The following is a 144,179-nucleotide window of genomic DNA, read 5'->3' as shown; positions in this document are numbered from 1 at the left end:
GAGTGTGTCTGATAACATTTGAGAAACTGGACTCAGATCCAGCAGATTGTAAGTGTTTGTTCAGACTGAAGGCTGCTGGGAAAAGTGTCCGACTTGATCACAGGTTTTTGGGGCTCTGCCACCGGCTGGGTTGTCTCTTTAAAGCACTCAGGTTTGTCAACACAACGACGACTGGCAGGCACTGAGAGCAGCTCTGAGTCTAGTGTGGAGCTGCTGACACTGCTGAAGGCTCTCACTCGCCTGTGTTGTGTAACAAGGGAAGTCCCAGCAGTGTGCGTGTGCAAATAGCTCCCAACTGTCTGTGCACGCGCCATGAATCACACATTCATTGTTCCTCTCTATCAACTCAAACAGGTGGGCGGGCAGTAGGTCAGTCAACATTTTACATTAAACAAACACGGCTGCTGAAGCACAGATGTTTACGGAAGAAGAAATGTTTTACTCACATTCTCCGACTTCCCTCCTCGCACCCTGGATTTAAACTTCTTGGGTAGTGTTGTCTTGCAACTGTCATCCAATATTTTCATTCTGGTCAGGAATCTTTTCCTTTTTAGTGGAGGACTCTTGTAACGGAGGTCCTTTCGGTCACTGTTACATGTTTCAAAAGCATAATTTTTGGCGATGCATCTTCGCACCATATAATTGAACACAGTAAAATATTGCCACAAGAATAACAACATGAGTAATATAATGATGACACAAGCTATTATTGCGGTCTGTGTTTGGCAGTGTGTGTGTTTTCTGCAGGCGATCCGATGGGTGTGCGTTCCAGATGCCGGGTGTTTCAGTGGGTCGCGCCACCTGTGGAAATAATTAGTTTAAGTGACTAACGGAGCCCAGAGCGGCTATTTCATTGCGCAGTAAAGTGTCAAATGATATTACTAACCGTGTCATGATGTAAGTAAAGAGTTGCGACATTATGTCTTGTGCCAAACACTCACCTGTGCTCTCCTGTCTCCAACTCCCAGGGTTACCGCGAGGTCCGCGACCTCAATGTGAAATGATTACGTGTAATAATAACTTTCAGTCAGCACTTAATGAGGGATGAGAACCTGCTGCTGCTCAAACTGAGAAACTAGATTCATGGCTGTCTGACTGCCTTCAATCTTTGCAACTACTGATATATTTATTATCTTTAACTGTTCTTATACTGTGTTTACTGTGAACTGTGCTCGCCTTTCTTTTGAAGAAATTCATGAGGTTGTTTCTGCCTTTTTCTTTCGTTTAAGGCTATCTTATTTTGCTTTCTTGGGTAAAGACATATGTGTTGATGAGCAGCAGCCACTCTGCTCCTTAAGCTGTTTGAGAGGGGCCTCAGACAGCCTCCACTATTTTTTATTAATGCAGGGTAAAGTCTCTCATCTGATTTATTCTGCCAATGTTTAAGTTAGTTACAATAATAACTTAGAAATAAAAAAAAATGAAATAAAAACAACATTTTTATTTCAGGCCTTTGGAGGGCCCCCTCCCCCATTGGGGCCCTGGTAATCAGTCCCACTTTTCCCCCCAGTTCGATGTCCCTGGGCAGGTTAAGACGCCTCATCACGATCAGTAGCCCTTTTTAGATAGAAAAGGCGGCACATTTGCTCCAAGGTAAGGGCAGGCAATGTGCCGGCCTGTCTTTCTAAAACGGAGGCGTGATATTCCTCCTTTTCCAAAAGCCGCCTCTGAGGTAGGCGTAAACATGTGACGTGACGTGAAGCTCGAAGTTGGGCTGTGAACGGTGACATAGAATTTGTCTTCAAAATAAGAGCTTTACATTGCACCCCATTGGAGTTTAGAACTGGGTTCTTAGCAGGGGGGGCTTTTAATTTGAAAGTAGCGACCGTTAGCCTGCCGACACAACAACAAGCTAACACAACCAAACAGCTACAGAGACCGAGGAAACTAGCATCTCCTGGATCTCAGCGGCTGTCCAGTTGCTCATCTTAATGTCTGTGGATGAAGTGATGGACTGACTGCTGTGATCAGCTGTTTCCTGGTTTTAAAACTCCCCAGCTGTGGGTCGCACAACAGTGCAGGTCATTGACACCTCCGCCCACCTCACGCAGAGGCCGGCACATTTCCCCCTCGTTTTTAGATAGCAGGCGAGGCGGAAATAAGTGTTCCCTCTGAGGCGGAAAATCGGCGGACCACAACAGACCCCCAGTTTGCCGCCCTCTGTCTAAAACCGCGGACCGAGCTGCCAAAAGGACAGGCAAATTGGCGGCTTGGTGCTCTGTCTAAAAACGGCTACTGACTCCACTGAGAGTGGATCAAACCTAAATCACAAGACCCTCAAACACAGACTGAACACAGTCAGCTTGACAATTCAGGGATTTTCTTAAAGTGGCCTGTTAATATGTTACATTTGCAAGGAGGAAAAAGAAATAAAGGTGGAAGGAAAGTTGGAGAAGTTTACTCTGCAGCTCCTCAGTCATCAGTCTGACTGCACCACATGTGTCGAGAGAGCAGATAAATGTCTGGAGAGAATTCACAGAGATCAGAATCAGGCATTTCGAGGGCGTGTAATCGTGTGATTTGTGGCTGATAGGATAAGACCACAGTGTGGTTGGAGAGAGGCCTGGTTAATTACAAAGTCGCAATGTGAACTGAGGGCCCACAAAGGGAAGTAAACAAACTATTTCCTTACTCTTCCCCTCCTCTCTTATTCTTATCTTATCTCCTCTTTCCTGTAATTCCAATCTTCATACAGAGTAAATGTGGTTTCTGGGCTTCTCTTTCTTAAGTTGTCGGCGTGTAGTTTGATCATTAAAGGAGTCTGCAGAGGCAAGGCTGGGTGGAGTGAAGAAGCAATCTTTATTAAAACAGAATCTAGCACCTTGAGTCCGGATCAGAAGCGGCCGCGTTCTGATATTATTAAATCTGTGGACAAAAAAATTGCCAAAATGCTCTGCCCTCTGCTCCCTCAAAACCTCAGCCTTTGCTCTTAGGAGGTTTTCCAAGTGCCACCCCTCTCTTCTTCCCTGCACCGGCCTTTAGAGCCCCTTTTCCAGTAAACACCCACTTCTTCTAATTGGTCATTTTGGCATAATATCCAATAGACTAAAAGAGGAGTTGACCTATTTCCCTTCTCTTCTCCCCTACCTCATCTGACCTGGCTGTGGTCAACTGTAGGTTTTGTCCCCAAAATGACTCAAATGAGTTCCCCATCCCTCTACGGGAATATAAACGTTTGGGCATCTCCCACCATTTGGCAGAGGCCAACCTCAGGTTTTAGTACTTATTGATGGCCTGCCGTCTGCTAACCTTTAGCCCTCATCATCGGTAACTACTTTAGGACCCCTGGGGCTGTGAGCCTCACTCTGTCTGCACTCCTTAACTCACATGAGGAGAAACAATTAGTCATCATTCAATCTATACTAAGTACACTCAAAAATCAGAATGTGTTGCCATCAGATACCTCATAAACAACAAGGCTTCATGATGACATGGTGTGTGTGTGTCTCTTCACTCTGCAGAGATGGTCTGATATCTGTATCTTCTCACTGCAGACAGGCTGGAGATCTTGAGCTCTCATTTAAAACACCTTTGACTTCCCACAGCTCGGCTAAAGCAGTACTTCACCTCAGTCCTGCTACTTTCACATACTTTTCTTTTGCATCATATTCCTTCAATCTACTTTAATCTGTCTGTGTGCACATGAGTACTAGAGAGACGTTAGCAAGCCACAGAACACACAGTGAAGTGTTGTGTTCACATCACAGCCGAGCTGTCTGACCAGCAGACAGAGACAGAGACAGTTCAACATGTGTCACATTAATGTGTCATATTACAACACGTTATGCCCCTGTCAGCCGCAGGGCGTCATGTGTTGTAGGTGTGTCAGGTAGGTGTCACACACACTCACTTTATCAGCAGAAGCAGCGCTCCTCTCCGCTGCTGCTCAGCCCTCTGCCCTCCCTCTCTTGTCCTTCCTCTCTCTCTCTGTCCCTTCATGTGTCGCTGAAAAAAAGGAGGTGTGGCTTCATTGTTATCTATCATCTTCATGTACGTATTTGGACATTACTGTGCGTTGCATTCAGGTACAACTCGTAAAACTCCCCACTCTACCCCTTACTTGAGTGAATCTCTGCTTCCAAAGACCACTTCTGTCATCACTTTCTTGTAAATTACCTTTTCAATCACTTAATGCTACAATCATTAACGCACCCCAGTCGGCTCTACCAGGTATGATATCAAGATATTCTAATGTCTGCCTGTGTGGAACTGAACGGGAAATCTGAATGATGTCAGCATTAGATTATTAAAAAGGCTGCAGAGTGAGAAGAAGGAATCAATGACAGAGGGAGTCCGTGTTGTTCAGCGAGACCTGACCAGTTTTTAACAACCTTCGTGGCTGAAAAGTAGCGATATCTAAATTTACGAGGTGACCTGAATGTATCCCCGGTATAAGAAACGGCAGGCTCTGAGCAGCCGCTCACTCAGTGGAGCGCAGAGAGACGAGGCGGACTATGAATCTTATCTTGCAGTTTGCAATGATTTTCGGGATGATTCTCCGTGTTTATGGAGGATCTGTAAGGGGGATTGTGGGAGATCCGGTTCAGTTCCCTGTAAACTGTCCGATGAACGGGAGAGCCGATCTGTACCGAGAGGACGGGACGGTGAACCCGCCGCTTGTGGCTGCGCGTCGGGACGGAGTTTGCACATCTGGTGATGGATTCACTGACCGGCTGGATCTAAACTCCTGCTTCACCTTCCGTCGCTCACTGTACACAGATGCCGGTCTGTATGAGATCAGATGTGGCAGCGGCAGAGAACACATTCAGCTGGATGTGGTTGTGGCTTCTGAATCATCAGTCAGTGAGGGAGAACAGGTGACGCTCAGGTGCTACTATAAGACTGCAGGAGGACAGGTGGAGGCTCTGAGGTGGGACAAGAATGGAGTCATGGTGCTGGAGGTGGATCTGTCCACCGGAGAGATTACAAACGGAACCGGGTTTGAGGGAAAGAGACTTTCACCTGCTGGTGCCACAGACGGAGACTTTTCACTGACGTGGGATCAGGCTCAGGTCCAGGATGAGGGCGATTACTTCTGCTCCGTCCGCAGTAAAGGCGTCAGGATGGGGTGGGGGAACCCTGCTGCTGCGAGGCTGAAGGTCATCAAGAAACACCTGGACCCGACGACCCCCCGCCCACCTCAGAATGTAAGTCTCACCGCTCACTCTGTGCGTAATTACGCACACGGCTCCATTGTTTATTAACAGCGTGGTGAACTTGCTGTTCCAAAAAGTGAACGGATGTCTCGCTCTCCTCACCCTCACTAGTTCACGTCAGCTGGAGTCAGTCAGGGTTTTATGAGGTCTTGAGTCATGAGAACAAGAGGCAGCAGCAGTGAAAAGAATTAAAACAACTCATTATGACCCTGATGTGAGTCTTCAAGAGACACTTGTGCCAGTTTAAGACCACAAATGTATGAAAACATGTACTATGTATATTACCATGATAAAATACAATTATGAGATTAAAAGTCATAAACATGAGATTAAAGCTGACATTTTAGCTCATTATTATGACTTTTTTATTTGTACTTTGTATGGTGACTCAGGCAGGAAAGAAATCCAACAAAATCCTGACTGTGTTTGTTTCCAAATTGGCAACCTGTCAACTCTACAGCAACATTTTATGACAACATCATCAGTCGCAGGGCAAAATGTGTTGCAAGAGTGCAGGTAGCAGAACTGTTATATTTAGAGACACCCTGCCTGCATCCAACCCTGACCTGCAGGGATCAAGAGATAAGGGTAGATGATTCACCTGCTCTGTCACCAAAGAAACCTGTCATCATTCGAACTGCAGAACTTGCTTCAGGATTCTCACATTTTTAAGTTTCCCTCTGTATCAGCGTGATTCAGTAACAGCTGTCCACACATCCAGGGGTACAATAGTAACTGGAAGAGCTCCTAATAATAATTCGGCATCATTTTAGTGCTGCACATGTGCCGAAATCATCAAAAAAATGTGGGGAACAAACTGAATCCCTCCCAGTACTACAGGATGTTTCATTACACGATCCCAACACATGTGTCCTGTCAGAGAGCTGCACCATGTTTAACATGCTCCATGTCAGTGTCATGGTGTCCCACCAGCTCTGAATGTGATGTTCTGTTTGTTTCCTCTCTGTGGCTGATCAGGGAACCACTGGAGAAAGGATGGAGACTTGGACCACTGTCATCATTACAGCAGCTGTGACGTCTCTGCCCTGGGCTCTTCTTTGCCTCTTTTTAGTTTGGTGGCTGAAGTTCCGAAGACCAAATGTGTCTCCTGGACCTGATGGTGGACGACCCCCAACAGATGTGGATATTAAACTTCTGCCCCATGGGAATTCTGCTGGTCCTCAAACCAACGGGGGTCCTCAAGTCCAGAATTTGATTCAATAGAAAAAATAAAATAAATGGAATCAACAGCCAACACTTAAAAACATCAAGTACAGACTGCATTTTGATGCATGTTTGAGAAATTAGACACTTGCTTCTGGAACAATATCCCAATTTTTAAAATTTGTCTCAGAAGACAGACCTCATCTATCTACGACTCCACAGACTCTGTCAGCACAGTTTTCCCCATCAGACTAAAGAACCATCGGGGAGGATGTTGTGTTGAGCATTGATGATGATCAGTGGAGCAACGTGCTTGATCCAGTCCCTTCTTCTGTACTCCACTGTTCACGATATCTGTAACAGATGTGGCCAGGTCCCTGTAAACCTCATACATGTGTTTTGATGTCGTGCCCAGAAATGATGATGAACTTTTGGCCCAGAATATTTGATACATTCCATAAAGATTTTGATGTGATAATAACTCCAAATCTGCCATTTTGGTAAAGGCTAGGATGTTTTAATGTATCTTGACATGTATCCTCTCCATTCACTCGATGCACTCGTACCCCCATTCCGTTCCCTTGCGCAAAGCACTCGTACCCTGTTCCCGTTCACGTCCATTGGCTCAAAGCACTCGTACCCTGTTCCCGTTCACGTCCATTGGCTCAAAGCACTCGTACCCTGTTCCCGTTCACGTCCATTGGCTCAAAGCACTCGTACCCTGTTCCCGTTTACGTCCATTGGCTCAAAGCACTCGTACCCTGTTCCCGTTCCCGTCCATTGGCTCAAAGCACTCGTACCCTGTTCCCGTTCCCGTCCATTGGCTCAAAGCACTCGTACCCTGTTCCCGTTTACGTCCATTGGCTCAAAGCACTCGTACCCCCTTCCCATTCCCTCGTTCAAAGCACTCGTACCCTGTTCCCTCGCGCAAAGCACTCGTATGTCCTTCCCGTTCCCTCAACACGCTACCCTCTCAGATGCTCCATCCACTCCCAAGACACCCTCTGATTGAACACCAAACTGAGCAAAATCAACTGGCTCAGCCTCTCTCATCCCATCTTCCTCGTCTGACTGAACTCGTACCTAAGCCCTCACAAACCTATCCTCCCATATTTACTCTGGAGACATGTCCTCGGCTGCGGTCCTCTCAAACCCACAGCCACATCTGCGTATCGACCAAAGCATATTTTCACATAATCCAGTAATACCTGGTACACTGACCAAGACAACCCCCATTCTGAGCCTCAACCTCCCTGGTTCCCAGGTGGTCTAGCCAATCTGCACCCCACTCAAACCCCCTCTTCATCGACCTCAACCCCCCTTTCCTATCCCTTCCAATCTTCTACCAATTTAAATAAACTACCATAATGTTAAATTGTGGTGTGGTCTATGTGTGGTGACTCATGAGTCTGCATCAGGGAACGTGTCTTTACAACACTGCAGGTGTTTGTTTCTGTTAGTTCACCACCTGTAGAGTTCAGCTCAGTGATCATCCCACTCACAGACACAAGCTGCTGGAAGAGAACACCACCTGTTTCATGCTGTTCATGGTGTCGTTTAACTGCAGGATGGCTGATTTTACAATCCACCGGCCTTCAGTAGTGAAAGCTGAGAGGAGGAACGCTTTTGTAACAATTAGTCTGTGAAAACAAATTCCTGCAGGTGTGTGTCTGCCATTATTTACACATGTTATATTGTGTCTGGGATCACTAGTGACAGGGTTAACTTAAGGCGAGACAGCAAGGGTGAATCTTGACACATAACTCTGAAACGATAGCACATAAAAACTTGAACCTGAACTTGAAGTTAAGCCCAAAAACACAACAAAAGTAGTTGTCAGCAGTGTTCACCTGCTGAAGCTAACAGGTGTGTCTGTACGCAGTGTATATGTGACACACAATATACTTGACATTTCGATTTCCAGCAGGAGACTGAGAGACTTTACTGCTCCTTCTCCTTATTGTCTTGGTGCATAATTCCTCTGGAAAACATGTTTTTTTTTTGTCTTATTATTGCATCAGTGTCAATGGAATGCTGCACTGCAACATCTATGAATGAATAAATATTACTGTCACATTTCCTGCTAGCTGGGAAACCCTGTGATGGCTCTCAGTTCGTATCATGTTTCATTAGGATGACTGAGATAGTTTGTGAAGGAGGAGCTCAGTGAATAAATAGTTGTCTGGGATTTCCCTTCCTGCACAACACAGACTGTTACATGTGGGCCTGTACTGTGTTTTTTCTCTCTGCCTGTTTTTTTTTTTTTTTACAGTTTCTGGCATGAGCTGCTGTTGGCCAATGGAATGCTGCACTGCAACATCTATGAATGAATAAATATTACTGTCACATTTCCTGCAAGCTGGGAAACACCTTTTATCAGCTGTATGAATCAGACCGAGGAAACACCCAGTGCTGGCATCAGCTATGTGACTGTCATGTAATCATGAGGCCTGTTTGTAGAAGCAGAGTGGCTGTGTGCATGCTGTGCCACCCACATGTAGCAGTGAGTGTCTTTTTTGTTTAAATAAAAGAGCACATTTCTTTTCAGTTTTCTCCATATATCCCTGACATTGAGTTTTGAAACCAATGGTTGTTTGTATATGTATAACTTCCAGTGTTGATGCTCAATAAGAAAATCCGTTGAAAGAAAAAGAACAAACTGTGTCATTCTGTAATAAACCAGGAACTACAGTTATGATGCTTTGAGGTATCTCAACTGGAGAAATCCTCTGATACTGCAGGACTCCCCTTGTTTGGTATATTCAGTCTGACCAACAGATGTTAACAGATGTTTGGAGGTTATTTGCTGCAGAAGCTTTCATTATTGTTAAAAAGCTCTTATTATTTTCACTTATCACATCTATTCTAATACATGAACCGGCTACATTTGGTTGCATTCCGTCTATTATTTTGTATTACAGACACAAAGTTTAATCTGTCGTCATAATAAATCTCCATCAGAGAGAAGCTGCACAGCTCTGTTAGTAATTCAGGAGGTGAAATACTGTGAAATGCTGCTTGTGATGGTTCTTCAAAGCTATAATGAGCCACAGAACAATGAGTACCATATGTTCACTGGCTGCTGCATGAGTCCAGATGTGTGTGAAGCTTCCAGTTAATTCTCTCAGAATCAGCTTTATTGTCCAAATATGTGAACACACAAGAGGAATCTCTCATTTCAGGTGATAACTGTGTGTGGAGGATCATGTATGGAATTAAATTTGTGCCAAAAGAAACAAACAAAACGTTTTAAATGTCAAACAAAAATAGGAATTTGAGAGAACATAGAACTCATTTCAAAAATAAAACTTGGAACTTGCAATCAAATAATTTGTCAATTAGTGTAAAATATTGGTCTTTTACTCTTCTAATAATGCATTATTTTGTTTACGGTTCCCTCTGCTTCTCTCTCTCCGCTCTTATTTGTGCTCTCTGACTTTTTGCTTCTGCTCCCAGTCCCTGCCAGCTGTGTACAGACGCTGAAATCAGGCTTCGTGACTGCCTTCAGTAACTCTGCTGCTGATTCATACTCCAGCTATTGTTCCACACTGATTGATGTTTTCATCCTTCAAAGGTCGACTGGCAGGCAGTGAGTGATAAGCTGATCAAGGTGAACACAGGGTGTGGAGTTTATTCTTCTGTCACACCAACAATGTTTTGTCACCACAAACAATGCTGAAGATGGATTTCCCCCAGAAAATACAGACAAAAAACACACTAACTTCTGCCAACATATGATTTTAGTGTGCAATGTCGACCAGACTACTAAAGAGACAAGAGGAGCAGTCCAGAGGGTTTATTACCTGACTGTGTGTTCAGAGGCTTTCTGACATTAACATGCAAGAGACGAGGCAGAAGCAGGAAACACATCTTCCTCGGTGGAGAGAGCGACCTGAGAAACCATATTTCGAAACAATAGAATTTGTTGGTGGAGAAGGAGGACGTGTTTGTCTCACTGACAGATTAATGACACCGACACACTCACTGTAGAGGCCCGGGGCAGTTTGTTTTAGAGGAGTGGGACAAAGGAGGACAAGTTTAGCCTTTCTCTCTCTCTCTCTCCTCTCACACAGCCATGTTGCTTCCTGAATTGATCTGCTCAGCCTCTGTCTCCTTCCACCTCACCCAGCCTGCCAGGTGCACATCCACCGTCAGAGTCTTATCTGAGTAATTATTTGACATGAGGACGCTCACCAACACATCAGGGAGAAACGAGACAAAGCAAAGAGACACACACAGTTCATCAGACAGGTGTCTGTCACCTCTGATAGAAACAGCTTTCCTCTCTGGGTGACTCCTTGTGATACAGACACACAGATCGTGTCAAACACATGAAGAGAAAAGCATCACTGTGTGTGTTTATCTGCAGTTGAAGCTGACGTTGTGCCCTTTAGCGCAGAGCTCCTGTTTCAGAGCAGAGTTAGCTGCAGCGTGAACAGAGACTGAAGAGAACAGGAGTCCACACAGAACATCAAACAAACAGTCAGCTTAACTTCAGAGCTGGTTTGTCAATCTGTGTGTGTCCTTGTTGACTGAGAGCTGCTCTCACTGTCTGCCAGTCGACCTATGATTAAGCGAGAAAACATTAAGCAGAGTGGAACTACAGCAGAGTTATCTAAGGCTGCTTGTTGACACTGTTGTACATGACTGGCACGGGCTGCTCTTGGCCTGATGTGTGTGAGGCCTGAAAACCAGCTCCCACTAGTCTGTGGTCGAGTTCTCCGGCCTCACAAGCCCGTAACAACTCCAGAAAGCTCAGAGAGGAACTGTGGGTGAATGTGTGGGCGGTGATTAAGAAGGAGGCTGAAGACAGAAGGAGAGAAAAAAGCCTGAAGTTGTCCTCCTTTGTCTCACAGTACTAGGACTAGAATGCAAGTGAAAACTCAAATATGTTGAAGTCATCACTCTGCCTGCTTTCACCACGTTCCTTGCCACAAACCACAAGTTACACGCCGTCGACTCTCCTGATGACCCTCTGTGAATTCTCTCCAGACATTAATCTGCTCTCTCTACACATGTGGTGCAGTCAGACTGAGGACTGAGGAGCAGGTGTGATCATGACATGTTATCAGGAGCTGCTGCCTCTTCTGGGCCTTCAGCTGAAATCCTCAGTATGTCTGCTGCTGAACAACAAGAGGACGTATTAACCCGTCACAGAACACGTGATGACGACATTCTCACCTCTCAGGAGTCGTTACAGCAAAGAAACCACAGAGCTACAGTTGTACTGCTGTGAGGTTTGCTGAGGGTCGCACCAGGATGGCAGGCAAAACAGGAGTTGTGAGCCCACTAGATAACCTGGGAGCGGACAGAGTCAGAGACAGCTCCAGCTGTGCTTTATGTTTTAAATATGATGCTTTACATGCAAATATACAGATTTTGGATGCAAATACAGGCCGAGCAGCAAAAAGGTTAGATGGTGATAAGAATGTTTTGAATCCTTGGAGAGCTCACTCTCACTGTTGGGCGATGATGGCAACCAAACGACCAAGCAAAAGCTACCCTTCACCTCTGCAGACGATAAACCTCTTCACATGTAACGTTCTGAACTGGCCTTTATTTGCATGTGTGTTTCTTTGTGTCGCGGCTCACTGATGAAAAAAAAACAAACCCAAATGTTCACATGAGAGACATAAACAATGATTAAACAATAATAATAGTTCTCTCATGGCCATTAAAACACGGTCGTGTTGTCACATGTCAGCTCTCCAGTTCTTTAAAGAAGAATGTGTCAGTGTGCTGAACATCAGCTGCCACATTTTCTGTCAGATGCAGCTCTGTTGTTGTTGTCATCCTGTTTCCATGGTGACAACACAAAAGTCATGTCAGTCAATGTAAACAGATGATGTGCAGTCGTGACGCAGTCATACGTATTTACTAGGAAGTTCAGTTCACCTCTGACAACACACACACTCAACCAACACTCCAACATGTACCTTGATATGACTTCATTTCAAACATACAGTGAGTTCTCGAGTTTAAGTCGATTGTCCTCGTCAGACATTATTATCTGTGAGTACATCAGCAACAGGAGTAGGTGGCTCAGCTACTTTAAGTGGTTAAGCTCTGGGCTGGCTGCCACGAGCCGTGAGCCTGGCAGCCAGCCCAGGATCATGGCTGCACTGAGCGGGGATTTCAGCTCATGGCTCACGGCCAGAGTGGCTGTGTGTGGAGGCAGTGCCGGTCCTGAGTAATTTGGTGCCCCAGGCAAGATCTTAGCCGGCGCCCTCTTGCATCGCAGTCAATTTCACAATCAATGTTCATACACTCACACAGAAACTGCATGTATATATTGAAGATTTTATTTCTTTTAAGTCAAAAATATCACACCAAATAAAAACTGAGGAAAGAAACAAATGATAAAAATACAATATAAATAAGGCATTGTGTAAACATATTATCTCTCAGCCTCAGAGTGCCATGTCTCTCTTATCTATTGTCAGCCGCTTTGCAAATCGAACTCCATCTCCTTCCATGTTGCCATGTGGGTATTGTGCTCCTGGCTATCCTCATGAACCTTCAGCAAGTGGCTGCATTGTTCCAGTCCTTTAGTCCTTCCTTATTAAGTCTGTATTCTTTTGGAGGAAACATTTAGCAGCAGAAGCAGTGCAAGCTATCATTTCTGTCTGAGTACATCAGCCAGCTTCTTTTGATTTTTTCAGCATTGACTCTGTTACAGAAGTCATGTTGACACTCTCCCATCTTTGTTTTTGGGAAATGTGTCACTGTTTTTTTATTTGAACTGGTCCTCTGTGAACTTACTCTCATCTCACTTTGTCAGTCAGAAGAGATGTCCAGTCAGCCTTTAGTCCTGATGCTGTGTCACTGTGCTGTGCTGAGCTTTAACACTGAGTTAAACATTAAGTTTCAGTAAACTTTAACAAACATAAACTGTGACACAATAAACCAAAGGTTCCCATCTACCCTGTTACAAACGTCCCTGATGGATTTAAGGTGGAGTAACATTAACACACATCGACTCAGCTATTTATTGATTATTAAACGATGCTGCAATCCGAAGTAAGCGAGCAAGCTAACACTCTGCTCCAACAACGATCATTAAACTATCGATTTCATTCACTTCATCACATTGACGTTACCGTACCTCTATCTTCTTCACGTTTTTCTTCCTCTTCTGTCCTTCTTTTCCTTCACTGGGTGCCGGATACTTTCATTCTTTTGGACCTTGTGGTTCTGCTACAGTATCAATAAATCTCTTTCTGGGTCTTGGGGTCTCGGTCCGGTCAGATTCAGGCAGCTGGCCTCTCTCTGCCCCCCCTCACAGAGGACAGGTACAGTGCAACGAGCCAGACCAGAACCCAGAAAAAAGGCCTCTCCTCTCCGCTCATTTAATAGTCCTTGCCATGACGTTATATTGCTGTGGGCTTATATAATATTTCAAAATAATTCAAATTCAAATTCAAATTCAAAGAGCTTTATTTTTCCGTTAGGAACTTCATTTGTAAAAAGCGTCAGTGCAGTGCAAATTTTAGACAAGATAAATAAGCAAATAAATACATACAGGTGAAAAAAAAAAAAAATAGAAGTACAAAACAAATGTTAAAAAGAGAAGGACACTCATCCACACGCTCACACACACACGAACACACCCCCACACACAAGCCAGACCGGGTCAGCTGTTCAGTAATCTGATTGATGCTGGGACAAAGCTTGTCATGGCTCTCTTTGTTTTAAAAGTGAGGGATCTGTATCTCAGGCCTGAAGGTAGGAGACTATAGTGGCAATGTAGTGTGTGCGCAGTGTCTGAAGCTATCTGAAAACCTTTTTGTTTAGTCCGTCTATTGTAGATGCTGTGAAGTGATTCCTGTGCCAGTCCAATTATTTTATTGCTCATGTTTATGATTTTGTTAAGCGGGTTGCGATGTATGTTGGACAATGAACCAAACCAGACTGTGATATTGAAGGTGATGACAGATTCAATAAAACATTTATAAAAAGCAACTAAAACTGACTGATGAACCTGAAGTCCGTGAAGTTTCCTGAGAAAAAATAAACGCTGCTGGCACTTGGAAAAGATGGCTTCACTATTTATATGGAAGGTGAGTCTCTGGTCGATTACGGTCCCAAGATATCTGTATGAATCGATCCTTTCAATCGGCTGGTTGTTGACTGACAGAGGGGGGATGGTGGGGGGGGCTTTACGGAAGTCGATTATCAGTTCTTTCGTTTTTGAGGTGTTGAGGTTCAGGCAGCTCTGCCTACACCACCCTGCAGAAGAGTCCATCTCAGACTGTAGTTGTCCTGGTGAGTTGGTAGTGTCTATAATGACAGTGTCGTCAGAGTATTTAATGTAAGTTATGTCCGGGTTGTTGCTCCTACAGTCATTGGTGTAAAGTGTGTACAGGACTGGAGATATTACAGAACCTTGTGGAGCTCCTGTGGAGAGTGACCTGGATGTACTGAGGTGACCGTTGACTCGGACCCTCTGACATCTGTCTGACAGGAATGAGAGGATCCAGATGATTAGGTGTGGATTGACGTCCATCTGTAACAGTTCCTGTCCCATCAGGTGAGGCTGTACAATGTTGAATGCACTCGAAAAGTCTACAAAGACCAGTCTGACAAGTGACCTGGGCTTCTCCAGGTGAGTATGGGTGGCGTGCAACAGGGTCAGAACAGCATCATCCACACCTCTGTGCTGTTTGTATGCAAACTGGAGAGGGTCTGTGTGCATACTGACCTCCTCCTGGAGCTGGGAAAGAATAAGCCTCTCAAAGCCCTTCATAACCAGAGATGTTAATGCCACAGGCCGGTAGTCATTATTGCAGGAGGGATTGTTCTTTTTGGGTTCTGGACAGATGATTGATGATTTCCAGAGTGATGGGATGGAGTGTTCTGACAGGGAGCGATTGAACAGGTGGCAGAGGACACCAGCTAGTTGGCTGCCGCAGGACTTCAGCAGCTGACCAGAGATCTGATCAGGTCCCAGTGCTTTGTTGGGTTTTGTCCTTTTCAGTATGAGTTCAACCTCTTCTGGCTGCAGCTCCAGGATTGCTTTGGTGGCTAACCTAGAGGTGACCTCGACCAACAACTCCTTCCTCTCCTGTGAGTAGTCAGACTGGTCAAATCTGCAATAGAACTGATTGAGATCCTCTGCCATTTTGATGGGGTCAGCAGACTGCAGAGTTAAGTTGTTATTGGGAAGGCCAGCCAGTGTTTTAACACCACGCCAGGCGTCTCTGGCTTTGCCCTCCTGAAAGAGTTTCTCGACTCTCTCCTTGTAGTTTCTCTTTGCTGCTTTTATTTCTTTATTTAGTCTGTTCTGGATGTTGATGATCTTTAACTCAATTGTGTTTCCTGATTTAAATGCTATTTTCTTTTCATTCAGAGTTTTTTTCAGGGCTTTTGTAATCCAAGGTTTATTGTTAGAGAATACTTTAACAGATTTTTATAGTAGTAATGGCACTATTATGTGGCTAACCCCCTTTTTCGGCGCCCCCCGCAGATGACGGCGCCCCTAGCATTTGCCTATACTGCCTATGCCTATGCTCTGTGTGGAGAGAGGACAGAGAGGGACAACTCAGGGATCAGACTAACACTGTCTCCTGTAACACAAGAAGTCAAGAGACAGCAGCACATGTGAAGAACTGGGTCCCTCTGCAGGAATCCAATGAGCCAACACAGGAAACAAAGAGACTTCTGTAATGGGAAGGTGGAGGCTCTCTTGGCTTCATGCCTTTCTTTGCACGTCTTTGTGTTTCATACCATGACAAATATTTGCTGACAGTACAATAAAGACGTGTTTGTGTAAAGTATTTAACAGTTACTTGGTGTTCAGATAAGATCACTTAAATCCCTCTCTGTCAGTGCATGCAGCACTGATAGAGAGATTTAAAGGCTTAATTTGTAACTTTTAGAGTTTGTGACTTCCTGGAAAAGCTGATCTTGATGGGAAGACGGGGTCGTGTCTCATACAGAGCTGCAACAAGTACTGGACATGTTTGAAGCTAGAAAAGGTGGCAGGGTCCGCCACATATGAACAAAGTCAGACAGTAAGTGAAACTGTGCTGTCCTTTCAGGTCAGTTTATTCAGCCATGAATTGGCTTACTTATTTTGATCGGGCATAAAACAAATCAAAGATCTTCAAGCTCTTCCTCACAGCTACGTACTGTCCCTTTAAGAGTATTTGGTTTATTTTAAGCATAAAGTTACCCAGCCTGCTGCTGTCAGAGTGAGAAGATCTGAGCTGTTTATGACATACAACGTTTAAAATGTCATTCCCTGTAGGAATGAACGACCTGTCTGTCTGCAGGCTGCACTGACATCAGCAGCTCCACCTGCTGCAGGACAGTCGTGTTGGGGAGCAGAAACACTTACAGAGATATCATTTATATCACCAACATGTCAGGGTGTAACCAGTCATACAGGATGTGGTGCTCACTGTGAATGAGCTGAATGGTTTGTTTAAAATCTTCTTTCATGAAACACAATTTAAAGTTAACCCAACTCAAAAATACACCTTCAGCTGACGTAAGATATGAAGCTGAATCAACGTCTGTTTGAATTTGATTTCCTTCCATTTGAAGAGTCAGTTCTTTATTTCACACTAGAAACAGCAGCAGCTGCACCTGTTGGTGTTTCCATAACTGGAGTTTGTTCAAACAAAAGAAGAAGAAGAAGAAGAAGAAGAAGAAGAAGAAGAAGAAGAAGAAGAAGAAGAAGGGTCTCAGGAGAGTTTAACCTCTCAAACAATGAACAATGCTAAGAGTCTGAAAATCAAAAATGCCGATCATGTTTCTACAGAGACGTGTTTCATAGAGACGGGGGTGAAGGAAATCAGATTAATTATAGTCAGACCTGGTGGGACACAGTCTTATCTCTTTTCCTCTGGCTGACTGCGACCCAGCCTCCCGCACATCCTCCACCAGCCAGCTTCTTCCTCCAGCTCCAAGACCTCCCCTCCGTCAGCTGCACCCTCCACCCAGTGCAGCGAGGGTCAGGCTGGCTGCGTCTGCATCAGGGAACGTGTCTTTACAACACTGCAGGTGTTTGTTTCTGTTAGTTCACCACCTGTAGAGTTCAGCTCAGTGATCATCCCACACAGACACAAGCTGCTGGAAGAGAACACCACCTGTTTCATGCTGTTCATGGTGTCGTTTAACTGCAGGACGGCAGCAGTGAAAGCTGAGAGGAGGAAGGCTTCTGTAACTATTAGCCTGTGTATACAAGCAGCTGAAGGCGTGTGTCTGCTGAACCCTCTGCCATTATTTACACATGTAGCATTGTATCAGGTGTCACTAGTGACAGAGTTAGATTAAGGCGAGACAACAAGCCTGAATCTCGACACCATGACTCTGAAACTATAACACATATAGACTTGAACTTGAACCTGAAGCCCAAAAAAACAACAAGACAGTGTAAAAAAAGTAGTTGTCAGTGTGTTCACCTGCTGAAGCTCACAGGGTGTGTGTGTAACAGGTGTGTGTTTGTGACACACAACAGACTTGACATTGATGCCCACAGCTGTAAGTAACGTTCACGATAAAACCTCCCATTAGCAAAAAGTAGTATACTTGAAGTTCATTTTATTAAGTATGCTTAAGTATAAGTATAGCAAGTATACTATGGACCATATACTTGTAGCGTACTAGAAAGTATACTAATTTAATACTTCTTCGGACTAAATTGGAACATTTTAAGTTTATAAAGTATACTTTAAGTATACTTTTATAAGGTCAATTTTAAGTTTACAGAAGTACACTTTCAAGTATACAACAAGTACACTCATCTATATACTACTAGTGTACTAAATATTAGGGGTGGGCGGATTGATCCAAATATCGATAGTATCGATACAGAGGTGAGTATTGGTATCGGATCGATACTAGCGTGATGAGATCGACATTTTTGTTGTAGTTTTTCTTCTATAAATTCAGCAAATCACTCGTATTTCTTCACAGAGTTTGTGTGAGCGCAGCGCTCCTCTTCATTTCTCTCACTCCGCTCACTCAGGTTGACTGTAACTGGAACTCAAAAATATATACTTATATTGATATAGAGCCTACCTCAAACCTGAAGTTTGAATATGGCAGAATATAATAACCCCTTAGTGTATCTGTTGAAGGAACATCAGTATTTCTATTTAGGCTACATGGAGATAGGTTATAGATTTAATTAAGTTAAATATAATTTTCTTATATGGCTAAAATCTTTGTCCTGTGTTTTATCGTTATCATAATCATGATCAGGAACTTTCAAGTGAAAAGTATCAGTATCGGTATCGGCAATACTGGCCCTGTAATTACTTGATATCAGATCGATACCAAAATGTGCAGTATCGCCCACCCCTACTAAATATATACTTGGAGTTCACATTTTAGTTTATTGACATGTAAGTTTGTAACAGGCGTAATACTTCCATGCAAATGTGAATAGTGAAAAACATTTTTATTCTGTTAACTATGCACAAGTCAATGACTTAGATCAAGATATACTCAGCATAAGTATTCATACCTCTAATGTGGCATGTTCTAGTCAGAGTTTGCCATTTATTACCACTTACACTCATAGTTTAACAGACGGGAAGTATCTCCCGGCAAACACCCCTTCACTCACGGTACCGACATTTTTATCATCTTTGTTAACTCGACACAATTTAACCACAGAACAGGGATGTGAATTAACCCGCAACCGTCCTACACATCATCTTATTCACAAACACATTTACGAACCATAATTACACCAACAACTACAGAATACCCAAGAGTCTTTGCGCCACAGTTCACAAGTGGCGTTACAGTATACTAAAGTACAAGTATAAGCTTTAGTATTAAAGTATAAGTATAAGTCTAAGTATTAATGTACTAAGTCTTAGACTATTCTTTATACTTTTCAGTATAAGCCAAGTATACTTCACTACACTTTTCTTAAGTATATAAAATAAGTAGTATAACAAGTATACTGCCTCAGTTTTAGTATAAAATAAGTACACTTGTTGTATACTTGAATAAATTACTTTTTGCTAAGGGTCTCCCCCCCGAAAGAAAATGCTTTGTGTGCTTCCCTGTTGTGGCTCTCAGTTCATATCATGTTTCATTAGGATGACTGAGACAGTGGAGGAGGAGCTCAGTGAATAAATAGTTGTCTGGGATTTCCCTTCCTGCACAGCACAGACTGTTACATGTGGCTGTACTGTGTTTTCTCTCTCTGCCTGTTCTCTGGCGCCCCTCTGGTGTTACTTTGTTAGTAGTCCAATTTTTGGTTTTCTTAGTGTTTTTTTTTTTTTTTTTTTGAGGTTTCTGGCATGAGCTGCTGTTGGCCTGATGCTGAGGCCACACATTGTTCGGCTTACCCTTCAGGCAGCGTGTTAACAGCAGACATAAAACATTGATGTAAAGGTGTTTGCTAAAACTGTGTCACAAAAACAAGTCCACAGGCTGACCACAGTGAACCGCGGCTGGAGTTCCTTGTGTGTGATCATCACGCTGCTCCAGCTGCAAGTGAAAGTCTCTGAGAGCGCCGCGACTCGAAGCAGCCGTGTGACCGGATAGTGATTTATTTACAGGAGGTCACAGTCATGATTAGCACAGATGAGAGCAGTTAATCAGAGTACTTCACCTCAGTGCTGCTACTTGACTCTGTCTGTTTGCACATGAGTGCTAGAGAGACGTTAACAAGCTAAAGAACACACAGTGAAGTGTTGTGTTCACATCACAGCTGAGCCGAGCCTTCGACTGCTGCAGGGTCAGCTGACCCGACTGGACACATTCACAGTGCACAAGTGTTGAAAAGTCAGATGTTGGCAGATGTTGGTGGGTTTCTTCCTCCTGTTTGAAACTCCACACAAAGGCCAGGAGAGAGGGTGAGCAGGCAGTGTGTATGTGTTAAGGGAAAGAGAGTTCAACAGAGCAGGTGATGATAACTGAGTCCAGGAGACGACCAGAGGTGACGGGTCAGAGGACCTGAGAGGTCTCTGTGGGGTGAAGGGAAGTTGAAGGAGGCGAGTTTAAAAACAAACCATGAAGAAATAAAATAGTCACAGTCCTATGAGTTTCCTGTCGACTGTTTTCTAATTCTGTATCTTCTCTTGTCCTGCAGTGGAAACACAACATGTGACATTCATAAAGAAACACACTGAGGTCTGTAATGACTGTAAATCAATCTGTCCTTGTTGTGTTTCATCACTTATCACAGTTCTTCTAGTGCAATAAGGACAATTCAGCCTTCACAGACGCTCAAGTGTTGAGAAAATGGTGAAAGGGAAAAATCTCCTCAAAAGATTTCAGGAGAAGATTTTTAAGATTTCAAAGATTTTCAAGTCTAAAAGAGGAATTCTTGAGCTAAATATAATGTTACACCACACATTCACTTGCACAGACAGACCCACTCTGCAGGTCCTCTGTGACGGATATGATTCACTGGCAGCAGACAGTGGGGGAAAAAATAATGACAGCACCAAAACACACATGCCCAGCCTCTACAGTTTGCAACACACACACACTCTCTCTCTCTCTCTATAGTATTCAGATCACACACACATTCCCAGATCCTGTTTAAAAGTGACTAAATTAGGTCATTAAATCTCTCTCTATCAGTGCTGCACACACTGACAGAGAGAGATTTAAGAGATCTTATCTGAACACCAAGTAACCGTTAAATACTTTACACAAACACGTCTTTGTTGTCCTGTCAGCAAATATTTGTCATGGTATGAAACACAAAGACGTGCAAAGAAAGGCATGAAGCCAAGAGAGCCTCCACCTTCCCATCAGCCCTCACTGCACCTTCTACACTGTGCTTCATAAACCTTCTCCTGACTCCATCCTGTGAGACTCCTGCATACAACATGTTTAATCAGCTTCTAATGAACACAAGTCTCTTTGTTTCCTGTGTTGGCTCATTGGATTCCTGCAGAGGGATCCAGTTCTTCACATGTGCTGCTGTCTCATGTCTTCTTGTGTTACAGGAGACAGTGTTAATCTGACCCATGTTGTTTTTAACACGTCACATGTCATAAACAGTTCAACTCACTCTGACTAAAGCAGGCTGGGTAACTTTCCATCCACTCAGCTCAGAAGATCTCCTCATATGTCACATGACAAGTCTCACCTTCTTCTCCAGAGCTACATAGTGCTTCTTTAAACAGGCCTCCTGTTAAACAGGCCTCCTGTTAACATGACAGTCACATAGCAGATAACAGCACTTGGTGTTTCCTCGGTCTGATTCATTCTGCAGATTTCAGGTTTTCAGGTCGTAGTGGTGTGAAAGTCTGCGGCTCGTTTCATTCCAGAGTTATGACGCTGAGCTCCACACTTGTTTTACAGACGCGTCTTTATTGTCCTGATATCAACACGTTATGTTCTGCACTTGACTTGATAAAACAAGTTGACTGATGTTTTCTTTGAGCTCAGATAATCTGTTGATCCGTCAGTGAGACCAGACACACAATGCAAAACATGCAGAGAAAGTGTGTCTCACTACAGAAAGCCTCTGCCTTCCTCTGTAAAGCTCTTAGTTTAGCTCTCAGCTACTTTTGTGGTTTCTTCTGCCAAAAGATTCCATTGAGCTGACACAGGGGTGGCACCGAAACCGATCTTTTTTTTTTTTCATGTGGCAAGTCGCTGTGGATCTCGTAGTGTTTCTTAGTCACTCTCTCATTTAGTTATACAGGCAGTGATTGCCATGTATAATTACATCAGCTCTTTAATGTATTCCTAAACTCATTTTAAAAAGGTCTGAAACAAAACATTTGGCTGCTAACTCCTATGTACTGAATATCTTCACTCAGAGTGCACGCAATCAACAACAACTACTTCTTCCTCTGTATTTGTTTTGGTGGAGAACTACTTGTTTGAGGTGCGCTGTTGAAATGCGTCCATATGGGAACACCTGTGTGACCAGAATGAAAATGGCGGATGACAATTTCAAGACAATGCTACCAAAGAAGTTTAAATACCGTGTGTGAGGAGGGAAGTCGGAGAATGTGAGTAAAACATGTCCTCGTTGTCTGTCAACACCTGTGCCTCAGCAGTCGTTGTTTGTTTGATGTTAAAACAACTTCTACGCCAGATTGATTTATTGCACATTGATGACTCACACACTCGCTGCCAAAGTTATAATAAGATCAAAGTCTGTGTGTGAACACGACGTCAGGGGTTTGGACGGGCAAAGCAGGGAAACATGCAAACAATTAACTGAAACAGACACTTCCTGTGCAAGTGTTTCTCTCCTGAACACAGGAGTCGTCTCTGAAGGTAGAAGGACAGTGACGGACCGGAGAGGAAACACATGTTGAAGTTGATCAGTTTAAGCTGAGACTCAGGGGGAGTTCCACCTTTGTGGTCTGATGTGACTCAGGCTTCAATCACAACCTACAGCTAGACGTCCTCGAAAACACATCGAAAGTCTTTGAAGTGACAGTCTTTGAAGTGACAGCACGCTCTAGATTAGCATTTTGAATTTGTGTATACAAAGAGAAGAATATCTGGAACCAAAACAGGTATTTTTAAACCTGAAACGTGTTGTTTTTCTGCCTAAACCAAACCAGAGAGAACAGCGATGTGACACAAAGAGACTCAAAGTTGCAACACGAAGAAACGTAAAGTCTTAATTCACTGGTGGTTTTGCAGAGACGTACTGTGCTGACATTTGATCTAGTGATCGGGTCGAGAAGAGTGTTGTTCCCCTGCTGCTTTAAAGCTCATGTAAAATATCCTTAAAGTTGTACAAGACATTTTGAAACCTCCTCGATTGATGTTCAGGCTTAAACAAACTCAATCATCGAAATGTCTTCATATGAAAGTGACCCATCTTTCTGTCTTCAAACAGCGAGGAGGGCTTTAGAATAACACATATTGTATCATTGTCTTATAAATACTGTAAATAACACCTTTCTGAGGACGTTCCCACACTGCACAATGCTGCAGTATGAGTTACGGAGGGTGGTCAGGGAGGAGGCAATCATTCACAGGCTAATCGCTACAAAAGCCTTCCTCCTCTCTGCTGAGTAAACAGTAGCTGCAGGCCAGGCGTGTGTCTGCTGAAGCATCTGCCTTCCTCTGCATGTGTAGCATTGTGTGTCTGGTCTCACTGACAGGGTTAGATTAAGACCAGACTGAAGACTGAATCTCAACACCATAACTCTGAAACAAAAAGACATAAAGGCTTGACCTTGAACTTCAAGTTATGCCCAGATGACAACAAAACTATGTAAAAAAGTAGCTGTCAGTGTGTTCACCTGCTGAAGCTCACAGGTGTGTCTGTACATACCTGTTATCTGCAGGATGAATCAGACCGACTAACCTGTTGTTCTGCTCTTGTGTGCGATGTTGAATGGAGATGATTTTACAAAGGAGTCAAGTGTGAACTGAGGTGATTTCCGCTATGTGGCATATTTAAGGATTTAATTTGTCACTTTTATAGTTTGTGACTTCCTGTAAAATCTTTAAAAATCTTTAAAATCTTGATGACTCATCCTGCACTCAGGGGGCTCATTTTTCCACATGCTGACCTGAAGACAACCGATGTTGAATGGAGATGATTTTACAAAGGAGTCAACGGTGAACTGAGGTGATTTCCGCTATGTGGCATATTTAAGGATTTAATTTGTCACAGAACACGTGATGACGACATTCTCACATCCCAGGAGGGGAGCGTACCTATGTTCCCCGGGTCCTATGTTCCCCGATCGAGTTAACCCTAACCCTAACCCTTTGGGTGAACAGCAGGGAACATAGGACCCTTTTTTAAAAAAAGGGTCCTATGTTACCGGTTCCATACAAAGCGGGGAACATAGGGATGAACATTGTTGAACATTGACAACAACAGAGCTGCCTCACAAACATGTGCCAGCTAATGTTGAGAACATTGACACATTCAACATTAGCTGGCACATGTTTGTGAGGCAGCTCTGTTGTTGTCGTCCTGTTTCCATGGTGACAAGGCAAAACTCAAGGCTCAATGTAAACAGATGATGTGCAGTCGTGACGCAGTCATACGTATTTACTAGTAAGTTGAGTTCACCTCTGATAAGACATTGACTCAAACTGCAGTCCAATGAGTCCTGCTTAATGAGAACCAGATCCGACCAGTTCACCCGGGCCCAGAGGACAGCTCATGCCTCACATGCCCGTTCCCCACACCTTATAAAACTCGGTGGATGTGCACCTGGAAGGCTGGGTGAGGTGGAATCAGTTCAGGAAGCAACAAGGTCCTGTGAGAGAAGGAGACAGAGAGAGTAAAAAAAAGCTGAACTTGTCCTCCTTTGTCTCACACCTGCCAAAGAAAACAAACTGCCCCGGCCTGAACTGTGAGTATGGTGAGGTCATCAACCTGTGTGTGTGTGTGTGTGTCAGAGAGCCGTGCGTCAGTCAGGTGTGTGTGTATATGCGCTGCCCACAATTAGTGACAGAGCTGCTACGTCACACTGGTATATGGACTTAATTTGGATTCAGGAGAGACGCATTAACTGTATAGTTATTAATATGCAAACTTCAATATTTGTTTATTTATCGCAAGTTATATCGTCATCGCAATATTGAACAGTGTTATCGCACATCGCAGATTTTCCTCATATCATGCAGGCCTAATAGGCATCACAACTTGTTTTATTGTCTCTTGGGGCAGAGAGCTGGCATCTCTTCCTCTTTTGCCACTGTCGTTGTTGGGGGACAGCAGCTGGGGCTTGTAGACTCCTAACCGGACCGGCAGAGGCTGGTGTGCAGGGAAGGTGCTGTCGCCGTTGAATGAGAGGAGTCACTAAAGCTTTCCCAAGCTCTGCCATGAAGACTTGCCTCTTGAGGCATTTCCCCCGATTCCATACCGGGTCGATGGCCATCCACACCACATATGCTTCACATGCCAGCCAGAGTCAACAGACCCATGTAGGCTTGGAGGTCTATACCTGGTCCAATGCTCTCCATGTGTCCCCAAACACACGCTTCCCCTCCAGGTTTGTCATGTCCAGTATCATTTCCTCCATGGACTCTGGTAAACAGAGTTGGAAGCTGGACTTGATGTCATCCACACGAGATATTGCGTATCTCGTTGGCCCTGGCGTCATCTCTTTCTCTGCCTCCTCTGTACTGGGAGGAAGAATACCAGAGCAAGTTGCCAACCTTGGCCTGCAATGTCACCTCAGGTGCCTCTTCTCCATGTGCCTCTTCCTCTGGAGCCTCTTCATCTGTTGACTGGTCAGTCTCATAAAGGTCCGGATCAAAACCAGGATCCATGTTGTCTTCCATTACTGACACAGTTTCCGAGGTTGTGTTTTCTTCATCTTTCTCCTCTCACATATTAACACCAGTAGACCTCTGAACACACAGTCAGGTAACAAACCTCTAGATTGCTGGCACATTGCTAACTGTGCTCTGATCGGTTAACTCTGCGCACACACGCCCAGCATTTACAGTAGCTATTGTTACTGTTACATATGCAAATTCAGAGGGCGGACCTGTACACACACACACACCATGTCACCATGAAGCCTAGTAGTTTACTCTGCATGAAAAATGAAAGACAGGAGTCACCACCCGAGAGCTCCTATACACATTTCTACTGTACTGCTTTAACTGCCTCTGTGCTTAAACACCCCTCTGTTACCTGTGTGTGTGTGTGTGTGTGTGTGTGTGTGTGTGAGGGAGAGGGAGAGAGAGAGAGAGAGAGGGGGCGAGGGTGAAAAGGCAGATAACAGGTTTTTCCGGTCAGCAGGAAGTGTTGTCATATTTATTTATCCACAGATTTTGCAGTGCAGCATTCCAGGTTTACAGGCGAACTTTATGTACACTGATGCTATTAAAAAAGGCTGAAACAAAGATGTTCTCCAGAGGAATTAAGGAGCAGTAAAGCTTTTTCAAACCATTTTTTTTTTTTAAACAAACCATTCAGCTCATTCACAGTGAGCACCACATCATGTATGACTGGTTACACCCTGACATGTTGATGATATATATGATATCTTGATAAGAATTTTTGCTCCCCAACACGACTGTCCTGCAGCAGGTGGAGCTGCTGATGTCAGTGCAGCCTGCAGACAGACAGGTCGTTCATTCCTACAGGGGGAGCTGGGTCACAGTTGGACCCTTTTTAAACATCATATGTCGTAAACAGTTCAGATTTTCTCACTCTGACTGCAGCAGGCTGGGTAACTTTACGCTTAAATAAACCAAATACTCTCAAAGGGACAGTACATAGCTGTGAGGAAGAGCTTGAAGAACTTCTTTGATTTTTTTAATGCCCGATCAAAATAAATAAGCCAATTCATGGCTGAATAAATTAAATAAACAAACTGACCTGAGAGGACAACACAGTTTCACTTACTGTCTGACTTTGTTTACATGTGGCGGACCCTGCCACCTTTTCTAGCTTCAAACAGTGTTCTGGGAATCTTATTTTCCTCTGAGAACAGCTTGTTTATTCAGTTATGGGGTAAAACAAATGCGAATGATTACCTCATTAATATAATGAATATCAAAATTCTGAGTTTGAACTTCTTTTCCCAAAGTTACATGATGCTCCTTTAAACTGGCCTCCTGTTAACATGACATCACACAGCTGACATCACCTCGATTCACCCTCGACCCCTCCTCTCCTTCATCCACCTACCTCCACCCCCTCCTCTCCCCTCATCAAGCCTTCTGTCAGCTCAAATAAAATGACCATTACACTAAATGATGGTGCAGTCTCTGTCAGTAAAAGGTCGTTCTGGTGTGAAAGTCTGTGGCTCGTTTCATTCCAGAGTTCTGACACTGAGCTCCACACTTGTTTTACAGACACATCTTTACTGTCCTGATATCAACACATGTCATGTTCTGCACTTCACTTGATAAAACAAGTTGACTGATGTTTTCCTCGAGCTCAGATAATCTGTTGATCCGTCAGTGAGACCAGACACACAATGCTACATGTGTAAATAATAGCAGAGGCTTCAGCAGACACACGCCTGCAGCTACTTGTATTCACAGGATAATTGTTACAGAAACGTTCCTCCTCTCAGCTTTCACTGTCACACTCTGCCTCTCTGTCACAAACACGGCCAAAAGGAAACATTTCCTCACCAGACACATGGATTAAGATGTTGGATCAACAGCCTTCAATCGTCCACTCTCCTGGCCTTTGTGTTGAGTTTTATGCTGGACAAAGAAATTCACCAACATCTGCCAACATCTGACTTCTTTGTGCACTGTCAGCTGACCCTGCAGCAGTCGAGGGAATTTACCTCCCCGCCTCAGCTCGGCTGTGATGTGAACACAACACTTCACTTGTTCTTTGGCTTGTTAATATCTTCCAAGTGATCATGTGCAAACAGACAGAGTCAAGTAGCAGCACTAAGGTGAAGTACTGCTCTCATCTGTACTAATCATGACTGTGACCTCCTGTCATGCACAATGTAAATAAATCACTTCTGGCGCTCTCAAAGATCTTCACTTACAGCTCGAGCAACGTCATAATCACACACAAGAGGAATTCCAGCCGGGGTTGAATTACTCAACATGTGTTTCCTAAACACGCTGCCTGAAGGGTGAGCCAACAGTCTGAGGTCTCAGCATCAGGCCAAGAGCAGCTCAGGCCAAATACTGTAAAAAAACACAAAGAAAGGAATCCAAAAACTGGACTACTTGATCTCCTAACTACTGACAAACAGTGGCGTGCACAGACTTTTTGAATGGCAGGGGCGAAAATACAGTGTGTTCTCGCCACTGAAGAGGGCGCATGTTTTGGTTTCCAAGAGGGCACTTAAGTGCATATTTTTGCCACCCAAGAGGGCAGTTTATCATGTTTAAACCAGTCAAGGGGGCCGCTAAGTGTGTTTTGCCAACCAAGAGGGCACTTTAGCACACGTTTTGGCTCCCAAGAAGGCACTTTAGCACACATTTTGGCTCCCAAGAAGGCACTTCAGCACACGTTTTGGCTCCCAAGAGGGCACTTAAGCATGCATTTTGTCTCCGAAGAGGGCACTTTAGCACGTGTTTTGCCACCCAAGAGGGCAGTTTATCATGTTTTAACCAGTCAAGGGGGCCGCTAAGTGTGTTTTGCCAACCAAGAGGGCACTTTAGCACACGTTTTGGCTCCCAAGAAGGCACTTTAGCACACATTTTGGCTCCCAAGAAGGCACTTCAGCACACGTTTTGGCTCCCAAGAGGGCACTTAAGCATGCATTTTGGCTCCAAAGAGGGCACTTTAGCACGTGTTTTGCCACCCAAGAGGGCAGTTTATCATGTTTTAACCAGTCAAGGGGGCCGCGAAGTGTGTTATGCCAACCAAGAGGGCACTTAAGCACACGTTTTGGCTCCCAAGAGGGCACTTTAGCACTTGTTTTGCCAACCAAGAGGGCAGTTTATCATGTTTTAACCAGCCAAGGGGGCCGTTAAGTGGGTTTTGCCAACCAAGAGGGCACTTTAGCACACGTTGTGGCTCCCAAGAGGGCACTTTGGTGCACGTTTTTCAACAATTTGGCCACGAGGGGGGCGACCGCGACCTGCCCCCCTCCCCCTGTGCACACCACTGCTGACAAACTAACACCAGAGAACAGGCAGATGGAGAGAGACAGAGAAAGCACAGTACAGCCACATGTAGCAGTCTGTGGTGTTCAGGAAGCTCCTGCTGCTCCACACACACAACAGAGAGAGAGAGAGGTCTGGGGCAGTTTGTTTTAAATGTCTGAGACAAAAGAGTAAATATTATTCTTAACATGCAAATATACAAATTTAGATGGAATACAGGCCGAGCAGAAAAAAACGGAAGTTGAAGATAAGAACATTGTGAATCCTTGGAGAGGTTTTTACAGGTCTGTGTTTACACCTAACACGTAACTATGCCAAAACAAATAACATCCTATTAGCCACTTTGAAACAGGACAACAACAGCTGGGAGTGTTTAAGAGTTCTCAGCCGGATCAGGGGGTTTTCCTGAGCTACACCTCGATCACTGTTGGGTGATGATGGCAACAACACTAGCAAAACCTGCCCTTCAACTCTGCAGATGAAACTACAGTCCAACACATGTACCTTGATATGACTTCATTTCTGACATACAGTAAGCATTTGCGATTTTATGTTGATTGTCCTTGTTGGACATTATCATCCAAAGTGTTTTGAACATTTCATCATTGTCTTTATCATGAACAAACGTCTTCAAACCCGCTAAGAAATCACAGGAGAGCGGAATATGAGAGGAGTGTGGTTTCTCAGCTTGTTCTCTCCTCCAAGGAGGTTGTGTTTTCTGCTTCTTGTGTAATCTTGTGGTTTGTGGCAAAGAACTTAATGAAAGAAGGCAGATTTCCAGTAGAACACATCTGTATCTCCTGCTGTATGGATTGTTTTAACTTCAGTTTGTGATCTGAATGATTCCCAATACAGCACAGAGGTCAGAGGTCAGGTGAGCTCTTTACCTTGTATCAGCAGCGTGTGTGTCTCTGAATGAAAACAAACACACACACACCCTGCTGACACACATCCACACAACTGATATGAGTCACAGCTCGCTCTGAGAGACTCTTGCAGCTCGAGCATCATGATCACACACCAGAGGAGTTCCAGTTCACTGTGGTCAGCATGTGGACTGATACAGACACACAGGAGCTGCAGATGTGGATGTTTCTGCCTCTTGGTTCATTGTCAGTTGTTTTTGTGTCACAATGTGAACTGAGGGCCCAGGTGGAACACCAGGTGAACACAGGATGTGGAGTTTATAGCTTATCAGACATCAGCACCATCAGAACACATAACCACAACGTCCCTCCTCTCTCACCCAGACGGGGTCATACCTGTGCTCCCACATTTCTAGGACATTTTCAAAATTAAGTCTTGTGTTCCTTCATTTCCCTTAGTGTTAGTGTTAGCGTTAGGGTTAGGGTTAGTGTTAGGATTAGGATTAGTGTTAGGGTTAGGGTTTGCTGTGCTTCATTTGACTGATCTGACTGGAAGCTAGTCAATGCGAGGCCTCTGTGCTACTTAGTTTCGTTTGTTTATTCAAAAGGACAATGTGCACTTACATTAAATGTTTGCAATAGACTAAGAGATGGGTGCACCAGATTTAGCTAAAAGCTACATTCAATCTGTAGTCCATTGCTACTGGATAACAGGTTGGGTGTCATTGGCTACCAAATTGGGAGAAAGGGGGATAAAACCTGATACGAATTTATGAAAAAGGAAATGTGGGAACGCAGGCACGCTGCCGTTCAGGTGCACACGACCACAACCACAACCTCCTCCCTCTCTCAGTCAGAATACACCCTGAGGCTTCAGTAACTGGCCGTTAGTAGCTCTGCTGATGATTCATGCTCCAGCTATTGTTCCACTCTGCTTGTAGTTTTCATCCTGCAGGATCTGAAAGTAGACTGATGACCTCAACACATCTCACTTATTTCCACACTGTTGTGACTGCTGTGAGTCTTCACTTGCAGCTTGAGCAACATTGTAATCACACACAAGAGGAATTCCAGCTGCTGTTTGTAATAATATTTTAAAAACAGAAACATGATATTTTAAAAAAGAATGTTACTTATTTAAAAGAGGAAGTCTTCAACTAAAAGGGGATGTTCCACCACACATTCACTGCCACAGATAGTTCTTCAGTTCTGTCTGATGTCTCTGTTCTTTCTCACACTCTCCTTCTGTGGTTACTGTCTCCGTCTCTCCTGCAATGATCTGCATTGATTTTCTGTTGTGTCACGGTGAAGCAGCACTGATGAATTCTTCTTTTCCCGTTTCCCACCAGGCAGGGTGTGTTCACTGGAAACACTCCTTGTGTCCAAACCCTGAGGCTACATGACAGCTATAGTTCCTCTGCTGATGGGAAAGTACGTCTCTGCAGAACCACGGATACATGCAGACTTCAGGTTTCTTTATGTCACATCTCTGTGCTCGTGCTCTGGTTTGGTTTTAGGCAGACATCCATCAGGTTTGGGCTTCAAACACCTGTTCTGGTCGCCACCAACAGAAAACATCTGTGTTTTCTCACCACAACCAGAGATCGAGTTCTTCTGAGGTGTCTCGTTCAAAACACTGAGAGCAGCTCTGAGTCTAGAGTCAAGCTGCTGACACACTGCTGAAGGCTCTCACTACCTGTGATGTGCAGGATGAGAAGTCCAAGCAAACTATTATTCACTGAGCTCCTGCTCCACCAACACACTGTCTCAGTCATCCTAATGAAACATGTTTACTGAGGGCCATCACAGGGCAGCACACAAACCATGTTCTTTCTCTTCACCTGCTTCAGTCTTATTCTCCTCTTTCCTGGATGGATGCTCCAGGGGGTCCCTGAGGTCCTGGTCCTAACATGTGGGGCTGGTCCAGGACCTGAGTGTCCATGAGGTGAGGTAGATGTGGTTGAGTGTTTGTGTGTCTGTGTTAGAGGCCCTGAGTGAAGTGTAGAGGTCATCTGGTTTGTTAGATATGTGTTGTTGCTGCTGCATGTTAAGTTGTGTTTCTGACTGAAGCCTGACGAGATAGATGCTGAGTGAGTTCAAGAGGTTTATTCATTTCTTATTTATCCTTTCTGTTCATGGTAAGACTGAGTGTGTGTGTGTGTGTACGCGTGAGTGTGTGTCAGAAGAAGGCAGAAGTGTGTGTCATGACACAATGTGTTGCAGTGTGTCTGGGCTCACTGGATCAACAGATTATCTGTCAGCTTGTGTGGAACTCAGTATCATGACTCTGGAATGAAACGAGCTGCAGACTTTACATTTCACACTTATACGACTTGAAAACCTGAAATCTGCTGTATGAATCAGACCGAGGAAACACCAAGTGCTGTTATCTGTTATGTGACAAGAAACAACACGGGTCAAACTAATACCGTCTCCTGTAACACAAGAAGACAAGAAGACAACATCACATGGATGCAGGAGGGAGGTGATCACTAGAGAACGCCAAAAGGGACACGAGAAGAACTACTCAATCTCTGTTTGTAGTGAGAAATCACAGATGTTTTCTGTCCTCCAGCCATGTTGGTGGCGACCAGAACAGGTGTTTGAAGCCCAAACCTGATGGATGTCTGCCTAAAACCAAACCAGAGCACGAGTACAGAGATGTGACATGAACACACCTGAAGTCTTGAGAGTGTGAACAAGTTTGCCCAGAGGAAATCAGACAGAACTGAAGCAGCGGTGAATCATATCCGTCACAGAGGACCTGTAGAGTGGGTCTATCTGCGGAAGTGAATGTGAATCTGTGGGAGTGTAACATCCTCATTTAGTCCAAGACTTCCGCTAATAGTGGGAAAACTTCCTCTGAGAGTTCCTGAAATCCTTCAAGGAGATTTTCCCTTTCATCATTTTCTCAACACACAGAATGTGTTTCTTCACTGCAGAAAGAAAAAAACAATTCTTTGTCTGCAAAATAATCTTCAACTTGAACTTTTTTCATGTTTTTTGTTGTTTGCAAGAACGTTTTTATCTGTTCCACTTCATAATGTTTTTCCTGCTGCTGTGATTCAGCAGACAGTTGTGAGTCGGTCTGAGGCTGGCTGTCTTCAGCACAGACCTCTCCCTGCTCCTCTTCCTGCTCCTCTTCCTCCTCCTCTTCCTCCTCCTCTCCCTCCTCCACTTCCTCCTCCTCTACCTCCTCCACTTCCTCCTCCTCTTCCTCCCCCACTTCCTCCATACCAGACTCAGTCTCTGGCTGCTGCTCCTGCTGACCCTCCCTGCTCCTGGTTACTGGTCACTTTTTGGCCTGAGAACCACTCTTGTCGTTCACTTGTTTCCTTTTGAGAACAGGGACTTTAAACACGTTATCTTCCTCCTCCATCAGGTCTTCATCACTGTCCCTCACTGTGCTGCTCTGTCTGCACTGTTCACCACAGTCTGCTCTCCTTCTGTTTTCTCACTGTTGGTGCTCATCTCGTCCTCTTTCTGACTGACAGCTGCTTCACTCCTTTTATCTTTTTCCAGCCTCACTGTTTTCCTGTCTCTGCTGTGTCTTTTTTGTTCCCTTCAGAGTCCCAAACACAATATATTCAAAGTCATCTGCCTTCAGGTGAAACACCAGACTGAGTTCATCATCTTTCTTACTGAGGATCATGTGAACCTGCCGTCAGTGTGAAACAGCGCGTTTCAACAGGCAGCTTCCTGATGGGAGAAACTATCTTCCTTTGCCTCGACAGTTCCCTCAGCAACACATCATCACTGTTAAACGGCAGGATGTTAGACATGATGACTCATCGTTTAGCAGGTGTATTGAGAGGAGACACTGATAGAAACCTATCGTTAACAACAATGCCAGTCTCGATCACTTTGTTTACTTTTTCAGTATCATCCACAAAGATGACTACCGTGCCGTTCGTCCGAGCAGCAGATTTAATGCTGCTGTGACCAACAACTCCAGGTGAAGTCCACCGCCAGAATCATATCTGAGTGATTGTAAACATTTGGGTTTGTTTTTATCAGTGAGCCCCAACACAAAGAAAACACATGCAAAGAAAGGCCAGTTCAGAACGTTACATGCGTAGAAGTTAATGTGCTTTTATTAGCAATTTCCTTTTAACAATCATCTGCAGAGTTGAAGGGCAAGTTTTGCTAGTTTGGCTGCCATCATCACCCAACAGTGAGAGTGACCTCTCCAAGGATTCACAACGTTCTTATCACCATCTAACCTTTTTCCTTCTCAGCCTGTATTTGCATCCAAAATCTGTATATTTGCACGTCAAGTATCATATTTAAAACATAAACCACAGCTGGAGCTGTAACCCTCAGCAAACCTCACAGCAGTACAACTGTAGCTCTGTGTTTTCTTTGCTGTAACGACTCCTGAGAGGTGAAAATGTCGTCATCACGTGTTCTGTGACGGGTTAATACGTCCTCCTGTTGGTCAGTGTCACCTCACACACTGTCTCCCTGTTTCTGTCCAGCCTGAACTTCCCCTGCGCTCCTGAGGTGACGTAGAAGAAGGAGAAGCTGACAGCTCCACCTGCACTCACTGACACTTCAGAGGCTCTGACAACGTCCAGCTGGGTCGGTGTCTCCTCACAGCTCAACTCGAACAGCCCGTTGTCGTTGAAGTTTATGTTCTTCAAGACCACCGATGCGTTCAGGTCGATCCTGTCCTCGTAGTGCTGACCCGGGATCCAAACACTGTCCCATCGAGCCACCAGAACAGTACGTGAAGAGTCCAGTGGGTGCCACAGCTCGGCTCCCTTTTTCTGGCAGCTTGCAGTTTTTATAAACTCAAAAGTGTCTCCTAGAATGACAAAGACACCTGAAATAAAAAAAAAAAGAGTCTTGAGCTGAATAAGGATGTTACACCGTGTAACATCCTTATTCAGCTTAAAGGCAGGAACACACTTGGACGAGGTTGGGAACAAGTATGTTCGGTGTGTTCAGCTGCGTTGGAAGCTTGGCTATCAGCTGTCTGAGCCATTGGATTCTCTGATTGGTTGTGTGTCAGCTGAATGGCCATTCTGATTGGCGGCATGCTAGCAAATCAGTGCGGTGTGTGGGAGGGGCGGAATACTGTGTGCACTTTGTTTTTCTATGTACTCCGTTCTGTCATTTCTTGTTTTCATGTTTTGGGGTACTGGCACGAGACTAGCTGTTATGTCCACTTAGGACGAATTAATCTGTGTTTGTTTGGCGATGCCTCGCTGCATGTTGAGTATGTAGCTGTTTTTAGTTGAAATAGTTAAGTTTCAATTTGATCGAAAGTAAAGAGAGTTGCGTGCATAAACCTCTAGTCCAGCATGTTTTTTATACACAACACAAGCGCCACCCACTTATTGCATCTCGCGCAAGCGCAGAACATACAAGCTACCGTGGAGTTGGCCGCACGTCGAAGCGGTGTGTTCAATACCGCTTTTCTGCCGAACGGGTCAAACAAGAGGCAACGGAGTGGTCAGAGAGTGGTCGGATAAGGCAGTTGGATGTCTGGGCGGTGTGTGGGGGCCTTAAGACTTAAGATGATCCAATCTTTTATTATTATCCTTTATCTCCCTTTCCTTTCTCTGTTAAGCCCTTTGTTCAACCTGTCTTGTCTCAGTCTGCTACAGAAACAAATTGAACTCGACTTGATCGACTTCTTTTTCATATGAAGTTGACATGTCTGCACTAACATGTCTAAAAACACGTTTTTAAACACCAATGAAATCCACAAGTTAACAGAAAGGTAGCGTTTCATTTGGTCACCTGTCACCACAAACTGCTGTGAGTAAGTCTTTAAAACAACCACCTCGCCTGTGAACATCTGGTGTTCAACTCCACCAGTGTAGCCGGCCTGACCGCGGGATCATGTGTGGTTCCTTTGTGGTGATCGCTTGAGTGTTGGTTCACCAGAAAATTAACAGCCGCAGTCATTTAAACAGGGTGCACAGAGGGTGCTGTTAGGAACATTACCCTCCAACCAGAACTGGTTAGAGGGAAACATGTAATTTGCTGAGTGAGAACCCACAAAAAGGAAGAATAAGAAGCTGGAAATATGTACCAGAGAGGGGGTGGTGGTGCATGTGGCACGGTGTATGATTTGACTTATTTGTTACTTGGCTCTCAGCGTCAGACTCAAACTGATCACTGAAATATGTGAAACCACTCTGAGATACACTATTCACTTTTCATCGCTTCATTTGATGGGTCGGAGACATTTGAAGAAGAGAGGCTTGGAAATGTGTCTTTTTGAAGTCTCGTCTCGTTTAGGTCATGTTTTTTTATGTTCCCTCTTTTATCTCCTCTCATTCCAGATCCCCTTGTGAAACATTTACATCCTGCTGGATCTGAGTCCAGTTTATTATATGTGTTATCAGACACACTCATCATACAACAGCATATAAAACAATTTAACCCTTGTTAACCTGCCCTGCACGCTCATAAATGGACTGTACTCCTACATTTGTACTCACTGATAAAAGCCGGGTGGCTGAAAACGTTGTGTATCAGCAGCTAGAGGTGAAACTACAGCCTCACACTTAGAAGTGTAGAGCGGCTGTGTTTGATGTGTTGAGACTGAGACTGAGTTTGGTTTGCACGTAAACAAACGTGGGTATATCACGGTAATATTACGTTGTGGCGATCACTCTTCTTCCTGCCAACCTTCCAGACCACCATCAACCTCAGCACCGGGAAAGTTGGAGGCTTTAAAGCGTCCTCTGAGCACCGGCGTCTGTACAGAGAGAGAGTCCTTGGCTGAAACAGGAAATTTTAGTGACATGACACCAACTTTAAAGTCATAACAGCTCTGACACATGTGGCGTGCTGATGTGAATTTGCGGCTGAAGCATTTGGCTTTCATAATTAGACAGTTCTTCCTCAGGGATGACAATTCAGTCGATATCATTTCGCTGATGGAAAGTCAGTCCGTGACATTTCTGGAGCTTCACAGCAAAAATAGAGTTCTGCAGGATCCAGTTGGACTGACTTTAAGGCCTGTCAGGGTTTTGGGGGTTTTCAAGGGGAACAAACTGGACCTGAGGCCCTGATCCTCCTCTGGTTTAAGGCTGGCAGTCACTGTGTCCTCAGTATGTTTTATAATGAGCCGGCTTTTCATACAGTATCCTGGATAACTACAGCAGAAGTGATTAAAAAGAGACTGAATAATATTAAAAGCTGATGACCTTTGGACTCAAGAAGTCCACATGAGACAGGAAGTGAACTTCTGGATGTTATTTGTAAAAACGGTATGATAGGGAGGGATTGTTGTGGATAGTCAGAAGTGTGAGCGCAGAATAACAAGCAAACACGACCTGAGTGAGACCCGAGGCAGCAATCAAGACAGTAATGAGTCTAAATTGCTTCATGTCTGCAGCAACACATCTGTGTTTTGTCAGCGTCAGTTAGACAAGCCGGACGTTGTTCATTCTCTAGAGAACGGATGCCACGCAGTAATTAATCTCCTGCCACACACACACTTTGGGACCTTTCCAAAAGCCTTTCCCTTGGCTGTCATGATACATCTGAGGCTTCTGTGCTACAACACAACTTTCTCTGTTGTTGAGTGGTGGTATTCTCCAGTGGGCGCGATCTCTCCTATGTGGCTCCTCACCCACAGGACGGATGGAGGGCGGATGCTGATTGTTCCACTTTGTAAAAACCCCTTGAGGCAAATTTGGGAGGCCAAGAGGACGATGGTGGAGCAACAGCTGCAGACCAGTGAACAGTTTACTGTCTGCGTTTGACAACAAGTGTGAATCTACCGGATGGTTTTTACGAGAAACCAGAGTGTTTGAACATTTACAACATTTATCCAGCATAGGGCTGCAGAAATATTATGGATTACAGCTCTGTCACCAGTGTGCCCATCACCTGCTACAGGAAGCCTACTCCTCCCTGGACAGACCCAACACACACACACACACACACACACACACACACACACACACACACACACACAGGTAACAGAGGGGTATTTAAGCACAGAGGCAGTTAAAGCAGTACAGTAGAAATGTAAAGCTCTGGCCTTTGTGTGGAGTTTCAAACTGGACAAAGAAACTCACCAACATCTGCCAACATCTGCCTTCTGTGTGCACTGTGAATATGTCCAGTCAGGTCAGCTGTACCTGCAGTACTGGAGGGTATTTCCCTCCCCGGCTTCCCATCACAAAGCTCCAAGCTCCACCATCGCCCCCTTGGCCTCCCAAATTTGCCTCAAGGGGTCTTTACAAAGTGAAACTATCAGCATCCGCCCTCCATCCGTCCCGTGGGTGAGGAGCCACAAAGGAGAGATCGTGCCCACGGGAGCCTACCACCACTCGACAACAGAGAACGTTGTGTTGTAGCAAAGAACCCTCGTATGTATCATGACAGCCAAGGAAAAGACTTTTGGAAAGGTCCCAAAGTGTGTGTGTGGCAGGAGATTAATGAACAGGTCTCTCTTGTAAATGAGACCCTGGGTCTCAATGAGATTTTACCTGTATAAATAAAGGTTAATAAATATAAAATAAAAAGATCAGCAGAGGAAGAAGCAGAAGCTCTCCTCAGCAGAGAGCCCGGGGCAGCCATTGGAGCCATTGCTGGTGGCTCACCTGATGGTGCATGACATCAGGTGAACTGGTCTGTCCTGGTTGCCACGAAGCAACATTTGACCAATGTGTCCAACAAAGACGTTTGTAAATGAGCCGCTCACATTCCAGAGGTTCCTAACAGCTGTTACTCAGTGAAAGTGGTAAAATACACACGATGTTCACTTTCTCATTATTCAGGACTCATTAGTGGAACAGAAACAGGTCGTTTGATTCCTCTTAGTGAAACATTTTGGCACATTAGCACCACTTAAAGTAGCCGAATCACCTACTCCCTTTGCTAATGTGTTAAATGTACCCAAGGATGTCCAGACAGCTATGACTGATTATACAACAGTTAGTTCCGACCACGTAATTTGATTGGACAAGAGGCATTCCATGAGTGCTGATATAGAGTACAACCGCACTGGGACTTTTTACAGACATATCACTCCGCTGCGACGACGTTCCAATTACCGTTAATTCACGTTACATCACTTGCCAACTTGTCTTGGATTGTAACAAACTTTGCACCACAAAGATGGACATATTTCCACAAATTACATTTGATTTAAATTACGAATGGTCAGACTCAGAGGAGGACGAAGGGAAGGAGAGAGGCCAGGATACATCAGCGCAAACCAGGTGTGTTGATATGACATCAGCCGACCTCGACAAATTAGAGAAGAGCAAAAATTAAGCCAACACTGTAAAGCGGACAACCTGGGCTCTGAACTGCCTTCAGACTTGGCTGAATCTGAAAAATATCCAGGTCAACTTTCAGTCAGTTAGTCAGAGCAAGCTGAACACAGTGTTGAGGCAGTTTTATGGATCGATCCGGACAACTAAAGGAGAGCTGTACAGCATCAGCAGCTACCTGGGACTTCGGGCTGGATTAAACCGTTACATCATGAACCTCCGGTGAGCCGTTCATGGAACTTAATGCAACTTAATGAAGACAATGTCTTCAACGGAGTCATCAAAGAGATCAGAAGGGCAGGAAAGGACAGAACAACACACCACCCCCCGATCTCACCTGAAGACCAGCTCATCTTAAAATACTCTGCAGCACTGAGCCCAGGCTTACTGAACAAGGTCTGGTATGATATTCAGCTGCAATTTGGACGCAGGGGCAAAGAGGGGAATCGACAACCGTCACGCAAACGGCGTCACTCTGTAGTCACCACTACTCACAGATGTTGCCAGCTCACACCTACGCTGCAACCACAAGTAACTGAGTACAGCTACCACAACCAAAAGTCACAGACTACAAGTTACTGCACACACAGGTATTAATGACAGCCACAAACCACTATGTGACTGAAGTGACAAACAGCCGTCTCAAACAAAACCAAACTGCTGAGCAAAGTATGAAACTAAGAGAAACAAACTGCAGAGACGCCCAAACTTTACCTGCCTACCAACATGGCTAACTCACCTGGCTGCTCTTCAGTGGCTCGCCGAGCTCGCAGCGTCTTTATCCTTATTTCCTCGCCAGACGCATGGATGGAGATGTTGGATTAACAGCTGTCAATCATCCTCTCTTCTGGCCTTTGTTTGGAGTTTCAAACTGGACATAGAAACTCACCAACATCTGCCAACATCTGTCTCATGTGTGCACTGTGAATGTGTCCAGTCAGGTCAGCTGACCCTGCAGCAGTCGAGGGGATTTACCTCCATCAGGCCAACAGCAGCTCATGCCAGAAACACAGAGAAAACCGAAAACTGGACTACTGGTGATCTCTAAACTAAACTACTAACAAAGTAAACCAGAGGGGCGCCAGAGAACAGGCAGAGAGAGAAAACACAGTACAGGCCCACATGTAACAGTCTGTGCTGTTCAGGAAGGGAAATCCCAGCCAACTATTATTCACTGAGCTCCTCCTCACACTGTCTAAGTCATCTTACAGCAGTGGGCCTCAATGTCAAGTCTGTTGTGCGTCACAACCACACACCTGTTACACACACACCCTGTGAACTTTTGTGTTTTGTTGTTTTTTGGGCTTCAGATTCAAGTTCAAGTTTTTGAGCTCTATCTTAACGATCTGAAACGCAAGTATCAAACGCAAAACGCAAGTAGCTTTGTGGGCGGATCTCAGGCGCTGTCGCTATTATGCCGGCGGATTGCTATTATAATGGCGAATTTGCCAAGCGCACGCCAGGAGCGGTTCACAGCCGAGGGGACCGACGTTCTCGTCAGGGCTGTAAAAGACCGAGAAGTGGCCTTGTATGGGGATGGGAGAAATTCATCCAAATTAGCTTCGGTTAAACTGGCGTGGGAGGAAATTGCCATAATTGTTTCTACGGCCGGCATCCCCAGGACATCACACCTGGCCTCGGGAGCAGTGCGCAACGGCCAGCTGAGGAGGGAGCAGCACAAACACCAAGGTGCAGAGGATCCAGACCCACTACACGCCGTGGCAGCATTGTCAGACCGGACCGCACTGTCCGGGATGCGGCAAGGTATTAATGCCTGTCTTGACCGGTGGCGATGTTGCTGCGGCCTCTCAGACGCATCGCCTCAAGTCTCCAAACGCACCACCTGCTCCTGTTGTGCCTCTTCCTCCTTCCTCCTCCTCCCCTAACTCCATCTCTGTCCACCCGCTCCACTAGGAGCACATCGCGCATTGCCACTCCCGGACCCTCACGGCTACGGCGGGCGCGTCGCATATCAGAGGGAAGAAGAATTAGTTCTTCTGTTTAAATCTTTACAACTTTTTTTGTATGTTTTTATTTTGTATGTGAACTGCCTCCTTGTAGATGAGAGAAGCACAGTGTATGCACGTTGAGCACACACTACATCATGGCAAAGCATGCGCCCCTGACTTTAGACTAGGTTTTTCCTGGTCTGTTTCGGAATTGTTTTCTGAAACAGCAAAATGGTCATGGTGTCGAGATTCAGCCTTGCTTTCTCACCTTAATCTAACTCTGTCACTAGTGACACCTGACGCAATACTACATGTGTAAATAATGTCAGAGGGTTCAGCAAACACTCCTGCAGCTACTTGTATTCACAGGCTAATTGTTACAGAAGCGTTCCTCCTCTCAGCTTTCACTACTGAAGGCCGCTGGATTGTAAAATCAGCACCGTCCTGCAGTCAAACGACACCATGAACAGCATGAAACAGGTGGTGTTCTCTTCCAGCAGCTTGTGTCTGTGTGTGATGATCACTGAGCTGAACTCTACAAGTGGTGAACTAACAGAAACAAACACCTGCAGTGTTGTAAAGACACGTTCCCTGATGCAGACGCAGCCAGCCTGACCCTCGCTGCACTGGGTGGAGGGTGCAGCTGACGGAGGGGAGGTCTTGGAGCTGGAGGGAGAAGCTGGCTGGTGGAGGATGTGTGGGAGGCTGGGTCGCAGTCGGCCAGAGGAAAAGAGATAAGACTGTCACACCAGGTCTGACTATAATTAATCTGATTTCCTTCACCCCTGTCTCTATGAAACACGTCTCTGTAGAAACATGATCCGGTTTTTTTGGATTTTCAGACTCATAGCATTGTTCATTGTTTGAGAGGTTAAACTCTCCTGAGACCCTTTTTCTTCTTTTCTTCTTCTTCTTGTTGAGGGCGGGGCCGCTGAGTGCCAGTGCATCCTGCAGCCTGCAGACAGACATGTTTGTTCATTCCTACAGGGGCAGCTGGTGCACAAGACATTTTGAATCCTCCTCGATGGATTTTCATCAAAATGTCTTCATATGAAAGTGACCCATCTTTCTGGCTTCAAACAGCGAGGAGGGCTTGAGGATAACACATATTTCACAGTTTGTATCATTGTCTTATAAATACTGTAAATAAACCTTTCTGAGGACGTTCCCACACTGCACAAAGCCGGTCAGGGAAGTGGTGTCCACATCTGCTTTAAAGTGAAGAGGCAGCTTTTGTGCCTCCACCATGAGTCCTCTGTCCAGCCACACACACACTGACCACACACACACACACTCATTTATGTGTACACTCATTTTAGTGACATGACAAGTCATAACAGGCTCTGACACGTGGTGTGCTCATGTAAATTTGTGGCTGAAGCATTTGGCTTTCATAATGAGAGAGTTTTTTACTCTTACTTTAATTCAGTCGTCGTTCACAGCAAAAACAGAGTTGCAGCATTCTACAGGATCCAGTTGGTCTGACTGTAAGGCCTGTCAGGGTTCAGTGCACAGGGTCTTTAGGGTTTTTAGGCTTTTTAGGTTTTGGGGGTTTTTCAGGGGGAACAAACTGGACCTGAGGCCCTGATCCTCCTCTGGTTTAAGGCTGACAGTCACTGTGTCCTCAGTATGTTTTATAATGAGCTGGCTTTTCATACAGTATCCTGGATATCTACTGCAGAAGTGATTAAAAAGAGACTAAATAATATTAAAAGCTGATGACCTTTGAACTCAAGAAGTCCACATGAAACAGGAAGTAAACATCTCGATGTTTCTTGTAAAAATGGAAAGATAGGGAGGGATTTTCATGGATAGTCAGAAGTGTGAGAGCAGAATAACAACCAGACACGACCTGAGTGAGACCCGAGGCAGCAATCAAGACCACCTGCTGCCAAAGTGAATCTTCGGGTTTGGCATTAAAATACTCAGCTAACGGAGCATCAAGCAAAACTATAAACCACCTCGATGTCAGATTCCCTGTTGTCTAACTGTCTGTGTCCACCTGGAGCCGGGTACAGTTAGCCGCTGTTAGCAGCTACTGTAGCAACAAGCTATCTGCCCATTAGTAACCTCCAAATCATCAAGTCTGATCCAGTCTCACTCAAAATCTGTGAATAAAGTCATAAAGTAATGAGAACTGATTGTTTGGTTCATGATCATGTTAGCACATGTGACATTTTGTTCTACAGGGTGAAGACGTGACTGGATTCATGTCTAAAAACATACAAACAAAGTGCTTTTTTGTATTTTTGGGGGGGCATATTTTGTTAAATCTAAATCTAGAATGGCTGAAAAAGCATTTTTCCTTTTAGCCCGACTTTGACAAAGTAAACCTCCCTGTGGACAAACAGTAATGAGTCTAAATTTCTTCATGTCTGCAGCAACACATCAGTGTTTTACAACGTAAGTAAGAACAACAAGCAGGACGGTTCATTCCTCTAGAGAAAAGATGTCACACAATGAATAATACGCTGCCACGGCTCCTTGGTCACCTTTCCCAAAGCATTTTCCTTAGCTGACATGACACATCTTGACCTGAGGCTCCAGTGCTACAGTTCCCACATGAGTCTGAAACACAAAGCCCTCTGTTCTCCAGACACCGCAGCATGTAAGTGGTATTCTTCCACAGCAGTGATCTCTCCTTTGTGGCTCCTCACTCATGTTTTCCATGCTGACCGCAGGACGGGTGGAGGGCAGCGGCTGATAGCTCCAGTTTGTAAAAACACCTTGAGGCAAATTTGGGAGGCCAAGAGGACGATGGTGGAGCAACAGTTGGCAACCAGTGAACAGTTTTCTGTTGGCGTTAGACAGCAGATGTGAATCCAGCATAGGGCTGCAGAAACATCATGGATTGCTGCTTTGTCATTGCTGCTCTTTTTATATTTCCTGCCTCTGTTTTGTTTCTTGTCTGAGGCTCAGGTGGACCAAGGTGTTCGGGAAATAGTGAGCACTGTACTTCTGCGTTTTTGTAAATCAACAACTTCCATTGTTGCTCAATAAACATATATTCATAAATAATGGTGTCATTCTGCTTTGAAGATTCATCACAATCCCTGTGTATTCTCTCAGGATGAAGCAAATAAAACTGTCCAAATCAAACCTCACAGTATTTCTCCTCCTGACTCACTAACAGAGACGAGCAGCTTCTCTCTGATGGATATTTATCATGACGACAAAATAAAACTTTGAGTCTGTAAGACGTAAGCATAAAACAAATTATATGAAATGTATCTGGTTAGTTAAATATGATATGAATGTGATTTAAAAACTAGTGCTTTTTAACAATGATGAAGCCTTCTGCAGCAAATAACCTGCAAACCTCTTGGCTGCTGATTAACAGAACAACAAGGCTGCAGCTCTCTTGGCTTCATGCCTTTCTTTGCTTTGTGTTTCATTCCATGACAAATATTTGCTAACAGGAAAATAAAGGCGTGTTTGTGTAAAGTATTTAACAGCTACTTGGTCTTTAGATAAGATCATTCTCTCTATCAGTGTATGCAGAACTAACAGAGAAACAATTAGTTACCTAATTTAGCCACTTTGAAACAGGACAATAACAGCTGGGAGTGTTTAGGAGTTCTCAGCCGGGGTTTTTTTCCTGAGCTACACCTCGATCACTGTTGAACATCACTGGAACAGCCTCCACTCTGATTTGCAGTGACTCACAACTGTGCAGATAATTGTGAAAAGGAAATGGACCACAAAACCACATTAACCTCTTCATATATAACGTTCTGAACTGGCCTTTCTTTGCATGTGTGTTTCTTTGCGTGTGGGCTCGCTGATACTTGTCAGACATTACTATCGAAAGTGTTTTTAAAGGGACAGTGTGTAATGATTTAAGTAATTTATTAGCTCAAATCAACGTCTTCGTTCATAAGTAAGTCCTAATTGGTGTACAATTACCTCTGCCAACAATCTGACTTATTCTCCTGAGCGAAGAATTACCTATCTGAATATACAGTACATAGCACGGGCAAGCTCTATGGAGGCCGCCATGTCTTTCCGGTTTTAAAAAAACTATGGACTGCTGAGAGGGACACAAAGCACTACGTGGTACTACGTAGTAAGGCTAAACGTGTTTTCGCTCAGAGCCAGCTTGACTGCGGAACTGAGAGGGAGCTCAGCGAAAGCGCTGGTCACTAACAACAACAATAACTAACTACATCTTTACCTCGTTACTTGAATCAGTAGAAATACTCGACGCTGTTGGGAAAGAGTCCATATTTTGAAAATGAGTTTCTTGTCCGTCAGGGCCACCGTAACTTCCGGAACGTCGCCAACGTCTTCAGAACGGGAGGGGTGAGCAAAGGAGTGTTGCAATGTAGAACCTCACAGCTAGATGGTGCTAAATACTTGATATATTACACACTGTCCCTTTAACATTTTGTCAGCAAACCTTATTTTTAAAGGGATATTCTGGTGTAAATTTAATCCATGGCCTAAAATGGTCGGAAACTGTGTTAGACTCCCTCTGGAGAGATAAAGTTTGCTAGCTAACTTAGTTTTAGCATCCTCAGAAACGACTGTACAACAACATTAAATTGCAGTAAATGGGTCCAAATAGCCCTGTGAGTCGATTACCGAGTGCAGTAGAGTTCCGCAGCTCAGTGGTGATCATTACTGCGGGACTCTACTGCACTCGGTAATCGACTCACAGGGCTTCCCCACAACAAGGAAGGCTTCTCGGGTGGTGAGGTTTGTTTATATTTTCCAACAAATACGGCAACTATATCAAATGTTTGATGCCTCGAAATATGTGCTGGGACCCTGTTTCTAATGTTGCTGAAGTTTGGTGCTGTTCTTGGCATAATTTGTGGCTTTTTGATGGCGGTTAATATTTGGATCCATTTACTGCAGTGTATTGTTGTCGTGCGGTCGTTTCTGAGGATGCTAAAACTACGTTAGCTAGCGGTCTGCAAACTTTATCTCTCGAGAGGGAGTCTAACACAGTTTCACGGTGTGTTAGACCATGGATTAAATTTACAACGGAATATCCCTTTAATCAATTTCTCTGTAGTGAACAAATGTCTGCAAACCGGCTAAGGAATCACCAAAGAGAGGATGCTCCCTCTAACTCCAGAACTTGGCTGAGATTTATCACATTTTCAAGTTTTGTTTAGTGTCACAGTTATTCAGTGTTCGCTGTCTGGACATCTGTGGGTACATTAGCAGCAGGAGTAGGTGATTCGGCTGCTTTAAGTGGTGCTAATGTTTCTGTATATGTATGTATGTATTTTTTCTGGTGCTGCACGTGTGCTGGTGTCTTTGTCTGGAACAGAAGCGTGAAAGTGAATTTCCCCTCGGGGACAATAAATCATGAATCTGAATCTGAATCTAATGTGCCAAAATGGAACCTGTTTTTGTTCCGTTAGGAACCTCTGGAATGTGAGCTGCTTCATCTACAAACGTCTTTGTTGGTCACATTAATCAAGTGTTGCTTAATGAGAACCAGGTCTGACAAGTTCACCAGAGGACAGCTCCTCTTATGTCATGCACCACAGCAGTGGCTGTCCCGGGCTCTCTGCTGAGGAGAGCTTCTGCCTCTTCCTCTGCTGATCTTGATGGGAAATGTGTGTGTGTTTCATACAGAGCTTCAACAGGTACTCAGACACACACAGACACTGTTGATACAAGATAAGGCACCTGTCACACTGTTTTTGTCCTTTAATAGAGCTGACCTGACCTCTGACCTCTGTGCAATTTTTGGAATCATTCAGGTCACAGAAGCTTGAACACTAATTTCCTCACTGTGACAATGAGCTTGGGGGGCTTCAAGTTCAAGTCACATAGCTGACATCACCTCGATTCACCCTCGACCCCTCCCCTCCTTCATTCACCTACCTCCACCCCCTCCCCTCCCCTCTTCAAGCCTTCTGTCTCAACTCAAATGAAATGACCTTTACACTAAATGATGGCGCGGTCTCTGTCAGATAAAGGTCGTTCTGGTGTGAAAGTCTGCAGCTCGTTTCATTCCAGAGCAGGCCCGGTTCTAGACTGCCTTGATTGGGGGGGCAGTAAGAAATGTTGATGGGTCACCAACTGCTACTGTTTTGAGTGCCATAGAGATAACGTTTTTTTTGTATGCCTACCAGTCTATGATGCCAACCCAGACATAAGCATCGCAGATTCGCCGTGGTTCCATCGGCAAAGCTCTAACGGGAATTATTTTTCTGGATTGACGAAGAAAACAAATTCTGTGGCCAACAAATTATTGATGTCAGTCTACTAACATATTTTCTATTTCAATTTGAAGCTACAATGTAATTGGCATTTTACATTTTAAGCCCACCTCCACCTCCCCGATGTAGGACAACTTTATCAATGACCAATTAGAATTAGTTATCCAATATTAAATGGAATCTAAACCTAAATATTGCGCAACTGGCAGATAAAACTTTTGACGCACGGAAAGAACACACACTTTTGAGCCCCAGTGATGCTATAAACAAGTGCACCAAAACATGGACATATGAATGCACAACCCCAATGCATAACTAAATCATCAGAGCCAGCCGTTCCATAATAAAAATGTCTTGCCATCATTCGTTATCCATGTTTACTTCTTCTAGATGAAGCTGCACTTGATTTTAAAAACAAATCAGTCAGTTTGCAGCATTTTTCACCATCAGCCTACAGTGCTCTCAGATTTCTCTCTCTCTCTTTTCTCCGCTCACCCCTTGTGTTGCTTGATGCCTCCATTCTTTTTTTTGCTAGCTTAATCTCAGTCAGCTTCCAACTTCCAACAACCACGCAGACGCGGTCCACTCGATTCAGTCTTGAAATTCCCAGAAGGCATTGCTTCATTTTTAACTTTTGCAAACAAATAATCAAATAAAAAAAATGAAGGTAGATTTGTATTATTTCAAACCATGCACGTTTTTGAACATCTGAATAAGAAATTCGCTACAAAACAACGCAGACTGATGTAAAAGTTCGTCACTGTAGAGGGTAACCATGACTGTGATACAGAGACGTGTATGTGGTACATAAATAGTGATCAGACTGGAGCTTTAACAGATGTGGATGACTTGAAGAGATTAAATTGTCATTTGGCTTTTGAAGAATGCTACACAGGGAACAGAGTGGTTAGTCAGCCGGCCCATGAGGACTTGTGGTTCCTCTGGCATCTGCCAAAGTTTAAGATTGTCAGTCTGTCACATACATCTTGCCCCACCACCAAATTTCCCAAATTCATCGTGGTAGATACGAAGGGAGGTTGGGAAATTTGGTGGTGGGGCAAAATGTAAGTTTCTTTATAATCTGTGACAAAGCAATTTTTCAAACAGCGCTATAAAAATGAATAAATAAATCTTGTCTGATTGATTGATGCTATATTATTGTGCACCACTTTCTCGCGCTTTGGAAAGTCGTGTGTGCCTGCCTGGGTTCCCTGTTTCTCCCTGCCAGATGCCAGCAGCCTCAGATTAGCCGCTGTCGGAGGCTCTGGCCCCAGGAAGTAACGTTAAACAGTGGCCGGCGGCGCTAACCTGAATTTACAGGTTATGGAGTCCCCTCTCACTAACGTGTGTTGTTTAATCCTGTCGGCGAGGGTGGGTGAGGCTCGTGGGCCAACAGGACTAACAGCGGGGCTGGCAAGGGTTGAAAGTTGAAACCCGCTTCACAACCGGTACGCAGCCTGCCCGTGTGACACTCCCCATGCCGCGGAGTGGGACAGAGACAAACTCGGCAGCAGCCGCCGATGGGACTAGGCTACTACAAGCAGTTGCTAGCCGACATGCTAACAACTGACAAGCCTGGAGTGTCCGTAGTATCTAATGTGATGCTAACTGAGAGAAGCTGCTACTGACTGTACAAGAGAGAGAGACAGACACCGGCTCTGTTGGCAGAAGAGCTGTGGACTGTGATTACTCTGAGCAGTATTTATGGGAATACGTTACAATATTATATATTTGAATATACTTTTTTTTTTCTTTTTTCTTTTCGGAATGAAGCGGGGTCGGTTTGGTGGGGCAGCCGAAGCATTTGGGGGGGCATTGCCCCCCCGTGCCCATGCCTAGAACCGGGCCCGTTCCAGAGTTCTGTCACTGAGCTCCACACTTGTTTTACAGACACATCTTTACTGTCCTGATATCAACATGTCATGTTCTGCACTTCACTTGATAAAACAAGTTGACTGATGTTTTCTTCGAGCTCAGATAATCTGTTGATCCGTCAGTGATACCAGACACACAATGCTACATGTGTGAATAATAGCAGAGGCTTCAGCAGACACACGCCTGCAGCTACTTGTATTCACAGGATAATTGTTACAGAAGCGTTCCTCCTCTCAGCTTTCACTGTCACACTCTGCCTCTCTGTCACACACAGCGGCCAAAAGGAAACATGTCTTGTCACCACAAACTCAGCTGGAGACGGACTGACAAGCTTCTGTGACCTGAACGATTCCCTCAGAGGTCAGAGGTCAGGTCAGCTCTATCAAAGGACAAACAGTATGAAAGGCTCTTTATCTTGTATCAGCAGCATGTGTGTGTCTGAATGATCCTCTCAGAACTGGAATGAGGCACATTTCCTTAAACTTAACCAGACTTCAAAGAGACAAGTGGAGCGGCCTAGAGGGTTTTTGTTCAGAGGCTTTCTGGTGTAAATGTGATGCAAGATAAGATAAAATAAAAGATAAGGAAGAGGCAGAGGAAGTGTGAGAAAGACCTCCTTTATTAAAACATGTCCAGTACTTGTTGCAGCTCTGTATGAGACACGACCCCATCTTCAAGATCAGCTTTTCCAGGAAGTCACAACCTCTAAAAGTTACAAATTAAGCCTTTAAATCTCTCTCTTTAGTGCTGCATACACTGACAGAGAGATATTTAAGAGATCTTATCTAAAAACCCAGTAAACGTTAAATACTTTACACAAACACGTCTTTATTGTCCTGTCAGCTAATATTTGTCATGCTATGAAACACAAAGACGTGCAAAGAAAGACATGAAGCCAAGAGAGCCTCCATCTCCCATCAGCCCTCACTGCACCTTCTACACTGTGCTTCATAAACCTTCTCCTGACTCCATCCTGTGAGACTCCTGCATACAACATGTTTAATCAGCTTCTAATGAACACAAGTCTCTTTGTTTCCTGTGTTGGCTCATTGGATTCATGCAGAGGGACCCAGTTCTTCACATGTGCTGTTGTCTCTTGTCTTCTTGTGTTACAGGAGACAGTGTTAGTCTGACCCATGTTGTTTTTAATATGTCACATGTCATAAACAGTTCAACTCACTCTGACTGAAGCAGGCTGGGTAACTTTCCATCCACTCAGCTCAGAAGATCTCCTCATATGTCACATGACAAGTCTCACCTTCTTCTCCAAAGCTACAAAGTGATCCTTCAACAGCCTCATTTGAAAGACAGTCACATAGAAGAAATCACCCTTGAAATCATCTCTATTCAACATCGCACACAAAAGCAGATAACAGCACTGTTTCTTCAGTCTGATTCATACAGCATACAATAGTTTTTTTCCAGTCAACAGTCATATTTATTGATCCAAAGATGTTGCAGCGCAGCATTCCAGGTTTAATCATGAACGCTACTCACAGCTGTGGGCCTTAACGTCAAGTCTATTGTGTGTCACAGCCATGAGCTCATGGCAGCCGGCCCAGGATCATTACAGCCATTATCCTGGGCCGACTGCCAGGCTCATGAAATTGTTGGAGGAGAAGGAGGACGTGTTTGTCTCACACACAGATTAATGACCCCAACACACTGACTGTACAGGCCCGGGGCAGTTTCTCTCACACAGCCATGTTGCTTCCTGAACTGATTCCACCTCACCCAGCCTGCCAGGTGCACATCCACCACCAGAGTCTCATCTGAGTGATTAGTTGACATGAGGACGCTCACCAACACATCAGGGAGAGACAAGATGAAGCAAAGAGACACACACAGTTCATCAGACAGGCGTCTGTCACCTCTGACAGGAACAGCTTTCCTCTCTGAGTGACTCGTTGTGATACAGACACACAGATTGTGTCAAACACATGAAAAGAGTCATAATGAAGCGACAAAATGTGCTGTCAGCAGCTTGACACAAGACTGAGAGCTGCTCTCACTGCCTGCCAGTCGACCTTTGATGAAGCGTGAAAACATTAAGCAGAGTGGAACTACAGCTGGGGCACGGATGATCAGCAGAGGTATCTTAAGGGGGGTACACACATAAGGATTTTATAAATCTTAAGAGATTTTTTATCTGTAGAGCCCCCACACATGAAGATAAAAAAAATCAGTTTTAATCGTACTGTGTGTGGTGTGCTCTGATATTCTCAGCACAGGACACCACACACATAAAGATTATCTGTCCCACCGCCGATCTAGAATCTAGTCCTCCGAGCCAGAAATATCACGCGATCTACAGTAACTAATGGCAACAACCCCAGCGTCACCGGGCTCTTCATAAACAGAAAAAAAAGCATAGTATATAGCATGTATATATAAAAGTAGTAAATAAAGGTGAAAGACATAGAAGAGAGAATGATGGTGGTCCTCGGACTATTGCTGTCCGAAAAAAGTCTACTGAGCGAGCTTGAGGTGAGTAGATTTATAGTTTATTTTTCGCATAGGAAAAGTTAGATCTCACCGCTGTTTTTATTTACGTTCGCTTCCGTGTTCCCCAGTCAGCTGGTCGGCTACGTTGCGTTTCACGTTACATTTCACGGAGTAGTGACTCGGGAGTTGTCGACTTTCCCCACAGACATGAAGATTTTTCGTCGTAAATATTGAACAAGTTTAACATTTACGATTGTCGGCCGCGACCCGTTTCCGAGCAAATTATCGGGACAAATTGACTCTTAACACACCACAGACCACAGGATAATCGTATAGGATAATCTTATGAGACAGAAGATAATCTTCCGTTGTCAGGAAGGGGTCAAATCGGAGCAAAATCAGCCCGATTATCGTTATGTGTGTACCCCCCTTAAGGCTGCTTGTTGACACTGCTGTACATGACTGGCACAGGCTGCTCTTGGCCTGATGTGTGTGAGGCCTGAGGACCAGCTCCCACTAGTCTGTGGTCAAGTTCTCCGGCTTCACACGCCCGTAACAAGCCAGTAAACTCCAGAAAAACCCACATCTGCATCTCCTGTGTGTCTGTATCAGTCCACAGAGCTCAGCTCAGAGAGGAACTGTCACCTCCACCTCCTGTAATGCAGCGTGGTGTAACAGCCTGAACAGGAGCTCCAGCAGGTGAAGTGTTGTGAGCTGCTGATGGACTGGAGAGAGGAAACACAGGATCATGTGGCTGACCACAGTGAACCACGGCTGGAACTCCTCTTGAAGTCATCACTCTGCCTTCTTTCAATAAGTTCTTTGCCAAAAAACCACAGAAGATTACACGCCCACAACTCTCCTGATGACTCTCTGTGAATTCTCTCCAGACATCTATCTGCTCTCTCTACACATGTGGTGCAGTCAGACTGAGGAGCTGCAGAGTTAACTTCTCTAACTTTCCTTCCACCTTTATTTCTTTTTCCTCTTTGCAAATTGAACATATCAACCGGCCACTTAAAGCTTCAAACCACCTTCGCCTAGTCCTTATGATTTGGGTTTCCTGTGTACCGACCTGTTTTGGCAAACTGTCTCTGAGTCGTGCTTACTGTGTTCAGTCTGTGTTTGAGGGTCTTTTGGTTTCGGTGTGATCAACTCTCTGTGGAGTCGGTGATAGTGATGAGGTGTGTTAACCTGCCCGGCACGCTCATAAATGGACTGTACTCCTACATTTGTACTCACTGATGAAGGCCGGGTGGCTGAAAACGTGCATCAGCAGCTAGAGGTGAAACTACAGCGTCACACTTAGAAGTGTAGAGCGGCTGTGTTTGACGTGTTGGGACTGAGACTGAGTTTGGTTTGTATGTAAGCAAACGTGAGTACATCATGGTAATATTATGTCATGGCAATCCTTCTTCTTCCTGCCAAACCCTCTGGACCTGCCACCGACCTCAGCACCAGGAAACTTGGAGGCTTTAAAGTGTCCTCTGAGCACCGGCATCTGTACGGAGAGAGCTTCCCAAGATGTTTAAATCCAAAGCGTGAGGAGGGAAGTCGGAGAATTCCTGTAAAACATTTCCTCGTCATCTGAACATCTGTGCCTCAGTGTTTGTTTGATGTAAAAACAACTTCTACGCCAGATTGATTTATTGCACATTGAGCAAGAGAGTATCTGGACGCACTGATGGTGTTGTGGGAGATAATCCCTCCGGTCAAAATGGACTCTAGAGCTGCCAACTGTGACTCATGAAGAGAGAGAAGCCTTTCTGCTGAGGAGTGATGCCAAAGCTCTGATCAGATCCATGTCCATGTGTGAGCATGACGGCAGGGGTGAAGCAGGGACACATGCAAACAATTAAATGAAACAGACATTTTCTGTGAAAGTGTTTCTCTCCTGAACACAGGAATCGTCTCTGAAGGTAGAAGGACAGTGACGGACCGGAGAGGAAATACATGTTGAAGTTGATCAGTTTAAGCTGAGACTCAGGGGGAGTTCCACCTTTGTGGTCTGATGTGACTCAGGCTTTAATCACAACCTCCAGCTAGATGTCCTCGAAAACACATCGAAAGTCTTTTCTGGGCAGGGAACGGGGGTTGTGGTTCACACAGGAAGTGACAGCACGCTCTAGATTAGCATTTTGTATTTGTGTATACAAAGAGAAGAATATCTGGAACCAAAACAAGTGTTTTTTTAAAACAAACCATGTCGGTTTTTTTTAGCCCAAACCAAACCAGAGAGAACAGCGATGTGACACAAAGAGACTGGAAGTTGCAACACAAAGAAACATAAAGTCTTAATTCATCTGTGGTTTTGCAGAGACGTACTCTTCAGCGTCTGTGGAGGACGGTCGTCCCTCCATGTCATCCGAGGAAAACAACTTTCAATCTGTTTTTTCAAATGCAGGACGAGAATAGGTGGGTGTGCGTGGATGTTTAACTGAAACAGGCTTGCAGAATCACAGAACCCAAATTAATCATCAACAACAATGTTCCCCCAATCGTGTAAAGCTCATGTAAAATATCCTTAAAGGTGCTGTGGGGAGTTGGACCAACACCAAGACACTAAGAGAGAGAAAGTTCACAAGCAACGTCCTTTAATTAGGGAAATTAACATGGGGGGAATAATGCAGTCAACATAAATCGTCTTCCCGAGTCCGGGGTATTTCCAATGATAATCCTTTTAAACTCTCCTCCCGTAGGTTGCCGCCCGACAGCATCCCATGTAGAGCGAGAATGAGCCTTACGGGGCTGAGGTTCAGTCACAGTTTTTATGGTCCAGGCTGATCAGAACCTAGGTGTCCTCACTTGGTGATTAGACACAGCCGTCATCATTTCGAGCTGATTGAGGAGCACTGCAGGTAGGTACCGCCCCTCAATCACTCTGCCTAGTGCTAAATATGGTCTGTAGTGCTGAACCTCAGCCAGAGTCCACTTCTTACCTCTGTCAGGACGCTGGTCAGGGTGGGCCCATAGTGACACTCCACAGTGCACAAGACATTTTGAAACCTCCTCGATTGATTTTCAGGCTTAAACAAACTCAATTATCAAAATGTCTTCATATGAAAGTGACCCATTTTTCTGGCTTCAAACAGCGAGGAGGGCTTGAGGATAACACATATTTCACAGTTTGTATCATTGTCTTATAAATACTGTAAATAAACCTTTCTGAGGACGTTCCCACACTGCACAATGCTGCAGGGTCAGATGAGGCTGGTGGGGAAGCCGGTCAGGGAAGTGGTGACCACGGGCTGCTTTGAAGTGGAGAGGCAGCTTTTGTGCCTCCACCCTGAATCCTCCGTCTAGGCACACACACTGACCACACACATGCACACACACACACAAACACACGCACAGGAGTGTGTGTGTTTGTGTGTGTACACCCATTTTAGTGACATGACAAGTCATAACAGGCTCTGAAACATGCGTTGTGTTTCTGTAAATTTGCGGATGAAGCATTTGGTTTTCATAATGAGAGAGTTCTTTACTCAAAAATGACAATTCAATAGCTATCATGTCGTCCTCACGCTGATGGAGAGTCAGGTGACACAACATTTCTGGAGCTTCACAGCAAAAACAGAGTTGCAGCATTCTGCAGGATCCAGTTGGACTGACTTTAAGGCCTGTCAGGGTTCAGTGCACAGGGTTTTTAGGGTTTTTAAGGGGAACAAACTGGACCTGAGGCCCTGATCCTCCTCTGGTTTAAGGCTGGCAGTCACTGTGTCCTCAGTACGTTTTATAATGAGCATATTACAGTATCCTGGATATCTACTGCAGAAGTGATTAAAAAGAGACTGAATAATATTAAAAGCTGAAGTGAACATCTGGATGTTATTTGTAAAAACGGTATGATAGGGAGGGATTTTAGTGGATAGCCAGAAGTGTGAGCACAGAAAAACAAGCAAACACGACCTGAGTGAGACCCGAGGCAGCAATCAAGACCAACTGCTGCTAAACTGAATCATCGGGTTTGGCATTAAAATACTCAGATAACGGAGCATCAAGCAAAACTATAAACCACCTCGGTGTCAGATTCCCTGTTGTCTAACTGTCTGTGTCCACCTGGAGCCGGGTACAGTTAGCCGCTGTTAGCAGCTACTGTAGCAACAAGCTATCTGCCCATTAGTAACCTCCACAAATCAAGTCTGATCTAGTTTCACCCAAAATCTGTGAATAAGATGATAAAGTAATGAGAACTGACATTTTGTTCTACAGCGTGAACATGACTGGATTCATGTATAAAAACATACAAACAAAGTGCTGTTTTGGGGGGGCACATTTTGTTAAATCTAAACCTAAAATGGCTGAAAAAGCAACATGTCAGTGTTTTACAACATAAGTAAGAACAACAAGCGAGACAGGTCATTCCTCTAGAGAAAACATGTCACACAATGATTAATACGCTGCCACGGCTGCTTGGTCACCTTTACATCTTGATCTGAGCCGCTGTGTTACAGTTCACACATGAGTCTGAAACACAAAGCCCTCTGTTCTCCAGACACTTACAGCATGTAAGTGGTGTTCTTCCACAGCAGTGATCTCTCCTTTGTGGCTCCTCACTCATGTTTTCCATGCTGACCGCAGGACGGGTGGAGGGTGATAGCTCCTGTTTGTAAAAACCCCTTGAGGCAAACTTTGGAGGCCAAGGGGAGCAACAGTGGGCAACCAGTGAGCAGTTTTCTGTCGCCGCTTGACAACAAGTGTGAATCTACCGAATGGTTTTGACAAGAGACCAGAGTGTTTAAACATTTACAACATTTATCCACCATAGGGCTGCAGAAATATCATCGATTGCAGCTACTTCTCTACTTCCTACTTCGGTTTTGTTTCTTGTCTGAGGCTCTGGTGGACCAAGGTGTTCAGGAAATAGTGAGCACTGTACTTCTGCCTTTTTGTAAGTTTTTGTAAATGTACAACTTCCAGTGTTGCTCAATAAACATATATTTTCTAAATAATGGTGTCATTCTGCTTTAAAGATTCATCACAATCACTGTGTATTCTCTCAGGATGAAGCAAATAAAACTGTCCAAATCAAACCTCACAGTATTTCTCCTCCTGACTCACTAACATCGACATGCAGCTTCTCTCTTAAAACTTTCTGGAGTCTGTAATACGTAAGCATAGAACAAATGATACCACATTTATCTGGTTTGTTTAACATGATATGAATGTGATTTAAAAAACAAGTGCTTTTTAACAACAATGAAGCCTTCTGCAGCAAATAAGCTCCAAACCTCTCAGCTGCTGAACAACAGAACAAGAAGGCTGCCGCTCTCTTGGCTTCATGCCTTTCTTTGCTTTGTGTTTCATTCCATGACAAATATTTGCAAACAGGACAACAAAGATGTGTTTGTGTAAAGTATTTAACAGCTACTTAGATAGATCAGTACATGCAGAACTAATAGAGAAACAATTCATTACTTCATTTAGCCACTTTGAAACAGGACAATAACAGCTGGGAGTGTTTAGGAGTTTTCAGCCGGGATTTTATTTTCCTGAGCTGCCTCGATCACTGTTGAACATCACTCCAACAGCATCCACTCTGATTTGCAGTGACTCACAACTGTGCAGATAATTGTTAAAAGGAAATGGACCACAAAACCACATGAATGTCTTCACATATAACCTTTCGAACCGACCTTTCTTTGCATGTGTTTCTCTTTGTGTGTGGGCTTGCTGATACTCGTCAGACATTATCATCCAAAGTGTTTTTGACATTTGATCAATTTCTCTATGATGAACAAATGTCTGCAAACCTGCTAAGGAATCACTGAAGAGTGGTTGGTCCCTCTAACTCCAGAACTTGGCTGAGATTTATCACATTTTATCACATCTGGACATCTGTAGGTAGATTAGCAGCAGGAGTAGGTGATAGCTCATTCAGCTACTTTAAGTGGTGCTAATGTGCCAAAATGTTCCAATAAGAGGAATCATACGACCTGTTTTTGTTCCGTTAGAAACTTCTGCAATGTCTCATCTACAAACGTCATTGTTGGTCACATTCATTAAGTGTTGCTTAATGAGAACCAGGTCTGAAACGTTCACCAGTGTTGGATCAAGACAGAAAGAGAAAGAAAGAGAGAGAAAAAATGCTGAAGTTGGTTTGTCTCACTGTCCTGAAACAAACTGTCTCGGGCTCTCTGCTGAGGAGAGCTTCTGCCTCTTCCTCTATTGATCTTGTTGGAAATGGGGCCGTGTTTCATACAGCACTGCAACAAGTACTCAGACACACACACTCATTCAGACACCCACACACTGTTGATACAAGATAAAGAGCCTTTCACACTGTCCTTTGATAGAGCTGTCCTGACCTCTGACCTGATGATGATTTTGGGAATCATTCAGGTCACAGAAGATGGAACGCTCACTTCCTCACTGTGAATTCTCCAGACAATGACCTGCTCTACCACTCCCCTCCAACATCGAGTGCAGCCTGTCAGATTTCCATGGTGACACATGCCAACAGTCTGACAGAGCACCGTGACTCTCAGCGGCTGTGTGGACCTGGAAGTGTTTTTATTTACACACTGCATCAGCATGACAGGAGGCCACAGGAATGATCAGTAGAGATGAGAGCAGCCAGTGAGAGTATAGACTGGCAACTACTTTTTTACATCGTTTTATTATTTTTTGGGCCTAAAGTTCAAGTTCAAGTCTTTAGGTCTTCTTGTTTCAGAGTCATGGTGTCGAGACTCAGCCTTGCTGTCTTGCCTTAATCTAACCCTGTCACTAGTGAGACCTGACACAATGCTACATGTGTAAATAATATCAGAGGCTTCAGCAGACACACACCTGCAGCTACTTGTATTCACAGGCTAATTGTTACAAAAGCGTTCCTCCTCTCAGCTTTCACTACTGAAGGACGGTGGATTGTAAAATCAGCACCATCCTGCAGTTAAACAACACCATGAACAGCATGAAACAGGTGGTGTTCTCTTCCAGCAGCTTGTGTCTGTGTGGGATGATCACTGAGCTGAACTCTACAAGTGGTGAACCAACAGAAACAAACACCTGCAGTGTTGTAAAGACACGTTCACCGATGCACTCATGAGTCACCACACACAGTTATCACCTGAAATGAGAGATTCCTCTTGTGTGTTCACATATTTGGACAATAAAGCTGATTCTGAGAGAATTTACTGGATGCTTCACACACATCTGGACTCTGGAAACATCTGGCAACCACATGCAGCAGCCAGTGAACATATGGTACTCATTGTTCTGTGGCTCATTACAGCTTTGAAGAACCATCACAAGAAGCATTTCACAGTATTTCACCTCCTGAATTACTAACATGTGCAGCTTCTCTCTGATGGAGATTTATCATGACGACAGATTAAACTTTGTGTCTGTAATACAAAATAATAGAAGGAATGCAACCAAATGTAGCCGGTTCATGTATTAGAATAGATGTGATTTAAAAATAATAAGTCCTTTTTAACAATAATGAAAGCTTCTGCAGCAAATAACCTCCAAACATCTGTTAACATCTGTTGGTCAGACTGAATATACCAAACAAGGGGAGTCCTGCAGTATCAGAAGATTTCTCCAGTTGAGATACCTCAAAGCGTCATAACTGTAGTTCCTGGTTTATTACAGAATGACACAGTTCATTTTCTTTCAATGGATTTTTTTATTGAGCATCAACACTGGAAGTTATACATATACAAACAACCATTGGTCTCAAAACACTGTCAGGGAAATATGGAGAACACTGAAAGAAATGTGCTCTTTTTTAAAAAAAAACACTCACTGCTACATGTGGGTGGCACAGCATGCACACAGCCACTCTGCTTCTACAAACAGGCCTCATGATTACATGACAGTCACATAGCTGATGCTAGCACTGGGTGTTTCCTCGGTCTGATTCATACAGCTGATAAAAGGTGTTTCCCAGCCAGCAGGAAATGTGACAGTAATATTCATTCATTCATAGATGTTGCAGTGCAGCATTCTATTGACACTGATGCAATAATAAGACACAAAAAAAATGTTTTCCAGAGGAATTATGCACCAAGACAATAAGGAGAAGGAGCAGTAAAGTCTCTCAATCTCCTGCTGGAAATCGAAATGTCAAGTATATTGTGCGTCACATATACACTGCTTACAGACACACCTGTTTGCTTCAGCAGGTGAACACTGCTGACAAGTACTTTTGTTGTTTTTGGGCTTAACTTCAAGTTCAAGTTCAAGTCTTTATGTGTTATCGTTTCAGAGTTATGGTGTCAAGATTCACCCTTGCTGTCTCGCCTTAAGTTAACCCTGTCACTAGTGATCCCAGACACAATATAACGTGTGTAAATTATGGCAGACACACACCTGCAGCTATTTGTATTCACAGACTAATTGTTACAAAAGCATTCCTCCTCTCAGCTTTCACTACTGAAGGCTGGTGGATTGTAAAATCAGCACCATCCTGCAGTTAAACGACACCATGAACAGCATGAAACAGGTGGTGTTCTCTTCCAGGTACGAGTTCAGTCGGAAGAGGTATATGGGATGAGAGATTCCGAACCGGTCAATCTTGTTCAGTTTGGGGCTCAATCGGAGGGTGTCTTGGGAGTGGATAGTGTCCGAGAGGGTAGTATGTTGAGAGGGGTTGTGACTGGATGCTGTGGAAGTGAATTCCTAGCATTGCAGGAGGCCGAAGAATGCCTGGAGGATTATATTTGGATGGTGGATGATCGTATGGATGCAATCGATGGAGCTGGTTATTTTTACGATGTCAACGGATGCCCGACGGTTCGAGGGCATTGCGCAAACAGGCGGAAAAGGGGGTGCGAGGACGTTGCCCGAATGTACGGAAAAGAGGGTACTTGGTGATTTGCGCCAAGGAACAGGAGGGGGTATGAGCACTTTGCGTGAGGGAACGGGAAGGAGGTTCTAGGGCGCTGTGTAAACGGACGGAAAAGGGGGTTGGAGAGCTTTGTGCGAATGGACGGGAAGGGGGTACGAGTGCTTTGCGCGAGGGAACGGGAAGGGGGTTAAAGTGCTTTGCATGAATGGACGTGAACGGGGTAGAAGTTCTATGCACGAGGGAGCGGAAAAGGGGGTACAAGCGCTTTGCCTGAGGGAACGGGAAAGGAGGTTAGAGAGCTTTGTGCGAATGGACGGGAAGGGGGTTTGAGTGCGTCAAGCGAATGGAGAGGATACATGTCAAGATACATTAAAACAACGTCAAAGAAATAAGAGACAAAACAGTTGTGGGCTAGGATACCAAAATGACAGACTTGGAGTTATTATCACATCATAATCTTTTTGGAATGTGTCAGATAGTCTACACATGTACGAGGTTTACAGGGGCCTGGTCACATCTGTTACAGATATCGTGAACAGTGGAGTACCGAAGAAGAGACTCGATCAACCATGTTGCCCCACTGATCTTCATCAATGCTCAACCCAAAATCTTCCCCGATGGTTCTTTAGTCTGATGGGGAAAACTGTGTGCTGACAGAGTCTGTGGAGTCGTAGATAGATGAGGTCTGTTTTCTGAGACAAATTTGAAAACTGGGATATTGTTTCTGAAGGAAGTGTCTAATTTGATGAACATGCATCAAAATACAGTCTGTACTTGATGGATTTAAGTGTTGGCTGTTGATTGAATTTGTTTTTTAATTTATTGAGTCAAATTCTAGACGTGAGGACCCCCGTTGGCTTGCGGCCCAGCAGGATTCCCATTGGTCAGATGTACCATCTCATATTCTCTCAGTTGTCGTCCAACATCAGGTCCAGGTGACACATCTGGTGTGCGGAACTTCAGCCACCAAACTAAAAAGAGGCAAAGAAGAGCCCAAAGCACAGACGTCACAGCTGCTGTAATGATGACAGTGGTCCAAGTCTCCATCCTTTCTCCAGTGGTTCCCTGATCAGCCACAGAGAGGAAACAAACAGAACATCACATTCAGAGCTGGTGGGACACCATGACACTGACACGGAGCATGTTAAACATGGTGCAGGTCTCTGACAGGCAGGGGAGTGACAGAATACACGTGTTGGGATCATGTAATGAAACATCCTGTAGTACTGGGAGGGATTCAGTTTGTTGCCCACATTTGTTGATGATTTCAGCACATGTGCAGCACTAAAATGATGCAGAATTATCTTTGAGCTCTTCCTGTTACTATTGTACCCCTGGATGTGTGGACAGCTGTTACTGAATCACGCTGATACAGAGGGAAACTTAAAAATGTGAGAATCCTAAAGCAAGTTCTGCAGTTCGACTGATGACAGGTGTCTTTGGTGACAGATCGGGTAAATCATCTCCCTTGTTCGTCCCTGCAGGTCAGGTTTGGATGCAGGGTGTGAATCGCTCTGGAAGTATAACAGTTCTGCTACCTGACACACCTACAACAGATTTTGCCCTGCGGCTGATGATGTCATGATAAAATGTTACTGTAGAGTTGAGAGGTTGCCAATCTGGATACAAACACAGTCGAGGTTTTGTTTTACTTCTTTCCTGAGTCACCGTAAGTACAAATACAAAAGTCATAAAAATAAGATAAAATGTCAACTTCAATCTCATGTTTATGACTTTTTATCTCATAATTGTGTCTTATCATGGTAATATGTATACATAAGGAATGTTTTCATACATTTGTGGTATTTAACTGGGACAAGTGGCTCTTGAATAAATGAGTTGCTTTAATTCTTTTTACTGCTGCTGCCTCTTGTTCTCGTGACTCAAGACCTCATAAAACCCTGACTGACTCCAGCTGACATGAACGAGTGACAATGAGGAGAACGAGACATCCGTTCAGTTTTTGGAACAGCAAGTTCACGACGCTGTTAATAAAAAATGGAGCCGTGTGTGTAATTGCGCACAGAGTGAGCTGTCAGACTTACATTCTGAGGTGGGCGGGGGGTCGTCGGGTCCAGGTGTTTCTTGATGACCTTCAGCCTCGCAGCAGCAGGGTCCCCCCACCCCATCCTGACGCCTTTACTGCGGACGGAGCAGAAGTAATCGCCCTCATCCTGGAGCTGAGCCTGATCCCACGTCAGTGAAAAGTCTCCTTCTGTGGCACCAGCCGGTGAAAGTCTCTTTCCCTCAAACCCGGTTCCGTTTGTAATCTCTCCGGTGGACAAATTCACCTCCAGCACCGTGACTCCGTTCTTCTCCCACCTCAGAGCCTCCACCTGTCCTCCTGCAGTCTTATAGTAGCACCTGAGCGTCACCTGTTCTCCCTCACTGACTGATGATTCAGAAGCCACAACCACATCCAGCTGAATGTGTTCTCTGCGGCCGCCACATCTGATCTCATACAGACCGGTGTCTGTGTACAGTGAGCGAGTGAAGCTGAAGCAGGACTTTAGATCCAGCCGGTCAGTGAATCCATCACCAGATGTGCAAACTCCGTCCCGACGCGCAGCCACAAGCGGCGGGTTCACCGTCCCGTCCTCTCGGTACAGCTCGGCTCTCCCGTTCATCGGACAGTTTACAGGGAACTGAACCGGATCTCCCACAATCCCTCTCACAGATCCTCCATAAACACGGTGAATCATCCCGAAAAGCATTGCAAACTGCAGGATGAGAATCATGATCCGTCTCGTCCCGCTGCGCTCCCCTGAGTGAGCGGCTGCCTCGCTCTCCGGTCCACAAATAGGAACTTCATGATGCATTCATGTACAGTCGTAAACTAAGCAATCACTACTTCAGCAGCCACGAAGGTTATTAAAAACTGGACAGTTCTCCTTTTTTCTGTACTTTCCTTCACTGAACAACACAGACCACCTCTGTCATTGGTTCCTTCTTCTCACTCTGCAGCCTTTTTAATAATTTAATGCTGACATCATTAAAACATCTCGGTCAGTTTCACACACATTAGAATATCTTGATATCATATCTAGTAGAACCGACTTGGGTGTGTTCATGATTGAAGAGCCAAGTGATTAAAAAAGTTAAGGACAAGAAAGTGATGACAGAAATAGTCTATGTAAGTAGAGATTCATTCAAGAAGCGGGTAGAGTGTAGAGTTTTACGAGTTGCACATGAATGCACCGCTGAAATATTTACCTGAAGAATGCGTGCAGTTTGGACGGGGTGTGACACTGGCTCCCAATTTTACATGATTGTCTAATTCTTATTCTAAGTCCTTGTCATTTGTCCAGGGACACTCTCAGTGTTCCCCCTATAAGATATGTTTCATGATCTTCCATGTCACGTGGCCCACTGACTCCAAACCAGCAGCAGAATTTATTACTAAACTGGAGAATTAAGACACACCGTTTTTAATTGTACTTTAGTGCTTCCTCTATTTTATATGAGTATTAATATGCAGAAATTATGATATTTTTTTTCTCAATAGCTTCCATGTCATGTGGCCCACTGACTTCTGAAACAGATTCTGTTTCCATAAAATATATACAAAAATAAAGAAAATAATGGTATTCTGAAATTCTGTAAATGAATTTGAAAAGCAACACTGGGGGGAACAGTGACCCTCTAGGAGACATATCCAGTTCTGTAAATCCTGAACTCGGAAATTTCTATTGTTTTGTGACTTTTATTGTGAAATTTGCCCTTTTTAGATTTCACACCAACGCTTCCTATCGGTCTGGATGACTTTCTTATCTTAATGTGACGTCATGGCGCGGCCCTGTTCTGCAGCCTTTGATGAGATTCAGGTGTGGTTGTTTTGTTTTCTTTATAGCCAGTTCCCACAATGCATTTCTTCCTCACAAGGCTCTCGATGACACATTCAAATGTTTATACTGTTACACTATTTCTGTTGTGATTAAAGAGGTGCTGCAGAATCATGTTGGTCGAAATATGAGTTTTAAAATCAGGCGGACTCAACCTCTGTGGATCATTCTGTCTCTGTTTTCATCTTATTTAAAATTCACAAGTGTTTTAACATGTTTATATGTATCTACGTCTATTCTATTACTCACCTTTTTAATCATATTGTTTATTTTTGCTATTGCTTTTGTCTTATGTAATATTTCTGTCAGCATGTAAATATAATAAATCACTATCCAGTCACAGCTGCTGAGTCACGCCCGCTGTCGGCATGTGTTACTGTGCTCTTGATGTTGAAGATGGGAAGTCGCGGAAGAGCAGATTATTGTCACAGTGAGGAAGTGAGTGTTCAAGCTTCTGTGACCTGATGGTCAGCTCTATGAAAGGACAAACAGTGTGAAAGGCTCTTTATCCATCAACCACGTGTGTGTCTCTGAATGATCAACTCAAAACTGGAATGTGTTAGGTGGGGGGTTAAAGGGAAGACTATGGAAAGGGGAAGGTTGACCCAAATGCAGTTACACCAGAGGCAAGGCTAGGGGAAACAAAAAGCAAGCTTTATTGTAAAGCTGAACACGAAAAAAAACAGGAGCAGACAAAACGGGGGCAAGAGACAAAGTAGCAACCAAAAACTGGGCGAAGTACAAACCAAATAGCAAAGTACAAATCAAAACCAAAGTTCAAATCAAAAATGCAAAATGCAAAACTCAAATCCAAAACACATACCATGGGGAATGAGGAACAGACAGGAGCAGGCACATGGACGGAAACATGTACGAGACAGAGGATGACAATTACAATGACCAGACAAGAAGTGAAGGGAACACAGAGACTAAATACACAGACACTGATGACAAGACGAGGAACAGGTGAGGTGGACCAACAGGTGAGGTAACGAAGGGGAGGAGCACATGAGGGCATGGAAAAACAAAAGACACAAGACAAGATACAAAGACATGGAAATCAAATACAAGAACCCACAAGACAACACCAGACAAGAACAACATACAGATCTACAAACATGACAGAATGTGCATTTCCTTTGTGGGTTTTTCTATAAAACAAACAGTGAGAGAAAACTTCCTCTTCCTTCAGGCACATTTTCCTCAAACTTAACCAGACTACAAAGACACAAGAAGAGCAGTCTCGGTTTATTTTTTTTTACCTGACTGTGTTCAGAGGTTCAAATGTCACATGACAAGTCTCACTGTCTTCTCCAAAGCTATAGTGCCCCTTAAAAAAGGGCTCCTTATTTGAAAGGCAGTCACTTAGCGGAATTCACCTGTGTGCACCTTTGACTCCTTTGTAACATAATCTCCATGCAACATGGTGCACAAAAGCTGATAACAGCACCAAGTGTTTCCTCGGTCTGATTCATACAGCATACAGTAGTTTTTTTCCAGGCAGCAGAAATGTCGACAGTCATATTTATTTATCCAAAGATGTTGCAGCGCAGCATTCCAGGTTTAATCGTGAACAGTACTTACAGCTGTGGGCCTAAATATCAACTCTATTGTGAGTCACAGCCATGAGCTCATGGCAGCCAGCCCAGAGCTTAACCACTTAAAGTAGCCGAGTCACCAACTCCTGTTGCTGATGTACTCACAGATAATAATGTCTGACGAGGACAGTCGACATAAACTCAGAACTCTCATTATGTTTGAAATGAAGTCATATCAAGGTTCATGTGTTGGACTGTAGTTTTAATCTGTTTTCTTGTCAGAGGTGAACTCAACTTCCTAGTAAATACGTATGACTGTGTCACGACCGCACATCATCTGTTTACATTGGCTGACATGACTTTGGTGTTGCCACCATGGAAACAGGACGACAACAACAGAGCTTTGTTTTAATCATCTGGAGAGGAATGGTTATTATGAAATCATTGTTCGTGTCTCTCATGTGAACATTTGGGTTCGTTGTTTTAATCAGTGAGCTCAGACACAAAGAAACACACATGCAAAGAAAGACCAGCTCAGAATGTTACATACATAGAGGTTTATGTGGTTTTATTAACAATTTCCTTTTAACAATTATCTGCAGAGTTGAAGGGCAGCTTCGATAGTTTGGTTTCCGTCATCGCCCAACAGTGAGAGTGACCTCTCCAAGGATTCATAACGTTCTCATCACCATCTAACATTTTTTCTGCTCGGCCTGTATTTGCATCCAAAATCTGTATTTTTTAAGATTTTACAGGAAGTCATAGACTCTGAAAGTGACAAATTAAGTCCTTACATCTTATGTAAACACAAAGTAGCCGTTAAATACTTTACACAAACACGTCTTTGTTGTCCTGTCAGCAAATATTTGTCATGGTATGAAACACAAAGCATGAAGCCAAGAGAGCCTCCAGCCTTCTACATTGTGTTTAAAAGAAGATTTTTAACAAACCATTCAGCTCATTCACAGTGTGCACCACATCATGTATGACTGGTTACACCCTGACATGTTGATGATATATATGATATCTTTGTAAGTGTTTCTGCTCCCCAACACGACTGTCCTGCAGCAGGTGGGGCTGCTGATGTCAGTGCAGCCTGCAGACAGACAGGTCGTTCATTCCTACAGGAGCAGCTGGGTCACAATTGGACCGATTTTAAACGTCATATGTCATAAACAGCTCAGATTTTCTCACTCTGACTAAAGCAGGCTGGGTAACTTTCCATCCACTCAGCTCAGAAGATCTCCTCATGTGTCACATGACAAGTCTCCCCTTCTTCTCCAAAACTACATAGTGCCCCTTAAGTGGCCTTTTGATATGTTCAGTTTGCAAAGAGGAAAAAGAAATGAAGGTGGAAGGAAAGTGACGTTTTTTCAACTGCAGATGAACACACAGTGATGCTTTTCTTTCCATGTGTTTAACACGATCTGTATCACAGCGAGTCACTCAGAGAGGAAAGCTGTTTCTATCAGAGGTGCCAGACGCCTGTATGATGAACTGTGTGTCTTTATCTCACTCCTCTAAAACAAACAGTCCCGGGCCTGTACAGTCAGTGTGTTGGGGTCATTGACCTTTCTGTCTGTGTGTGAGACAAACACGTCCTCCTTCTCCACCAACAACTCCTATTGTTTAGAAATATGGTTTCTCAGATCGTTCTCTCCACCAAGGAAGTTGTGTTTCCTGCTTGTACCTCGCCTTTTTTTTTTTTTTTCTCTTGCATGTTAATGTCAGAAAGCCTCTGAACACACACAGTCAGGTAATAAACCCTCTGGACTGCTGCTCTTGTCTCTTTAGTAGTCTGGTTCACATTGCACACATAAGTCATATGTTGGCAGAAGGTAGTGGGGTTTTTTGTCTGTATTTATAAAAAAAAAATTGTTGGTGTGACAGAAGAATAAACTCCACACCTTGTGTTCACCCTGATCTTCTAGACAGCTTATCACTCACTGCCTGCCAGTCGACCTTTGAAGGATGAAAATATCTATTAATGTGGAACAATAGCTGGAGTGTGAATCACCAGCAGAGTTACTGAAGGCAGTCATGTAGCCTGATATCAGCGTCAGTAATGCAGACCCCAGAAACTGGAAAAGAGTCTGTTGTTGCATTTGTGCAAGTTGAAGAGAGAGTGGAAGCGTCCCTTAAGACTATTTAACAACTTTAAATCAAGATAACTTTATTAAGATATTATGTGTGCAGCACAGGAGCTCTGATGATGCTGATCTGTGTCTGTTTGTACAGTCAGTGTGTTGGTGAGTGTGTGTGTTTGTGTCACATGACAGGAGCCAAGACACTAACATTCAAAAAACATTTTTAAAAGATTTTCCAGGAAGTCACAAAGTTACAAATTAAGTCATTAAATGTCTCTCAGCAGCACTGACAGAGAGAGTGAGCTTATATAGAAACCAAGTAGCCGTTAAATACTTTACACAAACACGTCTTTGTTGTCCTGTCAGCAAATACGTGTCGTGGTATGAAACACAAAGCAACCACTTGCAAAGAAATGCGTGGAGCTAAGAGAGCGTCAGCCTCCACCCTGCAGAGCTTCCATCCTGTGAGACTCCTGCATACAACATGTTTAATCAGCTTCTGATGAGCACAAGTCTCTTTGTTTCCTGTGTTGGCTCATTGGATTCCTGCAGAGGGATCCAGTTCTTCACATGTGCTGCTGTCTCTGTCTTCTTGTGTTACAGTGTTAGTTTGACCCGTGTTGTTTTTACGCAGTTACTTAAAAGTAATCACTTACTTGACACGATGTGAGGAGACGTGTGACTCAGAACAGCACCGAGTTCTGGTTTCAGTGGTTCCGGGTCTCGTTGTTGATCACAGGGAGAATCAGCGTTTGGATCTGATGTGTGTGTTTATCACAATCACGTTTTTCAAAATAAAACGAGGGCCGTTTTTTTTTCTCCCTATGATTTATTTTGAAAATATTAATTTAAATATCAATTTCAGACGCAGGAAAAATAAACATCTCCAGTTAAAGAGCTGCTGCAGAATCATGTTGGTACATTTAGTTATTGAAGAAGTCCTGAGAGAGAACAGACTCAACCTCTGTGGATCAGCTTTGTTTTATTCTCATTTAATATTCACATAATGTGTTTTATTCTTATTTAATATTCACATAATGTGTTTTATTCTTATTTAATATTCACATAATGTGTTTTATTCTTATTTAATATTCACATAATGTGTTTTATTCGTATTTAATATTCACATAATGTGTTTTATTCTCTCACTCTTCATCACTGTGATTTAATTTTAAGAGAACATTGAGACGATCACATGTTTATAATAAAGTTCATTAGAAACGTTACATGATGAAAACAGTGATCCGGCCCTCTGTGTTCAACATTTTGAAAGTAACACTGGTTATTATCATGTGATGTTTCTAACGAACCCGCTGACTTGATTAGAAACATTTGATCGTCTTAATGTTGTCTTTAGATTTAATCAGAGCGATGAAGTGTGAAAAAGACTTTATTTTAAAATGTGTATTTTCAAAATAAATCAGGGGAAAAACTGCACTCGTTTTATTTTGAAAAACGTGATCGTGATAAACACACACATCAGATCCAAACGCTGATTCTCCCTGTGATCAACAACGAGACCCGGAACCACTGAAACCAGAACTCGGTGCTGTTCTGAGTCACTCTGCAGTAAGTAACTGATTACTTTAAGATAAAGTAACTAAGTAACTGATTTATTTAAGATGGAGAACCAGCGCATTGATAATTACAGCAAAAAAGGTAATCTGAGTGACGGATTACTTTAGAACAGGTCACCCGCAACACAAGACATACACACACACACTCACACACACACACACACACACTCACACAACCACTTAGAGAGAAACAACGAATCCATGTTTATCAAGTTAAAAGCTCTAAAATTTAATGATTTAGTCGATTTACAAACAGCTCAAATTTTGTATAAAGCCAAAAATAAATTATTGCCCAGCAGCATCCAAGAGTTGTTTCATTGAGAGAAAATATGTACAGCCTGAGAGGAACCAATATATTTAAGAAACAAGTAGTGAGAACAAACACAAAATATCACTGTATTACAGTCAAAGGAGTCACATTATGGATAATTGTAACAAGGAACTGAAAACATGTACATCAGTAAAAAGTTCAGACGAATGTTCAAAGACAACATACTGAATGGATACATAATGGAATAGGATGTGTAGGTTGTTCTGTTATTTAAGTACGTTTTATTCATTATCTCTGTGATCTGAACCTTTGATTTCATGCTTGATTAAGATAAAGAAAAAGTGATTATCATGAAGTTAAAAATGAAAGATAGATATAAAAAAGGTGTAGGACTCAATAAGTTCACACTTCCCTCCTGCTCCTTTTCGGACATGAAATATTTGCTTGATTGTTTGTTAGCTTTTCTCTGGTGGGCTTTAGTGATTTTGCTGTATGCCTGATGATTTCAAAGCTTGTTTGTTTTTGTTTTTTTTCTTATTTTGTCTTTTAACATGTCCGAATAAACATTATTCTATTCTATTCTAAAATCCACTTTTATTGTAAGCAGGTAAACAAGTGTAAGTATATAAAGTGTGCTGAGGAGTGTGAAGCTGAGTGACATCAACCATCCCAGTGTTGATCTTAATCAGGTCGTAACATTCACAATAATTAACACGTGGGTCTGGTTCCTGGGTGTCATGGCTCCGCTCTGTGGGCCCCTCCATTAGGAACGTGATCAGGATCTCCACCCAGAGGCTCCATCTCTGTATCTGCGGGGGGTCTGACACCTGCAGCTCTGTGAGCCTTAGAAACACTGACCAAACACAACACGCAGAGGAGAACTACAGCTAAGAGCAGCACATTGAAGATTATACTGACGATGCATCCAGTTCCGAAATGCTTCTTGTCCGGTCCCGGTGTCGGCTGCAGAGAGAGACACAAAAATGTGTTTGGTTAATAAATTAAATGAACATAGCAGCGGGCACATTCAAATACAATACAATCAGAATACAAGGACAAGAATAGAAACAATAAAATACTGTAAAACAATAAAATGCACAGGTAGCTATCAAACAAAATAAGAGGTAGTAAATTAAATCAACATGCATCAAATTAAATTCAGGTTCGAGTCAAATAATTTAAAAATCGTTTCACACACACAAAAAGGGCACACAAAAAAAAAAAAAAACAAAAAACGGGAGGGGATGAACGCAATCGGGTCGGCCAGCCCTGCCAACAGGTGTTCCTTATTTACTTTTCATACAGTTGACAACTATCTGTTTGAGACTGCAGGTCAAGTTTGGATTCAGTATGTAAATCACTCTGTAACATTCAGAGCTGCTGCCTGACATGGTGACACCTGACACACCCACAGCACATTTCACCCTGAGTGTTGTCACATCCTGCACAGAGTGAGCTGTCAGACTTACATTCAGAGGTGGGCGGGGGGTCGTCGGGTCCAGGTGTTTCTTGATGACCTTCAGCCTCGCAGCAGCAGGGTCCCCCCACCCCATCCTGACGCCTTTACTGCGGACGGAGCAGAAGTAATCGCCCTCATCCTGGACCTGAGCCTGATCCCACGTCAGTGAAAAGTCTCCTTCTGCGGCACCAGCCGCTGAAAGTCTCTTTCCCTCAAACCCGGTTCCGTTTGTAATCTCTCCGGTGGACAGATTCACCTCCAGCACCATGACTCCGTTCTTGTCCCACCTCAGAACCTCCACCTGTCCTCGTGCAGCCTTAAAGTAGCACCTGAGCGTCACCTGTTCTCTCTCACTGACTGATAATTCAGAAGCCACAACCACATCCAGCTGAATGTGTTCTCTGCGGCCGCCACATCTGATCTCATACAGACCGGTGTCTGTGTACAGTGAGCGAGTGAAGCTGAAGCAGGACTTTAGATCCAGCCGGTCAGTGAATCCATCACCAGATGTGCAAACTCCGTCCCGACGCGCAGCCACAAGCGGCGGGTTCCCAGTCCCGTCCTCTCGGTACAGCTCTGCTCTCCCGTTCATCGGACAGTTTACAGGGAACTGAACCGGATCTCCCACAATCCCCCTCACAGATCCTCCATAAACACGGAGAATCATCCCGAAAATCATTGCAAACTGCAGGATAACATTCATGGTCCGTCTCGTCCCACTGCGCTCCCCTGAGTGAGCGGCTGCTCCAAGCTCCACCAGTTAACAAATAAGCACCAATAGAAACTTCATGATGCATTCAAGTACAGTCGTAAATTAAGTTATCGCTACTTTTCAGCCACGAAGGTTGTCAAAAACTGGACAGGTCTCCTTTTTCTCCGTACTTTTCCTTCGCTGAACAACACAGACCACCTCTGTCATTGATTCCTTCTTCTCACTCTGCAGCCTTTTTAATAATCTTATGTTTGACATCATTAAAATATCCCGTTCAGTTCCACACAATCAGACATTAGAATATCTTGCCATCGTACCTGGTAGAACAGACTGGGGTGTGTTTTAATGACTGCAACACCAAGTGATTAGAAAAAGCGAAGAGCAAGTGAGTGGTGACAGAAGTAGTCTATGTGAGTAGAGATTCATTCGGCAGAGTGTACAGTTTTACGAGATGTACGTGAAGTATACTCCGCGCACTTGTCGTAAGTAATGACGGAAAGCCCAAATATGTACATGAAGACAGTCGATAGATACTCTGCCATTACCGCTTCAAAGTCATGCAAATTGGAGAATTTCCAACATTAGAATCTCGTGAGATGTTTTACTTTACAAATGGCGCCATCTCATGTGAGATTTCCACCCTGAAAACTCTCACAGACTGCAGCGGAAAATGTTGAATATTGATCTGTGTGTTGTCAGAGATGGACTTCCCCTTCATCCGCCTCTCTAAAGTCGCGCCTGGCAGCTGGATAACAAACATAACGGAACCTCCACGTTGGCTCTCTATAAGATCACGTCTTACAATTAAAATGAGTGCACATGTTTTGTTTTGTTTTAAAAATAGACATTTTACAGACGGCAGCTTTTGGACACCTGTTTTGTCGTTGTTATCTCCAGAGGCCTGTACTGCGAAGCCAGTTTAGTGGGTTAGCGAGGTATGTTGAGTCTAAAGCCAGGCTTCCCTGTACTACAAAGGTGGCTCTCTTTTAACCCGGCTAGATCACCATGGTAACTTATGCTTAGCTCATAACCTGGTCCCGACCAGGTTATGTTCAGAGTTTCAGCTTAAAATCGGCTATAAAAGCGCCGCTGTTTCACTGTGTAAATCATTCGGAGATGGCGTCACCATTCATTGAGAACCCGGTGGACCTGGGAGCAAGAATAATTCTGGCAGCACTACGATGTGAGCGGCTTCTTCGAGATCGCGCTGATCCGCTGGCATTTCCTGATGAAATTCTCTATGAGCGATATAGATTTTCAGCCGAGGGAATACGGAACATTTGCTCACTTATTGAGCCGAGTGTCAGGAATGCCACTCGAAGAAGCTGTGCGCTCACTGTAAGGCAAACTGTTTGTGTAGCCCTTCATTTTTTTTTGCCACGGGAACCTTTTTACATTCAGTTGGTGATGCAGCAAATCTGAGCAAGAACACTGCGTGTTGCGTGTTTGTAGTGTTCCCAAGTCATTTGAGCACAATGCTTGTTAAGGAAGGATTCTATAAAATATCTGGTAATGTAGGCTACTTTCATACCCCTCTACATCATCAGTATTACTTGCTTGCATAATGAAATCTTCCCCTTTTCATTCTTCTTCCTGTTGGCTTAAGATAGTGATATATTAAAATAAAATGGGAAACAGTATGTTATCCACACTGACAAAATGATGGGGCAGCTTGGCTACATACCACTTTGAATGATGTGTTTGTATTTGGCTCTAACTTGCTGCCATGTCCGACTGCTGCTTCCACATCTTAATAAAATGCAATATGAAATATTAATTAGGCCAACCTAGTATTTATTTGTCACAGATAATGAGCAAAGTTAATTATTTCTTTGATGTGGCTTGAATAAACTGATGAACTGATCAATGTTTCACCCGTTGTAGGGCAGTGTACACCCAAACACAAATCTTACAGGCTTGAGCGATTTTCACTGTCAGGAAGCTCTTTATTGTCATTGTACAGGGACAGTCGCTACATTTGCTTGTTCATCCCGACACAGTAATAAAAAAAAAAAAAAACACCGAGCCTACGCACACTCAGCCTCGCTTTCAATAAAACACACACGCGCATTCTATAACTGAGATCAGTAAAATGTGAAAACAATACAGACATCATTCAAAAATGAAAAAAGATAGTTGTTACTTCAGTGTATTTATTTTTTAAATGGATGAGGGTTAATATGTAAAAGTTGCACAATGTTGAGCTTTCAGAAATTAAAACACTAAGGGCTTAATATAATATTTATCTTAATATTAATCATTGTTAACTTACGCATTTACACGGTCAGCTATTTTCTGCCAGCAGCCCTCCCTCGCTCTACTGGCGGCGACAGTGTTACTTTTTGCCGTGATTGTGTCCTTGAATTCTTCATAGTCCTGCATAATAAGAATCTGCTCATCTTGAGTAAAATATGTGGCCCGGGATCGATCCATTTTCGCACGGAAGTAGAATAATATGACGTCAAACGCCCCCTTTTACATGTACGCGCGCAGAGCACAAAGCAGAGAACCGGACTTGACAAAGTAAGTTGATAACCACCATCGCAGTACCGTTTAACTCTGTTTGGGGACTTGGGGCTTTGTTGAGCTGCATCATGAGCACAAAGCCTGGCTATGTTGAGCCCCCTTCGCAGTACAGGCCTCAGGTGTCATGTCTGAGTGTGTGTGCGTGTGCGTGTGCGCGCGTGTGTGTCAGCTCTGAGTTTGTGTGTGTTCTATCCAGTCACACTCTGCTGAGTCACTGCACGCTGGTGGAGGCTGTCGGCATGTGTGACCTTGCACTCGATGTTTGAGGAGAGTGGGAGAGCAGGTCGTTGTCTGGAGAGAATTCACCGTGAGGAAGTGAGCGTTCAATCTTCTGTGACCTGAATGATTCACAAAGCTGCACAGAGGTCAGAGGTCAGGTCAGCTCTATCAAAGGACAAACAGTGTGACAGGCTCTTTATCTTGTATGTGTGTGTGTGTCTGAATGATCCTCTCAAAACTGGAATGTGCGATTCCTTTGTGGGGTTGTGGGTCTCTCTATCAGTGCTGATAGAGAGAGATTTAGGTGATCTTATCTGCAGTGTACCAGGATGCAGTGCACCAAGTAGCCGTTAAATACTTTACACAAACACGTCTTTGTTGTCCTGTTAGCAAATATTTGTCATGGTATGAAACACAAAGCAAACACGTGCAAAAAGAGACAGTGTGTGTGACAGAAAGCCAAGAGAGCCTCCACCTTCCCATCAGCCCTCACTGCACCTTCTACACTGTGCTTCATAAACCTTCTCCTGACTCCATCCTGTGAGACTCCTGCATACAACATGTTTAATCAGCTTCTAATGAACACAAGTCTCTTTGTTCCCACGTGTTCGTTCTCGCTTCTTGTGTTACAGGAGACAGTGTTAGTCTGATCCATTTTGTTTTTAACACGTCACATGTTATAAACAGTTCAACTCACTCTGACTAAAGCAGGCTGGGTAACTTTTTTTTATCAACTCAGCTCAGTAGATCTCCTCATGTCTCACATGACAAGTCTCACCTTTTTCTCCAGAGCTACATAGTGCTTCTTTAAACAGGCCTCCTGTTAACATGACAGTCACTTAGCGGAAATCACCTCATCATCGTTGACTCCTTTGTGGAATCATCTCCATTCAACATGGTGCACAAAAGCTGATAGCAGCACTAAGTGTTTCCTCGGTCTGATTCATACTGCATACAGTAGTTTTTTTTCCAGCCAGCAGAAATGTCGACAGTCATATTTATTTATCCAAAGATGTTGCAGCGCAGCATTCCAGGTTTAATCATGAACGCTACTTACAGCAGTGGGCCTCAACATCAAGACTATTGTGTGTCACAGCCATGAGCCTGACAGCCAGCCCAGTGCTTAACCACTTAAAGTAGCCGAGTCGACTACTGTAAAAACATCATCTGTTTACATTGACTGACATGACTTTTGTGTTGTCACCATGGAAACAGGACAACAACAACAGAGCTGCATCTGACAGCAACAGAAAATATTGCAGCTGATGTTCAGCACACTGACACATTCTTCTTTAAAGAGCCACTGGAGAGCTGACATGTGACAACACGACCGTGTTTTAATCATCTGGAGAGAACGATTATCATGAAATAATTGTTTGTGACTCTCATGTGAACAGTTGGGTTTGTTGTTTTAATCAGTGAGCTCAGACACAAAGAAACACACATGCAAAGAAAGACCAGCTCAGAATGTTACGTACGTAGAGGTTGATGTGGTTTTATTAACAATTTCCATTTAATAAGTTGAAGGGCAGCTTTGCTAGTTTGGTTTCCATCATCGCCCAACAGTGAGAGTGACCTCTCCAAGGATTCACAACGTTCTTATCATCAACCAAACTTTTTTTCTGCTCGGCCTGAATTTGCATCCAAAATCTGTATCTTTAGAGATTTTACAGGAAGTCACAAACTCTAAAAGTTACAACTTAGGTCCTTAAATCTTATGTATGTTTACATGTGGCGGACCCTGCCACCTTTTCTAGCTTCAAACAGTGTCCTGGGAATCTTATTTTCCTCTGAGAACAGCTTGTTTATTCAGTTATGGGGGGGAAACAAATGTGTATTATTACCTCATTCGTAATGTAAATATCCAAATTCTGACTTTGGATATATTTTCCCAAAGTTACATAATGCTCCTTTAAAGAGGCCTCCTGTTAACGTGGCAGTCACGCAGCTGATAGCAGCACTTGGTGTTAACTCGGTCTGATTCATTCTGCAGGTTATGTTATGTTCTGCACTTCACTTGATAAAACAAGTTGACTGATGTTTTCTCCGAGCTCAGATAATCTGTTGATCTATCAGTGAGCTCAGATAATCTGTTGATCCATCAGTGAGACCAGACACACAATGCAAAACATGCAGAGGAAGTCAGAGGCTTCAGCAGACACACGCCTGCAGCTACTTGTTTAGCTAGTATTCCTAAGTCTTTAAGTGTCTGAGTTTATAGAGAGGAGCAAACAATGTGTGACATGTGTGATTCATGGCACGATTCCAGTGGGATCAAGAAATGATTTATCTCTCCGTTCACTAACAGTATACATTTCATTTCGGAAACAGAACATGTTAGATAAAATAGAGATGCATTTACAGGTGCGCTCTGACCCTCTCAATCAGTAATTTGTCACTTTAGAGTTTGAGACTTTCTGGGAAATCTCTTAAAAAATCTTTAAAATGTTGACGACTCATCCAAATATTATTCAAAAGCAAACACAGAAACAGACATGGTGTGGATCTCCGGCCCTCTGAGTTCAGCGGTGAGGCCTTCAGGGCCGCCGGTTTATTTTCACCGCCGGAGAGCAAAAAAAAAAAAAAAAAAGGACGTGAAGGCGTCATCACCAGTGTTTCGTTACAAAAGCAACGCGTTACAGTAATTTATTAATATCAACGGTAACCGAGTAATGCAACGCGTTACTAATGACAGCGACCTTCCACCGCTTACGATCAATTAAAGGCAATTTAAAACTGCCCTCGCTTTATTTTGAAAAACGTGATTGTGATAAATACACACATCAGATCCAAACGCTGATTCTCCCTGTGATCAACAACGAGACCCGGAACCACTGAAACCAGAACCCGGTGCTGTTCTGAGTCACTCTGTAGTAAGTAACTGATTATTTTAAGATAAAGTAACTAAGTAACTGATTTATTTAAGATGGAGAACCAGCACATTGTATTAACCATCACAGCCAAAAAAGGTAATCTGAGTACTCCACACACACACACACACACACACACACACACACACACACACACACACACACAAACATAAACAAAAGATTGTCACATTTCTAAAATCAAAGTACTTTTATTGTTAAAGAAGCAGATAACGTGACACACAGATACGATATATGATATTAAGATCAGGATCTCCACCCAGAGATATCCTCTCGCCCCTCCAGCTCTGCGGGACCTCCAAACACGAACCCTCCATGAAGCGCAGAAGATAACTGCAGCTAAGAGCAGCACATTGAAGGCTGTACTGACGATGCATCCAGTTCTGATCTGCTCCTCAGCTGCTCTCTGTGTCGGCTGCAGAGGGAGAGACAGAAAAGGGAGTTTAGTTAATAAGTAAGGTTGTAGCATCATCAAATCATTTCTGTCTTTAGGACATTTCTGCAAGACAGAAATGACTGCAAACACTCACACTAGTCACTGTCAGTTGTCAGTTGTAGTCATTTCTGTCTTTTAGCGGTGGCGCAGTGATATAAAGCAGATGTGATGTAGGCAAGGTGTGTTCATGGGATCTGTTCAGGGGGAGGGAGGTGACTCACCTGTCGAGAGGTACCAGGGCGGCTCCTCTGGACGGTCACCTTCACAGCAGCAGGACTTCTTCCTCTGGTTTTCTCTCTGTTTCCATCCACGGTGTAACAAACGTAGTTCCCTCCGTCCTCCAGCTGAGCGTCCTTCACAGTCAGGGACAAGTCTCCAGTCTGGACCCAGTCAGGTGACACCGACAGTCTCCCCTCGGGCTGTCCAGAGGACCGGTTCTGAACCAGAACAAGCAGAGTGTGGAAGATGACAGACGCCAATGTGGGAAAAATGCAGAAGAAACAGAGAGAGAGACGTGGTGTCTCCGCTGCCTCGCTTCTGGAAGTAACAAGGCAGCAGCCGCTGCCTCTTTCTTTGCTGGTCTTCATTGGAAAATGGGCTGCAATAAGTAATAGTCCATAAGCCAGGGCCCCAAATTTGGGCCATCGGTATCAAATGGGGGACAAAGTCTCATAGTGATTTTTGGCAAGGTATACACCCCTAGTACTAGAAAAATCACGATAGCAGTGCAGGGATGGTAGCGAAATCACTTTTTTCAGCTCATGAAGTTACTAACACCCTTAAATAAATTCGTTTTTGAAATCTGGTGTATATCTGGTTTAGGCTCATGGTACGGATATTGTCAATATTCCATAATATAGTGCTTGGTATCGTTGGAAAGGGGACCTTTTAGGCTTTTATTTAAGCCCAGTACTGAAACTGTCTGACAAACACAGACGTCAAATGACTTCTTTAAATCAGAAATAACACACATTTTCTCACAATTTCCGCCCAAACTGTATGCTATCTTTTATCCCTGTGGCATTAAAGAACACCAGGGACACAAAACTCAAAAACTTCAATACTCAAGGGACTCTGATGATTCAGAAAATGTATAATATACCCATACTATTTATTTGTTAGAGCCTTAAATTAGACTTGTAGAGCCAGCGCAAGTCTTTAAAATAGAATGGAGCTAATAGAATACCCTATTAGTCCAGGGCCAAAAGGCCTATTCATTCATGTACAGTTGTAATAAAAAGTAATTGTTTCAATAGTGTTGTCAACATAACACTTGTAAGTGGTTTAACAAAATGTTTCTATCATGTATTTTGATATTCACCCACTTTCAGTTAGAATGTCATAAAGTAGCTCATGCACGGAAATATTGATGGATTTTGACAGTTTGACAAGGTTTTTCTCAGTTTTGTGAAAAGATCGTTGGTTGAGTTGAGTGGTTATAACAACACTACCATCTATGCCATCTTCAATCAACTTCCAATGCGTTCCAGGGGTATTAAATTTAAGTACAAAATGCTTTTTCTCTTGTGCTTGTGAATTGATGGGGAATTGACAGAGGGAGATTATACCTATAGCTGTACCTGTAACAGTTGCTAATGTTAGCTTGGTGTCTTTTACAGGCTAGCTATCTAGCAGGCTTGATATTTTGCAGGTTAAACCATAGACGTATACATAGACACCTCATTGAGTGCTGGACTGTATGTTGATGTCGCCGTTATATTGGAGGAGGCAGCTCCACCCCGTGAACTGATACAAGTCAATGGAGTGAACTTCAGACAGCTCCTTGTACAAAGTGCTATAAGTTAATGTGTCTCATTTACACATTCACACAAGTATGGATATATTAAGGAAACAGAGAGGAACCAAAAACAATGTCTGTAATGTTCTCTGATGATTATAAACGTTTACTACACCTTACATGTTTAGTATACAGGTCGGCACCAAATTATTGTATGATGTTTTCAGGAGTGTTTACAGCTGCTGATGTATGTAACGCTGTGATGATACATGACAGTTAAATATTTAATCTGTGTCTATAATAACCACAACCTGACATGTAAATGTGACATCTTCCTACCATACTGTCAACTTGTTTCATTACATTTAAGTTTCAATATGGACAACTGACTGCATAATATATGAATCAGATGCAGAAATACTTCATTGATGCCCGACGGGATATTGCAGCATTACAGATGCTCCCATTGAAAGTCAAGAATATGCAGATAAATAGTACTACTACTATACTAATAATATAGTATATATATATATATATATATATATATGTGATTGATTGTTATTATTAGTACTTCAAATCAGATCATCAAAAATCACTGGATTTATAAAAACAACGTTGTTTTTTATTCACAGAGATGTCACATTTACATGTCAGGATGTGGTTAATATAGAAACAGATTAAGTATTTAACTCATGTATCATCACAGTAACAGCGTTACATATATCAGCAGCTGTAAACATTCATAAAAACATAAAAATCTATTTTGTGGTTTGGTGCCGACCTGTATACTGAACGTATAAGGAGTAGTTAAAAGTTACAATATCAGAGAACGTTACAGACGTTGTTTTTGGTTCCTCTCTGCTTCCTGAATATATCCATACATGTGTGACTGTGTAAATGAGGGGCTTTATTTTATGGCACTTTGTAGAAAGCATATTATAAAGTTCACTCCATTGACTTGTATCAGTTCACAGGGCGCTCAATGAGGTGTCTATGTATATATGTCTATGGGTTAAACAGTGTAACAGTAACTGTTACAGTGCAGGCTAGCTAGCTACATCAGTTGGACATCTTCCAACATTTCCAAGAGGATGTGAGTGACAACACAATTGTTCATTAACCTGTAATGTTTACATCACCACCCTTGTGATTTTGTTTTTAGTTACTGTGAGAAGCTATTCTCTCCAGCTTCATCTGTAATGCTTTCTGTGGCTTTCCTTTTCAGAGTCTCCAATTTTCTTTTCATTGTGAAGAGGCTCCGGCATTTTCTGTGATTCTTGGGACTTCTTCTTCTCCAAGGTCTTTAGCAACATCTGTAATACTGGCATAGTTTCTCAAATTGGCTGCGTCAAGCAATGTTTTCTAGGATTCTAAGACCAAATATTTTAAGACCAAATATTTTATCATCGTCTTTTGATGTTTCATGGTGTATGATAGACACTTCAGATTCTTTGTACTGGCTGTCCATTCTGAATCCAGATCTAAATCTCCTCTATTCAGTTCTATTGTGCAGGAGTATCCCACCATCACAGTAACTAAAAAGAAAATCACAAGGGTGGTGATGTAAACATTACAGGTTAATGAACAATTGTGTTGAAAAAAGAAAAAGGTTTGTTACTTGACATTACTTAAACCCAACCCATCATAACATAAGCTTAACCTGATGTCACTTACATCCTCTTGGAAATGTTGGAAGATGTCCAACTGATGTAGCTAGCTAGCCTGCACTGTAGCAGTTACTATTATCGTACATTCAGACCAAAGGCGAATAAAGAGGAAAATGATCCATTCACTCAGTCACTCACTCATTCAAGTCATTCACTTTATATTGGGAGCCAGGCGGAGAAGGAGGGAAAGTGGAAGGCGACAGCGGGTGGAATAGGCAGATTATGAGGGAAAAAAAGTTTAAAATCCTCCAACTTTATGTAATGAGCTATGAAACATCTAGGTGGAAAAGCCATGCGAAAACCAATGGGGATGTGTCGTTCTGCTGTTGACCCTGTTTGCTGTTGACCCTGTTTGCATATAGGGATAAGACCTTAGATCGGGCCCACAAAATCAAGCCCGACCCAACCCTGTGTAGTTCTGTCCGAGCCCGGCCCGGCCTGACACATTAACTGTAATTATGAGCCCAGCCCGATTTAAACCTGACAGTTTGTTAATACGTTGGCTGTTATAACTGACATTCTCAAATACAATTCCATGTTGTTTAAACTAATCCGTTTAGAATTATCTGAAGGAATAAAGCAACAAGTGCCGCACTTAACACACTCGACAAAGACACATTAACTGATTTTGAGCCGACCACTTTTTTCAGTAACAAGTAATCTAACGCGTTAATATTTCCAAACCAGTAATCAGATTAAAGTACTTTTCCAAGTCACTGTGCGTTACTATTATTTTTGTCATTTCCTTAGTAAAAATATGTATTTTTGCTCTTTTCTTGCATCTCGGGGAGTGATGTCACATATGTGACAAGCCACGTTTTTCAACATGAGGTCAACTCACATGTACACCATGCAGTGATACAAACACAAACAAAAATGGAGGGACGAGATAGATGCGCTTTTTCTAGCTGGAAATACACTCATTATTTTGAGTTATTAAAAAAACAACACACAAATGCTTGATCAAGGGCCCGGCCCAGCCTAAGGATAGTGGAGGAAAATATTGATGTCAGGCTCGGGCTCTGGCAGAGAATCTAAACTCTAATAGGGATCAATTAAAGAAGGCCAATGCGCCTAGTTGTTGGTTTGCCTGCTGAGCTTTTAATTGTGTAATATCTTTGTAAGACAGCAGAGAAATTATAGCATACTAGCATTGCAACGTAGCATGCTAGCATGCTAGTTAATATCTTTATCAAGTAACTTTGAAACAAGTAACTTTCTGTGATCAGCGATGTCAGTAAATGGATGGGCTGTGCTATAGCAGTAGTTTTGTGGTGGTGTTTAACGCAAGTGGCGTGCGGGCCCTTTAAATTTAGAAGCAAGAATGAACAGGGTGACAAAAGCAACATAAGGGACTGAGGTGGAGTGGACAAGGCAGACAAGGCGGATTTCCCTCTTTGTGCGCTTTTGGTCTGAACGCACAGTTACACTGTTTAACCTGCAAGCTAGCAGGCCTGCTAGATAGCTAGCCTGCAAAAAACACCAAGCTAACATTAGCTACTGTTACAGGTACAGCTATAGGTATAATCTCCCTCTGTCTATTCCCCATCAATTCACAAGCACAAGAGAAAAAGCATTTTGTACTTAAATTTAATACCCCTGGAACGCATTGGAAGTCGATTGAAGATGGCATAGATGGTAGTGTTGTTATAACCACTCAACTCAACCAACGATCTTTTCACAAAACTGAGAAAAACCTTGTCAAACTGTCAAAATCCATCAATATTTCCGTGCATGAGCTACTTTATGACATTCTAACTGAAAGTGGGTGAATATCAAAATACATGATAGAAACATTTTGTTAAACCACTTACAAGTGTTATGTTGACAACACTATTGAAACAATTACTTTTTATTACAACTGTACATGAATGAATAGGCCTTTTGGCCCTGGACTAATAGGGTATTCTATTTGTCCATTCTATTAGCTCCATTCTATTTTAAAGACTTGCGCTGGCTCTACAAGTCTAATTTAAGGCTCTAACAAATAAATAGTATGGGTATATTATACATTTTCTGAATCATCAGAGTCCCTTGAGTATTGAAGTTTTTGAGTTTTGTCACCCTGGTGTTCTTTCATGCCACAGGGATAAAAGATAGCATACAGTTTGGGCGGAAATTGTGAGAAAATGTGTGTTATTTCTGATTTAAAGAAGTCATGTGACGTCTGTGTTTGTCAGACAGATTCAGTACTGGGCTTAAATAAAAGCCTAAAAGGTCCCCTTTCCAACGATACCAAGCACTATATTATGGAATATTGACAATATCCGTACCATGAGCCTAAACTAGATATACATCAGATTTCAAAAACGCAATTTATTTTAGGGGGTTAGTAACTTCATGAGCTGAAAAAAGTGATTTCGCTACCACCCCTGCACTGCTATCGTGATTTTTCTAGTACTAGGGGTGTATACCTTGCCAAAAAAATATGATAGCATTTGTCCCCCCGTTGATACCGGTCAACCCCCCTGGCTCATGGACTATAATAAATGGACATGTTTTAATAAAGGGGGTCTTCCTCATGCTTCATCTACCTCTTCCTTATCGTTGTCCTCATATTAACTCACTTCCTCACTGTGGGTTCTCCCCAGACAATGACCTGCTCTACCACTCCCCTCAAACATCGAGTGCAGCCTGCAAGATCTCCATGGTGACACATGCCAACAGTCTTTCAGAGTGGGCCATGACTCACAGCATCTCTGCTGACTGGGTGGTTTTTTTAATTACACACTGTAGCTGCGTGACAGGAGGTCACAGGAATGATCAGCACAGATGAGAGATGCCTCAGAGACAGTTTGATGTGTTTTCGGTGTGTTTCTGTTGTGGGTGTGTGAACATTTAAGTCATTAAAAATGTATAATAGCCGTGTCCAAAAGACACTTGAACATATATAAGAATATATTGCAGAGTGTAACGCCTGTTTAGGTGAAATGAGGAGGTCACTTAAGTGGCATTTGGGGTCAGAACAGCGCGGCTGTGGATGATGAAGAAGCATCTCCAGTGTAAAGTTATACTACATGTGGTCCAAGAGGCGCACATGGTCATTGTCTTTAGCCAGTTTTCTAGGGTTAGGGGTTAGGGTGATTCACGAAGTTGGATGTTTAATGTTTTTTTTGAGTAGTGTTTGGGTCATATAAACATGTATTTTATACATTGTAGCCCAGCTTCTGCTGTTTAATTTGATATAAAATATGTCTATTATCTTTCATAATTAGTGCAGTCGTGGCTCTGCATGTCTTAAGGGTTAGGGTTAATTCATCCCCCAATATGTTTCAGACTGTTTAATGGACCCTGGCTTGTGAAATCTGAATGTGACGTGTGAAACTTTTCTGTCTTTTATTTTGTTGTTGTTTTCCCGGTGTCTCGGTGTCTGCTGAGACAGAGAGAGGGAGCGAAAAGACATCTGTATGAATCATGGCCATTTTTTAATTGGACCGGTGTAGTTACACAATCAGAGTGCTTCACCTGAGTGCTGCTAGTTGACTCTGTCTGTTTGCACATGAGTGCTAGAGAGACGTAAACTAGCCAGAGAACACACAGTGAAGAACACAACGTTGTGTTCAAATCACAGCCGAGCTGAGCCTGGGAGGTAAATACCCTCGACTGCTGCAGGGTCAGCTGACCTGACTGGACACGTTCACAGTGCTCACAAAAGACAGATGTTGGCAGATGTTGGTGGGGTTCTTTGTCCAGTTGACGTGACGTGAAGCACGAAGTTGGGCAGTGAACGGTGATAACAAATTTGAGTTTAGAACTGGGTTCTTAGCGGGGGACTCTTAATTTGAAAGTACCGACAGCACCACTGTAACAGGATGTTTAAGTTTAGAAAGGTTTTTTAAAAATATCTTTAAGATAAACATATCAGAGGAACCCCAGACAGCAAAAAGGTCCGTATAGCATTCGGCCACTTCCGCCCTACCTCCGTTTACCAGTCAGATGCGCTGAACACACCTGCAACGTATCTGACAGATTGACTGATCCCTTGATTGGTCTGCAGCAGATTTGAGGCCAATCTGCAAGACAGACGCGCGCTTTCGCTACATCGCGGCACCGTGGCAGGTTCTTGCCAGTTTTTGTCAAAGTTTTTTGGTAAGTGCATATTGAAACGTTAAAGTTTTATGATACTATTCATTTGAAATAATGAATTAGGATTCTGTTAAACGTGAGCTGAGTGTGATTTTGTGTGAGACAATTGTGGCATCGCTAGCTTTGTTGGTCTAAATCTCCATTATCACGAAAACAGTACGGTTGGCGATAGTTTATTTGATAGTGTGCAAACACGGCTATTAGCATATTAGCACTAGCATGCCTTCGCTAACATGAGGTTAGCATAACGTTAACCACATGTTAGCGAGGAATCAGCAGAAACTATCCAGTACAGCATAAACTACATGTAATGGCCGCTGACATCCAGATTTATTGTATTAGAACAAATATTGTCCAAGGTAACGTTAGCTTCTCGTTAGCATAGCGTCAGCGTAACGTTAGCTTTTTGTTAGCGTAGCGGCAGGATAACGTTAGCATAGCATCAGAGTAGGCCGCCTCTGAAAACCCTCTCTACATGGAAATAAATGAGTGTGAAACTACTCCGTGTGTTACTCCGTGTTCAACATTAAAGGACATGCTCTCCATCTTGTTTTTTAAAATATGAATTATGGAGTCTGCCAGTAAACCGGGACTGCCAAAAATGCTAACGGACTTCCGGGCCAGGAAGACCGTTAGCATTTTTGGCACTCCCGGTTCCCTCGTCTAAAAGTCAATGTTTTTGAATGGGATTTTGGTAAAATACCTCATAAGGTCTGGTTAACAAAAGCTTATATGGGTTTCATGTTTTGTTCTACGCTCTTCAAGTAAAAACAGTCCGATTTCACCATTTATACAATGTTTTTCAAATACAACTGCCGAAATCATTTAAAAGATTAATGGCGGTGACGACGGTCATGTGACCGTTAGTAGTCTGTTGAAGCCCAACGTTAGCTTTTTCTGGCGATCGCATTTAAGCTTCAAATACGGTTTAATATGTGAAGATTATCTCGCTGGACAATTATGCACTCATAACACTTACCGTTGCTAAAGAGACTGTCATTTTGTAAGATGTGCCAATGTGGAGGCCATGGACCCTTGTTAAGCTTGTTGATCAGGTTAATGTAAATGTGTGCAGTTTTAATAAAGAGCACTTTGTTGAAAGCAAAGCATTGTGATTGTTTTATCAGTCATAGACAAAACTTGATTAGCCATTAAAACACATTGGTGTGATAATATTTCACACTTAAATGTGTTTTTTTGGCAAATTGAGTTCTTTTTAATCTTATAAGAGCTTTTGTTCAAATGTGGACCACATCTGTCCTGGATCTGGACCACATCTGTCCCAGATCTGGGACAGATGTGGGCTGTAAACGGTTGGTCTTTTGCGGATCCAGTTCAGATCTGGTCCGGATCTGTTCCAGAACTCTAAAGTGGATCCGTGCTGGATCTGGGCCAGGGGGCAAAAGTTATCTGGAGCGGATCCATTTTCAGGATTAGAACCGGATGTTGGACTACATCCAGCGCAGATCTGGCCCAGATCCATTTGCTGTCTGGGACACTGCATCAGCTTCAATTATTGACATATAGAGGATCCACATTTTTTTAACTTGTATTATCATTTTCTATCAGTTCAACTTGCTCAGGTGGGTCTTTGATTTATTTTGAGAGAGATTTTCACACCTATAGCTGGTTTTCCTCTTAAATATAATAGATTGTTGCAACTTTGTGGATCACTAAAAGGGTTAGGAATCCATCCATCCATCTATTTGACAAAATAGGGTCCCAAACAGACAGAAACGGCCCTGTGTCCAGTTAGGAACAAAACATCTGTAATATCCTGAGTGTTTACCGAGGAGGACAGGTTCTCAGTCTCCTGGAAGAGAAGCGTCCTCTTCATGAAGTCCAGGATCCTCCATCCTGTTCAGGTAAACATCCACAAGGTAACAACAGGTGTGAGGACCCTTTAATCCAAGAGGCCCATACAGGTGGAGGTCCTGGTGCTTCATCCTCTCCTGTGAAGACAGAATTCACATCAATTAACATAAACCAGCAGGTTTGACAGTATAAACCAACAGCATTGTTTACAAACGGGGGAAGGAAACTTTAAAGGCCTGTTGGTTTCTGACAAATTTGTACTCCATGTCTGGTGAATTTCGAACTCTGAAATGTCTATTGTTTTATTCCTTTTATTGTGAAATTTGCCCTTTTTAGATTTCCCACCAACGCTTCCTGTCTGTCTGGATGACTTGCTTAGCTTAATGAGACGTCTTGAAGCGGCCCTGAGCTGAAACCTTTGATCACATTCAGGTGTGGTTGTTTTTTTTGTTTTTTTCGGGTTTTTTTTTTTTCTAGCCAGTTCCCAGAGTGCATTTCTTCCTCACAGGGCTCTCGATGACACATTCAGATGTTTATACTGTCACAATATTTCTGTTGTGATTAAAGAAATGCTGCAGAATCATGTTGGTACATTTAAAAAACATTAAAAAAAAATAAGATTTGATTTCGGACCAAATATCTGAGTTTTAAAATCGAGTTTGTTATTTAAGAAGTCCTGAGAGAGAACAGACACAACCTCTGTGGATCATTCTGTCTCTGTTTTATTCTTAAATATCAATGTGTTTTATTCTCTCACTCCTCATCACTATGATTTAATTTTAAGAGAACATTGAGACGATCACATGTTTGTAATAAAGTCAGCGCGTTCATTAGAAACATTACATGATGAAATCCAGTGATCCGGCCCTCTGTGTTCAGCGGTGAGGCCTTCAGGGCCGCCGGTTTATTTTCACCGCTGGAGAGCAAAAGGACGTGAAGGCGTCATAAGTTTCGTTATAAAAGCAACGCGTTACAGTAATCTATTAATGTCAGTGGTAACGGAGTATAATGTAACGCGTGACTAATGGTAAAGACAGCGACCTTCCACCGCCTACAGTTATTTAATGTTCTGTAAACGATGTTTGTGCATTTTGTTGATAATAACGAAAAAGTAGTGCAGTGAGTATTTATTACTCCACACATACAGTAACGTTGTAACGTATTCTGTTACTGTTAACCAGTCAAAATGTAATATATCGCAGTTTGACTTGATTAGAAACATGTGATCGTCTTCATGTTCTCTTTAAATGAAATCATTGTGAAATGTATATTTTCAAAATAAATCAAGGGGGAAAAGAAATGCACTGGTTTTATTTCGAAAAACGTGATCATGATAAACACACACATCAGATCCAAACGCTGATTCTCCCTGTGATCAACAACGAGACCCGGAACCACTGAAACCAGAACTCGGTGCTGTTCTGAGTCACTCTGCAGTAAGTAACTGATTACGATAAGAGATAAAGTCACAAACGGATTTATTTAAGATGCAGAACTTTTAAAACATTGTTTTAATCGTGACAGCAAAAAAGGTACACGCACACACACACACACACACACACACACACACACACACACACACACACGCACACACACACATACAAACACACACACGCACACAGGTCCACATTAGGTGTCGGTGCCTGATCTGGTTTCCTCTTCCTCTTTGCTTTATGAGCGACCCGCAGTGATCAAACAAACAATATATAAACACAGACATTTCTCTCTCCTGCCGGTCGAAACTTTCAACTGGTTTTCTGCAAGAAATGGTTTGACTGTGCGCGCGCGCGCGTGTGTGTGTGTGTGTGAGTGCGCGCGCGTGTGTGTGTGTGGAGGAAACCGGAGGGAAGAAAGAGGAAAGAAAATGAGGGAGAGAGCGAAAGAAAGAGATCTCAGTCCTGCCAATATCAATGTACTAGACCATTACACACACACGCACACACACACTCGACACACACCCGAACATTAACTAAAGATTGTCACATTGCCAAGCCACTTGTATTGTTAAACACGCAGACACGCAGACGTGAACTGTGATGAACTCACTCCGCCCAACCGCATTCATCTCCTCCGGTTTTTGTATTGCTCGTTTACACGTCAACTCAATGATGTCACGTTGGTTTTTCTAACTGTGCGTCTGCTGCTGCTGAGAGTCTCACACAGAGTTAAATATATGCGAAATACGTTACAAAACGAGGTAAACAGACACATGGATAAGAAGAGGACAAAGCCAAAAAGAGAGAGAGAGAAACGAGCAGAAGACAGAAGGCATGGAGCCATGCCAGCTACTCTTAATGAGCGTGATCACACACACTGATCTTGTGTGATGTAGCTGTCTGAGTCATGTATATAATTAGTATATAAGTATATAATAACCAAGAATGTCGTGTTAATTATTTGTCTCCTGTTTTAAAAGTTTATTTAATTGTGTGTGTGTGTTTGTGTGTGTGTGTGTGTTTGTGTGTACGCGCGCGCTGTGTTCGTGTGTGTGCATCCCTGCAAAGCATTTTGCAGACAGTAATAATGTTATCATTATTGGTTATGTGTGATTGTTGGTACTTGTGTGTGTATACTTACGCCCTTGTGCTCTCCGTTAGAAACGCCTGGAGCAGAATCTCCTCCTGCGGATGAGCCTCTGTCCTCTGACCTGGACTTCAACTGGACTTCACTTCTGACCGTCAGAATTCGGACTCAGCCAGTTTCCAGGGGACCAAGTCCGGTACCATCTGACTTTGTGTTCCCTAGAAACGACAGTGACGGAAGAAGTTGCCACCATCAATACCTCAGGAAGTCATTGGTTAGTGGGGGAAACTAAATCTAGAAGTTGGTTGGTATTTATTTTGTGTGTCTCGTACAAAGTGTAGTAAAATTATTACACTCTCTTAAGTGTGTTATTGTATTTGTGTGACGAAGGATTTCTGCAATTCAGAAATTTGATTCTCTATTATATTTACGTTTCATTCTATTATAGTAGTTCTTTTGATTGTTGGTACCTTTTTGTATTTATGATTGTATATTTTTTTTATCATAGCTGTTATTGTGTGTGTTGTTCCAAATTTCCAACAATTACATTAATAAGTTATTTTGAGTTTATTTTTTCTGTCCATTTTTGGGGGTTTGGGGTAAAAACACAAGCAAATAAAAAAAAATAAACATCTCATCAATTTGACAACACATGTGCAGCATTTAGAAAACGCGCTGCAAAGACCACAACACAAAGGAAGTGTTGAGAGGACACTTCTACTTTGCTTGTGTTTTCTTAAGCTGCAGTGCTGTGAGCTCTCAGGGCCGCAGCACGACGGACAGTTGATGGCGTGTTCTCTTTTGTGGTCTGTGGCACGGAACTTAATGACAGCAGGTGGAGTGAGTGATGACTCTAACCCTAACCCCCAGGCAGTTAGTACTAGCACTGTGAGACGAAGGAGGACAGCTTCAGGCTCTTTTCTCTCTCCTTCTGTCTTCAGCCACCTGCTTAATCATCGCCCACACATTTGGTGCTTTCATCATCCTTTATCAAAAGACGACTGTCAGCAGTGAGAAATAAGCCGTGTGGAAGAGCTGCAAGGTGGCACTGAACAGCTGAACACAGGGTGTGGAGTTGAAACTGTTTTCACACCAACATGTTCTGTCACCATAAACATGACCGGAGACAGATTTAATACAGACAAATAACCCACTAACATCTGCCAACATCTTGCTTTTTATGTGCAACGTTTAACTTGTTTGGTGTCTTTCACTGGACGTGCATGATGTTCTTACAGAACTCTGTGTGGAAGGATTCTGTTATTGTTTTGTCCCATTTGTCAAATTCATGATTTAATTTTGGTCCCCAAATTTCACTGCCATAGAGAATTATCAGTTCTAATACAAACTGGAATTTTTTTAGCCAGATTTTAATTGGGATGTCAAGTCTAATATTTCTTCTAATTGCATAGAAAGCTCTCCTTACTTTGTCTCTCAGATGTTTCACAGCCAAGTTGAAGCTCCCTGTGGAGCTGATGTTGAGGCCAAGGTAGTTTTTTGCGTGTTGTGATTTAGTGGTGTCCAAATAGAAATTGTTTGTGTTGTCCTGACTTCTGGACTGCTTCTGGAAGATCATAATTTTGGTTTTCTTTGGGTTAACTGTCAGAGCCCAGGACTGACAGAATGTTTGCAGGAGGTTGAGGTGCTGCTGTAGACCTTCTTGCTGTTGGTGACAGCAACACCAGGTCATCTGCGTACAGGAGACCCTTAATTTCTGTCATTCAGGTTGAGACCAGGTGCCGTGGATTGATCTAACTGACATGCAAATTCATTGATGTATAAGTTGAACAGGATCTGACTCAGATTGCATCCCTGCCTCACCCCACGACCTTGGGGAAAGAAGGCTGTTTGTTTGTCTCCTATTTTAACTGCACATTTACTGTTTGTGTACATAGATTTTATTTACATCGTATGTTTTTCCCCCAATGCCACTGTTGAGCAGTCTGTAGAAAAGACCCCTCATGCCAGATGGAATCAATGGCCTTTGTGAAGTCAACAAAACATGCGTAGGCCTTTCCTTTCTTCTTGTCTAAATCTTGCTCAGTCAGGCTGTGGAGGGTATAGATGTGATCTGTTGTCTGAAAATTTGATAAGAATCCAATTTGGCATTTATTCAAAACATTTTGGTCATTGATAAAACTGATAAGTCTTTTATTTATAATGTTGCAAAAGGTTTTTCCCAGGTTACTATTTACACAGATTCCACGGTAGTTATTAGGGTCATATTTATCTCCATTTTTATAAAGTGGTGTTATTAAACCTTTATTCCTTTTCTCAGGAAAAGTGCCAGCTGCTAGAATTATATTAAAAACTTTGAGTTTAGCCAATTCTAATGTGTAGTCAGAATATTTGATCATTTCATTTAGGATGCTGTCGACTCCACAGGCCTTTTTATCTTTCAGGGATTGGATGCTTTCCGTCAGTTCCTGCTCTGTTATTGAAGCATCTAGAGGGTTCTGGTTGTTCTACTAATTCTAAAGTTTTCCACTTGGCGTGTGTTTTGTTTTGGTCACTGTTCTTTGCAATATTGCTGTCTAATTCAGTAAAATAATTCGTCCAAATGCTGCCATTTTGTATTGCCAATTGATCTCGTTGTGTTTTGTTTAGAGTGTTCCACTGCTGCCAGAACTGGTTTGACTCTACAGATTCTTCTATTTCAGAGAGCTGGGTTCTGCTGTGTTTATCTTTCTTTGCTCTCAGTGTGTGTTTGTACTGTAATGAAGGCGTATAGTTTGGTTATTTGGGTCTCTATGTTTTTCGTTTGATAGCTTTCCTAAAGTTTTCCTTATATTTTTGCAATCATTGTCAAACCATTTGTTGTTGTGTATTTCGTTTGGTTTGTGATTAGAGATTTTCCAAGTTTGATATCTTTGATAATTTATCAAAAGAGAGAAAATAAGTCGATTGAATATTGGATTTTTGCATTTTCAAATGCCTCTGGGTAGCTCTCCATGCTGTCTGGTGTCCATCTGTATGAATGTGGGGTGTTATACAGTTCACTGGGTTTAGAGGCCTCATAGTTACTGTGTTCCCTCTTCACATGGACCGTGATCTTGCTGTGGTCCGAGAGGGGTGTGAGTGGGTTGACTGTGAAAGCTCTGACAGACATTGGGTCCAGATCTGTTATGGCATAGTCTACCGCACTACTGCCAAGAGCTGAACTAAATGTGTAACGGCCCAGAGAATCTCCTCGTAACCTTCCATTGTAAAAGCTGGTTACCACTATTGTTTGTAATTTTATCAAAATTGTGTCTTGGGGGGAGTTTGGGGAGAGAAAAGCAGGTTTCTCCAGGTTGGCCTGAGTGCTGATCTCCCTGGATGTTTACAGCATCAGTGTTCTCTCCAGTTCTAGCATTCAGGTCCCCACAGACTGGCACGGTTCCTAAAGTTTTAAACTGGTTTATTTCCCCCTAGAGTGGAAAAAACATCTTCATTGTAGTAGGGGGATTCAGAGGGGGGTATGTGAATTACACATAGGTAGACATGTTGGTCCGCAATTATTACTTCTTTGTTAACTTTCAGCCCTTTTTTTAAAATAATTTGAATAGAATGGGTTAGTTTTGATCTATACCAAATAATCAAGCCTCCTGAGCTCCAAACCTGGTTACTGTTTGGACTTTAATTGCTGGGATAATAATCTCAATGTATAGTAATAGCAAGGACAACCAGTGGAACTGTCTCCTCTGTACCATGTCTCTTGTAAGACGGTCATATCAGAGTCTTTTACTTCTCTAATAAAATCTGGATTTCGGTTTTTTAATCCAGATGCAGATGATCTAAGTCCTTGAATGAGAGTTCTCAACGGGCCTGAAAATTACAACCCGGCCCGCGGGATTTTAAGCCCGAACCCGACGCAGCCCGACACACCAGCATGAATTGTCTGCCCGAACCGGGCCCGAACCCGACCCCTCGCGCGCCTGCATTGTTTTCCTCATACACTTGTTATGGTAACTTTACGCAGCAGCGTCAGGTCTGCGTCAGCCCCTCCCCATGAAGCAGCAGCCAGACTCACTCTTCACTACACGGGAACAGCGAGGATTCACAGCAAACAATATATCATTTACAACCTGCAAGAAATGTGTTTTATGAAATGTGTTTTATAAAAAAGGAAGCCCGAGGCCCGACCCGAACCAACTGCGGGTCCGGTCGGGTTTGTTGGGCCGGGCCGACCCGTGGAGAAATCTACCTTGAATGTTCCAAGGTGTTATTTTAAGCGATTTTAATCTCTTAATGTGTTTTAAAAATAAGATAAACACTATGCCCTGTACTCTCAGAACTCTACACACACACTAACACAGACACACACACACGCAACAGGCAAAACCCCTCAATTCTCCTGCAAAATGAAACTTTACCTTCAAAACAATGTTATTTCTTTTCAAAATGGTATTTTGTTTTCAAATGACACACACACCATCATATGAATAGACATTTATAAGAACCAGTTGAACACTGATGTGCTCAATGTAAAACACTCCTTCTTCATCCATCATAATGACTTAGGCCTTTTTTTGTTCAGTTACACTTACTACAGACAGAACATACATAAGTGTGTTGTGAAAAATTTGAGAGTATTGTTGTTAGACTCAGAACACACAAATAAACGGTAACAGATATATTTTATTTTTCCCACAAAAACAATGTACACAGTGTGCATCCCAACAATAAAAAGTTACACATACATTTGTCCACATATAAAACAACAGAAGGAGTGTCAATTAATTAACCGTAATTGTGTAATTGTGTGAATGTGAAAATTCACGCAGGTGACTCCGACTGATTGTTTTACATTTGGACTATTTCAGAAAATAATCTACGTCACAAACTACAAGTTTCACAGATGAACTGTGACTGTCGAAGCGTAAATTAAAATCACTAGCAGTACAAAAAAAACAAAACACCACCACTAAGTGTCTCCTAATAGATCACTCCATTAGACGCATTTTCCCCCAGAGGTTTCATCTCTGCGGGTCTCGGCCCTCCAGCTCTGCGGGCCTTCCTCACACTGACCCTCCACAGGGCGCAGAAGGTAACTGCGGCAGCTGAGAGCAGCACGTTGAAGATTATACTGACGATGAGTCCAGGTCCAGTCTGCTCTCCGTCCGGTCCCGGTGTCGGCTGCAGAGTGAGAGAGAGACACAAACATGTGTTTGGTTATTAAATAAAGTTATCATAGCAGCGGGTACATTCAAATACAATACAATCAGTATACAAGAACAAGTATAGAAACAATAACATACTATAAACAATATTTTAAAAATAACAAAATACTATAAACAGTATTTAAAAAAAAAACAATAAAATACTATGAACATTATTAATGTATATATTCTTATAACACTAAAATGGCTTAAGCAGAGGAGAAAAGGTAACAGGAGCATAAGTTGCGAGAGAAAAGGGTATTTACAGTAATAGTAATAATAATAATAATAATAATAATAATAATAATACATTTTACATGATGACGTGACGTATATATCATAAGCTGTATATGTATATTTGTATGTGTGTGAGTTTATGTACATACACAGAGTGCAGTGTGTGCATGTACATGTAAATATATTTATATAATATGTGATTTATTGATTTAAGTGTAAACTTGTTCCCGCTCCTTTATTTTCGGGCCTGCCGGTGATTGTTAATAGAATATACTTTGGGACATGATTTTCATTTAGTGTGAGACACGAGACTGTCTGTCTGCTCTCCTCCAGAAATGAGGAAAAACGACGTCTCCACATTTACGCGCGTCATTACGCACAAGGAACAGATGACACAACTACTGACTCGTCTCTTTTGGAGAATTTATAAGTGAAGCTTTTAGTTTTCATGAGTAAATGAGCCACAATATTTGTTGTTGCAGTGAATAACTGCGTTAATGGAAATGTTTGAAATAACTGACAGCAGCCTCAGAGCAGCTATAAAGACATGACAGTCTATTTAGGAGCGCATGGACACCATGAATGAAAATAACGTGCACTTGGGAACTGAGGATCAGGTTATCACGCGGATTGAGCAAGGCACTGAGGTGACTCACCTGCAGGGGGGTTTCAGTGGGAGCAGGGCGGCTCCTCTGGACGGTCACCTTCACAGCAGCAGGACTTCCTCTGGTTTTCTTTCCGTTTCCATCCACGGTGTAACAAACGTAGTTCCCTCCGTCCTCCAGCTGAGCGTCCTTCACAGTCAGGGACAAGTCTCCAGTCTGGACCCAGTCAGGTGACACCGACAGTCTCCCCTCGGGCTGTCCGGAGGAGCGGTTCTGAACCAGAACCAGCTCCCCGTCCCTCTCCCACCGTGCGCTCCCCCCCTGCAGCCCCTCCGTGGAGGAGTAGCAGGGGATCCTGGCTGTCTCCCCCTCAGACACTCTCACATCATAGGGGAAGATCACAGTCAGCTGGATGGTTTTGATGAGATCATGGTTGCAAGTGAACTCATAAAACGCATCATCGTTAAAGTTCAGCCCGCTGAGTTTTACGCTAGAGGCTGAAACGTGATGAATCCGGTGTTTGTAGTCTTCAGCCGGCTTCCACACACCGCCGACAAGTGTTGCCACCGTCCGAGGGACGATGGGGTGCGTCTTCCGAACACGGACCAGCTGCATGTCGCCGCCTGAGCAATCCTTGTCCACCGTTAACTGCACGAAGTCCGCAAAGTTTACAACCTCTCCAAAGACATGTTGGACGAGGAAGAGAACAAAGAGTGTAAAGACCGACAGGAGCTGTGATCTGGCCATGTTCGGCATGGAGGAATGACTGGAAGGTGTTATCGTTCCTGCGCGCAGGGTCAAAGGAGCGGAGGAGGGGAGCGTCACTTATGAGCATGGAGCCCCGCCAAAGAGCATGTGCGGAGTCTAATGAATGATCATCTGCATCCCCTGCTGCCCCCTGCTGAATACTATGTGCACTGCAGCAGAAATACGTTTTAAAAATATATAAAATAAATAGGGAAACAAGTAAAGATAATCTGCATTCAAATCTATAAAATCATCCTGTGTTTTCAGCGTTCCTGCCCTGTTAGAGCGAGATGTTTTGTGACGTTTTCCAAAAAGGCTTTTCAGACATTATATTCAACAAGTAGGAGGATTTCCTCCAATCACAAACACATACTAAGCAAATCATGACATCACAGCACCAGCAGCTCCATCTATAATCCATAACCTCCTCCAGAAAGAAGATATAAAGTGTTTAAAATGAGTTAATCCTCTTAAATCCAAACTTACTCACCAGCTCTCACTGATGTGTGTCTCATTGTTACTGTCATATTCTGCCATCTAGTGGCAGCTCAGAGACATCACATGACAGTGACACAAACTATATGTATACATCTTAAAGGGACACTACACTGTTTTCTTTTACACATGAACTCCAGTCTTTGAAAACAGCTGCATACAATCTTCTCTACAAAGTGTGAGGCGTTCAGGACTTTCATAGAAGATGCTTGATCCTGAGTTGCATCATGGGAAGGTCACAGACGGGGGTGTGTTTTGCATAAACTTGATTGTGCAGGTAAACTTATGCGTAAACATTAACAGCAAGTTAACACCAACATACTACAAGTCAAAGCAGCCACAGCAACAACAGTCAGCAACAGCAAGGAGATGAAAGAGACACATTATCACCAGACTCCATCATAAAATCGCTTAATTTTGAGAGTTGCTGAGTCAGGAAACACTTTATAAACTTTGTAAAACTTTTTCTATAACACATTCTTAATCATCCGGGCCTTCTTGTAAATTCGGCACATGTCACACATTAAATTTGTCTTTCTGTCCCAGTGATGTGCACGTTTATTATTTGAATATAGAGGAGCAGACGTCCCTGTTGTTGTCGGTGTCCTGTCCCCAGTTATAAGGGTTATCTGTTAACCTTAAAAACAGACTGCCAAGTGAAACAATACTCTGTCTGATTTATTCTTCTTGCTCACGCTATTTCATGAAAACACCTCAAGGGGAAATGCATCCAGATTGTCATCACCACAAATATCTCTCAGAGTCAGTGTTTGTCACAATACAAAACTGATACTAAACGCATCATGACATCACAGCACCAGCAGCCCCATCCATAATCCAAAACCTCCTCAAGAAAGAAGATATAAAGCGTTTAAAACCAGCTGAGCCTCTTAAATCCAAACTTAATCACCAGCTCTCACTGGTGTGTGTGTGTGTGTGTGTGTGTGTGTGCCAATGTTACTGGTCTCTAATGGCAGCTCATAAGACTGCAGAAGATGCTTGATCCCGAGTTGCATTATGGGAAATGTAGGATCCAGTTTCCAGTCGATGTAGGCTCCACAGCTTGACCCCATACAAGGGCCCAAAAAAAGTCTGGATAACAGCCTAAAAGTGTGCAGTGTCCCTTTAGTAACTGCTCAGTCTACGGCGTGACAAAAGTTTAAGTTCAAGTTCAAAATGCAAATTTACACCACAGGCTTTGTATTGTACACCGGCAAAACAAAGGTCAATGTCAAACACTTCACATGTAAGACAAAGGAAACATTCATCAATAAATAAATAACAAATAAATAGCTTCATCAGACTGTACTCACCACTCACGCTGCCAGTCTGATCCACTATTGATGTCCAGTTAATGAACAAAAAATCTAATATCCTGAGTGTTTACTGAGGAGAGGATTCAGTCTCCTGGAAGAGAAGCGTCCTCTTCATGAAGTCCAGGATCCTCCATCCTGTTCAGGTAAACATCCACATGAGAACAACAGGTGTGTTGACCCTTTAATCCAACATCAGGGTCCATATGTGAGGCTCCAGAGAGGTCCTGGTGCTTCATCCTCTCCTGTGAAGACAGAAGTCACTCAGCGTCACGATGCGACTACAGCAGCAGGTGGAGGTAAATAAGGGTGGAGGTCAAGGTCAGGTCTCATACAGTGGGTGAGTTAGCTTATGTGTCATCATTAGCAGCAAGTTTGAACAGCGGACCGCAAACTTGAAACACCAACATACTGCAGGTGAACAGTCTTGTACTTTGACTCCACTGCTTCTGCTTTTATCTGACCTCTTGAGTTTATTTCCCTCCCCTTCCTGTTTACATCCGTGTCTGCAGATGGGCTGATTTGACTTGTCTGTGATTAACAACTGATGATGAAGAACAGCCTCCTCCCCCGTCTCCAGTTTAAACAGTGCTCTTGATATGAAAACACTGAGAGGGAACATTTGACCCGGGTCCAAGTCCTTCCCACACAAGCGCAGCCGTGCCTGCCGCTCACTGCGCAGCTATGTGGGCATGTCAGAGGCTGTCTGAGCGCCAAACATGTTCAAAACACAGCCTACACTTAGATGACATTAAGTGTATATAGACATGTATGTACTTTGTTCTGTTTGACTGCTTCACCATCTGCTAAAAGTCTGAATATTTGAACAATCTGGCACAGAAACGTAGGAAAACAAGTTCAAACTTTATGAAAGTCTCTGTTTTCTGGCTGATATTCAAATCCTTCGCTCTCAAACACCAAATACCGACTTAATCTGTGCCAGTGTCTCTCAAAATGACCAAGTACAAGTTTTTAGAGACTGATTCCTTGAAGGGAGTTAAAGAAACACACCAGCAGCTTACCGTCAGAGTCCCTGAAACAACCTGATGACAACAGACGAAGAGGGTCGACGTTAAAACCAGACAGACACGTTCATGACTTTCCATGAATACCTGAAAAGAAGATAATACATCCTGTGTCAGGAGTTAAGAGCTGACACTGTTTAACTTCTCCCCTCTGTGTGGGTGAGTCAGTGAGTCACTCTTAAACTATGTGGGGCTGGAGCTCTCTGAGTCTCAGCGGGAGTCTCTTCATGGTCCCGTCCCGCCCTGTTCATTCTGTTCAAGAACACAGATTCTCACTCAGTGGGCCAAGAAGACAGAGCAGTGAGGCAGGAACAGGAAAACAGGATGCCAGAACTTTAAACAATCTTTGTTATATCGAGATAACAGATAGTAAGTTGTTATCACGAGATAACGGTGCATAAAAAGAACAAAAATCCATAGCCTTTCTCGAAACACTTAATCTAGTATCGGGGGAAGAAATGTTATTGAAAAGGTAAATTACATTTGTTTGTATAATTACTTCATTTGTATATTTTTCCAAAAGGTTTTTTCAGACATTTCATTCAACAAGTAGGAGGATTTCCTCCAATCACAAACACATGCTGAGCAGATCATGACATCACAGCACCAGCAGCCCCATCTATAATCCATAACCTCCTCCAGAAAGAAGATATAAAGCGTTTAAAACCAGATAATCCTCTTAAATCCAGACTTAATCACCAGTTCTAAATAAGCTTGTCAAAGAACCCTGCAGTAGTACCCTCTTCAGTGTTGAAAGGCAGACAGAAATCTGCTGACTGGTCTGCACCTGTAGCTCCACCACCATCCACCTCGGCCTACGCAGTGCCGGCCCAAGAACTCCCACGGATATAGTTTGACACAGAAACCTGGTATAATTCTGTAGAGAGGGAAATGAGTGATCATACACTTCATATACAGTTCTTGCAGACTGGATGTGAATGGATGCTTCCAGTCTGCCTTCCTAAATTTCTAAGTGCGTCACCACTGGATATTTCTCAGGAGGCGGGACCACCATAGCCATCTGTGTTTTTGGCGACTGGACCGATTATTTGAATCCAAACTGTGATGTGTTCTCAAACCTCACCTAGTGTTTTTTTGTGCCTGAGCTTAACCCAGAGCGAAAGCACAGCGCCGTTAATAGAGAGAAACAGAAAACCGAACGTGAAGTTGCAACTTTTAGAAGATTATCTGTGGTTTTGCAGAAATGCACTCAGCTGACATTTACTGAGAAATGTACATTTACATTTACTGAGAAAACAGTGAAATCTGCCTTTATTGCATTTTCACAAATAGAATAAAGGTTTCACAGATCAGAAACTGTGTCTGAATAAATCTTTAGGGCCTGTAGATTAATCTAGTCCAGATTTGAGAAGTCTGGGTACAGTGGTTTTTGACCTGGACCAGGTCTAATGTGGTCTATATGATGACAAAACGGTGAAATCTGCATTTAGAGCATTTTCACAAATAGAATAAAGGTTTCACAGATCAGAAACTGTGTTATAATGGCTGTTTAGCCTCTGTAGGATAATCTAGGCCAGATTTGACTAGTCTAGGTACAGTGGTTTTTGACCTGGACCAGGTCTAATGTGGTCTATATGCTGCGAAAACAGTGAAATGTGCCTTTATTGCATTTCCACAAATAGAATAAAGGTTTCACAGATCAGAAACTGTGTCTGAATGAATCTTCAGGGCCTGTTGATTAATCTAGTCCACATTTGAGAAGTCTGGGTACAGTGGGTTTTGACCTGGACCAGGTCTAATGTGGCCTATCTGATGACAAAACGGTGAAATCTGCATTTAGAGCATTTTCACAAATAGAATAAAGGTTTCACAGATCAGAAACTGTGTTATAATGGCTGTTTAGCCTCTGTAGGATAATCTAGTCCAGATTTGACTAGTCTGGGTACAGTGGTTTTTGACCTGGACCAGGTCTAATGTGGTCTATATGCTGCGAAAACGGTGAAATGTGCCTTTATTGCATTTCCACAAATAGAATAAAGGTTTCACAGATCAGAAACTGTGTCTGAATGAATCTTCAGTGCCCGTAGATTAATCTAGTCCAGATTTGAGAAGTCTGGGTACGGTGGTTTTTGACCTGGACCAGGTCTAATAAGGTCTGTAGGTATCAAACAAAAACGGTGAAATCTCCCCTTTAGCATTTTCACAAATAAAATAAACGTTTCACACATACAGCGTAAGTTAATGTCTTACCTAAAATGTCTAAAATGTTTTTACATCAAGAAGTGTCACAAAAAAACAGACAATCAGTGTACAAACAGTCGCACTGCACTACACGTTAATTTCCCCTTAAGTGCCGAATCGGAGGCGAACTTCAGCTTCGTAGAGGAAACACATGTTGAGGGATTGAGGCTGACCACAGTGAACCGCGGCTGGAACCTGACCTCCTCTTATGTGATTGTTATGTTGCCCGAGCTGCAAGTGAAAACTCAAATGTGTTGAAGTCATCACTCTGCCTGCTTTCATCACGTTCTTTGCCACAAGCCACAAGATTACACGCTTCAAATTGCCTGATGACTCTCTGTGAATTCTCTCCAGACATTTATCTGCTCTCTCTACACATGTGGTGCAGTCAGACTGAGGACTGAAGAGTTCAGAGTAAACTTCTCTGACTTTACTTCCACCTTTATTTATTTTTGCACTTTGCAAATTGAACATATTACCGTATTTTCCGGACTATAAGTCGCACTTTTGATCATAGTTTGGCTGGTCCTGCAAATTAAATATCAAAATATATAGGCTACCATCGGCAGCCGCGAGAGGGCGCTCTAGGTTTGTGACAACTATATGCTGCTCCTGTACCACTGAAAAAAATAACTGAAACATTAACTTAAAGATAACTGAGAAAGACTGAACGCAAACAATATGCCCCCCAAAAGAAAATCCTATTCTGCCGAAAACGGTACTGGAGCAGCAGAAAGAAAGTTTGGTGTGAGTGAGAAACTTGTGAGGGACTGACAAAAAGCAGAGGTTACTCTTACAGCTATGAAGAAGACAAAGACAACTAATCGCGGGCTGAAGGCGAGATGGCCAGAGCTGGAGGAGAGAGTCCACAGGTGGGGGCTTGAGCAGCGTGCTGCCGGGAGAGGCTCGTCTACGGCGCAGTTACGTCTCCACACCCTGCTGTTTGCCAGGGAGGTTACCACTGCTACAACAAAAATCTAGGGGACACACTGCTGTAGCATATCAGATTATCAAACATTATTAAGTGTCTGTGCGTGTGTGTGTTGTCATGTAGGCTGTAGACTGATTGTCTTGGCTTGCATCCATGAAATATTGTAATTTTATAGGCCTACTGCATATTGAGAACATTTAGTTCAGTACTGCGCAACAATCGGGAGATGGGGCCCCCCCGAATATTGACGAGTATTTCGCACACTGGACTTCAGTAACAACCAAAATCATCCTGTCAGGATTCAGCATGGCCGGAATAACTGGTACTGATGCCGAGTCTGACGACAGCCCCGCAGAAGAAGAGACGGCGCTCCATCTTCCTCTGGAGGTGGCGGAGTTGTTCAGAAGCGACAACGAGGATGAAGAATTCAGTGGATTCAGTGTTGTGGGATAGCTTGCCTTTCCAGATTAAATTTCTGTTCTTGGTCTTGGATTTTCTGAAATCATTTCTGAATAAATGCGACTATAAGTGTGGCTTATATATGTTTTTTTCCTCTTCATGACGCATTTATTGACCGACGCGACTTATACTCCGGAGCGACTTATATTCCGGAAAATACAGGCCACTCAAAGCTTTAATCTGTTTTTTCAAATGCAGTATGAGAGTAAGTGCGTGGATGTGAAACTGAAACACAGGCTCGCAGAATCACAGAACCCAAATGAGTCATCAACCACAAAATAAACATGAGTGTGATCCCCTTATCGTGTAAAGTTCATGTAAAATATCCTTAAAGGTGCACAAGACATTTTGAATCCTCCTCGGTTGATTTTCAGGCTTAAACAAACTCAATCATCAAAATGTCTTCATATGAAAGTGACCCATCTTTCTGTCTTCAAACAGCGAGGAGGGCTTGAGGATAACACATATATCACAGTTTGTATCATTGTCTTATCAATACTGTAAATAAACCTTCCTGAGGACGTTCCCACACTCCACAAAGCCGGTCAGGGAAGTGGCGAGCGTCAGTTGCCTTAAAGTGGAGAGGCAGCTTTTGTGCCTCCACCCTGATTCCTCGGTCTAGGCACACACACACTGATTCGTTTGGCCTGGCAGGCATAGTTTGTGTGTGGTCAGAGTCATTTGTCTGTGGTTTGTAGTGTGTGTGTGTGTGTGCAGTTTTAGTGACATGACACTCACTTTAATGTCATAACAGACTCTGACAATGTGGCGTGCTTCTGTAAATTTGCGGCTGAAGCATTTGTCTTTCATAACGAGACAGTTCTTTACTCAGTTCTTACTGACTTTAAGGCCTGTCAGTGTTCGGTGCACAGGGTTTTCAGGGTTTTTAGAGTTTTTAACGGGGAACAAACTGTAGCTGGGCCCCTGATCTTCCTCTGGTTTAAGGCTGGCAGTCACTGTGTCCTCAGTATGTTTTATAAGAAGTCCACATGAAACAGGAAGTGAGCTACTGGATGTTTCTTGTTAAAATGGAAAGATAGGGAGGGATTTTCATGGATAGTCAGAAGTGTGAGAGCAGAATAAGAACCTGTAACGTTCACTGTTGATGGCAGAATAGAACCCAAAAACACAACAACGAGACAGTCCAAAGTTGCAGGGAAAGTTCAGTTTACTTATCCGTTTCAGGCAAAGGTCAAAACCGGGAGATCAGTCAATACAAGCAAACAAATCCGACGAGGGGCAGGCAGGTTCGGAACAGGCAGAATCAGATTAAGGTTCGCTGGAGAGCTTGGCAGAATCAGACAATCTGGCAAAGATAAGCTGATGAGGAGCAGGTGATCGGGGGTGGGGCCGGCCAGGTGAATCAAACCAGCAGGAGATGCAGAGCAGGAGGGAGTGGCAGAGCCTGAAATGGCATGAGTATTAGTAAGGCATGTAAAAGAAACCAGGTGACAAAGTCAGTGGAATTCGTGACACAAGCAAACACGACGTGAGTGAGACCCGAGGCAGCAATCAAGATCAACTGCTGCCAAATTGAATCATCTGGTTTGGCATGAAAATACTAACGGAAAATACTAAAATACTAAAATTCAACGGAGCATCAAGCTAAACTATGAACCACCTCGGTGTCAGATTCCCTGTTGTCTAACTGTCTGCGTCCACCTGGAGCCGGGTACAGTTAGCCGCTGTTAGCAGCTACTGTAGCAACAAGCTATCTGCCCATTAGTAACCTCTACAAATCATCAAGTCTGATCCAGTTTCAGCCAAAATCTGTGAATAAAGTCATAAAGTAATGAGAACTGACATTTTGTTCTACAGGGTGAAAACACGACTGGATTCATGTATAAAAACATACAAACAAATTGTTTTTTCCCTTAGCCCGACTTTGACAAAGTAAACTTCCCTGTGAACAAACAGTAACGAGTCTGAATTCCTTCATGTCTGCAGCAACACGTCAGTGTTTTCCAACGTAAGTAAGAACAACAAGCGGGACGGGTCATTCCTCTAGAGAAAAGATGTCACACAATGATTAACACGCTGCCACGGCTGCTTGGTCACCTTTACATCTTCAGGATCTGAGGCTCCTGTGCTACAGTTCCCACATGAGTCTGAAACACAAAGCCCTCTGTTCTCCAGATACTGCATGGTGGTGTTCTTCCACAGCAGTGATCTTTCCTTTGTGGCTCCTCACTCATGTTTTCCATGCTGACCGCAGGACGGGTGGAGGCTGATAGTTCCACTTTGTAAAGACACCTTGAGGCAAATTTGGGAGGCCAAGAGCAGCAACAGTTACAGACCAGTGAAGAGTTTTCTGTCTGTTCTTGATAACGACTGCAGCTCTATCACCAGAATAAATGTCAGCCGAGTGCGGTTCTGCAGAACCACAGATAATCAGTATAGATAACAGTATTTCACCTCCTGACTCACTAACATAGATTTGCAGTTTCTCTCTGACAAAACGACACGACAAAATCAAACTTTCTGGAGTCTGTAAGACGTAAGCGTAGAACAAATCATGCCACATTTATCCTGTTGGTTTGACATGATATGAATGTGATTTAAAAAACAAGTGCTTTTTTAACAACAATGAAGCCTTCTGCAGCAAATAAGCTCCAAAGCTCTCGGCTGCTGAACAACAGAACAAGGCTGCAGCTCTCTTGGCTTCATGCCTTTCTTTGCTTTGTGTTTCATTCCATGACAAATATTTGCTAACAGGACAGTAAAGTATTAAACGGCTACTTGGTCTTTAGATAAGCTCATTCTCTCTATCAGTGTATGCAGAACTAATAAAGAAACAATTACTGACTTAATTTAGCCACTTTGAAACAGGACAATAACAGCTGGGAGTGTTTAGGAGTTCTCAGCCGGGTTTTTTTTTCCTGAGCTGCCTCGATCACTGTTGAGCATCACTCCAACAGCCTCCACTCTGATTTCAGTGACTCACAACCATGCAGATAATTGTTAGCAGGAAAATAAAACCACATGAGTGTCTTCACATATAACGTTCTGAACGGGCCTTTCTTTGCATGTGTTTCTCTTTGTGTGTGAGCTCGCTGATACTCATCAGACATTATCATCCAAAGTGTTTTTTAACATTTAATCAATTTCTTTATCATGAACAAATGTCTGCAAACCTGCTAAGGAATCACTGAATAGAGGACGCTCCCTCTAACTGAGATTTATCACATGTTATCACATCTGGACATCTGTAGGTACATTAGCAGCAGGAGTAGGTGATAGCTCATTCAGCTACTTTAAATGGTGCTAATGTGCCAAAATGTTCCACTAAGAGGAATCATACGCACTTGTTTTGTTCCGTTAGAAACTTCTGCAGTGTGAGTGGTTTCATCTACACGTCCAATGTCTTTGTTGGTCACATTAATTATGTGTTGCTTAATGAGAACCAGAGGACAGCTCCTCTTATGTCGTGCACCACAGCAGTGGCTGTCCCGGGCTCTCTGCTGAGGAGAGCTGCTGCCTCTTCCTCTGCTGATCTTGATGGGAATTGGGGTCATGTTTCATACAGCGCTGCAACAGGTACACGCTGTTGATACAAGATAAAGAGCCTTTTCACACTGTCTGTCCTTTGCTGACCTGACCTCTGACCTCTGTGCAATTTTGGGAATCATTCAGGTCACAGAAGTTTGAACGCTCACTTCCTCACTGTGAATTCTCCAGACAATGACCTGCTCTACCACTCACCTCAAACATCGAGTGCAGCCTGCCAGATTTCCATGGTGACAAATGCCAACAGTCTTTCAGAGCACTGTGACTCGCAGCAGCTGTGTGGACCTGGTAGTGATTTATTTACACACTGCAGCTTCCTGACAGGAGGCCACAGGAAGGATTAGCACAGATGAGAGCAGCACTTCACCTCAGTGCAGCTACTTTCACATACTTTTGCATGTTATTCCTTTAATTGTCTTGAATCTGTCTAATGTGCACAAGAGTGCAAGAGAGATGTTAACAAGCCAAAGAACACACAGTGAGAACGTGCTGTATTTTCACCCCTGCCCTTCAAAAAGTCTGTGCATGCCACTGAAACAGACACAGTCAGACAGACTGAGCCAAAACTCATGTTAAAGTGCCCTCTTGGTTGGCAAAAGACACTAAACTGCCCCCTTGGCTGGTTAAAACATGAGAAACTGCCCTCTTGGGAGCCGAAATGCGCGCTAAAATGCCCTCTTGGGAGCCGAAACGCGCTCGAAAAAATACCCTCTTGGGAGCCGAAATGAGCGCTAAAGTGCCCTCCTGGGAGCCAAAACACACTAAGCTGCCCCCTTGGCTGGTTAAAACATGATAAACTACGCTCTTGGGAGCCAATACGCGTGATAAAGTGCCCTCTTGGGAGCAAAAACACACTAAGCTGCCCCCTTGGCTGGTTAAAACATGATAAACTACGCTCTTGGGAGCCAAAACTCGTGCTAAAGTGCCCTCTTGGGAGCCAAAACACACTAAGCTGCCCCCTTGGCTGGTTAAAACATGATAAACTACGCTCTTGGGAGCCAAAACGTGTGCTAAAGTGCCCTCTTCAGTGGCAAGAATTTGCTGTGTTTTCGACCCTGCCCTTGAAAATATCTGTGCATGCCACTGAAACAGACACATACTCAAAGAATGCAGTGAGAAAACATCTAAGATCAAGTAATACTTTCTAATGGCTGCATCATTACAATCAAACACACAACTGTAACGAACAGTCAGATGCAAAACCCATCCTCAGCACCAAGACACTCAATCAGAACAGTATTATACGTATGTTTAGAACATATGAAGCGAGACAAACATATCAACCAGCTCGTGGCAACATATCTTATATCAACAATTCTGTGTGCGAGAGCGCGCATCACAACATGGTCCGGATCCACACAACGCATGTTAGAAAACAGAATATACACAACAAACAACCGATGCAAACTCACTTTGTGCTCACGCACAACAGACACAATGCAGAATGAATCAGACCGAGGAAACACCAAATGCTGTTATCTGCTGTGTGACTGTCATGTTTACAGGAGGCCAGTTTAAAGAAGCACTATGTAGCTTTGGAGAAGAAGGTGAGACGTGTCATGTGACATATGAGGAGATCTTCTGAGCTGAGTGGATGGAAAGTTACCCAGCCTGCTTTAGTCGGAGTGAGATGAACTGTTTATGACGTGATGTATTAAAAACAACATGGATCAGACTAACACTGTCTCCTGCAACACAAGAAGACAAGAGACAGCAGCACATGTGAAGAACTGGGTCCCTCTGTATGAATCCATTGAGTGTAGAAGGTGCAGTGGGGGCTGATGGGAAGGTGGAGGCTCTCTTGACTTCACGTCTTTTTTTTGCACGTCTTTGTGTTTCATACCAAGACAAATATTTGCTGACAGGACAACAAAGACGTGTTTGTGTAAAGTATTTAACGGCTACTTGGTGTTCAGATAAGATCTCTTAAATCTCTCTCTGTCAGTGTGTGCAGCACTGATAAAGAGAGATGTGTGTGTGTGTGTGTGTGTGTCTGGTGTGTGTGTGTGTTGCATACTGTAGAAGCTGGGCTTGGGTGTTTTCGTAATTTTTTCCCCCACTGTCTGCTGCCAGTGAATCATATCTGTCACAGAGGACCTGTAGAGTGGGTCTATCTGTGCAAGTGAATGTGTGGTGTATCATTATATTTAGCTCAAGAATTCCTCTTTTAGACTTCCTGAATTCTTTTGAGGAGATTTTTCCCTTTCACCATTTTCTCAACTCTTGAGTGTCTGTGAAGGCTGAATTGTCCTTATTGCACTAGAAGAACTGTGATTAGTGATGAAACACAACAAGGACAGATTGTTTTAGAGTCATTACAGACCTCAGTGTATTTCTTTATGAACGTCACATGTTGTGTTTCCACTGCAGGACAAGAGAAGACACAGAATCAGTGGATCGGACAGAATTTAGAAAACAGTTGACAGGAAACTCACAGGACTGTGACTATTTTATTCCTTCATGGTTTGTTTTTAAACTCTCCTCCTTTGACTTCCCTTCACCTCACAGAGACCTCTCAGGTCCTCTGACCCGTCACCTCTGGTCGTCTCCTGGGCTCAGCAGCATCACCTGCTCTGTTATCATCACCTGCTCTGCTGTACTCTCTTTCCCTTCACACATACACACTGCCTGCTCACCCTCTCTCCTGGCCTTTGTGTGGAGTTTCAAACAGGACGAAGAAACCCACCAACATCTGCCAACATCTGTCTTTTCAACACTTGTGCACTGTGAATGTGTCCAGTCGGGTCAGCTGACCCTGCAGCAGTCGAGGGTATTTACCTCCCCGGCTCGGCTCGGCTGTGATGTCAACACAACACTTCACTGTGTGTTCTTTGGCTTGTTAACGTCTCTGTAGTACTCATGTGCAAACAGATAGATTCAAGTAGCAGCACTGAGGTGAAGTCCTCTGATTAACTGCTCTCATCTGTGCTAATCATGACTGTGACCTCCTGTCACACTGCTGCAGCCTGTAAATAAATCACTATCCGGTCACACGGCCGCCTCGAGTCGCGGAGCTCTCAAAGACTTTCACTTGCAGCTCGAGCAGCGTCACGATCACACACAAGGAACTCCAGCCGCGGTTCACTGTGGTCCGCCTGTGGACTTGTTTTTGTGACAGCTTTAGAAAACACCTTTACATCAACGTGTTATGTCTGCTGTTAACACACTGCCTGAAGGGTGAGCCAACACTGTGTGGCCTCAGCATCAGGCTTATGCTTTCAGCTCATGGCAGAAACTGTAAAAAAAGAAAAAAAAAACACAAAGAAAACCAAAAATTGGACTACTAACAAAGTAACACCAATGGAGCGCCAGAGAACAGGCAGAGAGAGAAAACACAGTACAGCCACATGTAACAGTCTGTGTTGTGCAGGAAGGGAAATCCCAACAACTATTTATTCACTGAGCTCCTCCTCCACACACTGTCTCAGTCATCCTAATGAAACATGATAGGAACTGAGAGCCACAACAGGGAAGCACACAAAGCATTTTCTTTCAGGGGTGGAGGGAGAGGGAGAGGTTTAATCCTGAACGTTACTTACAGCTGTGGGCATCAGTGTTAAGTCTGTTGTGTGTCACAAATACACACCTGTTACACACACACCTGTGAGCTTCAGCAGGTGAACACACTGACAACTACTTTTTTACAGTGTTTTGTTGTTTTTTGGGCTTCAGGTTCAAGTTCAAGTCTTTATGTGTTATAGTTTCAGAGTCATGGTGTCGAGATTCAGACTTGTTATCTTGCCTTAATCTAACTCTGTCACTAGTGACACCTGACACAATGCTACATGTGTAAATAATAGCAGAGGGTTCAGCAGACACACGCCTTCAGCTGCTTGTATACACAGGCTAATTGTTACAGAAGCGCTCCTCCTCTCAGCTTTCACTGCTGCCATCCTGCAGTTAAACGACACCATGAACAGCATGAAACAGGTGGTGTTCTCTTCCAGCAGCTTGTGTCTGTGTGGGATGATCACTGAGCTGAACTCTACAAGTGGTGAACTAACAGAAACAAACACCTGCAGTGTTGTAAAGACACGTTCCCTGATGCAGACGCAGCCAGCCTGACCCTCACTGCACTGGGTGGAGGGTGCAGCTGACGGAGGGGAGGTCTTGGAGCTGAAGGGAGAAGCTGGCTGGTGGAGGATGTGCGGGAGGCTGGGTGGCAGTCAGCCAGAGGAAAAGAGATAAGACTGTGTCCCACCAGGTTTTCTGTTTCTGTTTTCCTTCACCCTCCGTCTCTATGAAACACGTCTCTGTAGAAACATGATCGGCATTTTTGATTTTCAGACTCTTAGCATTGTTCATTGTTTGAGAATTTAAACTCTCCTGAGACCCTTTTTCTCCTTTTCTTTTTCTTTCATCTTCTTGAGGGCGGGGCCGTTGAGTGCAAATGCATCCGGCAGACAAACAGGTTTGTTCATTCCTACAGGGGCAGCTGGGTTATAGTTGGACTCTTTTTAAACGTCATATGTCGTAAACAGTTCGGATTTTCTCACACTGACAGCAGCAGGCTGGGTAACTTTCCATCCACTCAGCTCAGTGTTGCCTTCTCTCTGCTGGGGACCATCAGGCTTTGAGTAGGTGGTGAAGAAGAAGCAGGGACCAGGACAAACACTGTGTGTCGGCCTCCGTGACCAAACACGCTTAAAGGGACACCACGTAGCTTTGAGGAAGAGCTTGAAGATCTTATTTGATTTGTTTTATGCCCAATCAAGCTAAATAAACTAAATAAGCAAATTCATGGCTGAATAACTTGGATAAACAAATTGACCTTACGCTGACAGCAGCAGGCTGGGTAACTTTATGCTTAAATAAACCAGAAACTCTTAAAGGGACAACATGTAGCTTCGAGGACGAGCTTGAAGATCTTCTTTGATTTGTTTTATGCCCGATCAAACTAGATAAGCAAATTCATGGCTGAATAAATTGAGTAAACGAACTGACCTTAAAGGACAGCACAGTTTCACTTACTGTCTGACTTTGTTTATATGTGGCGGACCCTGCCATCTTTTCTAGCTTCAAACAGTGTCGTGGGAATCTCATTTTTCTCTGAGAACAGCTTGTTTATTCAGTTCTGGGGGGAAAAACTGTATTATTACCTCAATCATATTGTGAATATAAAAATTCCAAGTTTTCTAAAGTTACATAATGCTCCTTTAAACTGGCCTCCTGTTAACGTGACAGTCACACAGCTGACATCACCTCGATTCACCCTCAACCCCTCCTCACCTACCTCCACCCCCTCCCCTCCTCAAGCCTTCTGTCAACTCCAATAAAATGACCGTTACACTAAATGATGGCGCGGTCTCTGTCAGTAAAAGGTTGTAGTGGTGTGAAAGTCAACTCAAGATAAAACACTTGATAAAACAAGTTGACTGATGTTTTCCTCAAGCTCAGATAATCTGTTGATATGTCAGTGAGACCAGACACACAATGCTACATGTGTTATTAATAGCAGAGGCTTCAGCAGACACACGCCTGCAGCTACTTGTATTCACAGGATAATTGTTACAGAAGCGTTCCTCCTCTCAGCTTTCACTCTCACACTCTGCCACTCTGTCACACACAGCGGCCAAAAGGAAACATGTATCGTCACCACAAACTCAGCTGGAGACGGACTGACTTCCCGTCCAGTCGGGTCAGCTGACCCTGCAGCAGTCGAGGGGATTCACCTCCCCGGCTCAGCTCGGCTGTGATGTCACACGCTGCTGAGTCATGGCCCGCGGGGGGAGGAAGACTGCTGGCATGTGTTACTGTGCTCTTGATGTTTGCAGGGAGCGGTAGGGCAGATCATTGAGCATTCAATCTTCTGTGACCTGAATGATTCCCAAAACTGCACAGAGGTCAGATCAGCTCTACCAAAGGACAAAGAGTGTGAGAGGCTTGTTATCTTGTATCAACAGCGTGTGTGTCTGAATGAGTGTGTGTGTCTGAATGATCCTCTCAGAACTGGAATGTGCGATTCCTTCAGTCACATTTTCCTCAAACTTAACCAGACTACAAAGAGACAAGAGGAGCAGTTAGAGGGTTTTTACCTGACTGTGTGTTCAGAGGCTTTCTGGTGTTGATGTGATGCAAGATAAGATAACAAAAAAGATAAGGAAGAGGCAGAGGAAGTGTGAGGAAGACCTGCTTTAATAAAACATGTCCAGTACTTGTTGCAGCTCTGTATGAGACATGACCCCATCTTCCCATCAAGATCAGCTTTTCCAGGAAGTCACAAATTCTTAAAGTTACAAATGTATCCTTTAAATCTCTCTATCAGTGCTGCACACACTGACAGAGAGAGATTTAAGTGATCTAATCTGAACACCAAGTAGCCGTTAAATACTTTACACAAATACGTCTTTATTGTCCTCTCAGCAAATATTTGTCATAGTATGAAACACAAAGACGTGCAAAGAAATGCATGAAGCCAAGAGAGCCTCCACCTTCCCATCAGCCCTCACTGCACCTTCTACACTGTGCTTCATAAACCTTCTCCTGACTCCATCCTGTGAGACTCCTGCATACAACATGTTTAATCGGGTTCTGATAAACAGCAGGTTAGTCTGATCCATGTTGTTTTTTACACGTCACATGTCATAAACAGTTCAACTCACTCTGACTAAAGCAGGCTGGGTAACTTTCCATCCACTCAGCTCAGAAGATCTCCTCATGTGTCACATAACAAGTCTCACCTTCTTCCCAAAGCTACAAATTCCCCCTGTAAACAGGCCTCCTTATTTGAAAGACAGTCACTTAGAGGAAATCAGCTGAGTGCACCTTTGAAATCATCTCCATTCAAGATACAAAACACACAAAAGCAGATAACAGTGTTTCCTCGGTCTGATTCATACAGCAGGTAACAGGTTTTTCCAGCCAGCAGGAATGTTGACAGTCATATTTAATTATCCAAAGATTTTGCAGTGCAGCATTCAAGGTTAAATCCTGAACATTACTGACATTGATCTTATAAAAAGGCCATAACAAACGTGTTTTCCAGAGGAATTAAGGAGCAGTAAAGCTTTTTCACCGTGAAGGAGCTGTGGGCCTCAATGTCACACACTGCTTACAGACACATATCCTGTGAGCTTCAGCAGGTGAACACACTGACAGCTACTTTTTTACAGTGTTTTGTTGTTTTGTGGGCTTCAGGTTCAAGTTCAAGTATTTATGTGTTATAGTGTCAGAGTTATGGTGTTGAGATTCAGTCTGCTGTCTCGTCTTAATCTAACTCTGTCACTAGTGACACCTGAGGCAATGCTACATGTGTAAATAATGTCAGAGGCTTCAGCAGACACACTCCAGCTACTTATATTCACAGGCTAATCCTAAAAGTGTTTTTTACAATAATGAAAGCGTCTGCAGCAAATAACTTCCAAACATCTGTTAACATCTGTTGGTCAGACTGAATATACCAAACAAGGGGAATCCTGCAGTATCAGAGGATTTCTCCAGTTGAGATACCTCAAAGCATCATAACTGTAGTTCCTGGTTTATTACAGAATGACACAGTTTGTTCTTTTTTATTTCAATCGATTTTTTTATTGTTTTATTGAACTGGGTATTTCCTCGGTCTGATTCATTCAGCTGATAAAAGGTGTTTCCCGGCCAGCAGGAAATGTGACAGTAATATTTATTCATTCATAGATGTTGCAGTGCAGCATTCCATTGACAGTGATGCAATAAGAAGACACAAAAAACATGTTTTCCAGAGGAATTATGCACCAAGACAATAAGGAGAAGGAGCAGTAAAGTCTCTCAATCTCCTGCTGGAAATCGAAATGTCAAGTCTATTGTGTGTCACATATACACTGCGTACAGACACACCTGTTAGCTTCAGCAGGTGAACACTGCTGACAACTACTTTTGTTGTTTTTTGGGCATAACTTCAACTTCAAGTCTTTATCTGTGATCGTTTCAGAGTTATGGTGTCAAGATTCACCCTTGCTGTCTCGCCTTAAGTTAACCCTGTCACTAGTGATCCCAGACACAATATAACATGTGTAAATAATGGCAGACACACGCCTGCAGCGTTTTGTATTCACAGGCTAATTGTTACAGAAGCGTTCCTCCTCTCAGCTTTCACTACTGAAGGCCGGTGGATTGTAAAATCTGCCATCCTGCAGTGAAACAACACCATGAACATGAAACAGGTGGTGTTCTCTTCCAGCAGCTTGTGTCTGTGTGGGATGATCACTGAGCTGAACTCTACAAGTGGTGAACTAACAGAAACAAACACCTGCAGTGTTGTAAAGACACGTTCCCTGATGCAGACTCATGAGTCACCACACATAGACCACACCACAATTTAACATTAAGGTAGTTTATTTAAATTGGTAGAAGATTTTGGAAAGGATACGAAAGGGGGGTCGAGGTAGGTGGATTAAGAAAAGGAGGGGTCGAGGTCGGTGGATGAAGAGGGGGTTTGAGTGGGGTGCAAATTGGCTAGACCACCTAGGAACCAGAGAGGTTGAGACTCAGAATGGGGGTACGTCTTGAAGGGGGCACTCTTGGTCTGCGTGGCTTCATCATACCTCAAAAGTATTACTTGATTACACGAAGATGTGGCTGTGGGTGTAGCTGTTTGTAGGTTTGGAAGGACCGCAACGAGGACATGTCTCCAGTGTAAGTATGGCAGGATAGGTTTTGTTAGGGCTTAGGTACAAGTTCAGTCGGAAGAGGTATATGGGATGAGAGAGGCCAAACCGGTCGATCTTGTTCAGTTTGGGGCTCAATCAGAGGATGTCTTGCGAGTGGATGGAGTGTCCGAGAGGGTAGCGTGTTGAGAGGGGTCGAGACTGGATGCTGTGGAAGTGAATTCCTGGCATTGCAGGAGGCCGAAAAATGCCTGGAGGATTATACTTGGATGGTGGATGATCTGATTTGAAGGATCGTATGGACGCAATCAATGGAGCTGGTTATTTTTACGATGTTGACGGATGCCTGACGGTTCAAGGGCATTGCGCAAACAGGCGGAAAAGGGGGTGCGAGGACATTGCGCAAATGTACGGAAAAGGGGGTACGAGTGCTTTGCACCAGGGAACGGGAGGGGGTACGAGCGCTTTGTGTGAGGGAACGGGAAAGGAGGTTTGAGGGCGTTGTGTGAACGGACGTAAAAGGGGGTTGGAGAGCTTTGTGCGAATGGACAGGAAGGGGGTACAAGTTCTATGCGCGAGGGAGCGGAAAAAGGGGTACAAGCGCTTTGTCTGAGGGAACGGGAAAGGAGGTTAGAGAGCTTTGTGCGAATGGTCGGGAAGGGGGTACGAGTGCTTTGCGTGGGGGAACAGGAAGGGGGTTCGAGTGCTTTGCGTGAGGGAACAGGAAGGGGGTTCGAGTGCTTTGCGTGAGGGAACAGGAAGGGGGTTCGAGTGCTTTGCGTGAGGGAACAGGAAGGGGGTTCGAGTGCGTCGAGCGAATGGAGAGGATACATGTCAAGATACATTAAAACAACGTCAAAGAAATAAGAGACAAAACAGTTGTGGGCTAGGATACCAAAATGACAGACTTGGAGTTGTTATCACATCATAATCTCTTTGGAATGTGTCAGATAGTCTACACATGTACAAGGTTTACAGGGGCCTGGCCACATCAATTACGGACATCGTGAACTGTGGAGTACCGAAGAAGAGACTCCATCAAGCATGTTGCCCCATGCTTGATCGAGCCAATCCTCCCCGATGGTTCTTTAGTCTGATGGGGAAAACTGTGCTGACAGAGTCTGTGGAGTCGTAGATAGATGAGGTCTGTTTTCTGAGACAAATTTGAAAACTGGGATATTGTTTCTGAAGGAAGTGTCTAATTTGATGAACATGCATCAAAATGCAGTCTTTACTTGATGGATTTAAGTGTTGGCTGTTGATTGAACTTGATTTTTGATTTTTTGAGTCAAATTCTAGATGCGAGAACCCCCGTTGGTTTGAGGCCCAGCAGGATTCCCATTGGTCAGAAGTCCCAGGTCCAGTTCTCCACCATCAGGTCCAGGTGACACATCTGGTGTGCGGAACTTCAGCCTCCAAACTAAAGAGCAGCAAAGAGCCCAAAGCACAGACGTCACAGCTGCTGTAATGATGACAGTGGTCCAAGTCTCCATCCTTTCTCCAGTGGTTCCCTGATCAGCCACAGAGAGGAAATAAACAGAACATCACATTCAGAGCTGGTGGGACACCATGACACTGACATGGAGCATGTTAAACATAGTGCAGGTCTGTGACAGGACACATGTGTTGGGATCATGTAATGAAGCATCCTGTAGTATTGGGAGGGATTCAGTTTGTTGCCCACATTTTTTTGATGATTTCGGCACATGTGCAGCACTAAAATGATGCCGAATTATCTCTGAGCTCTTCCTGTTACTATTGTACCCCTGGATGTGTGGACAGCTGTTACTGAATCACGCTGATACAGAGGGAAACTTAAAAATGTGAGAATCCTAAAGCAAGTTCTGCAGTTCGACTGATGACAGGTTTCTTTGGTGACAGATCGGGTAAATCATTTCTCTTGTTCGTCCCTGCAGGTCAGGTTTGGATGCAGGGTGTGAATCGCTCTGGAAGTATAACAGTTCTGCTACCTGACACACCTACAACACAATTTTGCCCTGCGGCTGATGATGTCATGATAAATTGTTACAGTAGAGTTGAGAGGTTGCCAATCCGGATACAAACACAGTCGACGTTTTGTTTTACTTCTTTCCTGAGTCACCATAAGTACAAATACAAAAGTCATAAAAACAAGATAAAATGTCAACTTCAATCTCATGTTTATGACTTTTTATCTCATAATTGTGTCTTATCATGGTAATATGTATACATAGGGAATGTTTTCATACATTTGTGGTATTTAACTGGCACAAGTGTCTCTTGAAGACTCACATCAGGGTCATAAATGAGTTGTTTTAATTCTTTTTACTGCTGCTGCCTCTTGTTCGCATGACTCAAGACCTCATAAAACCTTGACTGACTCCAGCTGATATGAACTGGTGAGAATGAGGAGAGCGAGACATCCGGTCAGTTTTTGGAACAGCAAGTTCACGACGCTGTTAATAAAAAATGGAGCCATGTGCGTAATTACGCAGAGAGTGAGCGGTGAGACTTACATTCAGAGGTGGGCGGGGGGTCGTCGGGTCCAGGTGTTTCTTGATGACCTTCAGCCTCGCAGCAGCAGGGTCCCCCCACCCCATCCTGAAGTCTTTACTGCGGGCGGAGCAGAAGTAATCGCCCTCATCCTGGACCTGAGCCTGATCCCACGTCAGAGAAAAGTCTCCTTCTGCGGCACCAGCCGGTGAAAGTCTCTTTCCCTCAAACCCGGTTCCGTTTGTAATCTCTCCGGTGGACAGATCCACCTCCAGCACAATAACTCCGTTCTTGTCCCACCTCAGAGCCTCCACCTGTCCTCCTGCAGTCTTATAGTAGCACCTGAGCGTCACCTGTTCTCCCTCACTGACTGATAATTCAGAAGCCACAACCACATCCAGCTGCACGCGGTCACTGCCGCCCCCGCATCTGAATTCATACAGACCGGCATCTGTGTACAGTGAGCGACGGAAGCTGAAGCAGGACTTTAGATCCAGCCGGTCGGTGAATCCATCACCAGATGTGCAAACTCCGTTCCGACGCGCAGCCACAAGCGGCGGGTTCCCAGTCCCGTCCTCCCGGTACAGCTCGGCTGTCCAGTTAATCGGACAGTTTACAGGGAACTGAACCGGATCTCTCATAATCCCTCTCACAGATTTTCCATTAACACGGAGAATCATCCCGAAAATCATTGCAAACTGCAGGATCCGTCTCATGATCCGTCTCATCTCGCTGCACTCCCCTGAGTGAGCGGCTGCTCCAAGCTCCCCGTCTCTCTCATACCGGGGATGCATTCAAGTCTGCGGGAAACCTCGTAAACTTAGGAATCGCCACTTCACCAGCCACGAAGATTGTTAAAAACTGGTCAGGTCTCCCTTTTTCCCGTACTTTCCTTCACTGAACAACACAGACCACCTCTGTCACCGATTCCTTCTTCTCATTCTGCAGCCTTTTTAATAATTTAATGCTGACATTATTAAAATATCTCGGTCAGTTCCACACACATTAGAATATCTTGATATCATATCTAGTAGAACCGACTTGGGTGTGTTCATGATGATTGCAGCGCCAATTGATTTAAAAAGGTAAGAACAAGAAGGTGATGACAGAAATAGTCTATGTAAGTAGAGATTCATTTAAGAAGCGGGTAGAGTGTAGAGTTTTACGAGTTGCACTTGAATGCACCGCTGAACTATTTACATGAAGAATGCGTGCAGTTTGGACGGTGTGTGACACTGGCTCCTCATGCTGGCATTCACAATTGGCATAAACCAACAAGTATTTTACATGATTGTCTAATTCTTATTCTAAGTCCTTGTCATTTGTCCAGGGACACTCTCAGTGTTCCCCCTATAAGATATGTTTCATGATCTTCCATGATGTGGCCCACTGACTCCAAACCAGCAGCAGAATGTATTACTACGCTGGAGAATTAAGGCACACCGTTTTTTAATTGTACTTTAGTGCTTCCTCTATTTTATATGAATATTAATATGCAGAAATTATGGTATTTCTTTTATCTCAATAGCTTCCATGTCATGTGGCCCACTGACTTCTGAAACAGATTCTGTTTCCATAAAATATATACAAAAATAAAGAAAATAATGGTATTCTGAAATTCTGTAAATGAATTTGAAAAGCAACACTGGGGGGAACAGTGACCCTCTAGGTGACATATCCAATTCTGTAAATCATGAACTCGGAAATGTCTATTGTTTGGTGACTTTTATTGTGAAATTTGCCCTTTTTAGATTTCACACCAACGCTTCCTATCGGTCTGGATGACTTTTTTATCTTAATGTGACGTCATGGCGCGGCCCTGTTCTGCAGCCTTTGATGAGATTCAGGTGTGGTTGTTTTGTTTTCTTTATAGCCAGTTCCCACAATGCGTTTCTTCCTGACAAGGCTCTCGATGACACATTCAGATGTTTAAACTGTTACACTATTTCTGTTGTGATTAATGAGGTGCTGCAGAATCATGTTCGTCCAAATATATGAGTTTTAAAATCAGACGGACTCAACCTCTGTGGATCATTCTGTCTCTGTTTTCATCTTATTTAAAATTCACATGATGTGTTTTAACATGTTTATATGTATCTACATATATTCTATTACTATTCTATTGTCTTTTGTTATATTTCTGTCAGCATGTAAATATAACAAATCACTATCACTATCACTAGTCACAGAGCTGAGTCACGCCCGCTGGGGGAGGAAAGCTGTCGGCATGTTTTACTGTGCTCTTGATGTTTGTGGGGAGCGGTAGAGCAGATTATTGTCACAGTGAGGAAGTGAGTGTTCAAACGTCTGTGACCAGAAGATCAGCTCTGTCAAAGGACAAACAGTGTGAAAGGCTCTATCCATCAACCGCGTATGTGTGTGTGTCTGAATGATCAACTCATAACTGGAATGTGCATTTCCTTTGTGGGTTTTTCTATAAAACAAACACTGAGAGAAAACTTCCTCTTCCTTCAGTCACATTTTCCTCAAACTTAACCAGACTACAAAGACACAAGAAGTTTAGTTTTCTAGTCTAGTTTTATATTTTTTACCTGACTGTGTGTTCAGAGGTTCAAATGTCACATGACAAGTTTCACCGTCTTCTCCAAAGCTACACAGTGCCCCTTAAAAAAGCGCTCCTTATTTGAAAGGTCACTTAGCGGAAATCACCCGTGTGCACCTTTGACTCCTTTGTAACATAATAAGGTCAATGATCGATTTTGTGATCGTATCATCTGATCTTCGACCGTGTGTCTTGGGCACTCGGGTGAAGAGAGGGGCAGAGCTGTCAACTGATCACCACCTGGTGGTGGGTTGGTTTCGGTGGCAGGGGAAACCCCTGGACAGACCTGGTAAGCCCAAATGAGTAGTGCGGGTAAGCTGGGAACGTCCTGGGGAGGCCCCTGTGCGAGAAGCCTTCAACTCCCACCTCCGAAGGAGCTTCTCTAGCATCCCTGTGGAGGCTGGGGATATCGAACCTGAATGGACGATGTTCAAAGCTTCCATTGTTGAAGCTGCAGCTGTGTCCTGTGGCCATAGGGTCTTAGGTGCCTCAAGGGTCGGCAACCCTCGGACACCGTGGTGGACACCGGTGGTCAGGGAAGCCATCCAACTGAAGAAGGAGTCCTTCAGGGACATGTTGTCCCGGGGGACTCCTGAGGCAGTTAAGGGGTACCGACGGGCCCGAAGGGCGGCAGCCGCAGCTGTGGCAGAGGCAAAGCAGCGGGTGTGGGAGGAGTTCGGCGAGGCCATGGAGAAGAACTTTCGGGCGGCGCCAAAGCGCTTCTGGAAAACTGTCCGCCACCTCAGTAGGGGGAAACGGGGAACCATCCAAGCTGTGTACAGCGGGGATGGGACCTTGTTGACTTCGACTCAGGAGGTTATAGGGCGGTGGAAGGAGTACTTTGGTGACCTCCTGAATCCCACTCAGCCACCCTCTGTAACGGAGACAGAGCTGGAGGATGATGGGGTATCGTCGCCGATTTCCCTGGGTGAAGTCACTGTGGTAGTCAAACAACTCCACAGTGGCAAAGCCCCAGGATCGATGAGATACCACCAGAAATGCTGAAGGCTCTGGGTGTTGAGGGGCTGTCTTGGTTGACACGCCTCTTCAACATTGCGTGGGGGTTGGGGTCGGTGCCGAAGGAGTGGCAAACAGGTGTGGTGGTCCCTCTCTTTAAGAAAGGGGACCAGAGGGTGTGTGCCTATTACAGAGGTATCATACTACTCAGCCTGCCTTGGAAAGTCTACTCCAAGGTGCTGGAAAGGAGGGTCCGGCCGATTGTCGAACCCCAGATTGAAGAGGAACAATGCGGATTCCGTCCTGGTCGTGGAACAACGACCAGCTCTTTACTCTGGCAGGGGTCTTGAAGGGGGCCTGGGAGTACAATCTCCCAGTCCACATGTGTTTTGTGGATCTGGAGAAGGCGTACGACCGGGTCCCCCGAGATGTTCTGTGGGAGGTGCTGCGGGAGTATGGGGTGAGGGGGTCCCTTCTCAGGGCCATCCAATCCCTATATTCTCGAAGCGAGAGCTGTGTGCGTGCACTCGGAAGTAAGTCGGACTTGTTCCAAGTGGGTGTTGGCCTCCGCCAGGGCTGTGCCTTGTCCCCAATCCTGTTTGTAATATACATGGACAGGACTTCGAGACGCAGTCGTGGTATGGAGGGGTTACAGGTCGGTGACCTTAAGATCGCATCACTGCTTTTTGCGGATGATGTGGTCTTGATGGCATCATCGGCTGTAGATCTACAATGCTCATTGGATCAGTTCGCAGCTGAGTGTGAAGCGGCAGGGATGAGGATCAGCACCTCTAAATCTGAGGCCATGGTTCTCAGTAGGAAACCGGTGGATTGCCTACTCCAGGTGGGGAATGTGTCCTTGCCCCAAGTGAAGGAGTTCAAGTACCACGGGGTTTTGTTCACGAGTGAGGGGATGATGGGGCATGAGATTGACAGGAGAGTCGGAGCAGCGGGTGCGGTGTTGCATGCGCTTCACCGCACGGTTGTGACGAAAAGGGAGCTGAGCCAAAGGGAAAGCTCTCGATCTACCGGTCAATCTTCGTCCCTACCCTCACCTATGGTCATGAGCGATGGGTCATGACCGAAAGAATGAGATCGCGGGTACAAGCGGCCGAAATGGGTTTTCTTCGCAGGGTGGCTGGGGTCTCCCTTAGAGATAGGGTAAGAAGCTCAGCCATCCGGGAGGGACTCGGAGTAGAGCCGCTGCTCCTCTGCGGGAAAGGAGCCAGTTGAGGTGGTTCGGGCATCTGATGAGGATGCCACCATGGCACCTTCCGATGGAGGTGTTCCTGGCACGTCCAACTGGTATGAGACCTAGGGGTAGACCCAGGACCAGGTGGAGGGATTATATCTCTTCTCTGGCCTGGGAGCGCCTGGGGATTCCCCAGTCAGAGTTAGCCAATGTGGCCGGGGAAAGGGATGTCTGGGACTCGCTACTGAAGCTGCTGCCCCCGCAACCCGATTTTGGATAAGCGGTTGACAATGGATGGATGGATGGATCTTGAACGTTACAGCTGTTGGCCTCAATATCAACTCTATTGTTAGTCACAGCCATGAGCTCATGGCAGCCAGCCCAGGATCTTTACAGCCATCAGCCTGGGCTGGCTGCCAGGCTCATGGCAGCCAGCCCAGGGCTTAACTACTTAAAGTAGCCGAGTCACCAACTCCTGTTGACAGTCGACTTAAACTCGAGAACTCTCATTATGTTTGAAATGAAGTCATCACAACGATTATTATGAAATCATTGTTCGTGTCTCTCATGTGATCATTTGGGTTTGTTTTTTTAATCAGTGAGCCGCGACACAAAAAAAACACACATGCAAAGAAAGGCCAGTTCAGAATGTCACATACGTAGGGGTTTATGTGCTTTTATTAACAATTTCCTTTTAAAAATAGTCTGAAGGGTTGAAGGGCAGCTTCGATAGTTTGGTTGCTGTCATCGTCCAACAGTGAGAGTGACCTCTCCAAGGATTCACAACGTTCTCATCACCATCTAACCTTTTTTCTGCTCGGCCTGTATTTGCATCCAAAATCTGTATTTTTAAAGATTTTACAGGAAGTCACAAACTCTAAAAGTGACAAATTAAGTCCTTAAATCTTATGTAAACACCAAGCAGCCATTAAATACTTTACACAAACACGTCTTTGTTGTCCTGTCAGCAAATATTTGTCATGGTATGAAACACAAAGCATGAAGCCAAGAGAGCCTCCAGCCTTCTACATTGTGTTTAAAAGAAGATTTTAAACAAACCATTCAGCTCATTCACAGTGAGCACCACATCTTGTATGACTGGTTACACCCTGACATGTTGATGATATATATGATATCTCTGTAAGTGTTTCTGCTCCCCAACACGACTGTCCTGCAGCAGGTGGGGCTGCTGATGTCAGTGCAGCCTGCAGACAGACAGGTTGTTCATTCTTACAGGGGCAGCTGGGTTACAGTTGGACCGATTTTAAACGTCATATGTCATAAACATTTCAGATTTTCTCACTCTGACTGAAGCAGGCTAAGTAACTTTCCATCCACTCAGCTCAGAAGATCTCCTCATATGTCACATGACAAGTCTCCCCTTCTTCTCCAAAGCTACATAGTGCCCCTTAAGTGGCCTTGTGATATGTTCAATTTGCAAAGAGGAAAAAGAAATGAAGGTGGAAGGAAAGTGGCAACGTCTTTTCAGCTGCAGATGAACACACAGTGATGCTTTTCTTTTCATGTGTTTGACACGATCTGTATCACAGCGAGTCACTCAGAGAGGAAAGCTGTTTCTATCAGAGGTGACAGACACCTGTCTGATGAACTGTGTGTCTTTATCTCACTCCTCTAAAACAAACTGTCCCGGGCCTGTACAGTCAGTGTGTTGGGGTCATTAACTTTTCTGTCTAGTGTGTGAGACAAACGCGTCCTCCTTTTACACCAAAAACTTCTATTGTTTCAAAATATGGTTTCTCAGGTCGTTCTCTCCACCAAGGAAGTTGTGTTTCCTGCTCGTACCTCGCCTTTTTTTTTTTTTTTTTTTCTCTTTCACGTTAATGTCAGGAAGCCTCTGAACACACACAGTCAGGTCATAAACCCTCTGGACTGCTCTTCTTGGCTCTTTAGTAGTCTGGTTCACATTGCACACATAAGTCATATGTTGGCAGAAGTTAGTGGGGTTTTTTGTCTGTATTTTCAAAAAAACATTGTTGGTGTGACAGAAGAATAAACTCTACACCCTGTGTTCACCCTGATCCTTTAGACAGCTTATCACTCACTGCCTGCCAGTCGACCTTTAAAGGATGAAAACATCAATCAGTGTGGAACAATAGATGGAGTATGAATCAGCAGCAGAGTTACTGAAGGCTGGAATGTAGCCTGATTTCAGCGTCAGTACTGCAGACGGCAGGAACTGGAACAGAGTCTGTTGTTGCATTTGTGCAAGTTGAAGAGAGAGTGGAAGCGTCCCTTAAGACTATTTAACAACTTTAAATCAAGATAACTTTATTAAGACATTATGTGTGCAGCACAGGAGCTCTGATGATGCTGATCTGTGTCTGTTTGTACAGTCAGTGTGTTGGTGAGTGTGTGTGTTCGTGTCACGTCCTCCTTTTACACCAACTCCTTCTCTACATATGGTTTCTCAGGTTGTTCTCTCCTCCGACGAGGTTCTGTTCTCCTCATCTTTCCCCTTTCACATTTTAACAGCAGAAAACCTCTGAACCTCTTCACACTCTTTTCCTCTCCTTGTTAGATGAATCAGAAACATGTCATCAGATATCACAGCTTGGGAACAAGTCTGAAGTTATAATGAACCTGAGCCCTGACTTCAGACTTGTTGTTGACTTCCTTCCATCACATTTTCCTTAACCCTGACCACATTCCCATGCTGTTTGTGTTGACGGCTCTCAGCTCACATTACTGTTTCTTCCACCACCGAGGTCCTACCTGAGAACGAGTGAACTCATAACAACACACACTCTTTCTGTAAACCATCACAAGGTGCCTTCATGCTGCTCATGTTGGTATCTTCATGTGGGAACCATATATGGTGCATGACATCAGGAGAGCTGTCCTCTGGGCCGGGTGAACTTGTCTGACCTGGTTCCCGTTAAGCAACACTCCACTAATGTGTCCAACAAAGACGTTTGTATATGAAGTCGCTCACATTCCAGAGATTTCTCACAGCTGTTAGTGAGTGCTGGTTTTGTTGCCATCATCGCCCAACAGTGATCGAGGTGTAGCTGACCCGGCTGAGAACTCTCTGCTGTTATTGTCCTGTTTCAAAGTGGCTAACAGGATGCTATTTGTTTCAGCATAGCTACGTGTTTAGTGTAAACACAGACAGCGGGGTTGGATGAACAACATGCCCCTCGTCCCCAAATCACAGAGTCGCCGACGTGGACTCTCTGTGGACAGGTTCTTACATGATGTTTGATTCTCAGACAGATACTGCTGATGCAAAGGTTTGACTTCACGTCAACGTTGCAGAAAAATGAGCACTGGCCTCCTGAGTGCAGGATGAGTCATCAACATTCAAAAAATGTTTCCAGTAAGTCACAAAGTTACAAATGAAGTCATTAAATGTCTGACTTAAAGCTCTGCATGCACTGACAGAGAGAGTGAGCTTATATAGAAACCAAGTAGCCGTTAAATACTTCACACAGACACGTCTTTGTTGGCCTGTCAGCAAATACGTGTCGTGGTATGAAACACAAAGCAAACACTTGTAAAGAAATGCGTGAAGCCGAGAGAGCGGCAGCCTCCACCCTGCAGAGCCTCCACCTTCCCATCAGCCCTCACTGCACCTTCTACACTGTGCTTCATAAACCTTCTCCTGACTCCATCCTGTGAGACCCATGTTGTTGTTAAAACGTCATCTGTCATAAACAGCTCAACTTACTCTGACTGCAACCAATCTCTCTCACACTCACTCAAACACACTCATCCTCTCTCCTGGCCTTTGTGTGGAGTTTTATACTGGACAAAGAAGCCCACCAACATCTGCCAACATCTGTCTTTTGTGTGCACTGTGATTGTGTCCAGTCGGGTCAGCTGACCCTGCAGCAGTCGAGGGGATTTACCTCCCCGGCTCAGCTCAGCTGTGATGTGAACACTTCACAATACAATACAAAAAAAGGCATTGTGCAAACATATTATCTCTCAGCCTCAAAGTACCATCTCACTCTTATCTAATGTCAGCCACTTTGCAAAACGACCTCCGACTCCTTCCATGTTGCCAGTGCCGGTCCTGAGTAATTTGGTGCCCGAGGTAAGATCTTAGCCGGCGCCCTCTTGCGTCGCAGTCAGTTTCACAATCAGTGTTCATACACTCACACAGATTATTAAGTCTGTATTCTTTTGGAGGAAACATTTAGCAGCAGAATCAGCACAAGCTGTCATTTCTGTTTGAGTATATCAGCCAGCTTCTTTTGATTTGTTCAGCATTGACTAAGACTCTGTTACAAAAGTCATATTGACACTCTCCCATCTTTGTTTTTGGGAAATATGTAACAGTTTTTTATTTGAACTGGTCCTCTGTGAACAAGCTCTCATCTCACTGTGTCAGTCAGAAGAAATATCCAGTCAGCAGGTCTGTTGGTGCCTTTAGTCCTGATGCTGTGTCAGTTTGCTGTGCTGAGGTAGCGGACAGGAGCACCTGATGCTGTGTCACTGTGCTGCTGCTGGTGAAATATGTTAAAGTGCATCTGAAGAGAGAAGAGAAGTATATGTGACCACTGCATGTTACATTTTGATTAAAAAACAGATGCTTGACGTATGCTATACATCAGGATCAGGATCTCTGTATCTGCCGGAGGTCTGAAACCTGCAGCTCTGCGGGTCTTAAGAACACTGACCCCCAACAAGGCGCAGAGGATAATTACAGCTAAGAGCAGCACATTGATGAATATGCTGACGATCAGAGGTGTAGAGGCAGAGAGGAGGAGGCAGAAGCTCTCCTCAGCAGAGAGCCTGAGGCACTTTGTTCTTGGTTCTCACCTCAAATGACCTTGTTGCTTCCAGAACAGAGGCAGCGGAGTCCCCCCCTCACCAGTCATCTTCCACCACACCCAGCCTACCTTACTTTGTAACAAGTCACCCGCAACAGTGTACATGACGCACCCAAACATGAACAAAACATGGTCACATTTTTAAAATCAAGCCACTTTTATTGTCAGCAAGTAAAACGTGTAAGTATATCAACTGTGTTGAGGAAGCTGAGTGACATAAATCAGTGTTGATTTTAATCAGGTAGTAACAATTAAAATAATCAAAATGTGGGACTGATTTCTGGGTTTAATCAACACAGCATCAGGATCTCCACCCAGAGGCTCCATCTCTGTATCTGCGGGGGGGTCTGACATGCAGCTCTGCGGATCTTACAAACACTGACCCTCCACAACCTGAAGAAGGTAACAGCGGCATTGAAGAGCAGCACAATGACGATTATGCTGACAACTAATGCAGCTCTGATCAGCTTCTCGTCAGGTTTCGGTGTCGGCAGAGGGAGAGAGAGACAAAAATGTGTTTGGTTCATAAATTAAATGATCATAGCAGCGGGTACATTCAAATCAGAATACAAGGACAAGTATATAAACAATAAAATCAACAATAAAATGCTTAAGTAGTTATCGAATAAAATAAGAGGTAGTAAATGAACCAGTAACGCTGTATATTATACTGTGTCATCGCTGAGAGACAGAAGAACGCGCCTTGTGTAAACAGCAGTCACTTCTGCTGACTCACTCTGGTTTACTTTAAAGAGAACATAAAGTTCATTAGAAACATCACATGTTGAAAACCGGTGTAACTTTCAAAATGCGATAAATGATTAATATATAAAACATCAGTATATTACGTATATTACGAGCAGTGATCGAACAGACAGTGTATCGAGCTCCTTATTTTCTCACTCTTCGACACTCTGATTTAATTCTAAAAGAACATTAAGACGATCACATGTTTATAATAAAGTCAGCGCGTTCATTAGAAACATTACATGATGAAAACCAGTGATCCGGCCCTCTGAGTTCAGCGGTGAGGCCTTCAAGGCCGCCGGTCTATTTTCAATGCTAGAGAGGAAAAGGACGTGAAGGCGTCATCACCAGTGTTTCGTTACGAAAGCAACGCCTGTATACAGTGATCTATTAATGTCAGTGGTAACGGCATAATGTGACGCGTTACTAATGATAAAGACAGCGACCTTCCACCGCCTACAATTAAATTAAAAAGTATTTTAATAGGGTAATTATTACTCCACACACACAGTAATGTTGTAACGCAAAATATTACTGTTAACCAGTAAAATGTAGCCTAATATATGTCATTTTGACTTACATGTGATCGTCTAAATGTTCTCTTTAAATGAAATCAGACAGAGATAAAGTGTGAAAGAATAAAACACCTGCGAGACTTTTTTTAAAAACGTATTTATAAAATACATCATGAAGGAAAAAATGTGATTGTGATAAACACACACATCAGTCAGTAAGTATTGTTCCCTGAGTGCGACCTGACAGGCAGGAGAGTAATGGTGGCCGCTCCTCAAGCGTGCCTGTCAGTTTCAGGTCCTCCGTGGAGGAGTAGCAGGGGATCCTGGCTGTCTCCCCCTCAGACACTCTCACATCCTGGGGGAAGACCACAGTCAGCTGGATGGTTTTGATTATGCGACCATCACTCTTGCAGATGAACTCAAACATTCCGTCGTTGTAGGTAAAGTTAGCCCGGGTCAGTTTGACGCTGGAGGTTGAAACATGAATCCGGTCCTTGTAGTCTTCAGCCGGCTCCCACGCATCGCGGACACGGTTTGCTCCATGTGAACTCATGAGAACGCGTCTTTTTTCCTCGCTGCACAGGAGAACAAACAGAGGAATCAGATCCAGACAGACATGATGTGATGTGTCTATAACAGCCTGAATACTGAAGACACACAGCTCAACTACACACTATGTGTCACAGTCAACACCACACTTTGTGTTTTTCACAACCTGTCCTCCCTTTTCCCTTTTCATCCCTCTGACATCACATCATAACATCATGCATCACATGTGATCAGAGTTTTTCACTACAAGAAGGATCATTTCTCCTTATTAGCAAAGTCCCTCTAGGCAATAGTACAATAGTACTAAAATAGTAGAACGTCTCTAGTCAGCAGACAAGACACATTGAGAACAAACACATGTTCCACGTGAGGAACAGTCGTGCTGTGCTTGGTTGGCTCTACAGTTTGACTCTGGCAGCTCACATGTGGGTGGGTACACACAGCAGAGCGCACGGCTCTCGGACAATCACATTGCCTCTCTCTCTCCACCCACTCATTCTCACTGTCTCTCTCTCTCTCTCACACACACACACACACACAGACACACAGGAAAGGAGTTAGTCAGCTTTTTTGTTCCTATTAATAAAGTCAAACACAGTTGTTTGAAATGTCTGGAATGTGGAGCTCACTCTGGTCTGGAGCAGGGAGCAAACCCTGTGCTAAAGGGCACAACGTCAGCTTCAGCTGCAGATGAACACACACAATCATGCTTTGTGTGGAAGATGACAGAAGCCGAGGTGGGAAAAAAAGGCAGAAGAAACAGAGAGAGAGAGAGAGAGAGGTGGGGACTCTGCTGGTCTCATCTGGAGGCAATTAACTTGAGCTGAGAGTCGAGCTGCAGCACACTGAAACAAAGTGCCTCAGGCTCTCTGCTGAGGAGAGCTGCTGCCTCTTTCTCTGCTGGTCTTCATGGGAAAATGGGCTGTAATAAGTAATTAGTGGACCTGTGAGGTCTTCGTCTACCTCTTCCTCATCTTCGTCCTCATGTTAACTCACTTTCTCACTATGAATTCTCCAGACCTGCTCTACCACTCCCCTCAAACATCAAGTGCAGCCTGCTAGATTTCCATGGTAACACACTCTGTCAGAGCGGGCCGTGACTCACAGCAGCTCTGCTGACTGGGCGGTGTTTTTATTTACACACTGCAGCTGCATGACAGGAGGCCACAGGAATGATCAGCACAGATGAGAGCAGCCAGTCTGTAACTGTCTCAGAGACCGTTTGATGTGTTTGTTGTGTATGTTTCTGTTCTGGGTGCATGAACATTTAAGTTCATAAAGTCACTAAAAATGTATATGAGCCGTGAGCAGGGACGTGCACAGGATTATAGAGGGGCAGGGGCACAAAGTCAGAAAAGGGCAGTACGTGCACGCGCCAAAAACATTTTCAGGCCTTAATAACACAATATGTAGATTTACTTAAAATTAGTAAACAAAGTACTTATAGAAAACTAACTACTTAGCTGTGTATCCTGTGTAGCGGTGAGTGATATGCAACTGCCATTTCATTTGTGTCAACAAATTATTGTCAACATGAGTTTATTCACATCATCATAATACTGAGGTTTAGAAAACATGCAATTCAGCTGCAATTCTTAAAAAGCAGTAAAACACTGGTTTATTATCAGGCTATTTATTGGAGGGCAAGTGCAAACTAGAAATACAGGCTACACATCTAAAAATGTGACAAAACATAAATGACTGTTAGTAGAACAACAATGTTTACAACAGCAAAGTCACAGTAAACTCAATATCTGGAAGAAGTTTAAGATTTGTGGCAGATAAACAGCCGACACAGACAGCTGTCAGATTATTCTTAACTCTCATTAACAAGCAGTTAGTTTAACAGGGACAAATGGACACTCCTCTGAAATATGACTCATATTTAGGCACGTTGACTAAGTGGAAGGTGACTTGTTGCCCCCACAAGAAAGTTATGTTCATGGATTTATAACTCACAAAGCTTCAAGTCGCTCCACTGTTACGTCTCATCTATGTGCATGGTGGAGTTCTGATGAGGCAGCGGCTTCTCTCTCTCTTTTTCTTCAAAATAAGAGCTTTACATTGCACCCATTGGTATTTAGAATTGGGTTCTTAGCGGGGGGCTTTTAATTTGAAAGTAGCGACCGTTCGTAGAGAGACAGAGCGGAGCAGCGGACAGAGAAGCGGCTTTAGGCTAAACACACACACCCACACACACAACACCATATTACGAGGAAATACGTACGGTAGATAACCGTGGCATTTTTATACCGCCGTTTTTTTTGTCATCACTTTGCACAACAGGAATTTATGTATTCATTAGAAAACACACAAAAAGGGCACTTTATAATACGAGGCAAAAAGCACCTTTTGGGCCTTATGTGTGCACGTGCCTGGCCGTGAGTGTAACGCCTGTTTAGGTGAGTGGCATTTTGGGAAATGTGATGTCATGTGATGAGGTCACTTCAGTGGAATTTTGGGTCAGAACAGCGCGGCTGTGGATGATGAAGAAGCAACACCAGAGTAAAGTTATTCTACATGTGGTCCAAGAGGTGTTTAATGCTTATGTGTTTCCGACTGTTTAATGGACACTGGCTTGTGAAATCTGTATGTGATGTGTGAAACTTTTATATCTTTTATTTTGTTGTATTTTTCTCAGTGTCTGGGTGTCTGCTGAGACAGAGAGAGGGAGCGAATAAACCTTGAAAAGACATCTGTATGAATCGTGGCCATTATTTAACTGGACCGGTGTAGTTACACAATCAGAGTGCTAGATAGACAAGTCTGCAATGTGCCGCTTTGTCTATCTAAAAGGGAGGTGTAATATTCCTTCTTTTCCCAAAAGCCATAGGCGTAAACATGTGACATGACATGAGGCACGAAGATGGGCAGTGAACAGTGACAACGAATTTGTCTTCAAAATAAGAGCTTTACATTGCACCCCTTTGGAGTTTAGAACTGGGTTCTTAGCGGGGGGCTTTTAATTTGAAAGTAGCGACTGTTCCAAGCTTACTGCTGCAACAACAAGCGAACAACGAAGACAGCTACAGAGACCGAGGAGACGCTAGCATCTCCTGGACCTCAGCGGCTGTTCAGTTGTTCATCTTAATGTCCGAGGATGAAATGATGGACTGACTCCGCCCACCTCACGCAGAGGCCGGCACATTTCTGCCTCTTTTTTAGATAGCAGTCGAGGCGGAAATAAGTGTACCATCGGAGGCGGAAAATCAGTGAACCAAAACAGACCCCAAATTTACCGCTCTCTGTCTAAAACCACGGACCGAGCCGCCAAAAGGACGGGCAAATTGGCGGCTTGGTGCGCTGTCTAAAAACAGCTACTGTGAAAGAGGTTTAAACTGCACACCCTGTGTTCACCTGGTGTTCAGTGCTACTTGCAGTTACACAGACGCCTCTTTTGTCTTTCTCAAAGGGAGGCTTAATATTCCTCCTTTTCCAAAAGCCGCCACTTGGCCGCTGGGTAGGCGTAAACATGTGACCTCACCTGAACCACGAAGTTGGGCAGTGAACAGTGACAAACGAGTTTATCTTCAAAATAAGAGCTTTACATTACACCTTTTAATTTGAATGTATTGATAGGGCCACTGTAACAGGATGTTTAAGTTTAAAAATGTTTTTAAAAATATTTTGAGGAACTCTGCATCAGTTTCATTTATTGACATATAGAGGATCCACATTGCTAACCTTGTATTATAATTTTCTATCAGTTCAACTTGCTCGGGTGGGTCCTAGCCTGTTTTCCTCTTAAAATATAATAGATTTTTGCATCTTTGTGGATCACTGAAAGGGTTAGGAATCTATCCATCCGTCTATTTGACAAAATAGGGCCCCAAATTGACAGAAACGGCCCTGTGTCCAGCTAAGGAACAAAACATCTGTAATATCCTGAGTGTTTACCGAGGAGGAGAGGTTCTCAGTCTCCTGGAAGAGAAGCGTCCTCTTCATGAAGTCAAGGATCCTCCATCCTGTTCAGGTAAACATCCACAAGGGAACAACAGGTGTGAGGACCCTGTAATCCAATGTCAGGGTCCATATGTGAGGCTCCAGGGAGGTCCTGGTGCTTCATCCTCTCCTGTGAAGACAGAATTCACATCAATTAAAATAAACCAGCAGGTTTGACAATATAAACCAACAGCATTGTTTACAAACGGGGGAGGAAACTTTAAAGACCTGTTGGTTTCTGACAAATTTGTACACCATGTCTGGTGAATTTCGAACTCGGAAATTTCTATTGCTTTGCGACTTTTATTGTGAAATTTGCCCTTTTTAGATTTAACACCAACGCTTCCTGTCTGTCTGGATGACTTGCGTATCTTAATGTGCCGTCGTGATGCGGCCCTGAGCTGAAACCTCTGATGAGAATCGGGTGGGTTTTTTTTTTTATTATTATTTCTAGCCAGTTCCCAGAGTGCATTTCTTCCTCACAGGGCTCTCGATGACACATTCAGATGTTTATACTGTTACGATATTTCTGTTGTGATTAAAGAAATGCTGCAGAATCATGTTGGTACATTTAAAAGAGAATTTAAAAAATAAGATTTGATTTCGGACCAAATATATGAGTTTTAAAATCGAGTTTGTTATTTAAGAAGTCCTGAGAGAGAACAGACTCAACCTCTGTGGATCATCTTTGTTTTATTCTTATTTGATATTCACATAATGTGTTTTATTCTCTCACTCTTCAACACTCTGATTTAATTCTAAAAGAACATTAAGACGATCACATGTTTCTAATAAAGTCAGCGCGTTCATTAGAAACGTTACATGATGAAAACAGTGATCCGGCCCTCTGTGTTCAGCGGTGAGGCCTTCAGGGCCGCCGGTTTATTTTCCCCGCTGGAGAGCAAAAGGAAGTGAAGGCGTCATCACCAGTGTTTCGTTACGAAAGCAACGCGTACCAGTAATTTATTATGTTCTGAAGAGGTTGTTTTGTTGAAAGTAACTAAAAGTAGTGTAATAAGGTAATTACTTCTCCACACATACAGTAATGTTGTAAGATAATATATTGTTAACCAGTAAAATGTAATATATCGCATTTTGAGTTGATTATAAACATGTGATCGTCTTAATGTTCTCTTTAAATTAAATAAAAGTGATGAAGTGTGAAAGAATAAAACACCTGCGAGCAGGCACGTGCACACATAAGGCCCACGGGGTGCTTGAGCCCCTGCCCTTTTGCCTCGTATTAGAAAGTGCCCTTTTTGTGTGTTTTCTAATGATTACATAAAATCCTGTTGTGCAAATGGACGTCAAAAACAAAAACAAAAAACAAAAAAAAAACGCCATGGTTATATCTACCATACGCATTTCGTAATATGGTGTCCTGTGTTGAGCCTGTAAAGCCGCTTCTCTGTCCGCTGCGGCTCCGCTCTGTCTCTCACAGAGAGAGAGAGAGAGCCACAGCCTGGCCATAGAGACGGGCCGACACCGGCAGACCTGGCTGCCCAGAGAGGCCCGGCTGTGTCGGCTCTGTCCACACAGACAACTGGAGACTGAGACACATTTCCTGCTACAGTGTAGCGCATATCAAGACATTAGAACAAAGTTCTTTAAACAAATTGAATGCAAACTCCAAGACTTTGATTCACTGTCTGACCAGATAAAAATGCAACATGTACTTGGAGAAAACAGTGTCAGCGCCATAGAAGCAGCCAGATATGTGAGAGCCTGTCACAGCCTGAGAGACGAGCAGCACAACAACACATGACAGCAGCCTGTCTCCTCACTCACCAATCACCTCCTCTACTCCATGTGGGCTTTTTGTTTGTTTGTTTGGGGTTTTTGTTCTTGATCTGTTTCTTTGTTGCTGTTTTTATTTGTATTTTTTTTTATCTATTTTTTATTTTATTTTTATTTATTTTTTTATTATTGAACAAATGTTAATTACTTCTATGCCATTTTGCCATTCTGCCATTTCTTTTTTCTTTTTATTTATCTATCTATGTTATTCTATTTAATGAATTGTATCATCCTTGAAGCTTTGGCAATATTGTTCACCAAACATTCATGCCAATAAAGCACATTGAAATTGAAAAATTGAAAATTGAGAGAGAGAGAGAGAGAGAGAGAGAGAGAGAGAGAGAGAGAGAGAGAAGCCGCTGTCTCATCAGAGCTCCACCACGCACGTAGTTGAGACGTGACAGTGGAGCGACTTGAACCTTTGTGAGTTATAAATCCATGAACATAACTTCCTTGTGGGGGCAACAAGTCGCCTTCCACTTATTCAATGTACTTACGTGCAGTTGAATAAGTGCCCATCTGTCCTTGTTAAGCTAACTGCTTGTTAATGTGAGTTAAGGATCATCTGAAAGCAGCTTTCCATCTGCCACAGATCTTAAACTTCTTCCAGATATTGAGTTTACTGTGACTTTGCTGTTGTAAACATTGTTGTTCTACTAACAGTCACAGTAGTCATTTCTTGGTTTTGTCACATTTTTAGATGTGTAGCCTGTATTTCTAGTTTGCACTTGCCCTCCAATAAATAGCCTAATAATAGTGTTTTATTGCTTTTTAAGAACCGCAGCTGAAATGCATGTCTTCCAAACCTCAGTAATATGATAATGTAAATAAACTCATGTTGACAATAATTGCATATCACTCACAGCTACACAGGATACACAGCTAAGTAGTTAGCTTTCTATAAGTACTTTGTTTATTGATCTTATAAATGACTCTACATATTGTGTTATTAAGGCCTGAGAGAAAATTTGGTGCGTGCTGTGCGCACGCACATAGGCCTACCGCCCTTACCTGACTTTGAGCCCCTGCCCCTCTATAATCATGTGCACGTCCCTGCTTGCGAGACTTTATTTTAAAATGTAATTTTTCAAAATAAATCATGGAGGGAAAAAAACTGCCCTCGTTTTGTTTTGAAAAACGTGATTGTGAAAAACACACAACTCAGATCCAAACGCTGATTCTCCCTGTGATCAACAACGAGACCCGGAACCACTGAAACCAGGACTCGGTGCTGTTCTGAGTCACACGTCTCCTCACATCGTGTCAAGTAACTGATTACTTTTAAGACAAAGTAACTAAGTAACTGATTTATTTAAACTAGGGAACCAGCGCATTAATCGTTACAGCAAAAAAAAGGTAATTCGAGTAAAGGATTACTTTAGAACAGGTCACACACACACACACAAACGAACATACATTTTATAAATAAAAAACATTTTATTGTCAGAAAGTCAAAAGTGAAATGATATAAACTGTTTTGAGGAATGCGAAGTGACATAAACCATCCAAGTGTTGCTCTTGATAAGGTCGAAATAATTAAAATCATTAAACATTTCTGGGTGTCATGGCTCCGCTGTGCGGGCCTCTCCATTAGGAACGTGATCAGGATCTCCACCCAGAGGAATCGTCTCTGCGGGTCTTGCCTCTCCAGCTCTGCGGGCCTTCCTCACACTGACCCTCCACAAGGCGCAGAAGGTAACTGCGGCAGCTGAGAGCAGCACGTTGAAGATTATACTGACGATGAGTCCAGGTCCAGTCTGCTCTCCGTCCGGTCCCGGGGTCGCCTGTATAGAGAGAGAGACACAAACATGTGTTTGGTTCATAAATGAAGTTATCATAGCAGCGGGTACATTCAAATACATTACTATCAGTATACAAGGACAAGTATAGAAACAATAAAATACTATAAACAATATTAAACAACAATAACATACTATAAACAATACAAATGTATATTATTATATCATATATAAATTTATAACAATAAAATGCTTAAGTAGGAGGGAAAAGGTAACAGGAACATAAGTTGCGAGAGAATAAAGTATTTACGGTAATAACAACAACAACAACAATAATAATAATAATAATAATAATAATAATAATAGTAATAATAATACAACATTTTACATGATGATGTGACGTATATTATATCATAAGCTATGTATGTACATTTGTATGTGTGTGACTTTATTTACATACACAGACGTGTGTGCATGTAAATATATTTATATAATATGTGATTTATTGATTTAAGTGTAAACTTGTTCCCGCTCCTTTATTTTCGGGCCTGCCGGTGATTGTTAATAAAATATACTTTGGAACATGATTTTCATTTAGTGTGAAACACGAGACTTTCTGTCTGCTCTCCTCCAGAAATGAAGGCCCAAACTATTTTATGACGTTATCAGCGGCAGAAAAACGACGTCTCCACATTTACCCGCGTAATTACGCACAAGGAACAGATGACACAACTCCTGACTCGTCTCTTTTGGAGAGTTTATAAGTGAAGCTTTTAGTTTTTATGATTAAATGAGCCACGATATTTGTTGTTTCAGTGAATTACTGCGTTAATGGAAATGTTTGAAATAACTGACAGCAGCCTCAGAGCAGCTATTACAACATGACAGACTATTTAGGAGCGCGTGGACATCAAGAATGAAGATAACGTGCAGTTGAGGAACAGGTTTGATCACGCGGATTGAGCAAGGCACTGAGGTGACTCACCGGCTGAGGGGTACAAGCAGGAGCAGGGCGGCTCCTCTGGACGGTCACCTTCACAGCAGCAGGACTTCCTCCTCTGGTTTTCTCTCCGTTTCCATCCACGGTGTAACAAACGTAGTTCCCTCCGTCCTCCAGCTGAGCGTCCTTCACAGTCAGGGACAAGTCTCCAGTCTGGACCCAGTCAGGTGACACCGACAGTCTCCCCTCGGGCTGTCCGGAGGAGCGGTTCTGACCCAGAACCAGCTCCCCGTCCTTCTCCCACTGCACACCCTGGATCCCCTCCGATGGGAAGTAGCAGGGGATCCTGGCTGTCTCCCCCTCAGACACGCTCACATTATAGGGGAAGATCACAGTCAGCTGGATGGTTTTGATAAGATCATAGCTGCAAGTGAACTCATAAAACGCATCATCGTTGAAGTTCACTCCGGTCAGGTTGACGCTGGAGGCTGAAACGTGATAAATCCGGTCCTTGTAGTCTTCAGCCGGCTTCCACACACCGCCGACACGGTTTGCGACTAACCGAGAGCTGGTGTCTGTCCTCCGGACCCGGACCAGCTGCATGTCACCACCCGCGCAGCTCCCATTTACTGTTAACTGCACAGAGTCCGCCAAGTTTACAACCTCTCCAGAAATATGTTCGACAAAGAAGAGAACAAAGAGTGTAAAGACCGAGAGGAGCGGTGATCCGGCCATGTTCAGGGTGCAGGGATGACTGGAAGGTGTTATCCTTCCTGCGCGGAGGGTAAAGGGGCGAGAGCGGAGTGCAGCTCCACTGTCCATTTTATTAGCAGACAGCCGGCTTCATTAGCATAGAGGGGAGGGGGAGAAGATCGCCCTCTATGCCTCTACTGGCTCTACTGCCCTCTACTGGCTCTATGGCTCTACTGCCGTCTACTGCCCTCTGCTGGGGATTAGGGTTAGTACTATTTGATCAATACTATTTGCACATATAGGATATATATATATATATATATATATATATATATATATATATATATATATATATATATATATATATATATATATATATATATATATATATGTATATATGGCATAAGGGTGACTAGATACTGGCTGAATTTACATTTTTGGGTGAACCGTTCATGAGCTTAAAGTAACACATTTAAACTGTTCGGTCACTTAATCTGCATTCAAATCTATAAAACCATCCGGTGTTTTTAGCGTTCCTGCCCTGTGAGAGGCAGATGTTTCAAAAAAGTTTATTTTCAGCTTTTGTGATATTTTCCAAAAGGTTTTTTCAGACATTTCATTCAACAAGTAGGAAGTTTCCTCCAATCACAAACACATGCTGAGCAGATCATGACATCACAGCAGCAGCAGCTCCATCTATAATCCATAACCTCCTCCAGAAAGAAGATATAAAGTGTTTAAAACCAGATAATCCTCTTAAATCCAGATTTAATCACCAGCTCTCACTGGTGTGTGTCAGATATCATTGTTACTGTCATATTCTGCCATCTAGTGGCAGCTCAGAGACATCATCAGTCTTCAGACTTGGTTAATACAGAAGCTTTGTCACAGATCCATGACAGTGACACAAACGATATCTGTGCATGTTAAAGGGACACTACACTGATTTTTCTTCTAACTCCAGTCTTTGAAAACAGCTGCATACAATCTTCTGTGTTTCTGCAGCGAGCTCTCTGTTTTCAGACATGTAATTCAAGAAGTAGGAGAATTTTCTCAATTCACAAACACATACCTAACAGATCATGACATCACAGCACCAGCAGCCCCATCTATAATCAGAGATGGACAGAGTACTCGACCCCAGTACTTGAGTAAGAGTACAAATACTACTGGTCAAAATTTACTCCGTTACAAGTAAAAGTAGCTCAGTCGACATGTTACTTGAGTAAGAGTAAAGAGTACTTGCTTTTAAAGGTACTTAAGTATCCAAAAGTACATGCTTTTAAATTTACTTTAAGTAAAAGTAAGAGTAAATTTCTTTTCTTTTAATTACTATATTTGTTTCTAAATGAATTTAAGGACCTTTTAACTCTTGTTTCTGAGAATTAACTCTTTGAAACCACCTGCACTGATGTGCTTGCTTTTAGAACCACAATGTTATATAAAGCCTGCAGAAACACCTATAAAAACAAATACAATGAATGGGATCACAGGAGGACAGCAGATGTTGCAGATGCAGATGTTTATTAACAATCATTAAAACTGTAACCAAATGAACCTGCACCGTCCAACTAACTCTCTATCATTTAGCTAAGTTGGGAACTGGAACCCCCTCAAAGACCAATGTTGTCCCCAGACCACTGGTTGAGAATCACTGCTTTACAAAAAACTACATCTTATGCAGCCACTGTCGCAGTTTTGTGTTGACAAACGCAGTCGAGAGCACGGTTACTTTGGTGGTATCCTTATGGGGAGGGATGATGTATTTCCGCTTTTACGTAGATCCCAGTGGAGAACGTGCACTGTGATAGGTTTCCTTCTTTGACAAACACAGCTTGTGTCCAATAGTATTTTAGGGGGAAAAAAAGAAAAGAAAAAGAGAGCAGACCTGAAAGTAACGAGTACTTTTCAGCCTTCCTAGAAATTAACTCGAGTAAAAGCAAAAATATTTGTCTTGGAAATGTATTCAAGTAAGAGTAATACGTACCAAAGAAATCTAATACTCAAGTAAAGTACAAATCCTCTGGATATGTACTTAAGTACAGTACTCAAGTAAATTTACTCCGTTACTGTCCACCACTGTCTATAATCCATAACCTCCTCCAGAAAAAAGATATAAAGCGTTTAAAACCAGTTAATCCTGTTAAATCCAAACTTAATCACCAGATCTCACTGGTGTGTGTGTGTGTGTGTGTCTGACCTCTAGTGGCAGCTCATAAGACTGCAGAAGATGCTTGATGCCAAGTTGTATTATGGGAAATGTAGGATCCAGTGGATGTAGTCTCCACAGCTTGACCCCATACAAGGGTCCAAAAAAAGTCTGGATAACAGCCTAAAAATGTGCACTGTCCCTTTAGTAACTGACTGCGTGACAAAAGTTTAAAGTTTAAAATGCAAATTTGCACCACAGGCTTTGTATTGTACGCCAGCAAAACAAAGGTCAATGTCAAACACTTCACATGCTAGACAAAAAAAAAACATTTATCAATAAATAAATACTAATAACAAATACATAGCTGTAACAGACTGTACTCACTACTCATGCTGTCAGTCTGATCCTCTCTTGATGTCCAGTTAAGGAACAAAACAAATGGTAATATCCTGAATGTTTACTGAGGAGAGGTTTTCAGTCTCCTGGAAGAGAAGCGTCCTCTTCATGAAGTCCAGGATCCTCCATCCTGTTCAAGTAAACATCCACATGAGAACAACAGGTGTGTTGACCCTTTAATCCAATGTCAGGGTCCATATGTGAGGCTCCAGAGAGGTCCTGGTGCTTCATCCTCTCCTGTGAAGACAGAAGTCACTCAGCGTCCACGGTATAAATACAGCAGCAGGTGGAGGTAAATAAGGGAGGAGGTCAAGGTCAAGTCTAAGATAGGGGGTGAGTTTTTGTATAAACTTGAAACTTGTAAAAACAGCTGACCCGGAAACTCGCACACCAACATACTGCGGGTGAAAGCAACCAACAGTCTTGTACTTTTATCTGACATCTCTGATTTATTTCCCTCCCTTTCCAGTAAACAGGATAATGAAGAACAGCCTTCCTCCCCCTCTCCAGTTCAAACAGTTCTCTTGATATAAAAACACTGGGAGGGAATATTTGACTCGGGTCCAAGTCCGTCTCACAAATCCTCCACAGAGACGCAGCTGTGCCGACGTGTCAGCGGCTGTCTGATCACCAAACATGTTCAAAACACAGCCTACACTTATATATACATATATATATGACATTATGTATATATACGTGTAGACATGTATGTACTTTGTTCTGTTTGACTGTTTTACCATCTTCTAAAAGTCTGAATATTTGAACAATCTGGCACAACAACGTAGGAAAACAACGTCAAACTTTATGAAAGTCCCTGGTTTCTTCAAATCCTTCACTCTCAAACACCAAATAACGACTTAATCCGTGCCAGTGTCTCTCAAAATGACCAAGTACAAGTTTTTAAAGGCTGATTCCTTGAAGGGAGTTAAAGAAACACACCAGCAGCTTACCGTCAGAGTCCCCGAAACAACCTGATGGCAACAGACGAAGAGGGTCGACGTTAAAACCAGACAGACACGTTCATGACTTCCCATGAATACCTGAAAAGAAGATAATACGTCCCGTGTCAGGAGTTAAGAGCTGACACTGTTTAACTTCTCCCCTCTGTGTGGGTGAGTCAGTGAGTCACTCCTAAACTATGTAGAGCTGCGGCTTTCTGGGTCTCAGCGGGAGTCTCTTCATGGTCCCGTTCCAGTTCAACCCTGTTCATCCTGTTCAAGAGCACAGATTTTCACTCAATGGGCCAAGAAGACAGAACAGTGAGGCAGGAACAGGAAAACAGGATGCCAGAACTTTGGACTTGGATGAGCTCGTCACCAAGCTGAACACAGATCAGATTTCACAGAATGTAGGATACAGAACATTGCATGATAAGATGTCGGTGTGTGTAATGCTTTACGTTGGGGTGCTGAGGGGCTTTAACGTATGCCGAATTTACAAGAAGGCCCCAAAACTAAGAATTTGTCAGAGACAGTTTCTTAAAGATTGTAATGTTTCTTCTGACTCAACAACTCACAAAATGGAGCATTTTTTAAAGGGAGTCTGGTGAATTTAACTCCCTCTTTCATCCCCTTGCTATTGTAGAAAGGAGTTAGTCCGTGTTTTTAGCTTGTTCTTTACATTCACGACAGTATTTTTTCTATACCTTATCCATCTCCACTGCTTTCATATTAGACATCAGATGAAGTTCATGCGGAAACTAACACTGGTGAGGGTGATGCAGGGAGAGCCAGCGCTGTAGAGATGCAGGTAGGTGCTATTATGAAGGGTGAGGTGATTTTAGTTAGCTGATCATGAGAGGAAGATTTGAACATGATAAGAAGTGAACACGGTTGAATTTAAACAGCAATTTAACAAACATGATTTTAATATTGCACTAGCTTTCCCATCAGTTTCTGTACCTTATTCACCTAACCTTAAAGGGTTAGCATGCTTGTAGTAACTGCAGACTCGTCGCATTGTGTGACATTGTGACTGTTTTCCTTTTAGGGTCTTCAGAGCAGGAACAGACAGCTGAGAGACACTGAAGTCAGAGGCAGGTTGCTGGTACTGATAAACACAATGACCGCTCACCGCTGTCAACGTTGTTTGCATCTGATTCATGTCTTCATGTCACTCCTAACTTCAAGTTAGTTTTAGGTTAGATATTCAGCTGTGACTTTACTGAGGTTCTCCCAGTGTCAGCAGCAGGAGGACAGTTAACTCACCTCCCAGAGCTTCGCACTTAATCGCTGGAAACTGAATTAGGTACCATCGTTAAATTACTTAGTATAAATATATTGATAGAAAATAATTGCATTGTTTTTTCAATATCTTCCATGTCATGTGACCCAGTGACTCCAAACCAGCAGCAGATTGTATTAGTAAACTGGATGAATGAGACACACCTATCGTTATTGTATTTTAGTGCTTCCTCAATTTTATATGAATACTAATATGCAGAAATTATGATTTTATTCTCAATAGCTTCCATGTCATGTGACCCACTGGCCTTTGAAACAGATTCTGTTTCCATAAAAACATATGCTAATAAAGAAAATAATGGTTTAAAAAAGTTCTCTAAAGCTCAAGAGGTTAACATGTTTTCAAGCAGCAATCACAACTTCTACCCTATTTTGTCTCATGTCTTAGATTCTGATTCTTAAATTCAGATTTTTTATTTTTTTTTTTTTTCAAAATCTCACCAGTACTCACCATATAAAGGGTTATTTTTCAAATTTTTCTTCCGGTGGTGCATGCCCTTGGACCCCCCTAGTGGAGCAATATGGACTAAAAGTCATTTCTCGATATTTGTTAGCTGAATGGCGATACTTGGTATATATCAATATTTTTTCTGTGAAGTAATTGGGGTTTCCCCCAAAGCATAATAGCATATTAGATTTTTATTTTTTTTTTCCAGAGCCAAACCCTTTAAATTACAAATAAACAGTCAGTTATAAGTTTAAGCCACATGCCAAATGTCACAAGGCAACTTTATTAGCAGATGTCACTCTGCACAATATCACCAATATCAATACTACCTCATATATGAAACTAAAAAGCTCCTTGAATAAAATAAAACATCCCTTTGCTGCATGACAAAAATATACAGTTTTCCACTTTTCCACTGAGGTTGACAGTTCTTTAAACAATACAACATGTCAACAGAACATTGAGTGCATCTCTTTGTGCAAATTTCAACAAACATGTACACAGGGCATTCCTTCTTTGTGCACATTTTCAAATAAAATATGTAAAGGAAACTTAAGTGCATCTCTTTGATGGGTCAGCATATTTGGTGTTGAGGTAATCCACAATGCAGGACTTGATGGAGTTGCACAGCTCAGTATCTCCCGGTTCAGGTGCCAGAAGACTGTTGTTGAACAGGTGGAGCACATCAGGCCTGATGTATGACAGAGTGACATACTCCTCTCCTGAGAGGGCAGAAGGCTGTGGCGGCTTCGTGGCCTGAGTCACAGCATGTATTTTCACACACTCCTCTTTCTGGACTTAATGGCGCAGTTGCAAATTGTGGAAGAGGTTCGTCGTGCTTGAACCTTTGGTTGCAACCGGTTTTCGACATTCTTTACAGAAAACATTTTGCTGCTTGTCATCTGACACTTTAAAACCAAACCATCTCCAAGTTATCGAGCCTTTGTGTTTACGCTCACTGACCAACTCCTCTTGTGCGGCGCTCTCCGTCTCCATCTTGTCGCTAAGTGCAGGTGAGAAAGGAGGAGGAGGGGGGCCTGAAGTCATAGAGTGAGGGCGGTGGAGCAGAAACTTTGTGTGTGTGTGTGGAGACAAATGGACAGAGGGAGAGGAGAAATAGATGCAAACTTGCGGCCCATATATTGTCATTTTAACACAAAATGAACTGTATCGATCCAAGCGATATAGTCCCATGTTATAGCTCATTTAGAAATATATCGATATATATTAAAATATCGAGATACCGGCCAGCCCTACCCCTAGTGTTGCT

The 144,179-nt window shown here is 43.4% G+C and overlaps 6 protein-coding genes across 8 annotated transcripts; 1 reads left to right on the top strand and 5 right to left on the bottom strand.

The window, feature by feature from the left end:
- The first annotated feature begins 4,439 nt into the window (after positions 1-4,439).
- Positions 4,440-8,867, top strand: LOC115589185 (uncharacterized). The gene is made up of 2 exons (XM_030429939.1): positions 4,440-5,147; positions 6,135-8,867. Exons 1-2 carry the CDS (start codon positions 4,455-4,457, stop codon positions 6,378-6,380), a joined length of 939 nt encoding a protein of 312 aa, XP_030285799.1. The 5' UTR covers positions 4,440-4,454; the 3' UTR covers positions 6,381-8,867.
- A 50,089-nt stretch (positions 8,868-58,956) lies between these two features.
- On the bottom strand, positions 58,957-62,893 carry LOC115589175 (uncharacterized). Its single transcript, XM_030429916.1, has 2 exons — positions 62,186-62,893; positions 58,957-61,205 (listed from the first exon to the last, which is right to left on the bottom strand). Exons 1-2 carry the CDS (start codon positions 62,876-62,878, stop codon positions 60,975-60,977), a joined length of 924 nt encoding a protein of 307 aa, XP_030285776.1. The 5' UTR covers positions 62,879-62,893; the 3' UTR covers positions 58,957-60,974.
- A 7,065-nt stretch (positions 62,894-69,958) lies between these two features.
- Positions 69,959-72,056, bottom strand: LOC115589176 (uncharacterized). The gene is made up of 2 exons (XM_030429917.1): positions 70,925-72,056; positions 69,959-70,418 (listed from the first exon to the last, which is right to left on the bottom strand). The coding sequence occupies exons 1-2, from the start codon at positions 71,615-71,617 to the stop codon at positions 70,191-70,193; spliced, it is 921 nt and encodes a 306-aa protein (XP_030285777.1). The 5' UTR covers positions 71,618-72,056; the 3' UTR covers positions 69,959-70,190.
- Positions 72,057-94,126: 22,070 nt separating this feature from the next.
- On the bottom strand, positions 94,127-99,253 carry LOC115590438 (uncharacterized). Of its 3 annotated transcripts, none has more exons than XM_030431796.1 (4): positions 99,085-99,253; positions 98,063-98,343; positions 95,559-96,182; positions 94,127-94,642 (listed from the first exon to the last, which is right to left on the bottom strand). In XM_030431796.1, the coding sequence occupies exons 3-4, from the start codon at positions 96,120-96,122 to the stop codon at positions 94,442-94,444; spliced, it is 765 nt and encodes a 254-aa protein (XP_030287656.1). In that variant the 5' UTR covers positions 96,123-96,182; positions 98,063-98,343; positions 99,085-99,253; the 3' UTR covers positions 94,127-94,441. The 3 variants fall into 3 exon arrangements, with proteins under 3 accessions (XP_030287656.1, XP_030287655.1, XP_030287654.1); XM_030431795.1 differs by having other exon boundaries at positions 98,063-98,307; XM_030431794.1 differs by lacking the exons at positions 98,063-98,343; positions 99,085-99,253 and having other exon boundaries at positions 95,559-96,414.
- Positions 99,254-114,091: 14,838 nt separating this feature from the next.
- Positions 114,092-117,920, bottom strand: LOC115589363 (uncharacterized). Its single transcript, XM_030430204.1, has 2 exons — positions 117,264-117,920; positions 114,092-116,279 (listed from the first exon to the last, which is right to left on the bottom strand). The coding sequence occupies exons 1-2, from the start codon at positions 117,918-117,920 to the stop codon at positions 116,064-116,066; spliced, it is 873 nt and encodes a 290-aa protein (XP_030286064.1). The 3' UTR covers positions 114,092-116,063.
- A 17,791-nt stretch (positions 117,921-135,711) lies between these two features.
- On the bottom strand, positions 135,712-137,952 carry LOC115590437 (uncharacterized). The gene is made up of 2 exons (XM_030431793.1): positions 137,023-137,952; positions 135,712-136,082 (listed from the first exon to the last, which is right to left on the bottom strand). Exons 1-2 carry the CDS (start codon positions 137,797-137,799, stop codon positions 135,861-135,863), a joined length of 999 nt encoding a protein of 332 aa, XP_030287653.1. The 5' UTR covers positions 137,800-137,952; the 3' UTR covers positions 135,712-135,860.
- Positions 137,953-144,179: the final 6,227 nt, after the last annotated feature.

The sequence above is a fragment of the Sparus aurata genome, chromosome 10 (assembly GCF_900880675.1).
Source record: "Sparus aurata chromosome 10, fSpaAur1.1, whole genome shotgun sequence".
NCBI lineage: Eukaryota > Metazoa > Chordata > Actinopteri > Spariformes > Sparidae > Sparus > Sparus aurata.
The sequence above is the reverse complement of the archived record's forward strand: the minus strand, read 5'-3'. Positions and strand labels throughout refer to the sequence as shown.

Coding starts and splice junctions, on each gene's coding strand:
- LOC115589176 (XM_030429917.1), bottom strand. CDS start 71,617: ATGAATGTTATCCTGCAGTTTGCAATGATTTTCGGGATGATTCTCCGT. Junction 70,419..70,924: donor CCCCCCGCCCACCTCTGAAT/GTAAGTCTGACA, acceptor CTCTCTCTGCAG/CCGACACCGGGACCGGACAA.
- LOC115589175 (XM_030429916.1), bottom strand. CDS start 62,878: ATGATTCTCATCCTGCAGTTTGCAATGCTTTTCGGGATGATTCACCGT. Junction 61,206..62,185: donor CCCCCCGCCCACCTCAGAAT/GTAAGTCTGACA, acceptor GTGGCTGATCAG/GGAACCACTGGAGAAAGGAT.
- LOC115589363 (XM_030430204.1), bottom strand. CDS start 117,920: ATGATTCTCCGTGTTAATGGAAAATCTGTGAGAGGGATTATGAGAGAT. Junction 116,280..117,263: donor CCCCCCGCCCACCTCTGAAT/GTAAGTCTCACC, acceptor GTGGCTGATCAG/GGAACCACTGGAGAAAGGAT.
- LOC115590437 (XM_030431793.1), bottom strand. CDS start 137,799: ATGGACAGTGGAGCTGCACTCCGCTCTCGCCCCTTTACCCTCCGCGCA. Junction 136,083..137,022: donor CTGCTTGTACCCCTCAGCCG/GTGAGTCACCTC, acceptor CTCTCTATACAG/GCGACCCCGGGACCGGACGG.
- LOC115589185 (XM_030429939.1), top strand. CDS start 4,455: ATGAATCTTATCTTGCAGTTTGCAATGATTTTCGGGATGATTCTCCGT. Junction 5,148..6,134: donor CCCCCCGCCCACCTCAGAAT/GTAAGTCTCACC, acceptor GTGGCTGATCAG/GGAACCACTGGAGAAAGGAT.
- LOC115590438 (XM_030431794.1), bottom strand. CDS start 96,263: ATGCCGAACATGGCCAGATCACAGCTCCTGTCGGTCTTTACACTCTTT. Junction 94,643..95,558: donor CCACTGAAACCCCCCTGCAG/GTGAGTCACCTC, acceptor CTCACTCTGCAG/CCGACACCGGGACCGGACGG.